This window comes from Danio rerio, chromosome 1, assembly GCF_049306965.1.
Source record: "Danio rerio strain Tuebingen ecotype United States chromosome 1, GRCz12tu, whole genome shotgun sequence".
NCBI lineage: Eukaryota > Metazoa > Chordata > Actinopteri > Cypriniformes > Danionidae > Danio > Danio rerio.
Genome location: NC_133176.1, coordinates 6,872,271 through 6,975,000, shown reverse-complemented (window position 1 = coordinate 6,975,000; position 102,730 = coordinate 6,872,271). Strand labels below are relative to the sequence as shown.

The 102,730-nt window shown below is 37.1% G+C and overlaps 2 protein-coding genes across 5 annotated transcripts; one reads left to right on the top strand and one right to left on the bottom strand.

Annotated features, from left to right (window-relative positions):
- Positions 1-30,326: 30,326 nt before the first annotated feature.
- fn1b (fibronectin 1b) lies at positions 30,327-69,264 on the top strand. 3 transcript variants are annotated; one of them, XM_005160284.5, is made up of 45 exons: positions 30,327-30,577; positions 30,747-30,872; positions 32,423-32,560; positions 32,640-32,771; positions 35,224-35,361; positions 35,833-35,994; positions 36,459-36,656; positions 36,811-36,993; positions 37,145-37,321; positions 39,597-39,749; positions 40,419-40,547; positions 42,169-42,309; positions 44,542-44,654; positions 46,322-46,490; positions 46,583-46,759; positions 48,484-48,612; positions 48,764-48,853; positions 48,952-49,146; positions 51,044-51,322; positions 51,402-51,665; positions 51,756-51,850; positions 53,269-53,437; positions 53,620-53,706; positions 53,912-54,103; positions 57,190-57,378; positions 57,482-57,571; positions 58,966-59,232; positions 59,309-59,425; positions 59,509-59,682; positions 59,762-59,917; positions 60,033-60,146; positions 60,368-60,667; positions 60,771-60,958; positions 61,066-61,153; positions 61,247-61,429; positions 61,662-61,751; positions 61,865-62,053; positions 62,161-62,250; positions 63,347-63,834; positions 63,922-64,060; positions 64,143-64,304; positions 65,843-65,968; positions 66,054-66,160; positions 66,472-66,561; positions 68,256-69,264. In XM_005160284.5, exons 1-45 carry the CDS (start codon positions 30,415-30,417, stop codon positions 68,331-68,333), a joined length of 7,224 nt encoding a protein of 2,407 aa, XP_005160341.1. In that variant the 5' UTR covers positions 30,327-30,414; the 3' UTR covers positions 68,334-69,264.
- Positions 69,262-87,539, bottom strand: atic (5-aminoimidazole-4-carboxamide ribonucleotide formyltransferase/IMP cyclohydrolase). 2 transcript variants are annotated; one of them, NM_001082796.2, is given in 15 exon segments: positions 69,727-69,987; positions 71,242-71,397; positions 72,475-72,657; positions 72,738-72,830; positions 74,258-74,383; positions 74,828-74,917; positions 75,787-75,872; positions 75,992-76,099; positions 77,871-77,996; positions 78,066-78,222; positions 80,940-81,091; positions 82,921-83,009; positions 83,392-83,535; positions 86,194-86,320; positions 87,480-87,539. In NM_001082796.2, coding segments are annotated over 15 exon segments (1,773 nt in total). In that variant the 5' UTR covers positions 87,496-87,539; the 3' UTR covers positions 69,727-69,867.
- Positions 87,540-102,730: the final 15,191 nt, after the last annotated feature.

Genomic DNA, 102,730 nt, shown 5'->3' with positions numbered 1-102,730 from the left:
ATAACAGAAATAACGTAAAGTATAGAATATAAAGTCATGCTGCAGTGTAAAAAGAGAATGAATATTGTGTCTGACTCCCATGAGCTTGGAGGACTGCATCCATACATCTCTGCAATGACTCAAATCATTGATTAATAAGTCATCTGGAATGGCAAAGAAAGCGTTCTTGCAGGAGTTCATAAAGATTCTTTGGAATCACCCTTAATGCCTCCTCTATCATCACACCCCTGACATGCTCAATAATGTTCATATCTGGTGACTGGGTCAATTTTGGAGCACCTTGACCTTTTTTGCTTTTAGAAACTTTGATGTGGAGGCTGAAGTATGAGGACGAGTGGTTCTGTAATATTATATTTTTCTATTTTAAAAATACTTTCCAATCACTTTAGCTTTCTAATCAATCTACCTTTATATTCTACATTTATTTTTATTTAAAAAATCTAATTTAAACACTTATTTATTATTCTGTTTTCTTAATCTATATTTTTTATCAATTTTTATATAAAATTACGTTAATGTTCTAATAATAACAGTTATTTTGTAAATGTATTGTACTTTTCAATATATGATAGACAGATGGATGGATGGATGGATGGATGGACGGACAGATAGATAGAAGATTGATTGATTGATTGATTGATATTGTTTGATTGATTGATTGATGAACTGAATGATATATTTTTTTGTATTTATAATGGAATAGTTTAGAATATCAGTAATTTTAAATGATGGAATATCAATAATAATAATAATAATAATAATAACAATAATAATAATAATAATAATAATAATAATAATAATGGCATTTCAGGCAGAATGCAACTGCGCTTAGAATTCAACACAGGCTCATTCTGAAAACATAGTCCCATGGACGTTTCTGGAGGCCGCGATTTATGTAGCCGAAGGTACGTATGGCTGCATTTCATTTTTTTAAACGAATGCTACAGGGCGGTATGACGTCGTTCACTTTCGCGCTTACCAGCTGACCACTTACTTCCATGTGGAGGGCTTTCCTGCTGCAACCAGTTTGTCCAGTTAGCTCGTCGTGTGCATCGGCGTACTTGATACGCAGAGAGGAGTTAACCATGACAACGATGGGGTTTGAGTCTGGGGAAGAGCGGTTCCAGAAATCAAGTAAAACAAAAACAGAATCCAAAAAATAAAATGAACAAGTGAATAACAGGGTGAGAATGTTCAAAAATCAGACGAGGGCTTTTCTTTTTCTGGACGGCTTTTGTAAATCATTGGTTGGATTTAGGGAAGTAAGCGGGTGGGTGGGTCAATTGATAAAACTGGTTGGGTTTAGGGAAGGAGGAGGGTGGATCAGTCGATTGGTTGGCCAGCCAGTCAGTCATTCAGTCAGTCAGACTGACAGTCAGTCGACAGCAGCCTCTGGTGGGTTTATGCGAGAACAGCGGATGAGAACGGCACTTGCGAGAGAAGTTTGAGATATAAAAAAGCGCACAGCGGCGTCTCGTGGATTGGCGAAAACAAAAACTGCAAAAGTACGAACCTCTCAGGACGTATTTCGCGGTCTCCAGAAACGTTCATGGGACTACATTTTCAGAATGAGCCTGGGTTGCATTAATTTTATTTTGTAATGCAACACTGTGCATTTGTTCAGTCTGTCTCAATTGTTTGGCACCAAATGGTCTCACACAAGCTTTGCAGGGAAATTATGTCATGCATGCTCAGTGTAATGTGTCTGGTATGTTGGGAAAAAAATCCACTTTGCCCAGCGCAGATCCTGCTGTTTTACTGCATGACAGAGAGACTTAACAAGCTTTATTAATGACTGTAGCTTATTTACATAGTTATCTGGATTGTTTACAAAGTTTCCTCATCCTCTTGTTGTGAAAATAAAGTCAAACGTATGGTATAACAATAAAAACCTGCATGGCTAAGTATTTTATAGACTGTTTAACTAGTAAATCATTGTAATATAACCACTGTAGAGCAAATACTGTAGTAATGCTGTAAAATGATTAATTATTAGGTAATGTTTTGTTTTTTTAATGAGAGATTCTTGCATATTGATTTTTACATGACTGACTGATAGATAACCACTTTATCTAATGAAACTGCAGCATTTTCATCCACAAGTTTCTTATAAGTTTTTTACAGCTAATACACCACAGTTTACTGAAGTAAAAACTAAAGTATACTGCAGTATTTGTTACAGTTATTAAGTTCATTCATTCATTCATTTTCCTTCGGCTTAGTCTCTATTTTAGAGGTCGCCACAGCGGAATGAACCGTCAACTATTCCAGCATATGTTTTACACAGCGGATGCCCTTCCAGCCGCAACCCAGTGTTTGGAAAAACTCATACACACTCATTTACACACACACACACACACACACACACGCACACACACACTATGGACAATTTAGTTAATTCAGTTTGCCTGTACCGCATGTTTTTACAAATGAGCTAAACAGACTAGTGGCCTAAGAGAGAGAGAGAGAATAAACAACAAGAGTTCATCTATCACTGAGAACCATTTGTGTTTACAAAGAGTGCAACTTATCAACGGGTAAATAACAGGTTATTTATGACAATATGTGTGCCATCTGGGGTCTCTAACAAACAACTCTTAATACATTTGACAAGTGTTCCTCAGTTTTGTTTGTTCTTTTTTTAGTGCTTTTTAGGGACGTCATGGTGGCTCAGGGGTTAGAACTGTTGCCTCACAGCAAGAATGTCACTGGTTTGAGTTCTGGCTGTGCCAGTTGACATTTCTATGTGGAGTTTGCATGTTCTCCCCAAATGATACATTCATTCATTGTCCGCTTTGTCCCTTTATTAATCCGGGGTCGCCACAGCGGAATGAAAATTTAGGAAATTTTAGATATTTGGACTAGAAACAAGACAAAAATCTAACAAAAATCTAAAAAATCTCTTCAAATCATATATTATCACATCATATCATTAAGCAACAGTAAAATGAGTCGAAGACCTCAGCGCTCCTCTAAAATGGGCTTTGGTTGCTTATCAGCATCTCCAGTCATAAATCTCCAGAGTGATCTCAGGCCCTGAGGAACAGGCAGTTCTCTGAGAAAAAAAAGACTATTCAACATGTCTGGAAGAATACAGCTGCTGATTGTCAGACAGAAATGCTGAGACAGTGCTGCTGGACCCAGAGGAAACTTCTGCGCTTTTTGTTTCAGCGCTTAGTATAACAATGGACATTTGGAGTCAACTTTATTTCAGTTGCTTTTGCCTAAAAAAAATGTCTGACGTACAGATGTATACAAATTTAGGAGATCATTTGGAGACTCTTAGTTTCTCTGGATTTATGTTTTATGTAAATGTGTATTACAGAAAGCTTAGTTTTGGTAGTACTGATGGCATTTCTTACTAATTTAAAATGAAGATATTATAATATAGAGGGCGATGCAGTGGGTAGCACGCTCGCCTCACAGCAAAAAGGTCGCTGGGTCGCGGTTTCGAGCCTCGGCTCAGTTGGCGTTTCTGTGTGGAGTTTGCATGTTCTCCCTGCGTTCGCGTGGGTTTTCTCCGGGTGCTCCAATTTCCCCCAGAGTCCAAAGACATGCGGTACAGGTGAATTGGGTAGACTAAATTGTCCGTAGTGTATGAGTGTGTGTGTGAATGTGTGTGTGGATGTTTCCCAGAGATGGGTTGCGGCTGGAAGGGCATCCGCTGCGTAAAAACTTGCTGGATAAGTTGGCGGTTCATTCCGCTGTGGCGACCCCGGATTAATAAAGGGACTAAGCCGACAAGAAAATGAATGAATGAATATTATAATATAGTAGTGGGGTTTTGGAGGCATGGTGGCTCAGTGGTTACTCACAAAAAGAAGGTTGCTGGTTCGAGTCCTGGCTGTACCAGTTAGTATTTCTGTGTGTAGACTGCATTATAGGTGAATCGAATAAAGTCATTTAGCCTTGGTGTATGAGCATGTGTGTGAAAATAAGTGTGTATTGGTGTTTCCCAGTACTGGATTGTGGCTCGAAGGGCATCCGATAAGTAAAACATTTAGCTGGAGTAGTTGGCTGTTCATTTCTCTGTGGCAACCCCTGAAACAGAGACTAAGCCGAAGGAAAATGAATGAATAGTGTGTTCACCTATATACAAATTACCTATAGTTTATCTTCTGAAGAGTTAATAAATCTACATTTGTTATTATAACCCTGTTTTTCATTTGTTATTCTGACTAGTGGAAAAAGGGAAGGACCTTACTGATGTGATCACAAGTGGTTATGGATCTAAGCATGTTAATACCAGATGGAAACTGCACCTTTGACATATTCTAGTATATTCTGTCTAAACAACAGTGGAAAATGCTTCACGAAAGAGACATAATTTGTGTCCTTAAATGCTTTAGAAGTTAAACTCCACCTTTGACCCAGCTCTAAACAGTGATTATGAGTCGCAGGTCATCTGTCTCTTTACTTACTGAGGCTTGTACTTTTCAACTGTTAAGAGATGCTGAACTATTGCAGCTAAGGGATTTTTTAAATTTCTATGCAGTCTTTTAAGTAAGTGTTTAAATAATCTTCCTAAAGGGCTCATTTATAAATGTTGTGTATGCATAAAATGGGTGGAAATGTGCGTACACCAGTTCCCATGCGAAAGTTGTGAACTATGAAAAGAAACTTAATGGGAGAATGTGCACAGCTGTTAGTAAACACTAATATTTAATAAATATTAATAAAGTCCACTAAAGGAGGTCAAGCATTCTCATATATGGTTCCTAAACTCTGGAATAGCCTTCCCGCTAATGTCTTAGGCTCAGAAACACCCTTGCAGTTCAAAACTAGTGAAGCATAAACTTTAACTTTTAAAGTTATAAGTAATTAGTTACTAGTTAATTAATAAAAGTTATTAGTAACTAACAAAGTTATAGTATTTTAACTTTTCTGATGTGCACCTTTTGTAAAGCTGCTTTGTAACAATTATTGAGAAAACCCCTATACAAATAAACTTTAGTTGAATTAAATAAATACATTCTAATTCCTTCTGGTTTACGTTTAATTTTGGGAAGATGTCTATGCAAATTGTATAAACCAGACCCCTGGACATGATCACTTAGGGTCATTTATGTACATGAGAGGCTTCAGTATTTTAGATCACAGCTCAAAGAGAGAAAGACAGAGTACAGAAACCACCTTTGGGACTTAAACGACAGAATAAATTTGTCATCGAAGAAATAATTTTATAGTCCTATAATAGTTGTTTGATATAAGATATTTTCTTAGCCTAGAAGACATTAAAAACCAGTTCTAAACCTAATAATAAATATAAGACAGTATTTGTAATTGTGATTTAAATTAAAAAGTATTTTAAAATTTAAAAAGCATTTTTTTAAAAAGCAAAGTATTTAAATGACATAAATAATATTGTTTAAAAATAGAAAAGAAAATTAGTAAATCACCACCAAACACCAAAAATGTTATTTATTGATTGTACTATTGAATGTTTAATGATAAATATGATACATAAATATGTATGGTTAAATGTAGGCTTAATAAATCATGTAACTATTCACATGATTTCTTAGAATTAAATATAAAAAATCAAAAATTAATATAGTAGTAATTGCTATTAATTTTTATTTATTTATTTATTTATTTTGCATCATATACCAAATTTAATATTGCGTAATATCTACAATTTTTGTTTAGTCTACAGTATGGTCTCCAAAGGCTTGCCTAATAGTTTTGTAATGTACCATCATGCATACTTGAAATGATTTTAGGTGTCTAAATCAGGGGTTCCCAAACTTTTCAGCCCGCGACCCCCAAAATGACAATGCCAGTGACTCGTGACCCCCAATTTTCTCTGAGGTGGTGGTTATAAATACAGAAACCAATAGACCCAAGTCTATTCTTTGTTTTTTTTATGTATGTCAGTGTTGTAAATGGGCTAGAAAGTTTAACCTGGTGTTACAAAATCTGCTGCATCTGACAGTATTGCTGTGTCTTTAGTCAAATGTAATTACCCGAGAAGTCACAATCCAATAGATCTAGTAACTATAAGCTACTATAGTAACTATATAGTTTATAGTAACTATAAACGACTATTTTTTTCTCTTCAGTAGGTTATTGATAAAATATAGTAAGTCTTAAGGTTTCATAAAAATTAATTGATTTTTGAAAATCACCAGGCGACCCCCCCTTCATTGTCCCGCGACCCCTCGGGGGGGTCCCAACCCCTACTTTGAGAACCTCTGGTCTAAATGAACAACTGGAATTCAACAATAACTTTGTCTCAGACGTTTCCTTTATAATTCCTCTGGAGCAGTGAAAACAAGCTCAAATGAAACTTTACGTTTAACATTTTAAGGTTCTGCTAAACACTATGTAAACATATTTAACCTAAATACTGAGCCACTTTAAATCGTCAAATGAGCCATAATAATTATTTAAGCCACTTTAAATCATCATATGAGCCATAATCATTAATAAAGTCCACTAAAGGAGGTCAAGCATTCCCATATATGGCTCCTAAACTCTGGAACTGTACGTTTAACATTTTATCGTTCTGCTAAACACTATGTAAACATATTTAACTTAAATATTGAGCCACTTTAAATCATCATATGAGCCATAATAATTAATAAAGTCCACTAAAGGAGGTCAAGCATTCCAATATAATTAATAAAGTCCACTAAAGGAGGTCAAGTGTTCTCATATATGGCTCCTCATCTCTGGAATAGCCTTCCTGCTAATGTCCGTGGCTCAGACACACACTCTCAGTTTAAAACTCGAATAAAGGTCTATCGTTTCATTCATTCATTCATTCATTCATTCATTCATTCATTCAGTCTCCTTTGGCTCAGTCCCTTATTTATTAGGGGTCGCCAGGGGTTCCCAGTACTGGGAAACACATACACTCTCATTCACACACATACTCATACACTACAACCAAATTAGGTAATCAAATTCACCTGTACAGCATGTCTTTGGACAGTTGGGGAAACGGGAGCACCAGGAGGAAGCCCACGCCAACACGTGGAGAACAAATAAACTCCACACAGAAATGCCAACTGACTCAGACGTGACCTGTGTTTTTAGTAAAGCATAAACTTTAAGTTTACAAATAGGCCCAAGTGAAACTGTTCGTTTAATGGTTAAATATTCTGCTGGGTAGTTTTACCTCACAGACCCGCGATGATGTCAAACTTTCTGGAAGTCTCCTCTCCGAAACAAACCGTACCTCACATAACCACATTAAACAGCAGGCCTATTTGGTCAGGCTTGTCATGCCGGTTTACAGTCTTACCCAATGTTGTCGCTGTCTGAGGTTTGACCATCGCTCACTGTACACACACATACTGTACACTTTAAAGGACCACAGAGAGACGGAAAGTATTTATTTTCTCTCTTGGCTCTCGTCTAGCAAAACCAGACGTATTTGCACTCAGTCTGCTTATTAGGTTATGTAAGATTCACTTCCCTTAGAAAGCAGGAGCGAAACACACATCACAGCATTTGTGGCCTCTATAATACAGTATGTGGAGTCAACATAAATCATTATTGCTTTTATGCAGTTTAATAAACACCAGTTAAAAGTAATTTAACATCCGATTGTCATTGAGATTGTCAAACATCAAAATAAAAACACTTCACGGGACCTTCATGAGGTGATTTTTCTCAATAATTAATTGATTATGAGTTTAAAATATCCGTTTAACACATCCAACCTTATTTTCTTAACATTTATCACTGGCGAGTCCTCTTAAATGACACACACACTTTGTTGCATGAAGATATTGTCTGTAAAATAACATTGAGCTGCCACATAAGGAAAACTTCTGGCAATACAATCATCCAAAATGCCAAACAAGTTATTCTCCCGATAACTGGACTTATGCTTGCTGGGAAATACCTCAATTAGCACCATGTCTACGCCTCCGACTGACAGACAGACAGTTTCTGAGTCACGGGGCGGACAGTAAAAGCCACTCTGCTCCAATCCAAAGAAAGTTTCACCTCTCAGTTAACAAAAGCCTTCATGCTGACTTCTGTTTGCACTTCACCTTTTTTGTCCTTCTGGAGTTCCTGTGTCAAAAGGAGAGTCCAGGGTGCGGTTGCGCTTTCGGACGTGTGCAAGAGTGCCACATCTGAACATTTCAATTCTTAATATACTCTATGGTGAGATCCTGAACCTGACTGAACCCAACAGACAGGCCCGTGTTAAATACTGTGTCCTGTGTTAAAGGCTTTGTTTTCAGCATGCCGTGGCTCTCATGAGATGCGGATATCACCAAACTCAAATATGCTCTGCAACAATACTCTGTTAAGCTGGACTCAGAGTGACCTGGAAGAGTATAATGGGAAAATTGGCACTGGAATGTGCATCTGACATTGTCCAAAAACTAGAGAAATGGGCTGTAAGTTTGCATAGTGAAAATATATATTTACTTTAATTGCATGTTTGGACATGAACCAAGCATGCACATAGTGTAAGAAATACAATGTTGAATAATGTAAAGTAAAGCTCTGTTCTGTATTTACGTACACTCGCTGGCCACTTTATTAGGGACACCTTACTAGTACCGGGTTGGACCTGATTTGCCTTTAGAACTGTGGCATGGATTCAACAAGGTACTGGAAAATTCCTCAGAGATTTTGGTCCATAATGACATGATAGCATCACAGTTGCTGCAGATTCGTGAGCTGCACGTCAATGATGTGAATCTTCCGTTCCACCACATCCCAAAGGTGCTCTATTGGAGTGAGATCTGGTGACTGTGGAGGCCATTTGAGTACACTGAACTAATTAACATGTTCAAGAAACCAGTCTGAGATGATTCATGCTTTATGATATAAAGGGATGGACATGATCAACAACAACACTTGGGTAGGCTCGGGCTGTGGTGTTGACATGATGCTCAATTGGTACTAATGGGCCCAAAGTGTGCTAAGAAAATATCCCCACACCATTACACCACTACCAGTACCCTGAGCCATTAGAAGGATGGATTCATGCTTTCATGTTGTTGACACCAAATTCTGACACTATCATCTGAATGTCAAAGCAGACATCAAGACTCATCAGACCAGGCAACGTTTCTCCAATCTTCTGTTGTCCAATTTTGGTGAGTCTGTGTGAATTGTAGCCTCATTTTCCTGTTCTTGGCTGACAGGAGTGGCACCTGGTGTGTTCTTCTGCTGCTGTAGCCCATCTGCCTCAAGGTTGGACATGTTGTGCATTCAGAGTTGCTCTTCTGCAGACCTCAGCTGTAATGAGTGGCTATTTGAGTTACTGTTGCCTTTCTATCAGCATGAACCGTTGTCATAACCATGCATAAATTTCAATCATATGCATGAGTTATGTCATGATTATAAAGGTTTTATGACAGTCTTATGCACACCCCTTCGAGTAAAGCAAATAGTTACTTTACTATGAAAAGTGAGTAAACGCGGAACTGTTAATTTAATATAAATTTTGCCTGAAATCGCAGGCAAATCGGTGCTCATTCTCGTGAGTAACAATCAAACAGATTTTGGACTGTTGTATGTAAAAATGTAAACATAATATCTGTGTGATGTGATTTAATCGCTTTTGGAAAAGCCATAACTCTTGCAAAAGCATCTTTATAAAGGCATATGTCCTTAAGTTGTGCTCCTGTAAGTGCACTATTACATTGTAAGTGTACGTTTCCACTATTAAATGAATCACAGCGCAGTATGTGTTTGGTGTTTGGTAGATTGCTTCTTGGTTTTGGCTTTGGAAGAGATTCGGATGTCTAAATCAAATGTCTAAATGCCTTTCAAGCATTTTGTGTGGTCCGTCAGATAATATTTGCTTATTTTCAATTAGGCTTGCATGGAGACTGCTAGTTTACCAGAGAACGTGTCCTTTTTTTTTTTTTTGCTTCAGAAGTGTTTCATGTGCACTGAAGTGTTGGGCTCATTCACTGGTCCTGCGTTGGATCTTGAATATTTGCTGCCCTTTAACTTATGTTCTCCAGAATGTTTACGATCACTGGTCCTGCATTGAATCTTCAATGAATATTTGCTGCCCTTTGATTTCTGTTCTCTAGAATATTTATGATCAAGATAAACAAGTCAGTTATCTCAACCCTGGAAAAAGTCTGGAAGCCCAAATACTAGGGCGTCAACAGCAAATGTACAGCTGTTGGGTTACGTCACCTTCAGATAGCTCTGAAACAAACTGTCGTAAAGATAAATGAGGACATGTTGAGCTTACTCAGCTGTGAACAGGGTATTTGGTTTAATGGGGTTTGTCTCCCAGCATCTAATAATTAAACAAACTATTATTCAAATCAGGGTAGCATGGTGGCTAAGTGGGTAGCACTGTCAACTCACAGCAAGAAGGTCACTGGTTCGAGTCCCAGCTGGGCCAGTTGGCATATTTGTGTGGAGTTGGGATGTTCTCTTTGTGTTGGCGTGGGTTTCCTCTGGGTGCTCCAGTTTCACCCACAGTCCGAAGACATGCGCTATAGGTGAATTGAATAAACTAAATTGGCTGTAGAGTGAGTATGAATGTCAGAGTGTATGGGTGTTTCCCAGTACTGGGTTGTGGCTGGAAGGGCATCCGCTGCATAAAACATATGCTGGAATAATTGGCAGTTCATCTCGCTGTGGTGATTCCTGATAAAGGAAAGGGACTAAGCTGAAGGAAAATGAATGAATGAATCTATCAAATCTTTCAGTAGGTCACCCATATTGGCGTTAAATTTGTGGGAAGGAAAAAAAATGTTTTAAATTGGAAAATTAAAGTTTAAAGGTGTCCTTTTTCACTTACTTTAGTATGTAATGTCTCCATTTGAGCAGTAAAATAAAAGTTCTAAATGCTTCCAATGTAGCTCTGGGTTTTCATCTGGGAAAGCCTCACAATTTCTGCAATTTAAATAATCCGTGACTAAGGGGGCGGAGCCTGTTTGAATTGTGTTAGCAGTGTGTTGTCTTCATATCCACTGAATCTTCAAGATACACTGATTCACAGATCTAATATACTGATACAAGTGCTTAATTTTTGAATTGTAAGGTCCCAGAACAGATCGGGATAATGGATCCGCCATGTTACCCGACGATGTAGAGGTGAGGTGAGTGTAAGCGATGAGCCGGGGGAGGGGGGATGATTGTGCATGGCGGGGCGTAGGATGGTGAAGGGCTGTTGCAGGCGAAAGTGAGGGCGGTTGAGGAGGAGTATCTGTAAATTGAGGTGCTGGATCAGATTCTAGAGGTTTCCGATACACATATGATTACTTACCCTACTAATATTATCTGAACTGGTGTTTTTTTTTCTTAGATTGTTTTCACTTTTGCTTGTTGCTTGTGACATTTTCGTAGATTTAAAACTTTTTAATACAAAAATGGCCCTTTATTTTTGTGCTCTTCATGTCAGTGTGCTCAGAAAACCATATATTCAAAATTTAAGCTTTCAAGCCTTTAAAGCAGGGATGTCAAACTTAATTCCTGGAGGGCCGCAGCTCTGCACAGTTTAGTTCCAACCCTGATCAAACTAATTGAGTCCTTCAGGCTTGTTTGAAACCTTCAGGTAAGTGTGTTGGAGCAGGGTTGGAACTAAACTGTGCAGTGCTGCGGCCCTCCAGAAATTCAGTTTGACATTCCTGCTTTAAAGAGTTCCTATTTTACAAGATGTAAGATAAGTCTTTGGTGTCTCCGGAATGTGTCTATAAAGTTTCAGCTCAAAATACCCATCAGATTATTTATTATACCCTTTTGAAAATGCCAATTTGGGGGTCAGAGGGAATTGTAGCTGGTTTTGTAGCCTGTGCCTTTAAATGCAAATAATCTGATTCTCCCCACCCACTGTTCCGACTAGTGTGTCTGTTTCTCCTGCGTTAAGTCAGATAAACAGCAGTTAGTGACAGAGATGATATGAATGAAGCAGAGATCCAGTTTCTGAGTCAAAAGTAAGATTAAACTAGAAATTTTCATAATGGTTATTTGTTGTGGAGTTTATTAAAGCTTATCTGCGAGATCGAATCTCACAAATGCCATTAAAAATTTCACAGCACATATAATAGCCCTAATAGGTGTCCTTTAAAATTCATGTAAATGTTTTGTTTGTTGTTGTCATAATAAACCAATGCATGAGCTGTAAAGGCACCACCCTATTCCAGAAAGGAGGCGGGGAGCTGCAGCTCATTAGCATTTAATGACACCCCCACACAGCATGGTATAATAAATGACCCGTGAGGAGGTATTTTGACCTGAAATGTAACATCTGGTGACTAAAGATCATGAAAAATAATACAATAATTCATATTTAAAAAGGCCATGATAAAAAGAAATAAAGGAAGTGATTCTTAGCTTGCTTTTGGTTAGATGCGATGACTCAGGACATTTCCTTTGCTCTTGGCTAGCAGAGAAAGCACGGACATTCTTGCCCATTTTAGGCATGTCTCCTTCAACCCAACCTGTGACTGTGTGTCTGTACATTTGTAGAACAGAGGACACTATGAGCACCAGCAGATTGTCAGGTCATGCAACCATCACTCATTAAATAAGCATTGCCTTTGCTTAAAACTGTGGCCTGTTTTGGGGGGAAAAATAGTCCACAATCATCAGTGAAGGCTGCAAATGTACACTGGTCAACATTCGTGACCAACAAGTGAATTAAAAATGTTTTTCCAAATTGTCCTAAGAAGAGATTGGGTGCCATTCGATTTTAGGATGACTTTGACGAAAGGTGATGATCCATTTTACATGTTGACAACTGTAGACCTGTTCACTACTACAAAGAAAAAATAGATGATCAATTATGACAATTTTCTGAGTGACATTAGGTTGTCTAGAAGATGATGAAAGTCATGTTGCACCAGATTAGTTGTATATTGCCAATTAAAATGAGAGCGTATGAAATATCACAATCATTTGTGTGGGAAGACATGAGTCAAAACATGAGGGGACAAACATAGACATTTCTGAAAGTTATAATGGTTACTACGCCCCTGGAAATAATTATATATATAGATATTGTTAATTACTGTGTCCATAAATAATAATACAGAGGCCCTGAACAAATATTTGGACACTTGAACAGCACGTACAAATGTTTGGGAGTTGTTGCAGATTTGTAGCCCATTATTTGTCTACATCCTATCTATTATAAGAAGACGTTTTGGTGGTTTTAAGAGTGTTTTACATACAGTGAAAATGACTTCTTCCTCTAATATTTCCCAAATGATGTTTAACAGAGCAAGGGATTTTTCACAGTATGTCTGATAATATTTTATCTTCTGGAGAAAGTCTCATTAGTTTTATTTCGGCTAGAATAAAAGCAGTTTTAAATTTTTTAAAAACCATTTTAAGGTCAATATTATAAGCCCCCTTAAGCAATATTTATTCTTGATAGTCTACAGCATACCTGTCAACATTGAGATGTGAAAATAAGGGATATGCCCACCATAATAAGGCCCCCCTCCTCCTCCTTTAAAAAATCCCCAAATTAATAAATAGGTTCATTTGGAGCCGTTTGTCTCATTAAGTTTATGTCTGTTTATGCTCATTTAAGACGAAATTAGTTGCGTTAAAAAAAAAACACCAAGATATAACAAGATAAATGTTATTATTATTAATTATGTGTATATGTCTGTTCAAACAAGCACCCAAAAGCCAGACTTTCGCCTGCTTCAAATCGCGTGTACAGAATCCGTTTGGGAAACAGCATCTATTAATCACTATGGAGCACGTCAGCTGACAGTCATGCACCATTATATAACTGTTTTGAGGATTGCATAGGGGGGTGACGGCACCTGTAATAATGAAAAGGAAAGGGAATTGCAGCGTTTTTATATTTATTTCAAAGTGTTTTTGTGTCTAAACAAAACGAAAGCACAGAACAGACTCGCATTTAAAAGCAAGGGGCGGCCCCTGGTGGTTCAGCGGTATGGGTTGCGTATAGGTAGGATCGGCTCTTTAATGTTTGTTTGCCACCCTTCAGAGAAAGACTGAAAATACGGGAGAAATACGGGAAAACACCTTTACGGGATGATAGTGGGATAGAACTGTAAAATACGGGAGAATCCAGGGAAAAATGGGAGGGTTGACAGGTATGGTCCACAGAACTAACCATTGTTACACAATGACTTGCCTAAATACCCTAACTTGCCTAATTAACCTAGTCACACAATTAAATGTCACTATAAGCTGAATACTAGCATCTTGAAAATATCTAGTAAAATATTATGTGCAGTCATCATGGCAAAGAATAAATTAGAAATGAGTTGTTAATGTTTAAAAATGTGTTGAAAAAAATCTTTCTACAAGAAATTGGGAAACAAAAGATACAGGAGGGCTAAAAACTGTATTTGGTTATAAAAGATATAGCGTTTCTGTGTGAAAATATAAAGTATAATTCACTGCACTGGGTTCAGTACAGAACAAAACTTCTGTAGAAACAGTGTTAGATGTTTTAGTGGTCACATGAGACAGAAAAAAATAACCAGTCAGACACCTTAGCAAACAGCTCTTCTTGGGTCTTGTAGAGGCAGCTGTTTTATTACTTCTCTCACCTTGTACCTGCCGTGTGTGTCCCACCCTGTGCTGCCAGTGTCCAGACACTGTTTGTACTTCGCTAAGGTGTGCTGGCTGAAATCTGAAGTCTTGCAATCCACTTTCAATGGAAATAACCATTTCATAATAACTGACATGACCTTTTCATCCTAGTCTCAGCAGCATTGTGTGCACCAACTCTCTCTGATCTAATTTTAAACATTGCAGGACATGTTGTTAAAACCATAGACTATAAGTTAAAACACACAAGCCAGACGTGATTTGAACTTTGCCAATTTTCTCATACCAGCCCTGACTCTTGATTCTAACACTATCAGAGCAGAAATAAAAGCTGATCTCTGTGTTATTCTGTTGTGTCTTTGAGCTTTCATGTGCAATTTGCACAAGCTTATTTTGCTATATTAAATCTGAGAACTATCCCATACATACACCTTCCCATAGACCCTTCCCTCAATAAAAGTCAGATATTGGACAAATTAAAACACCATGTGTAAATGTGTGATGACTAAAACACATTTTTAGGCTCATTTTGCAAGTCACAGAGTTAAACAGTCGAGTTTGACCTTTTTCTGAATCCATTTAGTTAATGTCTGGGTGTTTTAACTTAGCTTAGCATAAATCATTGAATCAGATTAGACAAGGGGTGACCAACCCTGTTCCTGGAGATCGACCTTCCTGCAGATTTCAGTTGCAACCCATATTAAACACCTGCCTATAATTATCAAGTGCTGTTCAGGTCCTGATTAATTGATTCAGGTGTGTTTGATCAGGGTCGGTGCTGAACTCTTTAGGAAGGTCGATCTCCAAGAGCAGGGTTGAGCACCCCAGGATTAGACCATTAGCAGACCCTTTGAGAGTATAAAAACAGCTATGTTTAATTTTCTATTAGTCTTAGTACTCGATGTAACTACAGAAGAGTCAAGCTTTAAATAGGAAAACTATCTAAACTCATAAGGATTTTTTAAAAGTGATGCTAATGGTCTAATCCAATCTGATGATCTATGCTAAGGTAAGCTAAGCTAAGCTATAATTGTTCCCACCAGACCCTGAGATTGGCTGAATAGATAAAAAAAAAATGTAAGACTCAACTGTTTAACTCTTGGTGACCTGAGAGCATATTTGTAACAGTGGAGTGTAATAGGAGTATTCATCATCAGACCACCCTGCTGAAAAATCCAGCTTAAACCAGCCTAAGCTGGTTGGCTGGTTTTAGCTGGTTAACCGGGCTGGTTTTAGAAGGGTTTTGGCCACTTCCAGGCTGGTTTCCAGCCATTTCCAGCCTGGTCTTAGCTGGTCAGGCTGGGAGATGAACAGCTAAAACTAGCTTGACCAGCCTAGCCAGGCTGGGAGTCCAGCCAAAAACCAGCTTAAACCAGGCTGGTCAAGCTGGTTTTAGCTGGATTTGGCTGGTCATTTTCCAGCCTGACCAGCAAAGACCAGGCTGGAAATGGCTGGAAACCAGCCTGGAAGTGGCCAAAACCCCTCTAAAACCAGCCTGGTCGACCAGCTAAAACCAGCCAACCAGCCTAGGCTGGTTTAAAGCTGGATTTTTCAGCAGGGCAGGTGTAAATGGGGCCTTATGGAGCATTATTTCTCATATTTTCTCTGACAGCTGTCTACATGTGTATTTACAAGTGACCCAATGAAAGGCCACGTTTTCTCCCAGACAGAGACGAGAGCGGTTTGAAGTTTCTGAGTGATTGAAACAACCGTCAGCATTCACACACGCTCAACAAACACACACTCACATCTACCTGAGCATCAGCGCTGAGTCACTGAGTTTCTCTGAGGATAACACCATGATTGGCCATCCGCTCCCCAGAGAGAGGAACTGGTTCAGCGGAGCGGCGTGTTTGTGTGGAATCCAGCACGTTGTCAAATCTTCGTCAGTCTAACATGAGCTGGCTGAGGTGAAGTGACGTTCTGCTAGATTAGCATGGAGAAACTGGAATACTGTGAATGTGAAACACTGATAAATTTGCAACAATTTCAAAAACTCTTTTTCCACATTGTCATTATGGGGTATTGTGTGTAGAATTTTGAGGAAATAAATGAATCTAATCCATTTTGGAATGGATTGTAATATAAAAAAATGTGGGAAAAGTGAAGCGCTATGAATACTTTCTGGATGCACTGTAAATGGTCTATTTCTGATAACAAGTCACACTTGATAAAATAACATTTGGCTGTTTGTTCAAGCCACTTATTTAAAATGAGCTGAAAAAACACAATTCTTGAGTTTTTTGGGTGGAAATGAAGTTGTTTATAATATTAGGTTTCATCAGCGCCAATAGCCTAGGGGTTAAATGTGCTGACATATCCGCTTGTTAAGTGTGACGTCATGCGAAGCAGCTTCTGGGTTCAAGCGCTCTATTCAACTGAATGAAGAGACTCATGAAATGGTAATAATAAACGTTTACAAAGCGATTTAATACTTTTGAAAAACAAGATTGCAATATATATGCCCATGCCTAATATGCGATGGCCAGACAGTGATTCGTTTTTTTACAAATTGTTAAAATGTTGGTATTTGTGATGCAGCAAGCCCAGAGATTGTTGTGTACACTATGACTTTATGTAAAATTAACTTTATTGTGTGACATAAATAAAATGTGATCATAAACAATTAATTTCTCAACTCAAATGAGTGGCGGCTTGGACCCGGAAACAGTATTACATATGTCACCAACACGTCACCACTTCAAAAAAGCGGATAGCACCATGGTGTTCACTGTGACCTGAGGTCGATTCTGCGCACTATTTGATCCATTAAAGGTTAAAACCCCTAAATAATTATAAAAATAATACATTTTTCTATTATAAAATAAGTAGTTTCATGTTCAATCCACTTAAATTCATAAAACCTAATAAGCTAACTTAATTACCTCATGTTGCCCCAACACAAGTCGATTGTGTGGAACCCAGCATTGACAGTGCATGATAATCTTAATTTTAGTCCACTTTTTCAGATTCTTTAAAAACTTAATGGAAAATAAAGACTATTTTAAAGTGTACCTTTTAGGTTCTGTGTGGTCTAGCATCCTGTAATTAATTTTGGTAGTTCCTGCATGCCTGTAGTTATAGGAAATAAGAAAAATGTCTCTAACCTAATCTATACAAAGTTATTGTATTCCAACAGATGAGAGGTGCTGTACAACCCAAAGGGATTAATCGTTTTCATATTTCACTATTCTTTTGTTTGATCAAACATAATTCACTGTGTTTGGACCACGTCAGACATATAAAAGGATTACTTATGCACATCACCTCAAAAACAGTGGAGAAATGGCCCTGAAGCGCACAGCACAAGGTAAGAGATGACAGCTGTCTGTGCTATCTGGGGCTGCTTATTGATCATAAATGTATTGTTTTCACTTCTGCGCTATGGAAACACCACGATTCATTTTGAAACTGTTTGATATGTGAATATAATTCAGTAAAAAGAATGCTAGAACAACCGTATGAGCATCGGCAAGAGCTTTCATTTGAGCTATAACTTGTACATGTGTCATATAAAAAATATGAAAATGAACCAATGTTCAATGCCCAGCTCGGGTATCCAAAATACTGTGTATTTAAGTGTAAATAACTTTTGTACAGTAGGATAAAAACCAAAGTGATGCATATGTGCATAAAATATAGACTCTACACTTTCAAACGAAACCACTTAAGGGGGTCTGGTGCAATGCTAGCCCTTTAAATCTTAAAGCGAAAGTTGATGACGTCATGTGGAAACGTGGAGTTTAACTGGATAAGCTCTGAACTATCTACAAGTGCTGAAACTTCCCCCATCCATTTATTTACAAACGTCTTGTTGAAAAAACACACACTATTAAAACATAAAGACAGATTAGCTTGCATTTTAGACTAATGAAAGTAGTTGTTTTAGGTTTCCTAACATACTAATTGCAGTAACATCTGGCATTTAAATGCAATTAGCCCAATCTGTGACTCAGTGGTTAAAGATTGTGTTTGTCTCGGCTCTCCATGGAAACATATCTATTACGTTTAAAAGAAATCTCGCACAAACACCCCTTAAAAGGGTTGACAGTGTCTCGCTGGCTTCATCCCACTGACCGTAAATGTACTCCCACCTGGTCTTGGCAGGACATGTGATGAAAACCCCTCAACCACAAGTTACCGCAAATGAGAGTCCCTGACTGAAAACATGATATCATGTTTAAATGACCTTCAATATAATGCAACTGAAGTGTGTGGAGTTCTCCGTTTAATAAACAGAGACTATTCATTAATTTTCCTTCTGCTTAGTCCCTTATTTATCAGGGGTCACCACAGTAAAATTAATCACTGACTATTCTGGCATTTGTTTGACACAGTGGATGCCCTTCCACAATCCAGTTTTGGGAAACACCCATACACACTCATTCACGCAGACACTCATACACCATGGACAATTTTGCTTACCCAATCACATGTCTTTGGACTGTGGCGGAAAACCAGAGCACCTGGAGAAACCCCACACCAACACGAGGAGAACATGCAAACTCCACACAGAAATGCCAACTGATCCAGCCGAGACTCGAACCAGTGACCTTCTTGCTGTCAGGCGACAGTGCTAACCACTGAGCCACCATGTCGCCACACATTACAACTAAATATTATAATTATTATACTGTATTAATCTAATAAATCTATAATTTGTAAACAGAACACTAAACTGCTAAACTGTGGAAATAAACAAAACTCCAGTGATTGAACGGTGGATGAGTGTGTGAACAGCCCTTGTCTGCATAGGTGTGTGGATCTCTGTTCCTTCTTGCAAGAATGTGGAAAATCACTGCAGCTCACAGACATCAGTGGGTGTTGGACACGATTACACACTCTCCTCACAATGCTGAGTCCGGTTCAAACTGACCTTCACAAGTCCCTCCCTCAGCTAACAAACATGCATGAAATCATTCCTGTACCAGGAAATTTGTAGAAGCAATTTCTTGTTTTTTGGCAACTTGGACATTTACATGTCCTGGTATTAGTAATTTTATGAACACATTTCTGCTCGGATTGAGTTCAGATTGGCATTTGATTGGTCAGAGGATTTAATGACAAGCTGAAGTGCATCGTGATGTCATCAAAAAATATTGATCCATTCTGACAAAATGTGAGATTACAAATTTTAAGCTAACATGTTCAAAATTAAAATTTGTACATTGGTTCGATTTATGATCATGTTTTTTTTTTTAATTCATTGCTGCGTCCCAATTCGCATACTTATACTACTACTTTTTTTGAGGGAAAAATATATACTTTTGAGTGTATAACAGAAGAGTACGCAAGCTTTGGGACATGGTATCGGTTGTCGTGAACTATGCCACATTACACGAGAAGAAAGGATTGAATCTTGTGTGTCACAACGACCATTTGTAGTTTACGAATCCCCACAATCATGAGAGGAGGTCTCTCCACACCACCATCAGTGTGCAGCATCCACTTGGATGATGCGATGGCAGCCTTAGTGCGCTCATCACACACCAGCTATTGGTGGAGTGGAGAGACAGTGATAGAGCCAATTCGGTGGATGGAGATGATTGGTGGGCCATGATTGAAAGGGCCGATTAAGGGACTTTGGCCAGGACACCAGGGTTACACCCCTACTCTTTACGAGAAGTGCCATGGGAAATTTTAATGACCACAGAGGGTCAGGACCTCGCTTTAACATCTCAGCTGAAAGACGGCGGCCACTGACAGTGTAGTGTCCCCTTCACTTTTACTGAGGCATTAGGACTCACACAGACCACAGGTTGAGCGCTCCCTGCTGGCCTCTCTAACACCGCTTCCAACAGCAGCCTAGTTTTCCCATGTGGTCTTCCATCCAGGTACTGCTTAGCTTCAGTGAGTAACCGGTCTTGGGCTGCAGGGTGATATGGCTGTGGCTCACGAAAAAAATAATTGCCCACACTCCAAAGTTTTGATTGAACTACTGCAATGTTGACAAATGACCATCACGACCATAACTTTTTGACTTGGTTAAATTAAGGTGAACCCAAGGCTGCCAAAAGGGGGCGACAATGCAGATCAAAGGTGTGTTTGTGTGTGTGTTGGATGAAATGTTTCATCAAGGACTGAGAGTTCTTGGATCTGCGCGCTGCACTGACCATTAAATACATCATGTTTGACTTCTTACGGGAACAGTATGCTTCCAAAAAATAAGAAGAATGTGAAATGTTAGGAACTTTTTTTCCCTAATGACTTTGCAAATGCAGCCATGAAATAGTAGTTGTTATCTGTAAAATGTCATCTGTATACAATTTGGAAATGCTTTAACTGAACAATTATTTAAACAGTGCTTAGAGAAGCAGATACATCTAATGAGGGGTGGGTCAGCGCTCATATTTGACCGATTCAGCAGAAAACTGCACATGATCAATTACCGTAATATTCATGTTTGTTTTCCCCCTTTCAGACAAGTGTTTTGGGGCCAGAGATGCATAAGAGTGGTCTGGGAGTAACTGGAGAATGACAGCTCATTTATCAGCATAGTGGCCTGGAGTTTATCTGCGCCTGCATACTTGTATCATCGTTACAATAAGCTAGACTTACTTTAGGTAGGTGATCCCAGCAACATAGGCTTATTCTGAAAACGTAGCCCTGTATATGTTTCTGGAGATCATGAATTAGGTAGCCAGAGGTACGTATGGCTGCATTTCATCTTTATAATGAACACTACTGGGCGGCATGTCGTTCCTTTACTCGCCTACCGGCTGACAGTTTACCTCCATTTGGAAGACTTTCCTGCTGTTACCAGGTTGTCCAGTAGCTCGCCCTGTATGTCGATGGACTTGAAACGCAGAGCGGATCACGACAACAGGGTTTGAGTCTGATGAAGAATGAATCCAGAAAGCAGGTAAGACAAAAACAAAAACTAAAAAGTGAAATAAACAAGTAAATAACAGGGTGGAAATGTAGCAAAATCTGAAAATGTGGTACAAATCAAGCTGTCGTGAGGGCTTTATTTTTCGCGATTGCTTTTCAAAACACTGTGGTTGGGTTTAGGGAAGGGGTGGGTGGGTCAATCAGTGCTTTTTAAAACACTATTGGTTGGGTTTAGGGAAGGGGAGAGTGGGGGATCGATCGGTTCATCAGTCAGTCAGTCGACAGCGGTCTCTGGTGGATTTACATGAGAACAGCAGGCGTGAATGGCACGAGTGAAATTTGAGATCTGAAACAGCGTCTCAAACTGCAAAAAAAAAAAAAGTAGCTCCTGGGACATATTTGGTGCTCTACATAAATATATACCGGGGTACGTCATCTGAATGAGCCTAGGTTGGATACCTGAGCACTTACAGGGAAAGTACACCCAAAAATTAAAATCCTGTCATCCACTCCTCACCCTTTACTTGTCACAAACCTCTTTGAGTTTTGTTGGGTTTCATTGTATTGTTTTTTCCTACTATAAATGTCAATGGTTACTCATTTTTTTGACAGAAAGAAAAAAGTTCACACTTTATTTTAATGCACAACTCTCACTATTAACTAAATTTCAATAAACTACTAATAAGCTATTAGTTAGTAAGATACTAGTTGGATTTGGGTATTGGGTAGGATTAGGGATGTAAAATAAGATTATACTTTATAAGTGGGAATAATATTGTAACAATAAGCAGGTAACAATCTAGTAGTAAATGTTGTGGATTTGTTACTTAAACTAAAGTTTTACCAAAGAAAATGTAAGTAAAGAAAAGTGAGTAGCTAGTACATTTTTTATATATATTTTTGGATGAACTATTCTTTTAAATAATTATATTCTTACTTATATTCACAATATAAAAGAACAGTCAACAGAGGATGATAAATAGATTAATAAATATCTGAAACCAATCATTATACACTGTTTAACAAGGCTTTAACTAAGTCTCGTCATATCTTCATGGCTTCAAAGTTCATAATCGGATAGAGTTAGGCGGGTTTGACTTCTATATATATACATTCATAACATTCCTAATAAGGCAGCACCGTGGCTCAGTGGATAGCACTGTTGGCAAGAAGGTTGTGGGTTTGAGTCCTGGGCCAGTTGGCATTTCTGTGTGGAGTTTGCATGTTCTCCACGTGTTTGTGAGGGTTTCATTCAGGTGCTCCGATTTCCCCCACAGTCCAAAGACGTGTGCTATAGGTGAATCGAATAAACTAAACTGGCCAAAGTGTATTATTATGTGTGTGAATGTGAGAATGTATGAATGTTTCCCAGTACTGGGTTGGGTTTGAAAGGGCATCATCCGAATAAAACATATGCTGGAATAGTTGGCAGTTCATTCTGCTGTGGCGACCCCTGATAAACAAGAGAGTAAGCCTAAGGAAAATGAATGAATATTCCTAATATTTAGTACTGGTTTTAATATATTAGTAATTTTGATGCTAGGTAATATTATAGGGTAGTACGATGCTGGTTGGAGTCTCAGCTGGGTCAGTTGGCATTTCTGTTTGGAGTTTGCATGTTCTCCCCGTGTTGGCATGGGTTTCCTCCTGGTGCTCGAATTTCCCCCACAGTCCAAAGACTGGCGATTGAGGTGAATTGAATAAACTAAATTGGCCGTAGTGTATGTGTGTGAATGTGCAAGTGTATGGCTGTTTCCAAGTATTGGGTTGCAGTTGGAAGGGCGTTCGCTGCGTAAAACATATGCTGGATAAGTTTGCGGTTCATTCCACTGTGATGACCCCAGTTTAATAAAGAAACTAAGCCAAAAAGAAAATTAATGAATTAATGAATGAAAGAAAATAACATAATTAATTATTATCAATATGGAATATTATTAATATATTTAATTATTTTAAAAAATATTATTAATTTTAATTATGTAACAGTTAAACTGATAAAAACAAAATCAGGATGTAAAAGTTAAATAATTTTTTTATTCTGTTGATTCTGCTGTTTTTTTATTAATTCCTTATGTAGTCACCTAACTTTACATTATCAGTATTAATATATCTATTCTTTAAGCATTTCCCCCTTAGATCTTATATTTCTGTATCAAATCCAAAACTATTAGGCTAAATTCAGTTTTTTTAACCCAATGTTGGGTGAAATATGGACAAACAAACCCAACCATTTGATTAACAAGTGTAATTTAAACATAATTTGTCCACATTTGACTCAACATGGAGTTACAACACATCCATTAAGTGTACTATACATTTAAGTCGATGCAAAAGCAAACCAATTGAACTCAAGAGTTCAACATGAAAACAGAGGCATCTATTGCAACATCAGCACATAAGTGAACAAGCTATCTTTTTGCACTTGTTGAAATCGAGAGCTTGTAAACCTGTGCAGAATGTGGGCCGGCCCTGTCAGCGAACTCCTGTTTTGCATCAGTTGTAAGGGGAAAAGTTCAGCAAAGTGCTAAGGAGTAGATCTACAGTACACACTGGCTTTATATTAGACTTACTCTAAACTGTGTTATGCAACTATACCAGAGCAAGGCTTTCTCAATCACAGCTTGTTTAAATATTGGACCTGCTGTTGATTCTTTAGCATATACAGTACTGTTGAAGACAGAACTATTAGCCTTCCTGAATTACTAGCCCCCTGTATACCCCCCCTTCCCCCCCATACACACACACATTAAATTCCCATGACAGTTCATATTATTTGACTAGATATTTTTCAAGATGCTATTATTCAGCTCAATGTGAGAATTTAAAGGCTTAACTATGTAAGGCAAATCATTGTATAATGATGGTTTGTTTTGCATACAATTAAACAATAAATTGCTTTAGAGGGCTAATAGCATTGACCTTAAAATGGTTTTAAAAATTAAAAACGGCTTTTATACTAGCCGAAATATAACAAATAAGACTTTCTCAAGATTAAAAAAATATTATAGGAAATACTATTAAAAATGCTTTGCTCTGTTAAACATCATTTGGGAAATATTTCAAAAAAATTCACAGGGGAGCCAATAATTTTGACTTCAATTGTACATTACAGATGTGATGAGTCTGCAGTATTAGCAGTGAATGTACAGGGAAACAGCTGGAGGCGCAGGCATGTAGAGGCCGAACCGGTGTGTCGTTGTGAGCTCATCTGTCTGTATTGAATCACTGTTTGTTATGTCAGTTCCCTTGTGAATCATGAGAGTTTTAGACTTGTCAAATGGCCTGTGTGCCTGCGGTGTTTGTTTGAGCACTTGTTTACTTCTGATTCACAGGGTCTCTTACAACACACTGCTTTACTGTAACTGAATCAAAGCTGTGAGATTTACTTTCGTACAGAGAGGCTCTGGTGTGTGTGTGCCAATTACACAGCAAAACATCTATCAATAAATAAATAGTTGAATAAGATTGTTGGATTAATCATTCATTTTCCTTCAGCTTAGTCTCTTTATTCATCAGGGGTCGCCAGAGCGGAATGAACCACCAACTTATCCAGCATATGTTTTACATAGTGGATGCCCTTCCAGCTGCAACCTATCACTGGGAAACACCCATAAACGTAGTTTAAGAAAATTTCCTGATTTATCAGGTGTTGCCACTGTGGAATGAACCACCAACTACTCTGGCATATGTTTACCTCAGCGGATGCCCCTTTTTAATAAAATACAAATTTTTTTTTTCGAAAAGGAATGTTGAATGCTACTTATTTATTTTATTTGAGGAAAACTGTTTATACAGGGGTGACACGGTGGCCCAGAAAGAAGGTCGCTGGTTCGAGCCTCGAGGCTAGGCCAGTTGGCATTTCTGTGTGGAGTTTGCATGTTCTCCCTGTGTTTGCATGGGTTTCCTCCTGGTGCTTCGGGTTCCCCCACAGTCCAAAGTCATGTACTTTACATGTGAATTGGGTAAGCTAAATATGCCGTAGTGTATGTATGTGAATGAGTGTGTATGGATGTTTCCCAGTGATGGGTTGCAGCTGGAAGAGCATGTGGTGCGTAAAACATATGCTGGATAAGTTTGCAGTTCATTCAAATATCAAATTTATTAATTAATTTACTCGTACTTTTGTGTATTTGAGTACATCAAGTGAACCCCCCCCCCCCTCCCCACCACCCCCAACGACTTCTCAAAAATAACATACACCAACCATCATTCTCATTTTGGCCCCTGTATGTGTTAAAGAAATTATTTACTCAGAAGGTATTAATTAATTTTTTTATAATTCAGTTAATTTCTGTGTAAATACATATGTATTTGTAATGGTGTTGAAGTTAACTTTAATCAAGTATGGTTTCTATCCATAACAAAAATGCTGATTTTGTCAACTCTTGTGTATTGTTTAAATTTACTACACTATCGTTGTGTTAGAAGCTGGTTTAGCCACCAACATGTTCAACAGTAAAAATTTGACCTCTTCCCAACAAGGAAAAACTAGCAAAAATCAAGATTACATGCTTATTTGCAATTAAAATATGTCATTATAATGAAAGTCAGTGGGGCAAAAACAGCCCCCAACATAACAAAATGGTAGTCAATTTGCCCAGAGTGTATTGTTGAGTTTTTCAAAGCATTTTCCCAAAATACAGTTGAAGTCAGAATTATTACCCCCCCCTGAATTATTAGCGCCCCTGTTTATTTTTTTCACCCATTTCTGTTTAATGGAGGGAAGATTTCTTCAACACATTTCTAAACATAATAGTTTTAATAACTCACGGATTTATTTTATCTTTGCCATGATGACAGTAAATAATATTTGACTAGATATTTTTCAAGACACTTCTATACAGCTTAAAGTGACATTTAAAGGCTTAACTAGGTTAATTAGGTTAACTAGGCAGGTTAGGGTAATTAGGCAAGTTATTGTATAACGATGATTTGTTCTGTATACTATTGAAAAAAATAGCTTAAAGGGGCTAATAATTTTGTCCCAAAAATGTTTTTAAAAAAAATTAAAACTGCCTTTATTCTAGCCAAAATAAAACAAAAAAGACTTTCTCCAGAAGAAAAAATATTATCAGACATACTGTGAAAATTTCCTTGCTCTGTTAAACATATTTGGGAAATATTTTAAAAAAATAAAATCAAAAGGGGGCTAATAATTTTGATTTTACACTATATGTTTAAATATGATGTCACCAAAAAAAACTTCCAGTTGCTGAAGCACAAAGAAAATTATGGCTAAATTAAGCCTCAAAATCAACTCAGACTGGATGAAAACATCCCCAACAGCACACAAGGGTTAAACCTATAAAGGTATAGTGTCATATCATGAAACGCATTTGTAATTTAATCAAGTAGCAATTTTGATTTCTTGTTTAAGACTAGAGGTGGCTTAAGGAAAATACTTTTTCACAGGTGACTTTCTTTGTTTAACTAATTAAAGGATTATTTTTCAAAATCATCTTTATTAATATTGTTTTAGAATCTCTGCTCTGTGAAATACTTCATTTATTTGGTCGATATGGCCATGAAGTCATAAAGCCATTAAATATGTCTCCTACCAATGAGAGTTTGTGATTTTGAATGCAGCCCATGAGTCTGCAGGGTAATTATTTTTCAGATTTAGTGAAAAATTCTAGCCATGTAATGTCTCAGCACTCGTCTCTTTATGCTTTAATGATGACAACACTTAAGCTTTTATGATTTTCTCCGATTATAAGGATTGATTATAACTAAAAACTCTTCTGATGTCTTTCACAGATGTGAGTTGGATGACAAAACTGAACAAACTTGTAGCAGTAGACCATTGCCAATGTGTGCAATTGAGTCACATGCCTAGACATGGACACTTGCTAGTGGACATCAGTTCCAGTAAGTCAACGTTTTATCGTAGCCAGCAGCTATTTCCCTTTCTTCGTCGTGACTTCCAGGATCATCATAGACTCGACACAAACGTGCACCGGCAACATTGCATACTTTCCACCCATAAAAAAGCACAAGTCATGATGGGTAAGCTGTGTGCCCAGAATCTCTCTGCTCACTTTCCATTTTATTCAGCGTGGAGGATAAATCTTAAGTTTAAGCAAATTTAAAAACATTAGGTCCCAGAGAAAGCACAGCACTCTTGGTAAGAGTATTTTCAGGAGTGCACCAAAGACAACATGAAACAGAAATGCCCACAGAACATTAGTTAGGTTACTGCCATTCAAGTTGAAAAAAACGTATTGCAAATAAAATAAATATATATTAGTAGTAATTGTTTTATATATATATATATATATATATATATATATATATATATATATATATATATATATATATATATATATATATATATATATATATATATATATATATATATATATATATATATATATATATATATATATATATATATATATATATATATATATATTATATATATATATATATATATATATATATATATATATATATTTATATTATATATATATATATATATATATATATATATATATTTATATTATATATATATATATATATATATATATATATATATATATATATATATATATATATATATATATATATTATATATATATATATATATATATATATATATATATATATATATATATATATATATATATATATATTTATATATATATATATATATATATATATATATATATATATATATATATATATATATATATATATATATATATATATATATATATATATGAACAATATCACACTCATAGCAGTGCAATACGGCTGTATATCAGTACTGGTGGCAGATGTACTGTAGGCAGATGGCATTGCCTTAGTGTCCCACCAGTGTCAATATACAGACAATATACTGCAATGAGTGTGATACTGCATTTATACAACAGTTTGACGGCATAATCCTGTATATAATACCGAAACGAGGAACTACTTTCGTCCGCCATTTATTCACATCTGCAGCTGACTTAAGAACAGCAGAAACCATTGAGTTTTATAATGATTTGATAAGCTGTAGTTTAAAGTTACGCTGGGGTTTTTTCTCCACTAAAGGCTTATTATGTTGTCTTTGTCGCCATGTTGTGGATGCTAATGGCCGCCGATGCGATGTCTCTCAGAAATTATGAATATTTAAAATAAGCACTATCCTTATAAATAAACTGTGTAGTTACAATCTAAACAGCAACATTCTTGGCTAAAAAAAACTCAGAAGTACATCATGTTGTCCAACAGATGCAATATTTGTCAAACTGTAGTGTATTCTCTGCTTGTCGCTGTATGTGGGCGGAGTACTACACAGGTGAAGGTAAAGAGGCTGGAGGAGTGCTGTTATTTGCAGAATATAACAGCACTTGGCTATCAGCCAATCAGATTCAAGATCCAAACAGAACTGTTTTGTGTGTGTGTGTGTGTGTGTGTGTGTGTGTATGTGTGCGTGTAATTATTATTGAAATATATTAATTATATTAAGTTTCACAACTTGGGAAAATTAAAAAATGGATTAAGATGAATTGATAATTAATTTACTAAAAATAAAAACAATTGCAAAAAATATTGATATTTTAAAATTAGTCATTAAAATAAATTATTAATTGTTGAATATTCTACTGTATCTTAAATAATGTCATTTTTATAAGCTTTGCACTGGGTAGTTAAAGGTCCCCGGTAACTAACTAAAAATTTATCTAAGGGTTTTTTTTGTTACTTTTTTTTTTTTTTTTTGCACAAACAAACAAACAAAATACAAACAAAGAAACAAAGCAACAACTAAATAACTATTTACTTTAGGTAATATTATTAAAATCAAATGTTGTATTTTTTACCTTTAAAATTAATGTTATCTAAATTCCATAAATATTTATATTTCATAAGTTTATATATATATATATATATATATATATATATATATATATATATATATATATATATATATATATATATATATATGGTATATGGTATATATATATATATATATATATATATATATATATATATATATATATATATATATATATATATATATATATATATATATATATATATATACCATAAGTATTTAATTTTAGTTTTGCAAATGGAATATTTTTGTGAATTTTGACACTTTTCACAGATTTTTAAAAAAAAAAAGCTACCATTGTCTAAATTAAATATTATTTTATAAATTGTATTAAAATAATTTTCTTTATGTCAAATTTTCTTTGTGTGTGTGTGTGTGTGTGTGTGTGTTTATATACACCCATCACAAATTTCTCATTTAAATTAATATTTTCTACAGGACGCTTTACAATATTATATTTGTGCATAAACATTAAATTAGTGAGTAATGAAGGCAAATCTGGAGCTCATCTAGCAAAATAATTTACAATAACGGTTCAAAAATTATTAGCTCAAATTTATATGTTAAGGGAAAATATTAAATAATTAATAACAGCAAAAATCAAGAGAAACAAAAAATAGATAGAATAGAATTTTGTTGAAATATTGTAGTTTGTAATTTTGAACATAAATACATTTTCTTTCCATTTATAAAGATGTTCTGTGACTAAAATATTATTTTAATAAATATATCGGTTTAATAAATCTGTTTTGTTTAAATGCACCATTATATATTACCCATATTCACTGAGAAATGGATACAAATATTCATTTTCTACATGGGGTGTACTCATTTATGCTGAGCACTATATATATATATATATATATATATATATATATATATATATATATATATATATATATATATATATATATATATATATATATATATATATATATATATATATATATAAACAAAACTTGTTCAGCTCTGAATAAATGTGAACTCTATTACCTGCGGGTTCATGACTGCGCAGGTGATGCTTGAGTTTTGCCAGATTTCCCGACAGTGACGCAGAGACGGGAGAGGGTGAGAGAACCTCATAAAGCCCCCAAACACACACACACACACACACACACTCTCTCTCTCTCTCTCTCTCTCTCTCTCTCTCCTGGATAAAACCCCCCTTTAAAAGAGCACTCGTCCCACATCAGCTGGACGGCGGAGCTGCAGTACTGTACAGTCAGGGGAAGCAGCCGAAATACAGTCAAAGCCAGAAGCTGCTCTCCATAACGCGGGTGAAAATGACCCGTGAGTCAGTAAAGAGACTCCTGCTGCTGCTGTGCATCGGCGGATCTGTCCACTGCATGCCACAATCCGCAGGGAAAAGTAAAAGACAAGCCCAGCAGCAGCAAATCCACCTGGACACAGTTTACGAAGAGGCCAGGAGTTTAGCCATCCACGAAAGTAAGTTCATCGACTTTTTTATATGCAGAAAAAATACAAACATTTCATAGCACATCTGAAATTGAATGTCTTTATGTGAGCACAAGAGGACAGTTCGCGGTTTAAGTGAGATATAGTGTCATATAATTATTGTTTTAGTATTTAATGTCGTTTTTTTACGTCCCTTCAGGTGGCTGTAATGACAACGGTCGTGTTTACAGGATGAACGATGAGTGGGAGCGGCCCTACATGGACAGCACTCTCAAGTGCACTTGTGAGGGAGCTTCAGGGGTCAAGTGTAGATCCAAACCTGCAGGTGAGCGCTTATGCGTTTATAATTCGTGCTCGTTTATTATTATTTTGAGATTGTATTCATTATGACAACGTTTAATAAATGCTTTCCTGTTATGCGTATTAAGTACCTATATAGTCATTAAAAAGTTATCTGGTCAAATTCTGTCAGCAATATAAAGCCTTTGGTTATAACATATATAATTTTTTGTACATGACAAAATGTCTTATGTCAATATCCATGTAAACCATTTGGCTTTAAACAAGTTACATTTGGTGTAATTGAAGGATGTACATAGCTTTACCTGGTTAATAATCTTTTATGCTGTGCTAAATTCTTTCATAAATGTAATTTATTTTTATTTTTTTGCAGTTTATTAATGAACTTGCTATTATAGTACTTTGTTAAATTATAAAGCTACATTATACGTCAAATTTTGTACTCTAGTATAGCATATTCACAATCCTTTGAATGTTCATATTGTATAAAATAAACGTTCATTTATTTCATTTTTTAAATTCTCCTTTGTTTCATTTGTATATTTTTCAGAACAAAAAATAAAAAAAACATATTTAAGCTTTGCATATTATTTTCGCATTTCAACATTCTTATCTTATAAAAAAATTATAATTAATACTCGTTAACTAAAACCATTTATATTGTATCTGAACAGCTTTTTTATAAAATTATTGCATGTAGAAAAAATAAACCACACCAGAATTTTAAGCTGCAATTTTGGCTCAAATATTTTATCATTTATGTAATGTATAAGAACAATGTAAGAATTATGAGAATTCATAGTTAAATGATGACTTTTTGATTGCTAAAAAAACAAGCCAAATGAAGGCAATGCAACTACAATAGTCAACATTTGAAGTATATCAAAAAAGGCAAGGATGGGTGAAAAATGAATGTTCTTTAATAGTTTTAGGACAACTTTGATGAAAGATTTTGATATAAAAAAGTACTACTATATATAAAGAAAAAAAATCCAACCATAATAAATGAATAAATTGAAAATGGCCAGTACACAAATTGTATAACTTTGATTATATATATTTTTTATAATTATAATAATAATAATGTGTTTCGATGGTCTTAAAGCATTTAAAAAGTTTTATTCCCTGACAATTTTTTAAAATGAAAATTTTATGCAACTTATCTGTGTCAAAAAGATCCAAATGCATTCTAAAGTTAAAACAGTTAATTTATAGTTTAAATGTTCATTCATAAAATTAACTTTTTTATCTATTTTTTGCCAAATGAAGGCAATACAACTACAGTAGTCAAACAAAATAAACAAATAGCTTAAAAATTACCAGTACACAAAATGTATAACTGGTTATATCTCTTAAAAAATATAATAAGAACATTAATAATAAAAATAATAATAATAATAAATGTAAAATTTACAAATAAAAAGTTATTTTGAGGGTCTTAAAGTATTTAAAAAGTTGTATCACCTCAAAGATTTTGTTTATTATATTTTTATGTTTCATCTGGGTCAAAAAGATCCAAATGCATTATAAAATTTAGGCAATTCATTTATAAATATAATGTTCTTTTTTTTACAGCTGAGGAGTCATGCTATGATAAATTCAACGCACGTTCCTACCGAGTCGGAGAGACCTACGAGCGACCAAAGGATAACATGATATGGGACTGTACATGTATTGGGTCAGGCAAGGGCAAAATTAGCTGCACCATTGCAAGTAAGTAAAAGACCAAAAAATTAATAGCACATGAAGGTTTTTCCCATTACTAAACTGATCCATTTTTGCCATTTTACAGATCGCTGCCATGAAGGGGGGAATTCATACAGAATTGGGGACACCTGGACACGACCACACGACACTGGAGACTACATGCTTGAATGTGTTTGCCTTGGCAATGGAAAGGGAGAGTGGACTTGTAAACCTGTTGGTGAGTCAATGTTTATCTGTACATTTGCCTTTAGCCTAATGTGAATGTTGAATTCTCTTAAAAATAATTTGTGTCTAGTTAAATGGTGAGATTTATTTTTTTTCATTTAATTTTTTTTGTTTGTTTTAATAACTAGTTTCTTTTGTCTTTGCCTTGATGACAGTGTATAATATTGTTCTACCTATTTTGCAAGATGATAATTCGATACTAAAATTGGCCTGAAGTGTAATTAAAAGGCTTAACTGGGTTATTGTGTTAAGATATGTTAGGATAATTAGACAAGTTAGTGGATAACATTGCTTTGTTCTGTAGCCAATAAATTAAATAATAGTTTTGACATTAAAATTGTCTTAAAAACTTATTTTATTCCTGCCAAAGTAAAAAAAAAAAAAATCTGTAGAGCAGTTTCCCAACCCTGTTTCTGGAGGCACACCAACAGTACATATTTTGGATGTCTCTCTTATTTGACCCATTAACTTCAGGATTTATAGTTTTTTTATGTTCTGATGAGTTGATTCAGGTGTGTTTGACTGGGATGAGGTTGAAAATGTTAGAGGTGGGCAAAGCGAGGCTTCATGAAACACTGAAACAGTCGAAGCAAATGTGTCGAAGCTTCGAAACATTTTGAAACCCCACTCTACAGTAAAACCTAGTGGTCATTATTTATGTATTGCTCTGGTAAAGCTTCAGCAAAGAAACAGTCACGAAAATTGAGTTATTAAACCCCACTTTGTAGAGCTGAAGTTTCAAGTGAATTAGTGGAGGGGAGAGAGCTCCAGACTAGCATACAGAGATGATGGGTTCGAATCCAGGGAGATGCAGATGTTTTTAAATGCTCTGTTCTTGTAACATGTTAAGTTTTAACATTGGTCTGACATCTGAATGAACACTTTGTGAATAAATATGTTTTAAAACAATAACATTATAAAAATACATTAAGTTATAATTTCAGAATATTTGTAGAAGTCTGTATTTGAACCTGGGCTATTTGCAGCACAGTAACTTTCAGCACATGAAAATATAATATTATATAATGTTATAATGTTCATAGTACATCCATCCCATCTGTAAATATCACCATAGTTTTCTATAACTGCCCTTTATAACTTATTCCTGTATCCTGCACTTGCTGGTATTGCACTGCTGGTTAGACCTAAACTGCATTTCGTTGCATTGTACTTGTACATGTGTAATGACAATAAAGTTGAATCTAATCTAATCTAATGAGTAGTCCACTGGGCTACATGAGATAGAGGGTATTTTTCTGACCCAGCCACTCAAACACAGCTTCGCCAGGTCTCGAAACACTTCTGAAATGTCCGAGGCTTTGAATCACTTTAGTCACGTAACCTGTGTGTTTCGAATCACCTTAGTCACGTGACTTGGGTGTTTCGGATCATGCTTCAGTGCAGTGTTTCGAAACACTTGCACTTCGGGATCTCGATACTGTGTCGAAATGTCAGTATCATGTCAGCCATCCCTACAAAATGAGTACTGGTGGTGTGCCTTCAGGAACAGGGTTGGGAAACACTGCTGTAGAGAATTGAAAAAATACTGCTCAAGGGGGTTAACGATATTGACCTTAAAATGGTTTTAATAAAATTAAAAGGTGCTTTTATTCTAGCCAAAATAAAACAAATAAGACTTTCTCCAGAAGGAGAGATATTATACGAAACTCTGTGGAAATTTCCTTGATCTGTTAAACATGACTTGGGAAAAATATTTTTAAAAGAATAGGGTATATGCCGAGCTAGTGCTGTTCCCTTGCTGATACACTTCCGGTGACCTGTTATTGTGAACTTTTTTCCATTTTATACGGTTCCATATAACGCTTCAATGTTGTAATGTCATTAAAATACATTCAGTTAAATAAACTTTAGCATTTATTTAGTTGCTCAAGCGTAAAGCGAGACAAAAAGCTGTTTACTCGCACGCGCCCGTCAGAATCGGCAGGCTAACGCAGAAGTTCCATTGAATATACTGGGGTAAAATAAATGCTCATATAAATATATGGCAGGGGAAATGTAATTTAATGCAGTGCTTCTTGTACAATCTGAGACCCACTTTAAATCAGATGTCACTCAGCTAGTGGAGATCGCTGATTTTTAAAGAAAACAGACCTAAAACGCACCTGATTTTGCATTGGCATTCAATTCGCCGGAAGCGCTTAACCCAGGTTACTGGCAAATTAAAAGTCCTATTAGCATGCTCCGGCATATACCCCATTCAAATATTACTGGGAGGCTAATAAAGTATTAAGGTTCAACAGTATTTAATGTTTGACCTGGTAAATTAGTCCTATTTGTTGCTTGGTTGGTTGGTTGGTTTATTTGTTGAGATTGGTTTTGCCTACTAACCATGAAGCTGCACGCATGTGACTCGGTTTTTGGAAATTTGGCACACCACACCCAAGTGGAAAGAACAAGATGCTAAAGTGGCTGTATCTTCACAGCGGAGCGTTGCTATGATGACTCACTGGGATCTTCATATGTGGTTGGTCAGACATGGCAGAAACCATATCAAGGTTGGATGATCGTGGACTGCACATGTTTGGGAGAGGGAAACGGACGCATCACCTGCACCTCCAGAAGTAAGTGCATGTCTTTATACAACATTATTTGTGACTTCTTTGTTGCTAAGGAAGATTTTTTCCCCAAGCACTGCATTTTCCCATTCCTCTTTCATGACTTTGTAGCTATTTGCACAGCACACCCTTATTAAAACAAAGCTGCAAGCTTCCTATGGCTGGATGGGAGTATGCACATGGAAAATTACAGCATGCACTTTCCAGGGCTATTGAAGTTAACGTCTTGAGTGAGAGGAAGTCAAGTGTGTGAATAAACACCATCAGGATCTCGGCTTCCTTTAACTGTTCTGCCTTCAAAGTGTTAGCAAACACCTCATTATGGTCATAAATAAAGACACCCTACTGAAGTGTGATGTTTGGAAGCGTTTCCCAAACAAGTGTGACCAGTGAAATTGGGGTGGGGTGAATGAATGTGAAGTGCTTTAATAAAAAGTCTTGACTACATGCTTGACGCGTTTCATTTGTCTTCTCCAGACCGCTGCAATGACCAGGACACCAGAACCTCATACCGTATTGGTGAAACCTGGAGCAAAATTGACTCCAGCGGACACACTCTGCAGTGTCTTTGCACAGGGAACGGTCGTGGGGAGTGGAAGTGTGACAGACATGCTGCTTCCCATGTAATTCCTGCCATTGGTAAGTGTATTAAATCCGCTGTCAGATAGCAATGGATGGAAATAACTTAGATTGGCATTGCATTACTTCATTTAAATTCTTCTGTTTTTATTTGGTTATTTGGCTCAATTCAATACAAAAAAATTATATTTGGGAAGTTTATTAATAAACTAATTTCGAGAGCATCCCATTTATGATTGCTTGCGGCTTGCAATTTATGATTCTCCAATCAGACGATTTCTAAGCCACTATAAATACTCCAAGTTTCATATAACAGTCATCTTCGTTTTAAAGAATCCCCCCTTCCACCCCTACTCCTCATTTTTCTTAGATTAAAACTATTGCCTCGCAGCAAGAATGTCACTGGTTCTAGTCCTTACCAAGCCAGCCGACAATTCTGTGTGGAGTTTACACGTTCTCCCCATGCTCACGTGGGTTATTTGCCATATCTTCAGACAATGTATGTCTGTTGTCTTTGTGACTAGGTACTGGATCTGCAGTGACTCACAGAGTTACACCAGTGATGAACCAAGTCAACGTCCTGAATGAACTTATCGAAGAGGGCAACTGCAAGACCGATTCTGGGGTGTCCTATTACAATGGCATGAGCTGGATCAGAACTCAGGGCACCAAGGAGATGCTGTGCACTTGTGTTGGAGGAGGAATCAGCTGCGAGGAGCAAGGTGACATTATTACTTATTCCTTGGGAGTCAAACCCATGACCTTCATTTAATAATTGTTATGCTCTACCGTTTAAGCAGGTGGCAGGTCATGAAACCCCTCCATTTTCGATGATTAAAACACTGTGGTGCCATTAATCTCTTTAAATTTTCACAGACGGACAGTCCCAGGTATATGGTGGTAACTCTGGTGGGCAGCCATGTGTGTTCCCCTTTGTTTTTAGTGGAAACACCCACTACTCCTGCATCTCCGAGGGTCGATCTGATGGGCAGCTATGGTGCAGTACCACCTCTGATTATGACAGCGATGGCTTGTACTCATTCTGTACCCAGAAGAATCGTAAGTGCATCTCAGAGCCTCTTTTGACCAAGAAAATATCGTAACGGTATACCAAAATAAATCAGTTTCTTGGTCTTTTCGATAGGGTGTGAATTAGTGGATCAAGTGCTTACCATTTGTTTTTGTTTTTTTTGACTGATTTGATTTTCAGTGCTTGTGACAACCCGTGGAGGAAACTCGAACGGTGCTCTTTGCCAATTCCCCTTCAAGTATAATGGACGCAACTACACCGATTGCACAGCCGAGGGGCGTCGTGATGGCATGAAGTGGTGCGGTACCACTGCTGACTATGACAGAGAGCAGAAATACGGTTTCTGTCCCATGGCTGGTAAGCATGTTTAAAGGTATAGATCAGCTTTTCTGCTAGGCAGTTCCTCTAGAGCAGCAAGTTCGCCCAAATATGAAAATTACCTCACTATTTATTCAGTACTCATGTGGTTTTAAAATGTTCAAGATTACCCAGCAAGCATGCTGCTTTTTAAAAGATGTCTAATAGACGTCTAAACATAGTCATCTTGGCTAAAACAAGGCTAAATTTGAGCTGTCAAAAAAATCTAAAATACATCTAAATAGTTTCGTCAATTTTACGGAAAGAGAAGTTGTAAGATGACCAGTTATTTGCTGGAATGCTGCGCTGTGTGAATATAGAAGGAAGATTGACAGAAAGAGCGCGTTCTTGCTTAGAACATGTTGACGTGAGACGTCTACCCCACCCAATCAGAACATTCAGACACATTCACATCCGCGCTGTTTATGAAAATAAAAGCCCTCGGCTACTTTTCCAGACAAATTTACTGTAGCTGCTAGTCGTTGATCAGATAACGTTTCTATGTTCACTCCTAATGCCAACTGTGTAAAAAAATATCTATAAAATGCTTATGATAAACCGCTGTTTGTTTGAGAGGGGTCTGGATGCAGACCTGGTGCAGTGCAATCTGAGCTACATCCAATGCTTTTTAATGAGCTCATCTAACCCCATCCCTTACCCGTCACAGTGACGTCACTCACTGCATTGAGTGCATTGTGTCTGAGATTGCATCGCTGAGTGATGCAATCTCAGCTTGCATCATAAAGGCTGCATCCAGATTGCTTTGTTTACCTCAAAGCTCTGCTTGACGCGTGGGCACGTAAAGTGCAGGAGTGCTCCGGTGAGCGCCAGCACACACACACATTACATACATCTCGACATACAAAAGGGTTTCTCCATATGTTTTAATGGAAGTTGTTCACAATACTGATCCATCCACAGAATTTGTAATGTAGTCAAATGTGTAAACATTTAGTTGCGGTTCGCGCATCTGCCTTTGGATGACTCTGGAATAAGCTGCATAATTGCTAAAGCTTTAAGTAAAAGTGAAACTATCAAGCCGGATGCCTATTATGTTTACAAATACAATCGCAGCCGTTTAGAGCTCATTTCTGGTTAAAGATGTCAGAATTTACCCGTATTTTGGAATGGATGTGTGAATAATCTTTTCCCAAAAAATTCCGGAACGTCTTTGCCTGTGTGAACAACGCTTTTTTTTTTATTTACCAGTGAAGTCGTTCCGGAAATTTTCCGAATATTTACGGTGTCACTGTGTGAAAGTGGCTAAAGTCCACCATTCTCCAATTCTCCTACAGCTCTCCTGACAAAAATGCCTGCTGCACACAAACAGTTTGACTGCATCGGTGGCTCTGACAGCATCGCGGAGAAAGCCATGCAACAAACTCTGTGGATCACGAAAGCAAACACATACAAGCCTTCATGAATGGCTTAAAACTGCGTGTCGTGCCCTGTCTCGCAGCATGGCGGGTCTGTGGTCAGTCCTTATCAGTCTGTCATCGCATTAGTGCAGTCATGAATAATTAAAAAGCAGGGTCTTCTCATAGGATAAGAAAACTCAGTCCATGAATAATAATGAGAAACCGACGTGTCATCACTTCCCTAGCAGATTCGCACTACGTCACCGATTTTAATCCCGCCCCAATAATGATTTTAAACCCAGAAGATGAAATTAGCTGACTCGGCACACACACATCTGTTAATTTTTTTTAAAAAGTACTCGAGGGTGTCTTAAACCTTTAACAGTTAATGGAGAAAACAATTAATAATGGACATTATACTGTTATTATACTGTAAAAACTAAAAGATTACAGCCCTAACCTATATACAATCACTTAATCTCATTCAAAACACATTTATATGGTATTCATGTGCCTAATCTGCCAGTGGTGCTGTAATGGTGGGTTATTATCTTTTAAATTTACTGTTTCTTTTTAATGCATTCGGCTGAAGTCTGGTTTTATAGACATTAATAGCTGTTTTGGCCTTAATTGGTCATTTATGTGCTTGGTCCGTGACCTGCAAATGAGCTCTCAAGCTGTATTTAAGAGCCATTAAGGGAGCTGGAGTTTTTAAGCTCATGTAATGTGCTGCTGATTTGTGACTGGATCTATAGGGTCCGCCCTTGTCAGGGTTTTAGGCCTGGCTCTCGTCCAGGCCTGACATTTGTTTTGGCTTAGTTCCAAAGAGAACGAAACGAGCAGAACATGCATTGAAGATTGGCGTCCTTGTTTTAAATATTTATAATCATAAATGATATTCCTTCATCTTTATACAGCTCACGAGGAAGTCTGCACTGTTAATGATGTCATGTACCGAGTCGGTGACGAGTGGGACAAGCGCCATGATACTCTTGGTCACATGATGCGCTGTACGTGCCAGGGAAATGGACGTGGAGAGTGGAACTGCATTTCTCACACACAGCTCAAAGGTCATCCATGTTATAAAATACACTTTCTATAAAGAGTTTTTGGTGTTTGTGTTAAATATAATTTACAAAAAGAGTCTTAAAGTGAAAGCAATTTACTCACCATCCACTTGCTCCAAACCTGTTGGAGTTTCTTTCTTTTATTGAACACAAAATAAGATATTTTGAATAATGTATCCATTGGTTTTGATAGTATTTATTTCCTACTAAAGAATGCAAATTGCTACCAGTAACTACCATTTTTTCTAAATATCTTCTTTTGGTATGAATCTCATGAAGGTTTGGAACCACTTGGAGTAAACTGTAATGTATTTTTGGGGGGTGAACTATCCCTGTAACTTGTTTAATATGATATCAAACCATGATTGTTAGTAATATTTAATAGATCTCCTTTGATATTTAAACTATTGTTATACTGAATGAAATTTTACTGTCTCTTTTAAAAAATAATACAATAACAACATCTCTCTTAATGTTTCCCAGTATTGGGTTGCGGCTGGAGGGGCATCCGCTGCGTAAAATATGTGCTGGAATAGTTGGTGGTTCATTCCACTGTGGCGACCCCTGATAAATAAGGCACTAAGCCGAAGTAAAATGAATGAATGAATCTCCTAATGCTTCTATTCTTTTTTGACATCGTAAAGTTGCTCAAATAATTTTTGCCCATTTCAGACCAGTGTGTTGTGAATGGACAGACGTATGATGTGAACGAGACGTTTGATAAGCGCCATGACCAGGGCTACATGATGAACTGCACGTGCTTTGGCCAAGGCCGTGGTCGCTGGAAATGTGATGCCATTGGTAAGCAATTGCTCTCTAGTACCGAGTTCACACTGCAGGATTGTCAAAGTAGTCGTGTCACAGACGTTTTCAGACTGCTTGACTAATTGGGGCAGCTTTTTGTCTGTGCTGTGTTTACACTGCAAGATGGATCGGCAACGGGGTTTCACACTGCATGACTTTACAATAGGAAGAATAGCCGACAACTTTGTCTCTGTCCGCAAACTACGTCTCACAACCAAACACATGTGAGAAGGGACATGAAAACAACATGAGATCATGTATTATATCTTTTGCTATTAACTACACGATAAGAAAGAAGCCTTTAGTGGGGTAGAAAATGTACTGATTTTGCTCACCTGGGGAAGGGAATTCGCAATTTCTCTCGACCTGGTTGTGGTATTGCTCAGATGACATGTCAAAACAGACATGGGTGCTCCTAATTTTCACAATTTTTTTCTTCATTTCTTGGGTCCATATAGACAGAAAATAAGCGCTTTTAACTTCACCCTCAACCTCCCGCTGGCCTGCAAATACCCATACTAGTGGATGCTGCTCTCTCATTGGCTGTAGGTGATCCCCAATGTTATTTTCAATCAGAACACATTTCACATAGCATGATTTAGCATGCCAAATATCTGACGGGTGTCAGCGACTCATTGGTGATTCTCTCAGATGACATCTTTGAATACCAGGGTTGGCCGATAGACATCACGATCCTCAGCCCCGCCCCCAGCAGCAGCAACCTGCTCGAGCAAAATACACACTTAGACCCCGTTTACACTAAGACATCTTAGTGCAGCATACGCGCACGTCAGAGCTCCAGCAGTCAGCGGGTGCTTTGAGCAAAAAACCCCAGAGAGTAGTGCACGTCGGACAGTTTATCAAGGATGTACTGCTGGACCGCATCTCACTATAGTTTTAAAACATGATATTTCATTCATCTTGTCTCTATTTATCGACTCTTCGGTCTTTTGAATCTATCAGGTAACGTATCACAGCATCAGTACACTGCTTCAGTCTTTCGCTTTCACGCTTGTACTTAGTAATTCTAGTGAAAACCTCAGGTACTGTTGGTTGGTTGCTGTTGGTTGTGAACCTTTTTTTTACAAAGAACTTGTGGGTCAGGTAGTTTAAATGGTGGGCTACAAATACTTTATTTGTTATGAATTAATTAATTATTCAAAAATAATTAATTCACCCCTGCCTATGACAATGATGCCATTGTCCATCGCGATGTTTCACATTAGACATCGTATGATGCCAAATTGGTCAACATTGCCCCACCCTAGTTCACACTGTGTGATTGTTACATGAACGAGCACCGATTTTCCTGCGATTTCAGGCTTTTGTCTGCGATTTCTCAAAATCGGTGCTAAAATCATGCAGTCTGGACTCGGCCTAATGTTGTTGCCATGTTCAGTCTTTTGTTCGGTTTTCTTTTTCTAACCTTTCTCTCAAAAGGTTAGAACTTCCCTTTATAAATTCCACGCATGTAACTGTATGAATGGTCCATATTTCCTTCAATTCAAATGAAAGCGGCTTGATTTAGACAATAGCTTTTTGTAAACACGTCAGAGTTCTAATGAAAGAAAGATTATTTTTATTTCGTCTACTCACGCCATTTATGCTTTCTCTTTAGACCAGTGCCAGGAGCCTGAGACCAAGGTGTTCTACCAGATTGGCCAAACATGGAATAAAGTCATCCAAGGCACCCCATACAGATGTTCCTGCTATGGTAATGGCATTGGAGAAATGGCCTGTGAGCCTCTGCAGTCTACTGGTAAGAAATCTCACAAAAAATTAAAAAATTATATTAAAAAGTAAAACAAGGGCCATCTGTTGATGCCAACACTTCTACTCCTCCAGTTAGCCTTCTCTAACTTCACCTGATTAGGCATGCTTGTTTTCCTTTTAAAAAGTCTCAAATGGTCCCTCTAAAAGAGCAGTCTCAATGTTTACCAATTGACAAACGCTTTGAATTCTAGCAAATGTAGATTAGCCTCCATCTACCCTCTCTACAGGGGGAACATCAACCATTTGAGGTTATGCAAATAGGACGTGTGTTAATGCCATTTTTGTTTTTAGTAGAACATGTATAGCATAATGACTAGGCTGCTGTTTTTGTCACAATACTTGGCCCACACAGAAATCTGATACATGGCAATTACATCTGACAATAAAAATACATACATATGTGTTGAAATATATTAGCTAAAATGTCATTTACAATATATGGCCATACATTAACAAAAACACAGAATTGTATCTTATATATTTGAACATATGTACAAATTTGTAATTCCAATGGTTGAAAAAAAATATATACGTAAGTATTAATAATTTAAAATACATGTTATGTTGCATATAAGTGGGTAGATGTCAGCTGTGGCTGGTTAGACAGACACTCCCACTAGCCACTTTGGCTGGTTGAATTTTTTTTTTAATTGTAATTTTCTTAAAAAATTAAGAAAAGCTCAATTTTTTTTCAATAGTCTACAGAACAAACCATCGTTATACAATAACTTGCCTAATTACCCTAACCAGCCTAGTTACCCTAGTTAAGCCTTTTAATGTCACTTTAAGCTGTAAAGAAGTGTCTTGAGAAATATTTAGTAATATATACAGTTGAAGTCAGAATTATTAGCCCCCCTGAATTATTAGACCGCTTGTTTATTTTTCCCCAATTTCTGTTTAACGGAGAGAAGATTTTTTCAGCACATTTCTAAACATAATAGTTTTAATAACTCATTTTTAATAACTGATTTATTTTATCTTTGCCATGATGACAGTAAAAAATATTTTACTAGATCCTTTTCAAGACACTTCTATACAGCTTAAAGTGACATTTAAAAGCTTAACTGGGTTTATTAGGTTACCTATGCAGGTTAGGGTAATTAGGCAAGGTATTGTATAATGATTGTTTGTTCTGCAGATTATCGAGAAAAAACATAGATTAAAGAGGCTAATAATTTTGTCCCTAAAATGGTGTTTAAAAAATTAAAACTGCTTTTTTTCTAGCCGAAATAAATCAAATATGACTTTTTTCCAGAAGAAACAATATTATCAGACATACTGTGAACATTTCTTTGCTCTTTTAAACATCCTTTGGAAAATATTTAAAAAAAACGAAAAAATATCTAAGGGGGCTAATATTTCTGACTTCAACTGTATATAAAAATACTGCCTTTGAACAATTGTAGAGCCTTTGGAAAGTTTTACTGTAGACTATGCAAACTTGCAAAATACCAAATGTGTTTGTCAAACAGCGTTTACAGCTTTTAATGCCATTCAGTTGCAAATCTTTGCAACCAAATGGCATGTAGGAGTAGCTATTAGTACTGTAATACAGGTTGCCATTTGTTAGCTGTTGGCCTTTTTTGTGGAAAGTGTGAGCGGTATTTTTATGACCTTCACAGAGCTGCTAGAGGAACAGCCACACTACTGTGCTCAGACCATATGCAGATGATTGTCTTTAGCACTGTAAATTGGAAGGTCATGCTTTTGAAGGGTCACTGTGAATTTGTATTTGGGTTATCATCTTCTTGCTTTGTATAATTTTTGTTTGACAGCGTTTGGTTGGTGCATTTTCTGCCAGAGGTGAGTGGGACGCAGGGATTGTTCAAAATGACCTCAGCGTTTTGAATTGCATGCAGATGTTAACCAAAACCTCTGAAGGCCTGGGGATAATAAAGGGGAAAGTGGGTGCAGAATGTTATGGTGGAGTGTGATTTCTAACACCGCACCCATGCAATCATCCTGCATACAGTTTAACACCGCTAGCTTGAGAAACGGGGTAATTTTACTACATTATCAGACATCTGGCCAGACATCAGATTTGAATGTCTTATCCAAAATAATGTGAAACAGACCTTCATTCTTTTCCTTTGCTTCACAGTGACTAAGTCACCTTTTTGGTGTCAAATGTCACATTTAATAAAGTTGTAGAGTAAATATAAAGTTAGCCAATCAGTCAGTTAACAATCTGTATTCATTCTGATCCTCCTTCTCAAAGCTCCTGTTCGGGTGATCATCACTGAAGCTGGAAATCAGCCCAATTCCCATCCAATTCAATGGAACGCTCCTCCGTCTGCCCACATTACGCAATACATCCTGAAGTGGAGAGTCGTAAGTCTTTTTGTTTTGTGTTTTCAGGAGATATTTTATGTCAGTAAGAGTACAGAAGCATCGATTTTTATCCAGATTCCTGGAACGAGAGACATTTTGTCCATTCAGAGCATGTTTGTGTTCCTCCCTCGAAAAGAGATGATCGCTTCTGCTAAAAGCACAGGATGAGATTTCATCACACACAAACAAGCCACAGTCCTTGAACTTAAAAACACACATTTGCTCTTTACTCTGACACCATGAAACAGACTTCAGTGGAAAGTTGCTAAATTGTGCAATTATTATTATTAATATTGATTTATTTTTATATAGGCGTAGTGTGTAAGAATTTTAAACTGCAGTTATTGAAAGTTTTTGGTATTTTTTTAGGGTTATTTACATACTATTTTGCATTAAAACATAGCAATAATCGTATTTTCACATTTTCATAGTATTTACATTTTTTTAAATATTGGTATTTTTTGAAAAATAGTTATCCAAACTTGTTACCCTGATTTTATTAGATGTTAGCTCATTTGCATATCTAACTTTGGTAACACTTTACTTTAATGGTCCATTTGAGTATTAGTAGACTGTCTGCTTATTATCTGTTGAGACACACTTTAACTGACTATAAGAAACTTTGCAAGTAGAAATAATATTATATTATATAATATTATATACTATATTACTATACTATATAATAATAATAATATATATAATAATAAATTTGCAAAGTTTTAAGTTACATTTTAAGTTAATTTACATGCAGTGTCTCGTCTCTCAGACTCAGACTCAACTTTATTATTCTGTTTAGGGAAACTAAAATTCCAGCAAGGTGCCGTAACACAGGCGAAGTTCCATGTACACATGAACATAATATTACCACACAACATGCATCATTTTTAGGTGCGTCTCCCTCCCTGCTGGACTCATTTAATGACTTGATGGCCACCAAAAGAAAGTCTAATTGTACTTGTCCTGCAAATAGGAACTCTAAAGCGATGTCCAGATGGCAGCAGCTGAAACACCGAGTACAACGGGTCATCCGGGGTGCATAGGACACCCTGGGCTCTCTTTAAAAAATGTTTTAAATCTCTTTGAATTACCATTGGACCAGTTTGGTTAAAACTAATAATAATCTTGCCTGCCACCTTCACAAGGCTAACCAACCTGTTCTTATTTGACAAACTCTTTACTGTGCCAAGCTACAATGCAAAAAAATCAAACAGGTTCAATAAATAGTTTATTAAACAGTGTCATCATAGAGGTAAAAATCCAAAGCAATCTAAGTTTCCTCAGTCTTTGTTGAACTGTTTTAAAGACAGTCGGTCTCTAAAATAACCATGTGAATGCTAAAGAATCAGAACTAACTGTATCAGTTTCTTTATTTAGTCTAGATCAGGAGTGCCCAAACTCAGTCCTGGAGGTGCCGGTGTACTGCAGATTTTAGCTTCAAGCACAGTAAACACACCTGGATCAAGCTCTATCTAGGTATACTAGAAGCTTCCAAAAAGCTATGTTGAGGCAAGTTGGAGCTAAACTCTGCAGGACACCGACCCTCCAGGACCAAGTTTGGGCACCCCTGGTCTAGATCAAACAAACCAAGGTAACCTAACTACTAATGTGAACACTTGAGCCCTATTTTTTTTTTTTTTTTTAAGTATGTAACTTCTTCCATTTGACAGAAAAATACACGCACACCATGGAAGGAGGTCACTATTCCTGGCCACATCAACTCCTACACCATTTCAGGCCTCAAAGCAGGTTTGACGTATGAAGGCCAGTTGATCAGCATTCTGCGCTACGGACCAAGAGAGGTTACTCGGTTTGACTTCACCACCACATATGGCTCTCGTATGTAGCTTTACATATGTATTATCTTTACTCCCTTTTCTTCAGTAATTTCCAAAAAGAAAAACAACTTCAAACAACTTCTTGTTCTCCAGTGGCCAAAGCAGAGGGTGAGACCACCCAGCCTCGACAAGTAGTGGACACCTCAGAGTCTGTTACTGAAATTACCTCCAACAGCTTTGTCATCTCCTGGGTATCTGCATCTGACACAGTGTCTGGATTTAGAGTTGAATATGAACTCTCAGAAGAAGGAGCTCAGAAACGTGTGCTTGGTGAGTACAGTTGAAGATATTCCATTGATAACAAAATGAATAGGAGAAATATCAATACTCTACAACCACTATGAAGATCATGGATATATACACTAGATATCGCATAGGAACCCTGAGCATGCGTCAATAGCGCCGCCACATTGGTACAGTGCTCCCGGGACAAGTGTCATTCAACCGCACTAGTCAAGACAGTGTTATTACGTCAAGATGCGGGACTTTAGCGCTGTCTACGGGTGTAGTAACGAGCAAACAAACAAAACAAAGCGCAAAGGCAGAACGTTTCATTGGTAATATTAATTTTTTTTCTGTTTTTGTTTGTTCTGAACTTTTGTGCTAATCAGGTCACGTTATTGATGATAACAGTCACTTACTGCATTCACCATATGGCAAAGCAGCACCAACTCGCACTAAACACTTGGCTTATGCTAGTTTTGTTTAATAAAATCAGCAAACAATGCAAAAGAAATTTGAAAACGAGATGCTGCGCTGCCAGAAACTTGTCGGCTAACGTTAGTGAAAGAGTCGTTCGGGGGATTCATTCACAAACGAGTCGCTCCCTTTGTCAGTATGGGAAGTGAAAGCAGGAGAGGAGGTGTGTTTCAGGACACGGATTAGATTAAATTTAACAGGGAGGGTGAATAGTACATTTCTGTACACACAAGCTTTTTGTCAGGAATGCCCGTGCGGTCACTGATCCATCAATGTAGAAAAGTGATGTAAAATTATAATTTTCGTAATTAGAAAAAAAAATACATACTAACATCCAGGAAAACTCCCGATCATAGATATATGTGTATATCTCTGGCTTTGGGTGGCCACAGTCCTCCACTGTACCTTGGTCCCGCATTCATTTTAAAGGAGCGCTACCCTGTAGCAAGATGGCGGCGCTTTTGACGCATTCCGTCCAATAGACAACAGTAGGCCAGGCGACATCTAATGTATATATCTATGAATAAAGATGGCAGTAGCTGTCTGCAGCTCTCACATGGTCACCCATTACAGCCAAGTAGGGTTGTGTCCGGATAGTACCTCGATGGGATACTACATGGGAAAACTAGATTACAGCCAGAAGAGGTGCTCGTGAGGCCAGTAGGGGGTGCTTACTCTGTGTGGATCCTATTGCCCCAGTATAGAGCCGAGAGACTAGATTGTCAGTGTACTATCCTTCGGAGGTCCTGACTCTCTGTGGTCATTAAAATTTCAAGGATGTCCTCTGAAATAAATAGGAGTGTGTCCCTGGTATCTTGGCCAAATTTGCCCAGTGGCCTCTGTCCATCATGGCCTCTTAACTATCCACATATTATCTAACTGACTTCATGGCTCCTCTCCATCAATAAGTTCAGAATGCACTGACTGGCTGCTGTTGTGTCTTCCAGGTGGATGCTGCACACTGATGATAGTTGTGGATATCTCCAAAAAAAAAATCTGTAAAGTGCTTTGAGTCCCCTGAAAAGTGCTATATAACTGCAACAAAATATTAATATTATTAATCAACAAGATGACTGTGAGACATTTTTTGCTTTAGAAAGCCTATTATGACTAGCTCGTCCAATGATAATTTTGGCTAAAGAATCCATTTGTGATGTCATTTTTGTCAGATTAGAATCAATTCAATTTAGTTTGATTTGCTCTGGTATGTTAAATAAAAAGGTTACATCCTTTTCTCACGAAAATGATGGCATTCAATATATTGTATAATTTCTCAATTTGTCCCCATTGTGCAGACCTCCCAAGAACAACTACATCAGTGAACATTCAGGATCTTCTGCCTGGCCGTAGGTACAACGTTGATGTTTATGAAGTCAATCCAGAAGGAGATACAAAACTCATCCTGACTACAACTCAAACCACTGGTAAGATCACTGTATGTAGTGTCTTAGTTCCTGCTTACAACAGCAAAACCTTTTTGATTGTTCAAAATTATATGTACTACACTTTTTAAAGATTCACATTTTAACCAGCCGTCAGAATGTGCCTTCAAATGAATCTCCTATCTATTCACAGCACCTGATGCTCCAACCAATCATGAGGTCTCAAATGTCCAGGAGACCTCCATTGTGATCAGATGGTCCAAACCCAAAGCACCCATTACTGGTATAAGATATGCAAACCAACATTTGGGATTTAAGAATGTCTTATAAAGTTGTCTTTTGAGCATGGTGTATTGGAATGTGGAATGAACTCTTTTTCAGGCTATCGTGTGGTGTACACACCCTCAGTCGAGGGCAGCAGCACTGAGCTCATCCTCCCTGAGACTCAGACATCGGTGACACTGGGTGACCTACGACCTGGCCTGTCATACAATATCAGCATTTACTCAGTGGAAGACAACTTGGAGAGCGAACCTTTGGTCCTGCAGGCAAGCACAGCTGGAGAGCAACAGCCCGGTAAGAGCTCCTTTTATGGAGAAGAGATTTTTCATTTTTATAGCTTTCTGCTGTTTCAGTTAGCCTGTTTGTCAAAATATTCTCCACTCACACGTTCCTAGTATTTTATCTCTGCATTAAGTTCAAAGAGCTATTATTAAGAGAATTTTACTAACTTTTCTCAAAGCTGGTAAAAATGCCCAAGTTTCTCACTCATGTGTAAAAATGTCTGTTCACAGTGAGAGCTGGCACTAGCAAATGTCTGAGCTGGGAGATTTAGAGCTTACTCAGGGCCAAAACAACCTTATAAGGATAACCAAGTTTCAAGTGTGTCTTTGGGGGCTCAAATGTCCAGTTGATGTCTTTTTAACCAAACACATGCTACTTTATGGGAACTGTGAAGTGGTTTCTTCCGTGAATGATCTTGTTTTCCATCTTAAAGCTCATACTCTACTATTTTTAAACAGTGCAAAAGCATACAGTGAAGATTTAGATGTTCCAGATTCAATTAATATTTTGTTGTATGAAATAAGCCTCACTATTTCTCTTGCTATGGTTAGGGATTTTCAACAGACCCTTAACCCAAGGTATACAAGTTCAAACACTAGTGGTGCAATGGTTCAATCAACTTATGTATCACACAACTATGTATCACAGTTTTAGGGTCCTGGTTTGATACGGTATGGTATCTGCTATGTTTAGAAAAAAAAATGGCTACAGAAAAATTCAAAGAAAAATGTACATATTTCTTGGGTAACAAACACCTGATAATGCAGCAGGATTCTGCAGCAAATTCTCTCAATTAAATAAAAGTAGGGATTAAATTTTGGAAATTTTATCTTTAAAAAAAATGCTTAAATTTCCCCTCAGTCTCAACCAATATGCAGATAATAACTGTGTTAACACATCTTAATAATTAAGCACTTTTAGAGTATTGATTACTTCCGTTTACATTATGGCCACATTACCAAGGTAACAATGCATTTTTATCAATAATGATTACAGAGAGCTCTATTATCGCTTATCAGCACCATCATAGTGAATGAAACTTAAGCAAAAAGAGAGCATTCGGCTTTTCTCACTTAATTCGGCGGGAACAGTTAGTCGAGAAAAAAAACTTTTCTAAGCAGACAGCGGGAAAACAGAGTAAATAAATATTAGGAGCAATCTGTTTGGAATAACCCAGCGGGGGCGTGACTGAAGTAACAGACCTGCTCCATGTCTGGGTCCGCATGGGACACTTCTGGGTCTGGACACCGACCCCTGATCTAGGGTATATTTGGCATTCTTTTTTTTGTGTGTGTCTCAATTTACATTAAGTGTCTGTTGAAACACTGATGGCAATGTGCTGTGGTCTCAGCTGCACTTTAGCGCCATGTGTTGTGCTGAACTCTCAGAAACTCCAAATACACATTGATATGTTAGGAAACATGATGTCAACAACAGATTTACATACTAAGATTTGATTGTAAGGTCTTCGCACGTGCAATACATGTGAAAGGTAACCAGAAGTGTACAAAGGGGGAGCGTTTTTGCTTTGTTGCAGCTGTTTTTATGAAGAAACTAAACATTAATAATGCATATTCTGAACTGCGGATCACAGGGCGAACTGAACTGTGGGAGGACAATAGGATGATTAGATTTTTTTTTACAGAGAACCATTGCATTCCTACCAAACCCTGCTACAAATTTTGTTCCCAGAACGTTCTGAGGACAACACCTAGTAAAGTTTCCAGAATGTAATGATCATGAGAGTTTTCTTTAAAGGGTTGGCGAACATTCATGATTCTGGAATTCATCAAATTTGGAAAAATGACATTTCCAGGATGTCCTCTCTTATTTGGAAAAGTTATTCTTCTACTTTCCTTTGTAGTAGAGTGCTAAAAGATTGCTATTTTGTTTTCCATCTTATCAACAGAGGAAATCCAAGCTCCCACAGACCTGCAGTTTTATGAGGTTACCGATGTCAAGATCACTATCACCTGGACTGGTCCTCCTAATGAGGTCTCAGGATACCGTGTGACTTTTGCACCCGTAAGCACAGATGGCCAGGCCCAGAGACCCCTTCAGCTTCCTGTGACACACAATGCTTATGCGGAGCTCATGCGCCTTCAGCCTGGCACACTCTACCGTTTCCATATTTATGCAGTCAGCGGAGGAGTGGAGAGTGAACCTCTGATCGGGGAGAAATCTACAAGTGAGTGTTTGAGTTTTCCAAAAGATCTTACATTTCGTTATTATTATGTCTATATCATCACAACATTCTCCTTCCTCAGAGCCTGATGCCCCTACTGACTTGCGCTTCACTGATATCACCGATGACAGCGCTCTGGTCATCTGGTCTTTCCCCAGAGCTCAGGTCACAGGTTATCGTCTCTTCATCAGCATCGGCAGCTCCAGTCCCAAACAGCTGAGAATTCCTGGCCACAAGTCTCAATACAAGCTCCCCAACCTTCAGCCTGACACCGAGTATAGAGTCACCCTGCACTCAGAGCAAGGAAACACTCTTAGCGAAGGAATTACTGATACTTTCAGAACAAGTGCGTAACCTTTTCTTCTGAGGCGAAACAAGTGCAGTAATGTTCTTCTGTGCCCTTAGAGAAGTATACTCTAATTTGCTTGTTTTTCAGCTCAGCCCACGGGTAATGCTCCTCGATTCAACACTGAAGTCACTGACACTGCTATCATCGTCACCTGGATCCCTGTTGCAAAATTCAGTTACAGGGTATAAAAGCTTTATGAACAATTCGTTAGTTGACACATCTATGGCTAGGAACTATACTCTCTGTGGTGTAATACGCAAGGAACTTTGCTGCTGTACCATGCCTGTAGCAGGTGCAACCATATTATATAGATTCTGTTGGTGCAAGTGTAAGGCCCAATCCCAATTCTATTTTTGTACCCCTAGCCCTTCCCCTTGGCCCTTAAAACCAAGGGTTAAGGGGAAGGGCTTCAAAATTTACCCCTAAGAATTGGGACAGCACTACAGCACCTGCACACGTCATCATACGTCATCATGATCTCTTGCTTGATATGAGATCAGATGATCACGACTGCTGTAGTTTTTTCGAAGGAGTCGAAATTTAACATTTAGCTTTTTTTTTTTTTTTACACGACGGTAAAAAACGAACGCAGTTATGAATATATTAAAACTTGTGTTTGTTTGTGTAAAAATTCATAATAATGACAAAAAAATACTAATTTGTGGATCTTACTTCCGGGTGCAGCTGTGGCTGGTGTATTCTGGCAAATTTTCTTACCCCTTGGTTTCGAGTGTGGTCTTGAAAAATCTTCATTTAAAGGAGTGTATACCCCTTGCCCTTAAGGCTGATTTATACTTCTGCGTCAAACGCCGACGTATGCTACGGCGCTGACGTGCACCTCACAAAAAATGTAACTACACCTCGCAATGACGCGTAGCGTAAGCTCTGTGATTGGTCGGCTTGGTAGCGCTGACGAGTCTGGGTGGGACCGAGAGCCGCGTGCATGGTGCAAGCCTGACGGAGCGATTGTTTACAAGTGTGGAGTCCCGTGAAGGAGCTCTGGATGAAAAGTTTTGATCTGTGTTTACCTCATAGTTAAAGTTGTTGCACGTCCGCCGGTTCCTGGCTCAAAATGAGCGAGTTTGAGCCACTTGTACATCCCGGAAGTGTTCAGGAAAAGCAAAACAACAGCGAAGAAACTTGACACAGAGGAACATTAACACCTCACTGCCAACTAGCGTTTCCGAAGTGTTAATGCAGACCAACAGAGACAGCGCGCAGAAGTATAAATGCACAGCTACGCGCGTTGCATGCGCCGTGGGTTACGCCGGTCACTTGACGCAGAAGTATAAACCAGGCTTTAGCCCTACGCCTTCAAGCTAAAGAGAATTAGGACACCACTACCCCTTCACGGGAACGCACAAAACCAGGGGAAGGGGTTAGGGGAAGGGCTAGAATTGTGATTGGGCCTAAGTTCTAGTGCTGGGGTCTAGTTTCGGGTTAATTTTAGCATGATTGCATTAAATAAAGCTTCTGGGTTTCATGTAAGGGAGGTGAAAAGCATGCAACTACATTGAAAACATTATATATCATAATAGACATTATCTGGTTATGATTCCAATTTGACTACCTGTCTAAAGAATATATGTCCTTTTCTCAGATGTCTGTGAAGCCTAGCCAAAGTGGTGAAACTCCCAGAGAAGAGACTTCTGGCTCAGGCCGGATTTACATTTCTGGACTGACTCCAGGACTGGAGTACATCTACAGCTTGCAACCCTTGTTCAGTGGCCGAAAACATGGCAGCCCTATCACAAACAAAGTTGTCACATGTAAGCTACTATGAGACTAATTTAAACCAGTCCTACTTTTGCCTGAATCTAAAGGTAGTTTATTTCTTGCTACAAAGACTGAGGTCTAGTAGATCCAGGGATAAGCTCTATTACAAGATATGAAAGGAACTGCTGTTCAAGAATAATACTAGACTTCATTCCTCTTTGCTTTTTCACGTTAGCCTTATCCCCACCAACTGATCTAAATGTGGAGCCTAACTCAGTCAACGGTGAACTCAATGTCAGATGGAGAGGCACCAAAAGTCCAGGTAAATATTGACTGTACACCCACTTCTTATCCTCGTTCACCCTTGATTCGAAGCAATGTGGTGGACCTTGGCCATATGTGTAGGCTGTGTATATGTGACCGTTTGATAATACAAAATTTTATCTCGGCTTTTCATTAGGATTATTAATTTCTTCAGCAATTTTTCCTTGCAATACTTCTATGCAATATTCCCTTTCTCCCCTCAGATATCACTGGCTACAGAGTGACAGGCACACCGATCAATGGGCAGCGTGGAGTTAGTCTAGAGGAGTCTGTACGAGGGGATGAAACCTCATGCATTCTGGAGAACCTGAGTCCTGGTGTTGATTACAATATCAGTGTCTACACTGTAAAAAACCACCTGGAGAGTGAGCCAATCTCGACTTCTGTCACGCAAGGTAAGATCCCATTAATGGTCAACATGTAAAGTAACAACAGACATAAAAAGGTAAGCTTGAGCCATGCTCTGCAGGATCGAAACCATCATAAATGATCCAGAGAATCACCTGATTATCATGGATTCACAGATTTAATTGGTCCCTCTTTATTTTGATGGTCCATTTGTTGAATTGAAGTGATTGTATCTACATGCCAACTAGTTCTCTTTAGATTATAAGTAGAGGGTTAGGTTGGGTTCAGTGCAAGTACTTGCAAAGTTTCTTATAGTCAGCTAAATGTCTGTTGAAGAAGCAGTATCAACAGATATTAAGCAGACAGTCTACTAATACTCAAATGGACCATCAAAATAAAGTGTTACCACTTAATTCAACCTCTCAAGACATCCATACAAGAAAGATGCCTTTTGTAAAAAAAATGTTCACGTGGACAGCAACTTGGCAATTGTTTTTTTTTTGACCTAATAGACTACTATAACAAATGTGCTTCAATTCAGTTCAGCTTTATTTGTATAGCGCTTTTACAATGTAGATTGTGTCAAAGCAGCTTTACATAAATGGTTATAGTAACTTCAGATCAAGAATAAAGCCACCTGGTATCAGAGTTGTCAGAATTGTCATGGTAAATCTTTTGCATTCTGTTTATGGTTCAGTGCCTATGAGTAGACTCAGGAATTTCACAAAGAATGGACAATTAAGGCCCTGTTTACACCAGTGTGTTTTAGTTTTAAAACAGCGTTTTAGAATGAAAACGATCCGCATCCACACTGGCGTTTCACCCAGTGTTTCTGAACAACTCTACACCAAACCACTGAAAGTGCACATCATGTGACCACACACACAAACACACTGGCATGCGCTGCAGCCTATCTAGCCAGACGAGAGCTGTGCTCGAAGTGTTCAAGGATCTACCGCTGGATCTAATCTCACTGTATTTGTTAAACGTGATATTCAATTCATCTTGTTGTCTATATCTTACAACATATTCCTTGACTTTGGTCTATTGAATATATACTTGTTCTCAGGTAACGTGTTTTGGCTAAGCTCAAACATTAATTAATAATTAGTTAATAATTAATGTAACCATGTACATTCTGTATATTGACTGATTGTTTGCTTTTATTTTCTAAAAATGTATAAACGTACTGTACGGTATACTTTATAATGCCCATTATTGATTATTAAAACTGATATTCAGCAAAAGAAAGGGTATGTTTCATATTGTCAATGAAAATGAAAGGAGGCAGTGATATTATCGGCTCCGTTTTGTTACAAATATGCATACAGTGAAGATGACTGTCATATAATGCAGCGCAATGCCTTAACATTTCGGCTGTCATATAATCCAGCGCAACACTTCAACATTTCGGCTGTCTGTTAGGTTGTTAATATCAAAATGAAAATAGCAGTTGCTTATATCATGTTTTCATTTTATTGTTAACATAGTGAAACAACACAGCCAGGGGGACGTGAATAAGGTTATAAAGTACACTGTTCCCTTTGAAGATTCACCAACATGTCCTCTGGAGTCTGTTTATCATATCAAACTTACGAAGTTTGAACTTACAAAGAGAGGATGCAGGACTGAACTGTGTGTATTCTAATTAATATTGAGGAAAAAGCCCCAATCAGAGAGGCGAACGTCCGCAGCCTCGCTTTCAAACTGAAACGCATTAGTGTAAACGTGGCCTAAATGGCAACTGGCTAGTAAAACTACAATAAAGGTTATATATAGTATCAAGTATTAAGCCTAACCCGGAAATTACTTCCTGTGATAGAGATAATAACTTGGCTATTGTCAAATAAAAGGGCACAAAGTCAATTAAAAAAGACCAAACAAGCAATGAATGGAAACACAACGCACCTCTCAACAGGTATTGTGCTATTTCTACAAGACTTAATGTGGCCAACATACTCTGTCCAACAGTTTGTGCCACTCATCACAGCCTATGCCTTAGGTGTCAAAGTACTGGAGGGCTGCAGCTCTGCACAGTTTTTCTCCAACCCTGATCATACACAGCTGATGAAGGTGTTCTTGAACACCTCGTTATTTGAATTAGCTGTGTTTGATAGGGTCAGAGCAAATCTGTGGAGAGCTGCGGCCCCCAGGAATTGAGTTTGAGACCTATGGCCTACGCTGTACCACATATTACTGCTTCTGCTCTGGTTAGACACTATCAGTCTAATCACACACTTTGGTTTTTGCTGTTGTTTAATCATTTCACGCATCATGGAAATAATTGTGTAATTCTCAACAAGCATGGCTGCTTCATTTATGGTGTTAATTGTTAGATAATATCAATTGCATTTGATTTTCTAAAAAAGTTTGAGCTTTGTGCATGTTTTCTGATGATCAGTTAGCTATTAGCATTGATGGCATGAGAACTTTAATTGCTGCTTGTCCAAATTAGTCACTGCTACTGCTTCTGTGTGTCTTGTCTTTTCTCCCTTACCCATGAATGCAACTTTGTAAACCCAATTAAAGATGTGCCCAAGGTGGGTGATCTCAGCTTTGTTGATTTTACGGACACCACGATCGGAATTAGATGGACCCCACTAAAATACCAAGCAGTTACTGGATACCATATTACAGTTGTTACGTCCGGCCAGAATTTTCCCATCTTGGAGGATGTGGTGAACTCCTCCGTCAACTATTATACCATTCGTGGACTGGAGCCAGGCATCAATTATGACATCAGTGTATCCACCATTACAGACGAGGCGGAGAGCGTACCCTCAGTGATCACACAGCAGACCCAAACTGGTGATTTATTCCAAATAGGTTTCTTATTACATTTTGAAGGATAGAACCCTCATCCCCCAAACCAATCCTTCGCTCAGACCACTTTCCTACATCAGAACATTGATGAATTTCTAGCGGTGTCTTTGTATTTGCATTCTTGAGGAATGCACTATGATAACTTCCACTAGGAGGGTTATCATATTGTTTGTATTTTACTTTTGTATTAGTAAAAAATTTAAAGGTTAAATAGCTTTTCTCATCAAATATTCATTGTAATTGTATGTTTGAACTAAATCCAATCTTTGCTGACAAATTTTTCAACAAATTTTAACGTCTTCTTGTTTAGCTGTTCCAGCCCCCACAAACCTGTACATTTCTGAGGTGGGCGCAGACAGCATGCATGTGTCATGGACCGCACCTTCTGTTCAGCCATCTGAAATTAGTCGATTTGTCATCCGCTACCATCCAACGAATAATGACGATGACACTCAGGAAGTCAACGTAGGAGGTGGCACCACTAGCTTCGTCCTTCAGAGTAAGTTTACTAATTACTCAATTAAAGCTTCTGTATTTTATTTAAGGAATATTGATGGTACATCTTAAACTTCACCTGCTGTTTCTCGTTTTCCTCAATTTAGACTTGCTGCCAAATACAGAGTATCTGGTGAAAGTGGTGTGCGTCTATGATGACAGAGAGAGTGAACCTGTAACTGGTATCCAGAAAACAAGTACGTATTCGAATTTAAGAAACAGTTTTAAGGGTGCTTTCACACTTGGATCGATTGCCTGGATCGTACCAAAGTTCAATTGTCCCCCCCTTCACTGCAAAAAAGGCTTTTCTTACTTAGATTTTTGTGTCTAGTTTCTAGTCCAAATATATAAAAATTCCTAAATCAAGACGAATTTTCTAGACAAGCAAAACATATTGTCTCATTTTGAGAGATAATATGCCAATATTAAGTGAGTTTTTCCTTAAAACAAGCAAAATAATCTGCCAATGGGGTAAGCAAAATAATCTTACGTCAAAAGAAAAAATACGATTATTTTGCTGACCCCATTGGCAGATTATTTAGCTTGTTTTAAGGAAAAACTCACATTACATTGGCATATTATTTCTCAAAACAAGACAATATGTTTTGCTTGTCTAGAAAATGCCTCTTAATATAAGAAATTTTAGATATTTAGACTAGAAACAAGACAAAAATCTAAGCAAGAAAAGCATTTTTTGCAGTGTTGCCACCTTCTCGGTTGGTTTGAGTTCACACTGACTTTTTTCCTTCTGAATGCCGGTACGCTTGCATCATCGAACTGCTGTTGTGTGTATGAGTGTTGCTACTTTAGGTGACAGACACAAAAGCAAAGCGCCAAAATGGAAAGATACCGCACATCGCGGTTGTTTTGCTTTTACTCAATCTTTTGGTTTTCGACAAACAAAAACCGACTCGCATCTATCTGCCGCAAAATATTATAACTGTTTAGAACAGGGGTCACCAACCCTGTTCCTGGAGAGCTACCTTACTGCACATTTCAGTTGCAATCCTGACCAAACTCACCTGTTTGTAATTATAAAGTGCTGCTTTAGGTACTATTAATTGGTTCAGGTGTGTTTGATCAGGGTTGAGACTGAATTCTGCAGGAAGGTAGCTCTCCAGGAACAGGGTTGGTGACCCCCGGTTTAGAACATAGCCCGATGTCTGCAGAATCTGTTTTGGAGGAGACAAGCTATCAATGTGATTGCCCTGGCTCAGCCCCGCTTGTCACCACGGTACAGTACGTGATACACAGACACACACACAAATGAACATTATGAAATTGATAGTTTGATGTACTCTTGGTAGTTCACTTCCGTTATTTGGTACGATTGCATTCTTACCAGAAGTGAACCATACCACAGTTTGCACGAACTGTACGCCAGACCATCTCTTTCAGGCAGTCTTGGGTACTTGATAGTGGGTGTGCACCTGAGCTCAGAAGACACATTCACACTAACTAAACGAACCGTATTCTGACATCAAACAAACCTGGGTGCAGACCAAAGGTGCTAGTGTGAAAACCCCCTTTTCTTTCCCTTATCACTATCTGTAAGTTTCCCCAATTGAATTCATTCCCCTCATCCACACAGAACTGGACTCCCCAACAAATCTGGACTTCTCTGACGTCTCCACCAATTCATTCACCGTGCACTGGATGGCCCCACGTGCAGTCATTACCGGTTACCGCCTACGTTATCAACCAACAAGTGGTGGGCGTGCTAAAGATGAGAGACTTCCACCAACAAGAAACTACTTCACGCTGGTGAACCTGGCCCCTGAGACAGAGTATACCGTTCATATTTATGCCGTCAGCAGCAATATAGAAAGTCTACCACTTACTGGAACACAAGCAACTGGTGAGAAGTCAGGAATTGAAATACATCTTCCTAATCTTTTGTAGTAGAATAATAAGACTCTTGTTTCTTCATTTAGTTTCTGATGCTCCCACTGACCTGGCTGTGACATCCTCCACACCCACCAGCATTACCATCTCCTGGGATGCCCCGGCAGTTACCGTACGCTATTACAAGATCACACATGGCGAAACTGGTATGAGAAATGGTCAATGGACATCGTCTTGTATTCAGTTATTGCAAGTTCAGTTGAAGTTAATAGACTTTACTGACTCCCAGGTGAAAGAGATGCACCGAGAGAGTTCACTGTTCCAGGAACACAGTCTTCTGCCACCATCCAGGGTCTGCGGCCTGACACAGATTACACCATTACGCTGTATGCTGTGACAGGAAGAGGGGACAGCCCAGCATCCAGCACACCAGTTATCATCACACACAGGACTGCGGGTGGAAGTAAGCACACATGCTAAAGGCATTTGTATCAGGGCTTTCTGACTATTAATGTTTTTTTATGGCTTTTCTTCACTTTCAGGCATTGCGTCGCCATCAGATTTAGATGTTACAGATATTCAAGACAATACCTTGACTGTACGCTGGACCCCAGCTAGAGGTCCCATTACAGGGTACAGGGTAACAGGGACACCCAAGGGTGGGCAAGGTCCTACATTCTCTGAACTAGTTGGCCCTGGTGAGAGACTGCTCACTTTTTACAATATTTTTTTTATTCTTACAGCTATGATGGTGGTTTGGAAGAACTGCTCAGCATATAGACGTAACAAAAAATCTGTTTCCCCTTTTCTTAGAGCGTACAGAAATGACCATCCATGGCTTGGTGCCCACGGTGGAGTATACAATCAATGTGGTTGCTCTCAGCCAAGAAGGAGAAAGCACACCAGTGGTCCAAAAAGCTACAACAAGTTAGTGGTTTTATTATATTTTAATGCACCTAACATAAAAAAAAAAAAAAATCATAGTTCTGGTTTAAGTTGAACAACTGGAGTTAAGTGTGCATCTCAATGGGTTCATGGACTGTTTCTTGTAAGGACCAAATTATCAATCGTCCGGTGAACAGTGCAAAGCTTTAGTTACTATTCCAAACCCCTCTACACATACTCCGTTACTTTGTCCTTCTTTCTAGCTAATGAACAGAAACCAAAAGACCTGACCTTCACTGATGTGGACTCTACCTCCATGCTTGTGAAATGGAATGTTCCACGGGTTCCAGGAGTGACCTCCTACAGGGTTCTGTATTCTAGTCCGGAGGAAGGCGAAAGAGAGTACCAACCTGCCTTAAGTGGACGTGATAACAGTGTGCTTCTTCAAGGTCTGAACCCCGGAACCATGTACATCATTAAAGTTATTCCAATGAAAGGACGCAACCCACTTCAAACCCTTGAGGGCATACAGCAAACTATCCAAGAAGACACTCAGCGCATTGGTATGGCATCTCTCAATTCAAATTAGCTTTTTCAGTTAGTCAGGTAATAGAGTTGAGTGTTGTTGGAGATCTGTCCTGATTCTAATCCTTTTACTTTTTCAAGCTGTTCCTGCTCCCACCGATATTCAGTTCTTCGACATCAGTCCGTCTTCCTTTATTGTGTCATGGCAAGCACCCAATTCCAGACTTTCTGGCTATCGTGTGGTGGTCACCCCAAGGAATCAGCTTGCCACATCCAAAGAAATGACCATTTCACCAGACTCTACGCAAGTCTTAGTGCCTGGGCTTGTGGTAATATGTCTAACTTTTGCAAATAACTAATCTAATAATCATTTTGGGCACAAGTAAAAGTAACACAGTGAAAATATTGGGGCTTAACATCTGTTGTTTATTAACAGGTGGCAACCCCTTACAATGTACATGTCTATGCACTGAGGGGTTCAGACAGCAGTCCCCCTCTTACTGGAGAAATTACCACCGCCGACAGTAAGTATGTTTTCAGTAATCTGGATTATAGTTGAATGATTTTTGAAATCATTATCCTGTATTTAAATGAAACGAATGTGTTTGGCTACACAGATATTACCCCTCCTCGCCGAGTACGTATCAGTGATGTAAAAGACACCTCATTCACTCTCGCATGGCGTGCCGTCAATAATGAGCCAATGACAGGATTCCTTATTGAAGCCACGCCCAAAAATGGAGGTTACCCCACCTTTAGACAAACTATTCCTTCTGACAGACGTACCTATGTTGTCACTGGTAAGCAACTATACATAATGCCCAAAAAATTGTCAACCACTGGATAAACTAACCCAGGGATTATAAACTTAAAATATTGGATGCAAAGACACTTCATTTAAAGTATACTGTGGTTATTATTGTTTTAGTGTCTAAAATGTATGAAGTTTCTTCAATTTATTACAAACTTTTGTTTTTTTTTATGATGTTGGGGTATTGCCAATAATTGAAATAACTGTATTCCATACATCAGGTTTGCATCCAGGTGTCATGTATGTGGTCAACATGTACACAGTAAATGGAAACATGAGAAGTCCTCCTTTCACAATGACTGTAAACACAGGTACAAAGTAGCTTTACCTAAATAGTGCTGATTTGAGGTGAATTCTCAAATTTAATTGACTGACATTGCTCGCTATGACCTTAAACTTTTATTTTCACTCTATGCAATTACAGCACGTCCAGCTGTTCAGTCTCCAACCAACCTCCAATTCACCTCCCTAACCCCTAATTCCATCTCCTTCACTTGGCAAGCCCCTCCAACACACATCACAGGATATTATATTACTTATGAAGAATCAGGTGGCTCACCTCGTGAGCTTTTTCCACGCAATAATGTTGGCCAGAACTATGCCACTATAGCCGGTAAGACACACATTGCATCACATTACAACCAGATGTGTAATAGACAGCAGTAAATAAATAAATATCTTAATTTGTCTTGTGAATATATTTGTGATTTTTAAATTCAGGTCTAAAACCAGGCACTGAATACATTATTAAGATCATTGCCCTTCTGAATAACCAGAGAAGCGCACCACTAGTTGGCACAGCCACAACTCGTAAGTATTTACTAATATTCAATTCAATTTCAATTCAGCTTTATTTGTATAGCGCTTTTACAATGTAGATTGTGTCAAAGCAGCTTCACATAAATGGTCATAGTAACTGGAACAGTGTAGTTCAGTTTTTAGTGTTTAAGTTCAGTTTAGCTCAGTTCAGTGTGATTTAATCATTACTGAGAGTTCAAACCCTGAAGAGCAAATTCATCGATGCGTAGCTCTACCATTCCTGAACCATGCGAGCCAGTGGCGACAGCGGAGAGGGAAAAAAAACTTCACCTGATGGGAGTGAAGAAAAAAAACCTTGAGAGAACCAGACTCAGTTGGGCACGACCATTTTAATTTCTCCGCTGGCCAAAAGTCTTGTGCAGAGCTTTAGTCACCGTGGTGGAGGAATGTAAAGAATTCCTTGTTGTAAGCCATATTCTATAAAAATGTCTGCATTATGTAAAACGTTATAGCATACATCGAGATACAAGGAATACTGTTGAATGATACAAGCCAAGGAACAAGGGTTTGGGGTTTGCAAGCATGATGGCTACTGCAGTATAAACAGCACAGCAGCTTGGATTCTTGGAAATCTTGGATTTTGTGAAAGCTTTGATATTGCGCTGGCTTGCATTTCAATTGTACACCTTGCAAAGCCACATATTTTTAAAGCTGCTTAGCTTTTTAGAACTAAATGCAAAAAGAATCTAATGTAAACCGAAGTTAGCTGCATATTTTTGCACCAAGCTGGCAGAACTGCTATCTTACCACTACCTTTTTTAAACTAAAGTGTTCCCTCATCAAAAGATTTGATCAGTGTTTAAGGGGCTGGTCCATCCTGATTACTGTATGACTTTTAATGATTAAAAGTATAATTTTAACTAGTCATCTTTGCCTTAAACTTTATACAGTGTTTAAAATTCAGACTCTTGTTTGGCAAAACCAAATAATGCATTTACTTATTTTAATTGCAAAGCTTTGCAATTTTAAGAAAATTCTTGGATCTACTCCCCTTTTTTATTTGACTGAATCTTCAGTACCTTACTGCTTTGCAACTAGGACTGCTTCCTAACCTGCTGCTTTGCTTTTAATGCTTTTTCCTGCCTAGAGCTGATATCCGGTCTACCTAGCCTGCCCAGTCATGGTGGCCGAGACAAGCTGGATGTGCCAGAGCCTGACAACAGAATTAATACAGTGGGTCCTACTGGTCATGATTCAACGGATGCGCACGGGCAGCACGTGGAGTACACCGAATACAATAATCAGCCCAAACAACCCAACATAGGTTACCAGCCTCAAAATCGTCAGCCAATCTCTCAACCTAACCAACCTCGACCACAGCCTTATGTGCCTCAAGTTGGAGAGACCCTAGTCTATGTCCCCCAGGTGGGACCCGATGGGGGTCGTGTGCCTCAAATTATTCAGGTTAGTGAGAGGCCTGGCGATGGCCATACTTTTGGTTTTCCAGAGGACAGGACAGGAAGGCCGCAGGAAGCTCAGACCCAGACTACCATCTCATGGCAGCCCTTCCAGCAGAGTTCTGCCTACCTGGTATCATGTCAGCCAATCACCCATCCAGATGAGAAGATGTTCCAGGTAAAGAACAAGGAAGTATATAAAGGTTCCAGAATTTCTTAATCATCTTACCCTTGCTTTTAAAACTCACAATTGCTTGTTTTGCAGATGCGTGTCCCAGGAACATCCACAACTGCCACTCTTATTGGTCTCACCTCTGGTGCGTCCTATAATGTCATTGTGGAGGCCTTGAAAGGAGCCCTCAAGCACAAAATCCTAGAGGAAGTCGTCACTGCTGGAAATACAGGTAAAAAAGGAAATTCAAGCTTTGATGAAAGCTTAATATGCATACATATCTGATGCCGACATTGTTCCCTTCAACCCAACAGTTCCAGGAGATGCTACATCCAGCAAGGACTCGTGTTATGACACTTTCACGGCCACTCACCACGATGTCGGAGCGGAATGGGAGCGCATGTCTGATACAGGCTTTAAACTCTGGTGTAGATGTCTTGGATTGGGAAGTGGACATTTCAGATGTGACTCTTCCAGTAAGTTATTTTAAAGGTCCCGTGAAGCTCATTGAAATGTACATTTCAAAGGAGCTCCTCCCCTTTAAAAAAAAAAAAAACAGCCAGTGTTTAGAGCAGGGGTGTCCAAACTCTGTCCTGAAGGCCCAGTATCCTGGGGCCTCATGTACGAAAGCTTGCGTGGAAATCATACTAAAACCTTGCGTACGCACATTTACTGTAAATGTGCGAACGCAGAAAAAAATTCAGATGTATGAAACACTGCGTACGCCAAATCCCACGCATATTCTTTGTACATCTGAATGAACGTGAAACTAAGCGCAACATGCACGAGCATAAAACCCCTCCCTGCCTCCTCCCCCGTATGAATGACTCTACTTTGGCAAAGCCCAATGAAAAAGCAAATGCAAAAGCAAGCAATAAGAGAAACTTTGAACAGAATGTGAATTGAAGGTGCTGCTTTCGGAGGTAGACCGGAGAAAAACGGTGTTATTTGCAATTTTGTCCTCCGGAATTAATAACAAAAGAAAAAAATAGAGTGGGGAGAGTTTAGCTGATGCGGTTAACACAGTTGGGTCTGAACATTGCACTGTGGAGTTAAAAGAGAAATAGTGTGATTTATAGGTGTAAAATGTTGTATCCACTTTAACTATCTAAGTGCGAATCCAGCATCTGATGAACTCTTTCTTGTTTTTTTCCCCCGCTGCATATCAGATTTTGCCAACTATTTATCACGAGATAGACAAGTAGGAATCATTAATAAGTCTGTGCATCATATTTTATTGGCACATTTATTGAATGGAAATGTTTCTGATTCACGCTTGCAAATTCATCTTCAGATAGTGTCTTTATAGCAATGTGCATGCGGTAGATCGCTCCCATTACAATGGGAAAACAGGCGACCGCTGCAAATTGCGCTTTAATGTTTGGCTGGTCAACTATACGGTATGGAAATCTTATATACCTGCTAGATGAACCCGTCTCATACAGCTGCCACTGCAAGGCTCAGACACGTTGTAGAGTGCATTTTAACACAACTGCCTCTAGGAGTCGCCAATGGAAATAAAACAGACACGCACAAAAAATGTGCGTACGCCAGCCATAAAGCTGCCGTGGAGCTGCGCACATTCCCACGTTCAGTTCATCGTTAGTAAATCCAAACGTGAGCGATTCTGAGCGTGAAACCTGGCGTACGCAAAGTTTTTGTGCGTACGCAGCGTTGATACATGAGGCCCCTGGTGAGTTTAGCTCCAACCCCAATTAGACACACCTGAGCTAGCTTTTCAAGTTCTCTAAAATCTGCAGGACACCGCTCCCCAGGAATGAGTTTGGGCACCCCTGGTTTAGATCATTTGATTGGTCAGAAAATTTTATAAGAAACTGAAGTATGAGGTGATTGATCATTGATCTACTTACCTGAAAAATTACAAACTGCAAGCTTTCGATATTCAAATCTTCAAAGTATGAAATGTTGTGTTTGATTTCACAAGTACTTTAAAGGTACAATAGTGTTTTTTGCTCTGTAGGCAGTTTTTATAATGCTTCCTGCATCTTTTCAGAATGGTGTCACGACAGCGGAAATAACTACCGCATTGGCGAAAAGTGGGAGCGTCGGGCAGAAAACGGTCACTTGATGAGTTGCACTTGCTTGGGCAATGGCAAAGGAGAGTTCAAGTGTGAACCACGTGAGTTCTTCCTCTAAACAGACACTCTAAGGTCAGGTTTGGTCACTTCCAAGATCTGGATGTAAATGTTTCCATTTCGGTGTAGATGACTCCATATGTTACGATGATGGAAAGATGTACCAGATTGGAAACCAGTGGCAGAAAGAATACTTGGGGGCCATCTGCACTTGCACATGCTATGGAGGACAACAGGTATAAACAAGCAACTTATGTCCATATACACCAGGGGTGTCCAAACTCAGTCCTGGAGGGCCGGTGTCCTGCAGATTTTAACTCCAACTTGCCTCAACACACCTGCAAGGATGTTTCTAGAAAGCCTAGTAAGAGCTTGATCAGCTAGCCCCGGTGTGTCTGATCAGGGATGGAACTAAACTTTGCAAAACACCGGCCCTCCAGGACCGAGTTTGCATATGCCCGATATACACAGAAAGATTATATTTTAATTGACAAATCAAAGAGTGTGTTTAAAACATGGCTCTGAAATTAAATGTGCTGCTTCTCAGGGTTGGCGATGTGAGAACTGCAGAAGGCCAGGTGCTGAGATAAATGCTGACTTGCTTAGGCCTGTGCGCCTTAACAACGGCCAAAGGGTGGTGAGTATCTGTGTTCATTCAAGCATTTCAAATGGCCATACACATTCAAATACAAAGTTATCATGACACATCTATGCACTCACTATGAGCTCAGGAATCTACTTCATGCTAAGTTGCAGTCAGCAATACTTGAGGACAAATGTAGCTGTGCACAATGCAAACCAATAGAAATAATAACCGAAAAAAAACAACCGTTTTATAGTACCCAGCAAGCAGTTTCTGTTTTAAAAAGATGTCTAATAGACGTCTAAACATAGTCATCTTGGCTAAAAGAAGGCTAAATTTGGACTGTCAGTGAAAATCTAATAGACGTCTAAGAATAGACCAAAATTAGACTAGTCAGCAAATAAACAGAAATGAATGACTACACGTGTAAACTCCATCTAATCTGTCTATTTGACAGTCTATTTGTCTAGGCTTATTCTTAGATTCTTAGATTTTCACAGCCTAAGTTTAGCCTTGTTTTAACCAAGCTGCCTACGTTCAGATGTCTATTAGTCGTCTATCAAACACAAAAGATGTTAGCTGGGTAATATCTTTTAAAAACATCTCACAAACACTGACAAAAAGAATGGTCAAACAAGTACCTATACAAACTGACAGGGTATGAATGAGCGGCTGCAACTCGTTTCAGAGTTGACTTCAGTATTTGTAGCGCAACTGCTTACAGTTTATTGCTGATTAGTGTATGTGTGATACAATAAATCAATAGAGCTCAATGGGATTCAGCCTCTCTTGTCCTAAATACCCAAAAAGATTTGCGCTGTAATGACACCGTCCCGTTCTCTATTGCATATAGTTTCTAAAAGGGGAACTATAACACTATAACCTTTATTAATAGCTTCGCAAGTCCTTAAAGGGATAGTTTATCTAAAAATGCTAATTCTGCCATCATTTTCTCACCCTTCACTTGGTCAAAACCTATTTGGGTTTCTTCTGTTGTACACTAAAGATGATATTTTGAATAACGCAGGTATTTGCCACCAACAGACTTCCATAGTAGGATCAAAAAGCATAGAATCACCAAAAGGCGACACTCAATAGAACGTTCCATTGCAACAGCAGCGCACAGCAACAGCCCCAGATTCCGTTCATTTTGGAGTGAAAGCGATCGGCTGTCCATTAGATCTTATTGCTGTTGCGATGGCAAGCAGCTGCTTTGTTTATTTATTTATTTAAAAAGTGCATTTAAGCCAAGATACAACCTGAAAGACGACAATACAACACTTACTATCACAATCATCCGTATTTTTTAATAGTTTATTTTACACTTATAATATGCTGTTGTTCTATTGGAATTTTCATTCCAAAATGGCTGCCGCCAATTTGTTTCCCAAATCGCACTAAAGTGTCACCTCTTGGTGATTCTACGCTCGTTGATAGTAGGATACTATGGAAGCATTTTACAAAATAGATGTTAAAAAGCAAAAATCTACGAGTGATTATAGCGCCTACCGATGGCCGATGTGGTTATAGTCATGGCAGGTATTATTTGGTACAGTGGTCATTTATTTCACTAATTTGATAACCATCAAACATCATCTGGGAAAAGATTAAAATTTACGTTTAGTAAAAAAACACAACACTACATACATATACTAAGAACATAGTGTATAGTGTGCCATTTGGATCGCAGTTATACACATGCAGCTATATTTCAGGCTTTCATCATAACATCATGCTTTATCTTCCAGAATATTCAGTGCCCCATCGAATGCCTCCGACCAGAACTTCTTGCAGATGCTGTAGTCAATCCCAAAACCCAAGAGTGAAACTTCATCCGACCGTGACGTTCTGCCCCTCCTCATGTGTCGTTTCATGTGGGACATGTAATAAAAGATGTGATGTAATATGGAAATGTACTAATCACATACTGCCTTAAAGCCGCCCTGTTTGTTACCACATCTCTACTGCCGTCCAGCTGCTGCTTTACAGCCAGTCTGTGTTGATGCTAAAGTTGCATTCACTCACAGTTTTTAATTGGCTGTTCTTTATTTTAAGAAGTTTGATTGGATTAAACTTTTGTTTGCTAGCGTGAGTTATACCTTAAATTGAAAAAAGGTTCAAATAATTGCAATATTAAAGCAATCTCCCTTGTTTTTCCCCCATTTTTGATACTGCAACAATGAGAATAAGCACATTCCATGCTAAAACATAGTTTTTTATGTAAAGCTTTCCAGTTTAACTAAATTAGACCCCTCTCCACCCTTCCAAAATAAAAAAAAAAACTACCATAGCAGTATTTCCAGAGGATTCGAGCCTTTATGAATGGACAAATGTGAGACAGTCTTTTAAAATAAGTGAATAAAAGCACTGCTTTAGAAGAATGTTAGAGCACCACTGGGGTACACGAAGATACCAAAACATCTGAAATTGTCTGTGATCATTTTTCTAACATGGCTCTGTTATTTAGACAGTCAGCACTGTTTTCAGATTGTTTCAATTTGCATAACTCTTTGAATGTTTATCCCCTTCATTCTGAAGTGTTTGGATTGTATAGAATGTTATTGGTCTCACTTGACCGTCCTTGTTTTACTGCCGACACCCGCTTTCAACTACTGTTAAATCCATTATTGATATATTGCGAAACTCATGACGTTGTATTTATGAAATCTCGCTCAAATCAAATTGTTTTGGAACAAAGTTCTAAATGACACCATGCAAAAACATCAATAAATGGAAATAAACCCTTAATAAATATTACATTTGCTGTGTTTTTTTATTTTGCAATGCTCACGAGACGCTAAAGGCAGCACAATGGAATGTTTCAGGAAGTGTATGGAAACCATTTCATATTAGATACCATTTTCCAACCCCAGTTGCATCTTAAACAGGGACCACACGGCTGAAATAATGCTAAGTAGTATGTTAAGATGAAAATGAAAAATGAGTGGATTACATTATTCTGAATGCATCAGTATCACAAAGTCATGCATGAATAATATTCCCACAGTAACTATGTTTAAAATCTGTTAGGTGCCATGTACTCGGAGTTAAACATTAGACTTAACACTGGAAAGTAGAGAGATTTACTACTACTCTGTGTTGAATCATGAAACCTAGGTAGCAACTTGAAACTCCAGTGTACATCTACAGAGAAAACACCTACAGTAGCTGTATATTTGTATGATATATTGTGTATTAGTATTCTATAAGATGCTTTTCACTGATGAAAGGGACGGATGTTGGTGTTTAGCAGGGTAATTCCTAGCTCACTGCGGGCATGCACATCTAGAGAAAGACGCCTGAAGTAGCTGTATACTTGTGGTAGCATATCTGAATTCAGCTGAAGTTTTGTAGTGATTTTCAGTGATGGAAGAGACGAATGTTGGTGTGTACCAGGGTAATTCCCAGCTCATTGCAGGCCTTGACAACCACTTCATCAGCAGTAGAGCCAGACGGAGCAGCGATATACTCCACACCGCTCTAAAACCAAGCACACACAGAAGAGAGTCAGTGTTTTCATCTTAAAGGGAGAGTTCACCTTAAAATGTGTATTCTAATAGGAAACAGCGCCCTCCAGAGGACACATCTGAGTGACAAAATAAAATCATCCACATGGCCATAGTGAAGTGTTGCTCTAAAACAAAGTGCTCAAAACTAGCCCCTTCGAGGATATGAAAGCATTTGAAAAATATAAATGTACACTTCAGGCCATGATCCTTGGAGCAGGGAAGCTTTTGGTTTCACACACAGTTCTAAATTAGCAAAGGTTCCTTCCTATTCCTTAATCCCTTCAGAAGAACCCTTCAAAGTGATTAGGGAATAGGGATGAGCCCTTCCGAATAGAACCCTGTGACAGTCCCTGCAGTAGCCATTGACTTCGATAGTATTATATTGTTGGAACCCTCGTCTAAAACTAGCACATGACCATGCACTTTTCTGGCCATCTGGGTATTCGAAAACCATACAATTACGAGTTGTGATATTTTATCTGGCCTAGTCTGATGTGGTTAACTACTGCTGTTCAAGTCATGTCTGTCAACTAGCCAGTAAACCGAACCAAATTATTTCTCCCTCTGCACCTTTTTTCAACACCTGAGTTATTGATTTTGTGGGACCAATGCCAAAATCTAAATCTCATAAGCTGTCCTGATACACAGTATCAGAGCGAAAGCAATCATTAAATTTAGCTTCACATTCGGTTTAAAAAAAGTGGGGGCTCGTCCGGGATTTGAACCCAGGACCTCTAGCATAAATAGCTATATTCCAAACCAGTGGTTCTTAAACTCAGTCCTGAAGGTCCGGTGTCCTGCAGATTTTAGCTCCATCTTGCCTCAACACACCTGCAAGGATGTTTCTAGAAAGCTCAGTAAGAGCTTGATTAGCTAGCCCAGGTGTGTCTGATTGGGGTTGGAGCTAAAACCTGCAGGACAAAGGACCTTCAGGACAGAGATTGAGAACCCCTGTTCTAAACTATTGATGTCAATGGATACCAGTTACCAACATTCTTCAAAATATCTTATTTTGTGATCAATAGAAACTTTGGAACAACCTGAGAATGAGTAAGTAGAGTACTTTTTATGTTCAGGTGTACTATGCCTTTAAGAATACATGTACAGAATGAACAACAAACCTTTTTAATGCTACAAGGAATGATAACAGTGTGCATAAAACAGCATGGATAAGATGCATGAATAAGAAGTAATGACAGTTTGGTGACCCTTTAAAAGTCTTTACCTGTTTGGCACGGTCAACATTGTCCCTAAAGGGGAAGAAAGCATCAGAGCTGAGGGCCACAGCCTGCAGAGAACTGATCCAATTCTTCTTCTCCACCTCTGACAGAGGCTCAGGAACCTCCTCAAAAAGACCCTTCCAGACCTCTTTATCTGGTCCCTAACATACAAACAAATATAGATTTATTAGCTTATCATCAGAAGGACACAATGGTGCAAAAAAATTAAATAAATAAAAAAAGGACTCGCAAACTTAAATTAAAAATTGGGATCAATAACAAAAGTTCAGAAGTTGACTAACAAAGTTTTACACAATAAAAAATTATCAAAATCATTAATAAAATTGTAATTTAATTTTTATTTTAATAAATTAAATTGTAATAAACCTAACTGTCATTATGTATTTTAGTAGTGATTTTAGTAACAAAAAAAAATAATTTGCACAAACTTTCAGATCCTCAGTACTTATATATTATTATAATTAATAATGTATATTATTTTAACCAGTAAAGATGATTTAAAAATAAATGCGCTTGGATTATTTGGACCGGGGTTTTATGCAGTAACATTAGTTAATAAATATACTTTATTCAATTATCTGTGAAGTAATATTTTATTGATAAATGCATGCATATAACACACTTAATAACACCTATATATTTTTAATAATAAGAAATGCATACTTTATAAATTTAGACATTTACAGTTACAAAAAAAAAAAAAGATTTAATTGCTAATTATGGCATTAATAATGGTAATTCACAATTAAGGGTCCTTATAAATTTTATTCAAGGATTTAATAATAATTTTTAAAAGTGTAATATTCGTAAACATAATATTTGCATCGAAGCATTTAGTTGAAAATGTTGGGTTTTATAAAATAACTGTTCTTCAAGACCAAATAAGTGTGGAATCCAAAAATTGTACACATTTTTTGTAAATGATGTAAGGGTTAAGCACATCTTGCACCCAAATTGTCATTGCTACTTTTATTTTTTGTTTTATTTATTTTTTCCATTTGAGGTGAAAATGATCCACACATTTCTCGTCTGTTTCTGAGAGATAGATCCACAACTGTTACAATTTACTACATTCACAAAATGTCTACATCATGTCTAGACATTGTAGTTTTTGTTGCTACTTATGAAAGCATGGTTGTAGACAATCCTGAAGCAGCTAAATAGTTCAATATATCCCTGTATGACTAGTACAAATGACCAATGTTTAAATAGACTACCTCTCCAACTGTGCCGCTGACATACAGATCAATAGCATTAGCCATCTCTGCACGCTTCACTCCGCCGCGGAACCTCATACTGAGCACTCCTGGATGGTGCCTGAGCCACCAGTTATCAGCCTTGTCTCCTGCCAGCCGGGTGCAGTGGATACGAGACTGCTGCCCAGCTCCGATGCCAATCACCTAACAAACACACACCAGACAACAAATATTTTTATACTGAATTTCCTTTATATATATAAAATGTATAAACTTTTGTTTACCTGCCCATCCTTAGCATAACACACAGAGTTAGACTGGGTGTACTTTACAGCGATGGAGGCAACGATGAGGTCTCGCAGAGCACTCTCAGAGAGCTTTAACACAAAAATCACATCAACTGTGTTAGAAGATCCTTCACATTAACACAAAAAGAGTATTTCAACAGTCCAATCAAATCCCAGTGACTAAACCAGGGTTTCTGCAGATATTATAATGTCAAATTGATGACTTTTTAGGACCATTAAGTATTAAATTTAAGACAAAAAGAACACAAAATTAGTGGTAAAATAAATGTATTCAAATTGCACTATACTAAAGACAGCTTAGATGCACTATTGAACTACAGGGAAAAAAAAAAAAAACATCTTAAAGCTGATTTATACTTTCGCCTGGCGCCACATCGCGCACCTCACGAAACAGACAAGGCTTTTATACTTGACTCGTTCACCATGGAGATATTCTTTTAAATGACAGGGGGCGGTCAGAAGAAACACAGTTAAATCAGACGGATAAACAGAGAAGTAGAAAGCTTCTGGAACTAGGTCATATCATTAATATCATTCAAGATAATTGTTTTTAATTATTTTTATAATTTATTATAAAGATTTTTATAACCATTTAAAATTTATTAAATAATTTTTTTTTTAAATCTAAATGATGCATCACTTGCTTTTGTTCACACCTCAGACAGTTCTACCCATTAAAGTTAAATATTAAATGGCAACAGATCTTGGGTTGCTCTACAATTAGATTTTTAGTATGGCAAGAATACAAACAGAAAAGTAGTACACTTACTAAAAATACTGACTTTTTTTAATTTTGCCCACTCAACTCATTTAGTTATCATCAATAAAGCCTAGAAATTGGGCATCAATATATTGTAAACTGATAGGTTCATGTATTTATTTCCAGTTACATTTGAAGTCAGAATTATTACCCCCTGTTTATTTTTCCCCAATTTAATGGAAAGCAGATTTTCTCAACACATTTCTAAACATAATAGTTTTAATAATTCATCTCTAATAACTGATTTATTTTATCTTTGCCATGATGACAGTAAATAATATTTGACTAGATATTTTTCAAGACACTTCTATACAGCTTAAAGTCACATTTAAAGGCTTAACTTGGTTAATTAGGGTAACTAGGCAGGTTAGGGTAATAAGGCAAGGTATTGTATAACGATGGTTTGTTCTGTAGACTATTGAAAAATATTTAGCTTAAAGGGGCTAATAATTGTGTCTTTAACATGGTGTTTAAAAAAATTAATTAACTGCTTTTATTCTAACTGAAATAAAACAAAAAAGAATTTATCCAGAAGAAAAAATATTATCAGATCAGTAGCTCGTTTGCATTAAAAGAGACAACGAAAAATTGTGATCTTCAACCTAAAGAGTGTCATTTATAGCATGGTATAAAGTGATCTTTAAGGTATTTTGAGCCCAAACTACAAACACTTTTGCGGGGACACCATAGGAAAACTTTATAATGAAAATGTAACATTGGTAGTTGCTTTTCTTACCTTTCCCTTTGACACAATGTTGCTGAAGAGCTCTTTATCAATGACTGCTCCATTCCTCTTCTGTTTGAGATGTAAACCAAACAGCACCCTCACCTCTTCCTCATCAGGTTCATATTCAGGATCCATCTAAAAAAATTAATTAATTAATTAATTAAATGGATAAATACCACAAAGGGTTACAGTCATGTTTAAGGACATGGACTTCAGGATAATTCTGAGACTTTAAAGGGGAAAAAAAAAGAAAAAATAATAATAATATTAATCTATACGTTTCAAAGTCTCATCATTAAAATTTAGTAACACTTATTTTGAAGAGACTGCATTAAATTGACATTACAGACTCTGTTGTTGAACATTTTATTTTAAAAAAAAGAATCTTTTATCTTTTACAATTTTAAAAATGTGAACTCACCAAAAATAAAGCTGTTTGCAACATCAATTATAAAATCAAATCAGCAAATTAGAATATCTGAACAATCATTTGACACTGAAAACTCAGCGATCAAAATAAACATTCAGACAAAGATCAAATCCTCCATCTCTTCAATCAATCCACAAGCATGCGCCAACCTTAAGAACACAATAGTTTCCATTCTTCTTTTTGGACAGAATTCGCAGCGCATCCTCTTCATAACCAGGAGCAACAATACCATCAGACACCTACAGAAAAATGAGCAAAGTGCTGCATAAAATTATTAAACTTTTGACCTTCAGAAAAGATTTTTATAAAGAAATGTAAATGTCAGAAATATAAATGTAAATTAATAACTTCAAATGCAATACCATAATACAATGTATTTATTTAATACCATGTCAGCAACCAAGGCAATTTTCATGAACATTTGAATAATATATATACAAATAAATAAAAAAAATAAAAAATTTTTAGTGCCAATACATAATAAAAATTCTAAAATGTGTTCTTGGTGTCACTTGCTAAAAATGTACAATACCATATAGTATTACCAATGACAAACATTTTTTAACTATCTAAATAATATACGCTGACCACAGGGTTGAGGTCTACATTATGACCAAAGAAATCCTTACGCCCCATTCACACGAGGCGTCAGCTTCAACGCTTCCCATTCACTTTGAATGGGTGACGTCAGGCATTGCCGAACTGCATTGTGGATCTGTCGGCGCTGCTTCAGAGACGTTGCTCGCTGCAGAAGTTGGGACTTAACGTTTCAATCGCCGACGGAAGCGTCAGCCAATCAGATCGCTGTATGCAAATACACCAGCTCATACAGTGGTCTATTGCGGACTAATTTCATTGGCTGATGCTGCTATGACGATCACGTCAGCCCCAACTTCAGACTCGCCATCTGTCAAGCGATGACGCTGAAGCCCCATTAGTCTCATATTGCTCTTGATATTGTAATGTTTATTAATGTAATGATACTTAGAGTTATTTTGTGTTTGGATTAACGCTACATTATAATCAGATTTTAAAGCATTTGTTCATTTTAGTGACACTTGCTTTATGAGAATACGAACTCTTCAATGTGACCTAAATGTAAACTGACCTCTCTGGAGATGATCTTGGCAGTGGGAACATCACAGACATCAGACAAAGCGATGAAGTCTCCAAAAGAGGACATTCTGTCAGATCCTACAAAACATTATGCAGTTTTTTTTAAGCCTAAACATGCTAAAAAGTAAGAGTAATGCCTGTTGATTGATATGTCTCAGTACTAATCACAGAAAATGAAGTGTGGAGCGATGTTTGACCTCTGGCTCTGGCGTACGCAGTGGCGAGAGGAGTGAGATCCTGCAGCATGTCATTCACCATACACACTTTGGCCTCGTCTTCACTCAACGGGACGCCGACAGCAGCTCCTGAAAGCATTTATTTCAGAAGTGTCTTACTTTCTGCAAGACATAAATTGAGGCCTGCACATTCCAAACTTAATGCAATCACACCTTTGGTCAATCACATTTACCCCCAAAACGTTTGTCCGTCAAAAAATACACATTTTTTATTTTGAGTTTTTCAAAGCAAGTATTTGGAGATGTATTTTGACAATTCAGACCCACTGTATAAGCCACAGAGGTCAAAGCCAGTTCCTAGGCTCGCAGCTCTGCACAGTTCAGTTTCAATCCTACTTCAACACACTTACCTGTAGGCAGTGTTGGGCAAGCTACTTAAACTGTAGTGAGCTAAGCTATTAGCTACTCTACTTAAAATGTAGCTTAACTACACTAAAAGCTACCCTATTGGAAATTTAGCAAGCTAAGCTAAAAGCTACATGGCAAAAGTACCTACATCTACCTATATCTAAGCTATTTTTGCAATTTTAATTTTTACGTCAAAGTATCATGAAACATGAGGCAGAATGAGTACAAGCTGGAGGGACTGTGTCTCTCAGCTGGCCAGGGAACCTCGGGATCCCCCGGGAGGAGCTGGAGGAAGTGTCTGGGGAGAAGGAAGTCTGGAGTTCTCTCCTGAGACTGCTGCCCCCACGACCCGGCCCCGGATAAGCGTATGAAAATGACATGACATCGAAAGCTTGACAAACAGTTTTGGAGAATTTGATGTTTTCCCATACAGACAGAATGCCTGAGCATACTGCCCGAGTTTCAAAGATGGCCACCGAGTTAAATTACTTGTCTTAAAGGGACTTTGTATCTCATATTGGACATGTATTTGCAAAATAATCTGACAATGGGAACATTAAACCCACATGTCTAATCAGCTGTTTCTATTATGCTTACCTTGTTTACTGCTGGTTGCTAGGTTACCAATTCTACACTAAGCTGCTCTAACAACTTGATGGAAACGCACTTAATTCTCACCTACTTTTGAGAAAGATTTGCTTCAATTTAGGATGGACACCCGGACACTGGCTGTTTTTAAGAAAGATCAACAGATAAACATTGAAAACATCTATGACGGCAACCAGAATCAAATGCAAGGATGTATACAAAAAAATAAAAATAAATAAATAAAAAAAAAAAAGAGTCTTAATGTGGATGAACACTAAAGCCTCCTTTTCACACGGCAAATGACAAGCGACAGATCGGAAGTCATTTATTTTCAATGGAGAGCAGTCCGGGAGCTGCATTGAGTTCCGATCATCTCCGTATGCGGAAAATTCGGATCTGAATTGAGCTGCGGATCCGTTGAAATATTTGAACTCGTGCGACTAGACCGTATGCGACCTGCCGACCGGATATGATGTATTCCAGTGTTGTCCAATCAGATCCGTGCGCGCGAGATGAAAAATAGGAGTTTATTTGGTTATTTTTTTTAATTATAAAAAGTCTATATTAAAAAAAAAAAAACTTTTCTGTTCATAAATGTAAGTAAGAAAGTAATAAAAATATATTTTTTTTAATGCCGTCACATTCCCTCCAATATTTTAGCGGTCTATGAGTTTCTAGTATTCATTCATCCATTAAACTATGTAAACGCACAGAGAATAAAGGCTCTTGCTTTTGCCCTCCTTTATTTCGGACACCGTGAGAATCAGCTCCCCCGTGGTGCACGACAACACTGAAAATACTGTGCGGCTGCCACAAGAGGGCGTATTCAGACAGTCGTGTCCAAATGTGTGTGCAATGGAAAGGCGGCTTTATGATGATCCTTGGAGCATGTTTGTGTTCATACCTGCAGGACTGACGTGTTTAAATGAAGTGGCGGCTGGCAAACCGAGAGCCTTCCTCAACTCTCTGACCAGCTGCCAGGCGTTCAGAGCATCACACAGATTAATGAAGCCAGGAGATCCATTCAGCACTGAAACAAACATTCAAATTAATATGGCATTCATGGTTGAATAGCTCTCTGATGTGTGGCCATATTTACCTGTGAGCGGAAGTGCTGGTCGTGTAGTGTAGAGCTGAGCTGGTGCTTGATGTGGGTTCATCCCGTAACGCAGAGGAAGCTGGGAAACTCCTCGACTGTATTCACGTCTGAAGTAATCAGAGATGGCCTCGTCGTACTGAGCGGTGTGCGTGAAGGCCTGACGAATTACAAATACAAATTCATACACTAAAAAAAATTATTTATAAGTAACTGGACTGAATTTAGAGCTCTAAATAAATAAAAATAAAACAATAAATGAGTTCACTAATGACGATACAGTGGATGTCTAGAGTAGTATTTCCCCAACCCTGTTCCTGGAGACACACCAACAGTACAAATTTTGGATGTCATCCTCATCTGACCCATTAACTTCCGGTTTTGGAGACTCTTCTAATGTTCTGATGAGTTGATTCCGGAGTGTTTGATAAGGAAGAGGTTGAAGATGTGTACTGTTGGTGTGCCTTCAGGAACAGGGTTGGGAAACACTGGTCTAGAGAGACGGGTGACTAATACAAAGAAGAGAAACACTTAGGGCCCCATCATACACCCGGCGCAGTGTGGCGCAACGCGCGGCGCAATACTTGTTTGCTTGTTTCAGCTTGGCGCAAAAGTCGTTTTGAGGCGTTGCGCCACGCTCTTTAAATAGCAAATGCACTTGCGCTCATATGTGCGCCCATAGGCGTTCTGGTCAAAAAAGAAAGGCGTTCTGAGGCGGACTGCTGGCGCGTCGCTATTTTAAGAAACTATAATGGATTTTTCATTAGACCAAAACAAACCCGGTCTAAACTCCAGCGCAGAGTTGCGCCTCGCTTACACACTGCTTAATAGCCTACACACAAAATAAGCAAATATCTTTACATATGAAAAATTTAAATATGAAGAATATATATATAGGATATAATAATAATAATAATAATAATAATAATAATAATAACATATATAGGATATAAATGTAAAGGATTAAAATATTACAAAACCTTATTTTCTAGCCTACATAAATATGAAAAACCATTGCTTTTATGCCTTCATCTGTATAATGTTATTATTTTTAGCAGTATTATTTATGCATATTTATATTTGTTTTATTAAAAACAAGCTTAGATTTGCCCTACTGCAGGTTTTAGACCATATAGGGCACTGCATGTGTTTTAGGATATAACTCAGTTTTTTTTAAACATACTTCGCTATTATTGGTTATTTATTCGTTTGCTGGATATTAGAACTGAATTAAGAAATAGTTTTGAAACAAATCTTTGCGCTTAACAAACTAAATTAATTATTTATAGACTAATTGATGCCTGTGCATAAAGGTTTCCTTATCCAAGAGAGCGAAAGTGAAAGTAGATTGATTATCTCTCATTCTCAGCAGTAGATGCTCTGTTTAACTGTTTTGTTTAAAAAAAACTGTTAACTGTTTGCTAGTGAAATGCTCAGTTTTTCCACTTCCACTTACTTTACGTCCTGTAAACAGCAAATGCTCTTATGGCGCAACAAAGGGGGCTCTTAAAGGGAATGGGAGATGAGACTCTGATTGGTTTATTCTCAAAACACACCTATAACTCATCAAGAAAATAAACTCAACCCTTTTAGACCATGCGCCACGGCGCAAAGCGGATTTTCCCGTCCTTAAGTTAGCAAGTATAGATTCTGTCACGCCCTGAAAGCGTTTGCGCCCTGCGCTTTCCATTTTGCGCATGGACCGTCAAAATAGAGCCCTCTATATTCATGACATGAATCCTGAATAAAATGTTAAAAGCGCAATCGTTAGCATTAATAACATCTTCAAATGTTTCTTGCTAAGGTCGCTGGTTTGAGTCCCGGTTGGGTCAGTTGGCACTTCTGCATGTTTGCATGTTCTCCACATGTTGGCCTGGGTTTTCTTGCGCTATAGGTGAATTGAATAAACTAAAATTGGCCGTAGTGTATAAGTGTGAATGAGAGTGTATGAGTGTTTTCCAGTACTACGTTGCAGCTGGAAGGACATCAGCTGTGTAACAATCAATGCTCCAAAGCCTGAACTTTGACTGCAGCCGCCTTTCTCTACAGCAAATATTTGAGACATGCCGTTGCAACAGCAGAAATTCTTGCAGAAATCGCAGTCAGGAGTTTATCAAGACAGTTAAACATGCGAATCAATGAACGCAATCACATTCAGACGCATGAAGCAGACGTGAATGAACCTATTGCTCAATGCTAACAGCAAACCTTTGAGCAAGTCTGAACATGGTTTACCACAAAACTCAGAACTCAGTAATGCAGGATATGCTCATGCGTGGCTATGCATCTGAAGAAACTCTCTCAATCTCTGAATGTCTCCTGAATTTTATGTTAAGAGGCCTAAAATAAAAGTATTTACTGCATTCAGCTCACATCAGATGATTTTGGGGCCCTAAGCAATTCCAGCCAAATGGCCTGAAAGTCCTAATCTACACCCTTTGTATTTATTAGTTTCTTTCGCTGACTTTTTCTTGTATAACTTTTTCGTACATTTACAAAAAAATACAAATGAAAACAACTAAAAACAACAAATAAATCATTTCGTTTTTAAAACTAAATCTTCATCTAATTTGACTGCTGAACTGCTCCATTATTCAGAGGTGGGGGACAAATTTGCACAGATGTAATAATTATGATAAATTATTTTATTAGACCCCAGACTTTACTAAATATGAGGAAACAATGTTGGTTTATTCATATTCATTTATTTATTTATAAAATAAAATGTATACTTCTAGCTATTTATTAGGGAACTCCAAATTTCTTGAGAAATTTGGCCCCAAGCGGCCGCTTGCCTCACTTATTAAACTCGCCTTTGGATCAAAGAGTTTCACATGTGCACAAAGGTTAGTGGGTCAATAATCCCCACGCGTTTACCTTGAGCGCGAGAGTTTTGCGGGTTTCCATTGTGGTGTCGTGGATTTCAGAGGTCTCCATTTCCTTGGCCACAACATTGTAGTCGGATGGATCGCAGACGACGGTGACTCTAGCGTGATTCTTAGCTGCCGCTCGAAGAAGCGTAACACCACCTAAAGAGGATTATGGGAATAATGGTGAAACATGTCAACTGGAGAACCTCACAAAGGTAGTCAAGACATGTTTGAAGTACAGATGAAATTAAAACTAACCATATGATTTTGTGAGCTCACAATGCTAGTTTTGCGGTGAACATTTCAATTGTGCGTGTCATTAAGGAGAAAAAAAAATACTTTGCCCTTGTAATCTAAAATCAAAATCTGAAAATGTACTTCCTGTTTGTTTTCAGAATAGGTTAGTCTAAGGTATTGGGTGTGGCTAAAAAACTTAACCACACCCCTCCAACTGTTTTGACAACAAACAGAAATGTCGAGGGGGAGGTGTCTGTTAGCTTGTAACTCGAAACCCGAAACTCTTATCGTGATGTTTCTGAATGACATGCCTACTTTACTACATTCAATCAGCTCGCAGCAAAAAAATAAATTAACAGGCCACGCCCTCTGTTTTCTTCATTTAATAATCTGTTTCTCTAGAAACTGAATCACAATACACAAGAAAAACAGTCACAGCTTCCAGTTCAAGCGGACTTTAAATGGAAATTTATTTAGATTTAAAACCAAATCTTTCTCCAATGAAAATGATGCTGTTTAGAAACACAATTAATGATTTTTTGCACTTTTTTAATCATTAACTAAATAAATCCCAAATAAAACGAGCTTAACATTTATTGAATATTATAATAAATAATTAATTGAACTACAATTGAAACATGCAGTAAAAAAACAGCATGATATACAAAAAACCCTACAAAGATGGCTTGTCTCAGATTGTTGTCTTGAGTTTGAGCATAAATAGAAATTTGCTTTGTTTTACAGTGTCCTTGCAATTAATATAGTAGTCACAGTAAAATTGTAATAATTAAATGGAATAACCTTAAACCAAACTCTAATCCTGTAGGCCCACCCGGAATCTGCGCGCGCAGAATTCCACAGATTTCCGCAGATTTTCAGCCCATCATTAATTCTGTTGAGTAAATGTGTGTAAATCTATATTTATTCAGTTTTTTTTTATTAATTTCAGTAATATTATTGACTTATATGAAAATGTTCATCTGATTTATATACAATGCAGTTTGTGCAGTAATATTTTCTGTCTTACTAGATATATTATATGAGAGACTTGCTTTGTTTACCAAATAAAGTGAACCTATTTGAATTTGCATTTTAAACATGAAATAAAAGTTAAAGACATTTTTTATTTCACATATTAAGGTTTTAGTTATGATACTCCCAAAATAATTCTGCAGAAATCCGCAGATTTTTACCAAAATTCTTTGCAGAAATAGCAAAAAATGTCGGTAGATTCCGTCTGGCCCTACCTATACCTAATCATTTTTAACTGAATAATTACATGGATTTTTATACCTAAACGCACAATTACACTATAACATGTACATTAAAACAAAGTGTAATACACAAGATATTACTAAAACATTTAAAGAAATTAATTACTATATCTTAAACATTAATCTTGTTAAATATTAAATTACAGGTCATTTCTGAACCATTGGTCCCAATGCTAAGTCACGATGGAAATTTAAGATAAGATGGCACAAAGAGGCTATAGCATCTGAACTCTTCATTGGTAATTACAGTTGATCATCCTTTAAAACTTAACCCACCCTTAAACCTATCCATACCACCATACCCAACCCCACTAATATCCCATCTCAGGAGCACCAGAAGTGTTCTGCAATACAATTTCTGAATAGAAAATGCACTATATTTATATTTATGCAAGCACGTAGTAGTTAAGGGCACCTAATATAAAGTAGGACAGAACCATTAATCAAACCCGTATGGAGATTTAACAGTATACAGACCGATGTCAATCTGCTCAACAGCGTCTTCCACAGTCACACCAGGGGATGAAACGGTCTTCACAAACGGGTAAAGGTTGCACACGGCCACTCTTGAAGAACGGAAATAATAAATACTTTACTGTTACTGATGCAACTGTACAAATTAAACTTACTACTTACATAAAATTATCTATACTGCAAGCTTTGCAATACTACATAAAGACTACTATAGTTCACAGTGCTCATGTGACTATCAGCAAACCAAACTTCATTCTGATTGGCTGAGAAAGTGAGATCAAAGAGGATGTGGTCACAGCACAGCAGCACTATTTTAATTATCAGTCAATAGATTACCAATGCAGAGTCTGTACATCTAACAAAAAACCAATTGAGAGCATGTTAGCACCACAAAATCTGATTAGATCCCGTCACAAGACAATCACTCGTGAAATAACATGACCTCAATTTAGAAACCAAAGCATAAAGCATTACCTGACAAGACTAAACCCAAGTTTTTCCATATCAGCATTATCAGATGGAGTTTGTCTGGCCAAAATACCACCGTGGACAGCTGGATGAAGGGTTTTAACTCTGCCTCCGAGCATCTCAGGGAATCCAGTGATCTCGGATACATCCCTGTAGCAGAAATCAGATATCTAATTAAAATCAATGGTGATAGACTGGAGTAATGATGCTGAAAATTCAGCTTTGCAACAAAGGATTAAATAGTACCATAACATATAATGAAATGGAAAACACTTATATTAAATAGTAGGGATGTAACAATATTGTAAATACCGTCATACCGCAAAAGCAATTTCTTTCAATATTACCGTAATTGTGACTATTTTTATGATAAAGGAAAAGCAAGGCAAGGCAAGTTTATTTATTTAGCACATTTCATACACAGTGGCAATTCAAAGTGCTTTACATCTAAATCTATTTACACTAAAATCATCTATTTACACTAAAATCATAGGTCTTTTGGTGAAAAGTTTGCTCAGGCGAATGGAGCGAATGGAAGGTAGCGGAAACTACAATTTTCATCAGCCCAGGCGTGGCCATCATCCTTTGCGGTCTGTTGTCGCTACAGATCCAGTAATGCAGAATGCTGCTAGTAGCGGCAAAGAAAAAGAGCTAAAAATGGTCGAACCTAAAGCGGGTTTTAAATCAGATGTGTGGAAGCATTTCAGTTTCTCTCTGAAAAGAAACAAGAAGAAAAGGTGACAGAGAAAAGGGTATGCAGGCACTGCCAGACTGTGCTGAAATACAAGTCGGGGAATACGACTAACATGATGGGGATTCTTTTAGTCAAGGGGACAGCAGAACACAGCACACTGCACAGATTGATGGAGACACTGACTTGTACCACCAAGAGACCTCTATCTCACTCATGGCTTGTCCTTTCGAGTGGTGTTTTTTTTTTACTTGGTTTAATATTTTTTATTAAAATTGAATAATTTACGTTCCTGTTTGAAAGTTTACAGATAGATAATTTGTATGTCATTGATCTGTTCAGTGTTAAGGAACCTGAACATTCTAGCACTTTTTTTGAGTCTCTTCAATAGTTTTGTTTTTCCTTTAAATGATTCAATAAATACCGTACCGTGCCGTGCCATTCATACAGAGGTATTACCGTATCATGAAATTTTGATACCGTTACATCCCTATTAAATAGTAATACTATTTAACAATATTAACTCATATTTCGGTTACATTTATTGCCGTGAAATATTTAAACACAAATAGTTATCATAAACTTATAAAAGTTTGTGACATTATACTCAAAACTGAACTTTTACATAACTTATAACAGTTATGTTTCCAATAATGCATTTTGGGATACTGCTGTAAAAAGTGGGTGGAAATACCGGAAGGAAATCCCAAGATGTGAATAGAACCAAAGTGTGAAAAAAAAAACCTGATTTACCGCAGTGTTTCCGCAGATTTCATCAAGTCAAATTCAAGACATTATGAATACAAATTCAGACTTTTGAAGGTTTTTAAAAATATATATATTTTAGTAGTCATCAGGCTTAAACAAATGTTAAAGGAAGATAATTGAACCATAAAAAAAAAGACTAGTCCTGCACAATATATTGTTTCTGCATCGATATCGCAATGCGTATGTCCGCAATAGTCACATCCCAAGATATGAAATGTTGAGCTGGGATTAGAGTTGATCAACAATTAAGAATACATGAAATTTGTGGAGTCATTGCGAAGTATAACCATAACAGAGTAAAACTTAATCATTTGCATGTGTTTTAAAGGCATTTCAACAGAGTTTAAAACATTTGGGCACAAAATAAATACATTTGTAACTTTAATGAAGAATACTTTTACTGAATTAATAGTTTCTGTATCTTAATACTGTTTGACCATAAAGTACTGTTTATTGTACTTTTTTCATTGCTGTATTGCAGTTACTTTTTTTTTAATATACATGATTTACACCCGTACAAAATCACCCCAATTAATCTAAATAAATGATTTCTTTCCAAATAGCACCATATGTTGAAACTAGTGCTGGGTGATATGACGAAAATGTAATGTTGATGTTTATTTTCCATATTGAACGATAACGATATATATTTCGATTTAAGTTGTTTATGCTACCAGATTTAAAAAGGGTGCCCCAACAATGACTGAAGCCACAAAAAAATAAAAATCAGTGCGTCCATTAAATGGCATAACATTTTCGGACTTTTAGATTCCCGTTGTTGCACATTTCTGCTGTGTGACAGGCTCTTAGATCAATATAGAGTAAAAACGTCCAGAGCTTATCATTGTTATTGACATAAATTATCGCGATTCAATATAATACCGTTTATCTAACCAGCCCTAGTTGAAACTATTCATATCATATGTACCAGGAAAACAAAATATCGCAATGTCAGATTATTTCAATATCATGCAGCCCAAATAGTCATTTAATAAAACTTTTGTTAACAGGATTTACCAAAAGTGTTGTTGTTGATAGGATGAATGTTGGCCAAATTGGATAGCTTTACGTAGATAAAGGAAAACGAAGACATGCAAGTCTTAAATACTTTCAAACAACACAATATTTCAGTAATGTAAGACTTTTTAAGATTAGTTTTTGGAAATTTAAAACTTTTTTAGACTTGAGAACACTCAGACACCTCGCACAATTTATAAATATGTAAATTTCTATAAAAGACACAGTTTTCTTTTTCTGGACATACTGCCTTTTTAGTATTTCGTTTTTTTTAACAAACGATGGCACTGTAAACACATTTGAATGGCATGCAGTAATAAGAGATGCGTGACCTGACTGCAAGTCCAGCATCTCTGAGTGTTTTGGCGGTTCCTCCTGATGCCACTAATGACAGACCCACTGACACCAGACGCCTGGCGAACTCCACCAGTCCAGTCTTATCCGAAACGCTCAGCAATGCTGAAAGAGAAAAATCAATGAGTCAAATCAATTAGACAACCAGAAACTGTCCAAGCTCAGGACAAAGCATGTGACATTTCAACAAATGAAGCAATATGGAGAGTAGTTCAAATTGCATGTGATGATGACTAAACCACATCCATTTTTGTTTTTTGGCACAAAGTAAAACAATGATTGGATCAGGCTACAATACTATAGTCAGTTAATGATGTTTTAATAATTACACAGCGATGGTTTCAGACAGCAAAGTTACTGTGTTGATATGACGGCCCCAGTAAAATAAGCACGTCATGTTTTTTAATGTACATGTGAAATATAATTTCTAAAAGTGACTTTACATACATAGAAAGCGTTTTAAAATCTAAAATATATTAAATGTTGTGCTTTTTAAATAACACTCAAGAAAATATGATAAAATATAAGGGGAATAAACTCCGACTCATTCATGTGGTGTCTTCTGAAAATTAAATGTATTAATAAAAATAAGTACGAGAGTCAATAAGTCAGAAAAAAAACTTAGAAAAGTAAATAAATGCATAAATAAATGAACAAACAGGCCTTATTTCGAAATTCATAAATATGTTTTTGAATGATAGTCCAACCTATTTGTAAGAACACCCTAATATCTTGTACCAAAAATTACATATTTGGTAACTGATATACCTTATTATTTACAAAAATAAGCCTAATTTTAAGACTATAATGCAACATGCTTGAGCCAAATGCAGGGTATTACCATGGTACGTTTGTCTATACAATTAATAGTGGGATATCAGGTCAGCATGTGAATAGGTATCATGCACAAACTCTTTTCTCTACATCTATAAAGTTTATGTAGACAAAATAATCAAAAGACGAAATAAACAAAATAAACGCAATACTGTAGAACTTTGTAACTATAAAGCATTATGTTTGAGCCAAATGCATGGTTTTACCATGGTACGTTTGTCTATCAAAGTAATAGGGTGATATCAGGTCAGTTTGTAAATAAGTACCGCACACAAACTCTTTTCTATGCATCTATAAAGTTTATGTAATGTTAGTAAAGTCTGTGACGAAGCAACATGTCATCATCGTCCTACATCACCCCACAAAACAAACACAGCATACTAGATTTATATGCAAAACACGCAGAAAGTTTAAAAAGTAATACGATTACCTATTTCAGATGCCATGCTGCAGAGAAAGCGGAGGAAATCAGAGATTTGTGCTGGAGCGTCTCGTGAAGCGCGCGGTGTTAATCAAAACACGTGGATGCAATAGTTTTATCCGCGTAGATGCATGATGGGAATTGTAGTTTTTTAATTAAACGACACTCCCACTTCAGGGAAACTTGTTTAAAATCAGTTTTGTCGTAAGTATCCAGCTATAGAAAAGTGATTAAGAGACTTATCTGGATTTACAATTCAGTCATTGAAGTGTTTTTTTTTTTGTAGTAATTATGTTTAATGCTAATTTAAAATAAAAAATGCGATCAAGAGCATTTTTGTTTTCATTAAATAACAAATAATATATATTTTTAGACAAACCCAATATTGGTTTAACTGTTCAATAATTAGTACCCTAATATTCATAAAGAAAATTCTGACACTATCATTTTTTTTAAATTAATGCTTTAAGTGTTTAAAATAATAATTGTATAAATTCATTCATTCGTTTTTCTTCGTCTTAGTTCTTTGTTCTTTATTCATCAGAGGCCACCACAGTGGCAGGAACCGCCAACTTATACAGCATTTGTTTTACACAGCAGATGCCCTACCAGCCGCAACCCGGTATCGGGAAACACCCACTCTCATTCACACACATACAGCCAATTTAGTTTATTAAATTCACCTATAGTGCATGTCTTGGGACTGTGGGCGGAACCGGAGCACCCGGCGGAAACCCACGCAAACTCGGGGAGAACATGCAAACTCCACACAGAAATGAAAACCAAGACTCGAACCAGCGACCTTCTTGCTGTGAGGCGACCGTGCTAACCACTAAGGTACCGTGTTGCCTTAAATAAAAGTTATTAAAATAATTATTAAATTATAAAATAACATTTTAATCAAACCCACACCTAACAAACCCAGGAAAATCAAAGCGAGAATTTTCAACTGGTCTCTTATTACTCTTCATATATTTAAATAGGCTATTTTTAATATTATTCACACTTTATTAAAAATACACTGTTGCAGTTACGTACCGAAACATAAAAGATAGGAGTCATGATGCATGTTCAAACAGATACCACAGAAATATATCAATGAAAGTTGTCATTTACCTTTGCAAACACACCGAAAGATGGCGCCTGTCGCACACCTTGCATTTTCACAACATGAACTCCCAATGCCTTCAGAAGCTCCTCGCTTTGTCCTCTTTGCGTCTTCTTTGAGATCAGCAGAACATTAGAAGTTCTAAAAAAGACTGACATCAATATTTAAATATTGATAAACCTAGCCAAAATATATAACAGTAGGTCTACATTTCATATTAGCTCAGTGGTTAGCACTATCGCCTCATAGCAAGAAGCTCGCCAGTTCGAGTCCCGTCTCAGTTAGCATTTCTGTGTGGAGTTTACATGCTTTCTCCGTGTTGGTGGGTGCTCCGGGTTCCCCCCAGTCCAAACACATGCGCTATAGGTGAATATAATAAACTAAATTGGTCGTATGAGTGTGTGTATGAGTGTGTATGGATGGTTTCCAGTACTGGGTTGCAGCTGGAAGGGCATCCGCTGCGTAAATAATGTGCTGGATAAGTTGGTGGTTCATTCTGCTGTGGCGACCCCAGATGAATAAGGAACTAAGCTGAAGGAAAATGAATGAATGAATATTTAATTAAGTGATAAAATGTTAGAAGAAAGAAACAAACACAAATTATTATTATTATTATTATTATATAATTCCCATTACAATAAATCCAACTTAAACCTGCCTAGGCTGTTTGGCTGGTTTTAGCTGGTTGACCAGCCTGGTTTTAGAGGGGTTTTGGCCATTTCCAGCCTGGTCTTAGCTGGTCAGGCTGGAAAATGACCAGCTAAAACCAGCTTGACCTGCCTGGTTTAAGCTGGACATAGCTGGTTTTGGCTGGACTCCTAGCCTGGTCAAGCTGGTTTTAGCTGGTCATCTCCCAGCCTGACCAGCTAAGACCAAGCTGGAAAAGGCTGGAAACCAAATGGCCAAAACCCCTTTAAAACCAGGCTAGTCAACCAGCTAAAACCAGCCTAGGCTGGTTAAAGCTGGATTTTTCTGTAGAGAAACAATAAAACATATAAGGCTATTTTAGAATTAGGACCAAATTTGGACTATGCGTAGGCCTATAACTGCAGGGGTGAAAGCTAAATAGTTTATGATTTGGTTGTATAGCGAACCAAGTTGTAACTACAAGCTACAGAGGCTTTTTATATTCTCTGAAGAATTTGACTTATTTTTATTGTAGGGATAGGACAGATATATGATGCAAACTTCAAAGGGAAACACTTGGACTATGTGTCATTATTGTGTCTGGTTAAACCCCATGCATGTCATAAAAACGACATAAACAAGGTGATTTTTGTTGAAGTAATCAGAGCGGTCAGACAATTATCTTTGTATGCAATATAATACTTATACACTGACACTTTACAACTAGTGTTTTCCACTGTACAAAAAAAAATTCAACATGTTCTACACAGGCTAATTTAATTAATTTAATTTAATTAATTTAATTAATTTATTAAATATTGCATGTAAAGAAGAAGGATAGCATTTGAAAACAATGTTTAGATAGCATAAAGGCATTTCTGCATGTTCTCATTGTTCAAAATGTCAGTTTTTCTAAATTATTTACCCATATTTTTGGGTATTTATTTTCACAAAGCATTCATTCAATTTCCTTCGGCTTAGTCAGTATATTTATTATGGGGTCAAAACAGCGGAATGAACCGCCAACTTATCCAGTATATGTTTTACACAGCGGATGCCCTTCTAGCTGCAACCCAGTGCTGAGGAACACCCATACACTCTCACATTCGCACACACATACACTGTGAACAATTTGGTTTATTCACCTATACCGCATGTCTTTGAACTGTGGAGAAGCGGAGGAAACCCATGCGAACATGGGAAGAACATGCAAACTCCACACAGAAATGCCAACTGACCCAGCCGGGACTCGAACCAGTGACCTTCTTGCTGTGAGGTGACAGAACTAATCACTAAGCCACCCACAAAGCATATTCATTCATTCATTCATTTTCTTTTCAGCTTAATCACATTATTTAATCAGGGGTCCCCACAGTGGAATGAACCGCCAACTTATCCAGCATATATTTTTCACAGCAGATGCCCTTCCAGTTGCAACCCAGTACTGGGAACTCCACACAGAAATGGCAACTGACCCAGCCAGGACTCGAACCATCAAGCTTCTTGCTGTGAGGTGACAGAGCTAACCACTAAGCCACCATACCACCCTTCACAAAGCATATTCATTCAGTTTTTTTTTTGGCTTAGTCCCTTTATGAATCAGGGGTCGCCACAGCGGAATGACCCGCCAACTTATTCAGCATTTGTTTTACGCAGCGGATGCCCTTCCAGCCGCAACCCATCTCTGGGAAACATACACACTCTTTCACACTCATACAATATACGGACAATTTAGCTAATTCAATTCGCCTATAGCGCATGTCTTTGGACTGTGGGGGAAACCGGAGCACCAAGAGGAAACCCACACCAACACGGGGAGACACAAAGCATATTTATTTTACAAATGAAGGTAGCCTACTTGCATTTAAAATGTCTTTGAACAGAATGGAAATATTATAATATAGGTTGTGGCCTAGTAAAACTACTTTTTAGTTTTGTTTAGTTTTGTTTTAGGACATTTAAATGAGCCCGTCACATCACACGTCAAATTAAAAGTTGGCACCACAGCGCCTCAGCATGTGTGCAAACACTTCATTTACAAAGTGAACATTAAATCCAGAAACCTCTAGCTTAAATTATTCGCCTCGGGTTTTTACAGTAAACTCCGTGTCTTTCTGCCAGCCCTGTAACCGTGTGTTTGGGTTAAAATGCATAATGAGTTCATTAGGGCGCATTCCGGTAATCAAAAAGGGTGTCGTTTTAATTACTGGGCTCATGCCAAGCAAGCGCTCTTACGACTTTTGGAAACCTGTCTTTGTAATTTAATTAAAGTGAACAAATGGCATGCGCAAACTTGGCCCTGGAGGGCAATTAAGACAGAATTGTAAGCAAGTGAAGCCCAACTGGACGATTTGCGCCACCTATGTCAGTTAAGTTGATTGCATCGATTTCATTGATTTGCAACAGCTTCGGGCTAATTTCATCTCCAAAGGTGTGCACTCTATCTCCAAGAGGCTGTGCTTATTTATTTATTTCTCGAGCCGTGCACCTCTGGAGATTTTGCCAAGTGATTAGATGAAAGTGTTTCATCAGGGGCGACGAGAAGTCTCTTTTGCTAAAGGTGTCGTGAGGTTGGGGGAATCAATAACTTTTTATTTGCCTGAGGGTCAGCGCAGGTTGGATGTTATTGATGCTCTTAAATGCATCACAACTCTCTTTAGTCGAAAGCAAAACGCTGAGGTAGGCGGGAAAAAGTAGCACAGACCGGGAAAAAATGACATCTGTTTTGAAATCCACTGCACGCCTTATAAGAGTCCAACACATTAGCTGCTCATGCTAACAGTGTTGATGCTATTATTATTCATTCATTTATTCATTTTCTTTTCGGCTTAGTCCCTTTATTAATCAGGGGTCGCCACAGTGGAATGAACCACCAACTTATCCAGCACATGTGTTTACGCAGCGGATGCCCTTCCAGCTGCAACCCATCTCTGGGAAACATCCATTCACACTCATACACTACGTACAATTTAGCCTACCCAACTCACCTGTACCACATGTCTTTAGACTGTGGGGAAACCCCATGCAAACGCAGAGAAAACATGCAAACTTCACACTGATACGCCAACTGACCCAGCCGAGGCTCGAACCAGCAACCTTCTTTTAAGGTTTTTTTGCGTAAGTATTTTACAGTACTGAAGAATGTCTCTGTCAATGTTTTCAAACTATTATATTTGATTGGCCAAAGTCACACAAGTGCCAATTTCACATCCGTCACATCCGTAACGGAGAGACATCACATCCATAACGAAGCTTTTTCCTCATAAATGAAAAAATATTCAATGAAATAAAACCAGCATGTTTGTTCTATACTGAGCCAACTTTTATCCTTTTGAGTAGCGTTATTACTTTTGGGTTGTGCAGTTTAATTGACAGAATTTCTATGTTGTATACTGCAAACTCGCATACTTTTTTGGTCACATTAATAACCCATTTATTTTCATCATTTAAAGTACAGTACAAAGCAAGTTTATAGATTGATATTTTTCTGGTCCCTGAACTCTGTGGTCAGTTGTTCTGGAAAATATAAACAGATTCATCATAATGTTAACATAAACTTTCCCTGAAAATGTATGTTTTGAGCTTTTACGGCAAATGTCACATTCATAACGCTGTAATTGCTCATACACTGTGAAAAAAAAAAAAAAAAAAAAAAAACAGAATTTTACGGTAAAAAAACTCATAAAATAACGGCCGTTAAATTACAGAAATTTACTAGTAAAATTTTGGATGTTAAATTACAGAAATTTCCTTAAACCTTAATTTCTGGTAAATTTCTGTTATTCAACCTCTGTTATTTTACAGTAAATTTCTGTAATTTAACAGCCGTTATTTTACGTTTTTTTTCCAGCACCTTTTATAGACAATTTTTTACATATAAAAACTGTAAAAAAAAAAAAAAAAAAAAAAAAAAAATCTGTAATTTTATGGTTTATTTCCAGCAGCTGGGGTGCTGGAAAAAAAAAAAAACGTAAAATAACGGCTGTTAAATTACAGAAATACACAGTTTTTTTCTAAACATAATAGTTTTAATAACTCATTTCTAATAACTGATTAATTTTATCTTTGCCATGATGACAGTAAATAATATTTGACTAAATATTTTTCAAGACACTTCTATACAGCTTAAAGTGACATTTAAAGGCTTAACTAGGTTAATTAGGTTAACTAGGCAGGTTAGGCTAATTAGGTAAGTTATTATATAACGATGAATTGTTCTGTAGATTATCGAGAAAAAAAATTGCTTAAAGGGGCTAATATTTTTGTTTTTAAAAATGGATTTTAAAAAATTAAAAACTGCCTTTATTCTAGAAAAAAATCAAACAAATAAGCCTTTCTCCATAAGAAAAAATACTATCAAACACACTGTGAAAATGTCCTTGCCCCGTTAAACATCATTTGGGGAAATATTTAAAAAAGAAAAAAAATCAAAAGTGGGCTAATAATTCTGACTTCAACTGTATATATATATATATATATATATATATATATATATATATATATATATATATATATATATATATATATATATATATATATATATATATAAAGAGCATTTCCCCAATATAAAGTATGCTTGGTGCAGATTTTAAAGATTCTCTTTCTGCCAATAAAGATGCTTTATTAATAAACATGTTGAAAATACTTTCACTTTTCCTCTATAAACCTTTAAGGGATAGTTCACCTCAAAATATGAAAAATCCTTTACCTTTTACTTGTTTCGAACCTGTTTAGGTTTCTTTATTCTGTCAAAGGAAGATATTTTAAAGTAAACAGTATTAGTTTTTCTCCTGCAGACGTCAATGGTTACAGGTTTTTTAGCTTTCTTTAAAATGTATTCTTTTGTGTTCAACAGAAGAAAGAAACTCATAAAGGTGGGAAAAAAATTAGATCGAGTAAAAACATTGGGCGGCATGGTAGCACAGTGGGTAGCACTGTCGATCGCCTCACAGCAAGAAGGTTGCTGGTTCGGGACCCGGCTGGGTCAGTTGGCAATTTTGTGTGGAGTTTGCATGTTCTTCCTGTGTTTGCGCAAGTCCATGCAGAATAAGTGAATTGAATAAGCTAAATTGGCTGTATTGTGAATGAGTGTTGGGTTGCGTAAAACATATGCTGGATAAGTTGACGGTTCATTTCGCTGTGGCGACCCCTGATTAATAAAGGGACTAAGCTGAAAAGAAAATGAATGAATGAATTGAGTATAAATAGTGAGAGTGGTGGCTCAGTGGTTAGCACTGTTGCCTCACAGCAAGAAGGTCGCTGGTTTGAGTCCCAGCTCAGCCAGGTTGCATGTTCTCCCATGTTAGTGTGGGTTTCCTCTGGGTGCTCTGGTTTCCCCCAGTCCAAAGACGTGCTTAAGTGAATTGGGTAAACAAAATTGGCCTTAGTGTATGAGTGTGAATGTATGGGTGTGAATGTGCATCTGCTGGAATAGGTGGCGGTTCATTCCACTGTGGTGACCCCTGATAAATAAGAGACTAAGCCGAAGGAAAATGAATAAATAAATAGTGAGTCAATTTTATTTCCTTTTTTTGCTGAACTTTCCCTTTAAGGCTTTGCATAGGATCTGTTTAACACTTAGGGTTAGGGCTTGTTCCAAATGTTGTGTTCAATTGGTTTCCAACATTTCATTAGGAGATTCATTGATTCATTGATAATAAAGTCACCTCCTACAATACAAATCTTGCAACCTTGACACCAAATCTAGAAATCAGCTTGAAGTCCTTGAACTGTCCTTGAATGCGTACTGTATCTGCATCTCTTTGTGTTTATTTCTTCCTGCACAGCAGCTTGACCAGTGTGATGGTTATATTTATCTTCTGCTCGGCGCTGTGATTGTGTCTAATTGGCAGATCAGGAGTTCATTAAAGCAGATTAAGTGTGAGGGAAGATGGGCGAAACACTGTGTTGTATCGGTGAACGGGGTGACGTGAAGGAGAGAATTAGCTGATTAAAATGGACAAGTGTTTGGACACGGGGAGGGAGGGTCTGCGGGTGATTGATGGCTGGTTGGAGCAGGTTGAAGTGTTTGGTTAAGGCCTGTCAGCGAGCGGCTCCAGAATGAGAGAGATCTCTTCATCAATTTAGAGCCATTATCATGTCAAAAGGAGAGATGCCATCTGCATGAGACTGCTTTGCAGGCAATCAATCTCATCCAAGAAAAGTGTGTGTATTTGTGTGCGAGTGTGTGTTCACGTGCATTTGTTTTTTTTCATTGTAATTTCTTGCAATACACAATTATGTATGCACACAAATGCATCCAAATAAAGGATGGTGAAGCTGGATTTCTCAACCAATTGATGATAAGAATATCTGTTATTAAATGTAATTGTTTATAACATTTGAAATGTGTATAACCTAAGTATGAAAACCGATATTTAAAATATTATACCATCAACAATATATTAAATATGTTTTAATAAATAAAAAAAATCTATTATAAATAGTCTTATTATTGTTGGTGGCTATATATATATATATATATATATATATATATATATATATATATATATATATATATATATATATATATATATATATATATATATATATATATATATTTATATATATAGAGGGGGGACCTATAGGGGGACCTAACTTCATCTCTAAACATAACCGTCACTTGGGAATTATATCATACAAATTCATACCAATTAGCCACTAAATCAAAAGAGTTATGAATTGCCATGAGAATGTGTTGAGAAATCTGCAGAGTGGATGATCAACATCATCAGCCTGAGGTATTAAGACATTTGTGCTGCCCATTACATTACAAACCACAGGAGAGGGCAAATTCTCCAGCAGGATAGCGCTCCTTCTCATACTTCAGCATTCACATCAAAGCTATTCTGAAAGCAAAGCAGGTCAAGGTGCTCCAGGATTGGCCAGACCTGTCACCAGACATGAACATTATTAAGCATGTCTGGGGTAAGATAAAGGAGGATAAGACAAAGTTATTAGTTGTTGTTTCTAAAACTTGGATGAGTGACAAGATTTTTGTCAGGGGGTGTATATAACTGTTATTATTTATAACATTTAAAATATGTATTACATAAAATATTAACTGATGACCTTTATTTTAAATATTATTAATTGAGAATTTTGTTAAATGTTTTGGATTAAACATAAAATATTAAAAATGCAGTGATTATTATTATTGTTGTAATATATATACAGAACTATTAGCCCCCCTGTTTACCCCCCCCCCCAATTTCTGTTTACCGCAGATAAGATATATTTTATTTTATCTTTGCCATGATGACAGTAAATAATATTTGCCTAGATATTTTTCAAGCCACTTTTATACAGCTTAAAGTGGCATTTAAAGGCTTAACTAAGTTAATTAGGCTAACTAGGCCAGTTAGGGTAGTTAGGCAAGTTTTTTATAATGATGGTTTATTCTGTAGACAGTCAGAAAAAAACTTAAAACTTACTTAAAAGGGGCTAATATTTTTGACCTTAAAATGGTGTTTAAAAAATTAAAAACTGCTTTCATTCTAGCCGAAATAAAAAAAAAAAAAGACTTTCTTCAGAAAAAGAAAATATTGTCAGACATACTGTGAAAATTTCCTTGCTCTGTTAAACATCATTTGGTAAATATTTAAAAAAGAAAAAAAAATAATTAGAAGGATGTTAATATTTCTGACTTCAAATGTTTATTAAGATTTATAGAAAATAAAAAATAAACTTATTTTTATATTATAAATGAGAGCGATTAAATATATAGTAATTATGTATGTAATTGTTCTCTTTTATAATATTTCAAATATTTATTACATCCATTTACCATATACCCTATATTTTAAGGTACATTTAATATCATAAAAAAATTAGGTACAGTTGCAACAATTTTTAATTTATTTGTAATTTATATATTATATTTATATAAACGTTTCTATATTTCTGTCATGGAAAATAAATGCAGGTGGTAAACAGACTTTGAAGTAAAGACATCATTTTTGAGAACAATCAAACAAATTTTCAAATATGATAATAAAAATAATAATATTAATATGAATAATAATAATAATATAAAAAATAATTATCCTTGCTGTATTTGACTACTGTTTTCCCTCATGCTCAACTCTAAACATTTAAAAATCTCTTCAGGTGGGTTTTGCGTTTGTGCTCAACAGAGGTTATAAGCACACACACCTAAATTCACACACACCCCTCCCTCTCAGAGCATCTTTACCGTAAGCCTGTTTAATTTTCCTGAAATAGGCAGCTGACAGCCGCTTCATATTGATGGAGTGCGAAGACAAATGTAAAGATGGAGTGACACGCTGTTATCTGTCCCCTCATCTGCTCATCTCATTGCATACACAAACACACACATTCATCCGGCTACTTTTTACTATCACTTATCATGATTACAGTGAGAAAGCGGTAACCATTTTGCATTAAACGAACAAACAGTTCCTAAGAGAGATATTAGTGGATATGAATATTAATGGTCAAAAGGACCAAACAAGGGAGTGTTCAATGATATCATTCACCTCATTATTACTATATCAAGATTATAAACACTCGTTATAGTAAATAACTTCATGCTAAATTTTAGCTATCTAAAAATAAAGAGAAAAGCTTTCACTTAAAGGTGTATTACTTAAATCTTTGCTGCTTGTTTTGGTATTTCAGAGATTTTTTATTGGGATGTACAGCGATGAGGGAAGATGTTGAGCGAGGTGACGTCTCTCAGGACGGCAGCACCTTTAATGGCTGTAATTATACCAAGTGGATGGTTCCTCTCTGGATTACAACCTTCTGCCACAAGGTGAAGCGCTCTGATAAATGAGGGATGTAATCTCTCAAGACACAAATACACAGGTTCACTCATATGCATGCACACATCTGCATTCATCTCCTTGAAGCTTTGCATCTCAGCATTTTACATGTTCAGTGAAATGCATTATGCATTTGAACAATTTGCATGTCTTTTGCATGTGTTTGTGGGTAGTGCTGGGTGTGTTTGATTTAGTTTTCTTTTATTATTTTAAGTCTAAACAGATATAAAATACGTCTGAAAGTTTATGTAATTTCAGTTATTGTCTATCATTCACAATAGAACAGTCTGCGAACAATATATGTGGTTGTTTGAACATCTTTACAAGTGAGACATTTACCATTTATTCAACTGATTTGTTTTAAAAACATTGCTACAGGAGATAAATTAATGGCTGTCTTTATAACTGAGTCACTGATTAATTGATTCAGTTGATTTGTTCAAACACATTGCTTCATACAGGAGCTAGATGAATGGCAGATTTCTTAAGTGAGTTGTTGAATCAATTATTCAATTCATTTGTTCAAAGAGATTGCTTCATGCTTAAAGAATGGCTTTATTCATAAGTAAATCGCTGAATCTTTGATTTAATCGATTTGTTCAAAACATAGCTTCATACGGGAGCTAGATGAATGGTTGGCTGTCTTCATAAGTGACTCAATTACAGATTCAATTGATTTGTTGAAAAACAAGCATTCATAAGTGAATCACTGAATCAATAAAATCAATTTGTTTGCTTTGTACAGGAGCTAAATTAAAGTTTTTCTTCATAAGCAAGTTGCTGAATCACTGATTCAACTGATTTGTTCAAAAACATTGCTTTATACAGGAAATTAACTAACAGTTGCCTTCATAACTTGGTTGCTGAATCAGTGATTCAATTGATTTGCTCAAAAACATTGCTTCTAGACGAATGGTAGATTTCTCAAGTGAATCGTTGAATCAATTATTCAGTTTATTTGTTCAAAAATATTGCTTAATGCTAGAAGAATGGCTCTGTTCATAAGTGAATCGCTGAATCATTGATTCAGTCGATTTGTTCAAAACATAGCTTCATACGGGAGCTAGATGAACAGCTGGCTGTCTTTATAAGTGACATGCTGAATTACAGATTCCATTGATTTGTTAAAAACATGTATTCATAAGTGAATCACTGAATTAAAAAATCAATATGTTAAAAAACTTTGCTTTATAGAGGTGCTTAACTAATAGTTGCCTTCATGATTGAGTTGCTGAATCACTGATTCAACTGATTTGTTCAAAAACATTGCTTTAAACAGGAAATTAACTAACAGTTGCCCTTATAACTTGGTTGCTGAATCAGTGATTCAATTGTTTTGCTCAAAAACATTGCTTCTAGACGAATGGTAGATTTCTCAAGTGAATCGTTGAATCAATTATTCAGTTGATTTGTTCAAAAAGATTACTTAATGCTAGAAGATAGGCTCTGTATATAAGTGAATCGCTGAATCATTGATTCAATCGATTTGTTCAAAACATAGCTTCATACGGGAGCTAGATGAACAGCTGGCTGTCTTCATAACTGACTTGCTGAACTACAGATTCAATCGATTTGCTCGAAACATTGCTTTAAACAGGACATAAATAAATGGCTGTCATCATACTGTGAGCTGTTGAATAATTCAATCAATTTGTTTAAAAACTACTTTATACAGGAGCTAAACAAATGGCTTTATATAAGTCGCTGAAACACTGATTCAATTGATTTGTTCAAAAACACTGCATGGTTCAGTTGTGAAACGGTCAGTGTGTTCCAAATGGAATAAATCTGAATATGAAGGACATTTTGGAGTTAGAACTATGTAAGCTTCTCGCAAGCTATATATATATATAGCTATAAAAAAAAATTTCTCTCTTCCATGAATCACAATTTTGTATTGCCGCAATTGAGTTTATTGATTTTCTCACATTCTGGCTTTTCTCTTTTTTCTCTCTTGTAATTCTACCTTTTTTGTCAGATGAGTGAATTCACAGTCACACGTTTATAACTATAAATTCAGGATTGTATTAAGACAAGTTCCAATTTCTTAAATTTTTTTAAATCTGTGACTTAAAATGGATGCTAAATTTGACATTAAACCAACAAATGTCAATGACAAAGTAGACATTACTTTATTTGGAAGGCATTTAAAACAAAACATTCCCCTTTTTTTATTAGTATGTGCATTTATGTTTAATCTCGGCAGTGTTGCACAGCCTCCAGTGCTTGATTAAACGTGTTAAGTGTGTTTTATAAGGGGGCGTTTTTGCTTATTTCAGTCAATTAGCCGCCGGCTCCAGGACTGAGGGCCATCTGTGTAAGACGACATGAACTAATTGACCCGTCTTTCTGTGGATGGAGGAGGACAGGAGGAGGAGAGATGAGAGTGATGAACGGCGATGTGTCAGTTCAGTACACAGATTAACCTCAGGTCCAATCGAGCGCCGGTTAATTAACCCTACTGATGAAATGAACTGAGGATTATATCCTTTCAAAGCATCTATCAATGACACCGACGACTGCCTTCACCTGCAGGACAGTTTTCAGGAGAAAATAAAGCTATCTAAGATAGTTGTACTATAAATTAATTGATGTATTTAATAGTTGGTTTAGGAGTAAGGAGAAATATCTTAAGGGCTGTAAATAAAAAAAAAAACAACAGAGTTTGATTGAGATATGTTTGATGTACACAAGCAAAAATTCCCCACCTTTAATATCTACAAAAGTCGCTTTTAAGTGAGCAACAAGAAGAAAAAAAAATGTTTATTTACCAGCCTGGTAAAAATCAACGTTTCAAAACTATTTAAAACAAGAATAATAAAAATAATTAAATGTAAAAAAATAAATAAATAATTTATAATTATTAATTTATAATTATATAAATCTATATAAAAATATTAATAAAAATTTAAATCTAAAAAATATATATATATATATAATAAAAAATAAATTATATTAAAAATAAATGTAAAATATAAATAAAAATAAATATATAATATCTTGCAGCGTGCAGCTTGCAGCATGGTAAAGTTCAATATTTCGACCATATTTAGTATTGCAATATTGAGTTTGCATGTTCTTCTCTTGCTGCGGTGAGTTTCCTCCAGATGCTCCGGTTTCCCCCTACAAGTCCAAAGTCATGGGCTATAGGTGAATTGGGTAAACTAAATTGGCCGTAGTGTATGTGTGATAGAGTGTGCATGGGTGTTTCCCAGAAATGGGTTGAAGCTGGAATGGCTTCCGCTGCATAAAACACATGCTGGATAAGTTGGCGGTTCATTCCGCTGTGACGACCCCTGATTAATAAAGGGACTAAGTCGAAAAAGAAAATGAATAAATAAATGAATAAATAAATAAACATTTAAAAGCATGGCAAAGTTCAATGTTTCGACAATATTTAAAAGAAAAAAATAAATAGTTAACAGGCTGGTAAAATTCAATGTTCTGACAATTAAAAAAAAAAAAAAAATATATATATATATATATATATATATATATATATATATATATATATATATATATATATATATATATATATATATATATATATATAACAGCCAATTAAAGAAAACAACAGAGAATATATACGTCTATATAAAAAAAATTATGATTAAAAAATTAAATAAATATTTATATAAAAATAAATATTTATTTAGCAGCCTGGTAAAGTTCAATGTTTTGACAATATTTAAAAATAATTATTAAATGGATCAATATAATAATAATAATAATAATAATAATAATAATAATAATAATAATAATAAATTAATTAAATTTATATAAAAATAGATATTTATTTAACAGCCTGGTAAAGTTCATTGTTTCGACAATATTTAAAAAATTATAATACTAATACTTTTTCTTCATTGTATAATTTTTTTTTTGTGTAGAAATGATCACTCTGAAGTTAATAGATAATTTCAGAAATAGTTAAATAAAGATTCACAATAAATGAAAAAGTCAGACAGACTCCAATAGTCTCCAATAAAACAAGTACAGCATAGAAGAATTTTAACAAACCCAACATTTAGGTTACATTCTTACATTAAATGTTGTATCTTTAATTGCATTAGATGTATTTAATCCTCCAACTAATGTGACTATATTACAGCTATAAGAGCATTGCCTGCAAATTAAAACTAATTAATTAAATTTAAATTTAATTAAAACATTCTTTAAAAAAAAGTACATTTCAACAATAAAGGTCAAATTGGTTGATATTGGATGATCTGTTTTTTTCACTTAGATTCCATCCAACATCTAAAAATTGAAAATAACTTACAAGAGAATAAGCCATAAGGAACTGCTGTATTTCTATAGCACATCAGTGAGCCGAGGCCACCCGCACTCATAAATGATATAATGATTCAGTCAGAAGTCAATATTGGGTTCATTGCTTTTCCATACTCTTATATTCTAATGCAGGCACTTGCAGATTTACTTAGCAACCGTTGATGAATAAATGTCATCCAATAAGGGCTCGAGTGAATGTCAGACTGCATTTGATCACTGCTAAGGTGACACAGACACTCAATCCAAATACTGCCACCAAAAAAGCCATTTGTTGTCCGGACAATTTATGAGCGATTGAATCAAATTTGTCAGCTTGACTGGGCAATTGATTTTTTCCAATTCACAATCCTATAGTGGTCGAAGCTCAACAGTCAGCAGTGAAGTGCAAAACTGGCACGTGTCGCTATTTCAACAGGGTTTCTATTGGCAAAAGCGTTAGACTACTT

Coding starts and splice junctions, on each gene's coding strand:
- fn1b (XM_005160284.5), top strand. CDS start 30,415: ATGACCCGTGAGTCAGTAAAGAGACTCCTGCTGCTGCTGTGCATCGGC. Junction 59,426..59,508: donor GATCACACATGGCGAAACTG/GTATGAGAAATG, acceptor ACTGACTCCCAG/GTGAAAGAGATGCACCGAGA. Junction 63,835..63,921: donor CAGATGAGAAGATGTTCCAG/GTAAAGAACAAG, acceptor CTTGTTTTGCAG/ATGCGTGTCCCAGGAACATC.
- atic (XM_073951853.1), bottom strand. CDS start 76,109: ATGCTTTCAGGAGCTGCTGTCGGCGTCCCGTTGAGTGAAGACGAGGCC. Junction 74,384..74,827: donor GAAACTATTGTGTTCTTAAG/GTTGGCGCATGC, acceptor TAATTTTTTTAG/ATGGATCCTGAATATGAACC. Junction 72,831..74,257: donor ACATTGTGTCAAAGGGAAAG/GTAAGAAAAGCA, acceptor TTTGTGTTAAAG/CTCTCTGAGAGTGCTCTGCG.